This window comes from Siphateles boraxobius, unplaced genomic scaffold, assembly GCF_051911475.1.
Source record: "Siphateles boraxobius isolate OS27281-9 unplaced genomic scaffold, OSU_SipBor_1 19, whole genome shotgun sequence".
Classification (NCBI taxonomy): Eukaryota; Metazoa; Chordata; class Actinopteri; order Cypriniformes; family Leuciscidae; genus Siphateles; species Siphateles boraxobius.
In genome coordinates this window covers 5,507,695-5,651,488 of record NW_027508799.1, presented here as the reverse complement: position 1 = coordinate 5,651,488, position 143,794 = coordinate 5,507,695, and the positions used below count along the sequence as shown (strand labels likewise).

Genomic DNA, 143,794 nt, shown 5'->3' with positions numbered 1-143,794 from the left:
AGCTCATCTCAATTGTGTTTTAAATGACAAACATTTGTTACACAAGCTAAGTAATCTCAGTATACTCACTTTCGAGTTAGGATCAGCCTAAATTCCAGTCTGTGGGCTAAGTCCAGCTGGTCCAAGATGGCCTTGCTGGTGGAAATTAAGGTCGTTTTGCACCCACTGCACCAGAGAGTCTCCGTGATCATAAGGTAGTCCTGGTCCACATACAGAACCTGACGGGCTCTCTTGTGTGCCCCATAGCCTGTGAGCTGTCTCCCACACACAGGACAGGACAGCCTGACCTTCCAGAGGTGGTATGGCATCCACAGTAGAAGCCGGTGTGTAAAGAAGCGCTCTGGAGCGGGGCCTTGGTGATAGATCAGAGCTGGCTCTGGTGGATCATACCACAGCTTCAGGTCAGTACGAAGCCGATGTTGCTTCCACAAAGCTGCTGAAATCCATTTCTGACCCTGTGGTGGTATGGTTTTCATCAACTTTGCGGGAAGCCATCCAGACTCTGAACCTGGAGCGATCAGCCTATCCTCGGCAGGTTAAACAGAGGATCCAGCCACAGATGGAGCAGCAGAGGGAACACAGGTGGAGCTGATCACAGGGGTGAGAGGAGCAGAGGATGTCCCAGAGGAGGCAGCGGCTGACACTTCCTAATGTATTAAAAAAAGCAAACACATACAGTAGATATGATTACAAGCCACTTATGAGGAATGTTTGTTCAAAATGTAGCATATTTATGTGATCCAACAATATTAGTGTGAAGAAAACGATTAAATGAAAGAGTTTCTCACAACTCTAGAAGCAGCTCCTGGAGCACAGGAAGCAGAGGTGGCTTCAGACACAGAAGAAGGAGGAAGAGACAGGGGGGAGACGGTCTGAATATACAGCCTGGGACTGCGTGCAGGAGATGGTGTCCTAGATGCAGGGCTGGACAATGCAGAAGTGCTAATAGGCTGCAAGATTAAGACAACACAGTTTACAATATTGCAGAGATGCTCACAAGTCTCTGAGCTAGAGTCCAAGTCAAGTCTCAAGTCTTTGAGCTAGAGTCCAAGTCAAGTCTCAAGTCTTTGAGCTAAAGTCCAAGTCAAGTCTCAAGTCTTTGAGCTAAAGTCCAAGTCAAGTCTCAAGTCTCTTGTGGTTATAATAAGTGTTGCATCACGTACAGCGACCCATCCAGGCTGCTTAGAACACTGCATAGCTATTAAGGAATTCAAAGCATGTAATATGTTATTATGACTCCTTTATCTAATAGCATACAATATCAGCTTTGATTTAGGTATATAATCAGTGTAAACAGGCTATTTCAACATGACAAAAACACCAAGAATACTTTACTTTTAAGTTAATATCTGTATCTGTAAAAATTGAGGTTCTGAAGAAAAAGGACTCTCATGGCTGTTGCTGAATCATAATGAAAGGCCTTGGCTCCTATTGTGCTGGCTCTGTGGAGCCATTAGACCAAATATAGAAAATGTTATAGCCTACCTCACAGCACTAAAATTGACATAGTGCAAAACATCACAGTAGCTAAATGCAAAACACTATTGCAACCAAATGATGTGAAATACATGGTTCATATATTTGTGGCGGCCCGCCACACATTGATTTTCGATTTATTTTTTTATTTTTACTAAGCCTATTTAAAATCGTATTTGATTGCAGAGCGCCGTAGCGCATTCGCGCAGCACTACCTCTCGCACGTCTCTCTCTCTCTCTCTCTCGTACACCCACCTCTCGCGCTCTGGAACACCATGAGGTGCACGCGCGCAGATACCCCATATTTTGCAATGAGCGCTTCTTTTGTTTGGCCCGTCTTGTTTGAAGTGTTTAAACCCAAAGCTGACGATGAATGGCACAGCAACGGCCGGTGCAGTCGACATGTTTGTTTGTTGTCCTCTCATGTGTGGCCGCGCGCGCGCACGTAGTACGTGTTATGTAGGCAGGTTTTAGGTAACGGGTCAGAGGGAGGGGAATAACAGCGTGCTCATCAGACGTTTCCTAAAAATAAACATTGTTCACGAGTCCCGCAGCTCGAGTCCGAGTCGAGTCTGGAGTCTTTCGAGGACGAGTCTCAAGTCGAGTCTGAAGTCACTGTGTGTGCGACTTAAGTCGCACTCGAGTCCGAGTCTCAAACTCGAGTCCCCATCTCTGTATTGAATGAAATAATATATCATTATCAGGTATTGCAGTAACAATGATTAGATAAACTCAGCATATCTTTATGGAATGAAATTTCATTTTTTTGACTATATACATTGGTTGCATGCGTCCTTGCCACACCTAGGTTTGGCTTTAAAGCTGCACCATGGGCCCCACCATACCGTGGCTTTGTAAACTGACAAAAAGAAATTAGTAACACTATGTGAAGCATTTTAAAATGCTATAACATATGATAACATAAATATCTGCAAAGACATGCATTTACCGATGCCAAAGTTAAAGTAGGCTTTAAAGGTGCTTTTCCAGATGTTGTTCCTGACTGCCCTGGTGTTACAGGTGGTGACGTGGATGGTGTGGATGACACAGGGGCCACAGGGGCCAAACTGGAAGGCTACAGTTTCACAGAAAAGGAAATTTAATTCAAAAATACACAATACACCACCAACACATTACAGTTTTATGAAACACTTATACCTTTTTTGTATGGAAACCACAGTCACATGTCTGTGTCCCCCCAAACTGAGACATTTGCCCCCTGTGTTGCAGTGGACACTTCTCAATCTGTAACATATGACAGTGAATCATAACTATCTGCTCCCTCTATATATGACATAGCTTCCCTGTGTTTATATACATGCCCAAGTTTACCTTCTGATACAGGTCATGCCATTTCTTCTGGCGTGGTGCCGGTCTGTTTCCTTCCTCAGAAGGCCAGACCCCCTGTGTGGCAAATCTGCGCAGGCGGGTCATCCATTCACCCTCACTCATAGCCCTGTGCTTCTTGTGCTTGGAAGCCATCTTCCAATAAAAGATAGCGTGTGGCAAAATACAAAGTTTATGACTATTCAGTAGAGTAGTTAATCCATTTCATACATTTATTTCACATAGCACATATTTCATCTCAGTGTTTTTGGACAAGGTTATAGTTTGATATTTTGGGAGGAAGGGATATTGTGGTGTGTGGGTATATGCCATAACATAACTCTGTAACACTTTACTTGAAGGGGTGTACATAAGACTGACATGACACCTTCATAACCATGACATAACATATGTCAGGAATATGAAGTAGGGTTTATGCATGTTTATGACAACTGTCATTAAGTGTCTTTCGCTCAATAATGACATTTTGAATGCACATATGACATTGTTTAAGATGTCTTTGTTATGACACCTTGACATAAACCATAACATCATAACCTGTCAGTGTCTTTGTCATGACAACTTGACATTAAATTAAGTTAAACTGGCATGTGGTTGGTTTTGACATTGGCTGTCATGAGGCCATTATAACTGTGTCATGAATATTTTTCGTGACCTCAACTACAGTGGTACAAATTGAAATTGTCATTAAACAGTTATAATGGCCTCATGACAGCCAATGTCAAAACCAACCACCTGACAGTTTAATGTAATGTTAACCAATAAAGCTAAGTGGTTTCTTAAGTTTGATAATTAATCTGCTATGTCATGTTTATGGCAGGTTGTGTTGTCTTAGTAATGTCAAGTTGTCATGACAAAGACACTGACAGGTTATGATGTTATGGTTTATGTCAAGCTGTCATAACAAAGACATCTCAAAAAATGTCATATTTGCATTAAAAATGTCATAATTGAGCGAATGACACTTAATGACAGTTGTCATAAACATGCATGAAACCTCCTTCATATTCATAACATGTGTCATGTCATGATTATGAAGGTGTCATGTTAGTCTTATGCACACCCCTTCAAGTAAAGTGTTACCCATAACTCCATAAAAATCAGATTATTACATACCATTTCGATTACATAGACTTACAATTAGCCCACATTATGATTATTATCGATTATAGCCCACTTAAACAACACAAGGCCCATATTACGTCATACAACGTAATGTTAATGTTAATAAAGGCGCAGTTTTATGGTTAGCCTATGTATTGAATTACAGCTGAAATGTACAGACACAAATTATTTTACCTCTGGTAAAAACTGGCGCCCAAAACTGTAGTCTAATTAATGTTAACGTTATGCATAATTCAGCCATATAGCGGTACGAGGTAATCTATATGATAGGCTAGCTATTTTTAGCCAACTTAATGTAAGCATAACAACGTAATAACATACATTATGCATGATAGTAATTATATTGATATAAACATGTAAAACTGTAAACATTCATTAAAAATAATGAAACGGGCCGCTACCCTTGACCTCTGCTACATAAATAAGACGTTCTTGTAACGTTAGTACACGTAATACGCTAGCTAACTAGTGCAAGTCACTTAACTAAATATAACAACATTGTCGGTTTCTTACCTCGATGTAGTGACGTGAAATCCAAAGTAAACCCAGTACTTTGACACCTGTAAAGTTTCAACTTTTTTTTCAAAACCGCTGGAAACCACTTAACCTCTGGCGATGCCCCGTCAGGTAGATGGAGGGTTTTTGGGAATGAAGGATAGCGATTGGTTGTCAACAAAAGCAAGGAGACGGAGATTTCGGAATTGGACTTTATTGATTGGCTGTAAACTGTGAGGTAAAGATACACATACTGATACGTGATTGATGCATACGTATAAAAAAAAAAGTTTGAAATGGATCATAGTAATTGGAAGCTGGGAAACGGAGATGATGGGATCAGGCTTTATTGATTGGCTGTGAACAAAGATGGAAAGATGCCAATAGTGATACGTGATTGGATGGCAATTGACAGTCTCTCGTTCTCCCGGCACCGCTAGCCAGGCAACTGCGGTGAACTGCTTCGGGCTGGTCGCGGTCTTTATCCCTGTTTGCACCCGTGAAAGGGAGCCTCACATTTCGCACAGACTTGGCATAGCCTCTTGCGGGTAAAGTCAGGGTTAAGCCTAGAGGTAGGCTTAGAGTGTACTTTGTTTGTTTGAGCCATATCTGTTGTTGGGGAATACAAATTGACCCAGTAGAGCAGGCCAATAATATGCACAACCCGGAGCTAAAGTTCCGTTTCGGTCTGTCGAGTGGGAGAGCGGTTACCGAAGACAAACTTCTCAAAATATCCAAAGGCAAAAGTGAGTCATACAACAAAGAGTTGGAGGGACACAACCTCCAAACGGAAGCAAAAACGCTAGTACATATAGGCCTATGCCGAATCGATTGACCGCATGCCTGAGAGCCTGATAGGTTACAAGTTACCAGTGCCCTCCTTATGAGAACAAAATCCACGTTCGATCGATGTCGTAAGTTATTACGGATGCTCGATGGTGTTTTAAAAAGAGTTTTGAGCAGGACCTCTCTGGAACACAGGCCTCCACCACCCGGAACAAAACATGAGCATTCCATCCACGCGCCACAGCAAACATTGACCTTGGCATTATTAGCACCACGCTCTAACCAACTGAGCTAACCGGCCTCTCTCTGTCACATTTTATCCCCAATTTCTCAGAAATATCCTGGTTGCCCTAATCAGGCTGAAGAGATTAAAAGCAAAGCCTAATAATGGGCTCATCCGGGATTTGAACCCGGGACCTCTCGCACCCTAAGCGAGAATCATACCCCTAGACCAACGAACCGAAACATAAATCCACCCTGCTGCTGTCGGGCGGCAAACATTTCCGCTTGCATGGCTTAAAGCGCAATATTTAATTAAATCTGCAATTAAAAAGTAGCCAGTGCTAAGTTGCCAGCACAGAGGAAATGCGGTCTCTTTTTTTGTGGTCATTAGAAATCACACTGCAGCACCTGCAGACGTGCTAGAGATGGTGCCTCGTCTTTGTCTTTGAGAGCGATGGACACCTTCACTCCATCATCGAGGGGAATTAGCTCAAATGGTAGAGTGCTCGCTGCGCAAAAGAAGGGGTCCAATCTTTGCGCCCCGCACGCAAGCGAAAAGGACGCAGAAAACGTGAAAAAAAGCACAAATTTGGCCTGCAACAATATTCGGGCTACATTCCTGTACGTTATGGAAGAGTTTTAGTTACATGTGAAACAAGTCACACTACGCGGGCTGGGCTCGAACCCATGTTTTGCGCGACTAGTGTGTGATCAACTGCGCATTCGCCTTCACTTGGTTATCAATGTGACATATCATTATATTGATTGATATTAATTGTGTATATTATTTAAAAAAAAGCATATTACATGTTTATGGTTTAATAAAACTAATACAAATGTTTATTCAAATATGTGTTTTTTGTGTATGGGATTGATTGATGTGATTTATCTGATTTATTTTAGGACACTTCAAATGTTTTATACACACAAATGCACACAAATATCGAAATGTATTTTTTTTTATTAAAATGAATACACACAAATATTGAAATAAGTACACACACACACATAAATATATGGACATACACACAATATATGTGTTATATACAATGTATACTCTATGAAAGAGTGGGTGGGCCCATGTACAGTTTGCACATTCCAGTCCCAAGGCAATTAAAAGCAGCACAATGAATAAGAGTGTGAACAGTATTTATTTACTAAAACTAAAAGACATTAATGAACAACAATAAAAAACTAACAACGTAGAATTAGAATAGAACATTCTGTAATATAAATTAAATAAACAAGACATTGCAGAAAGATTGAGAGAAAAAAAAGAACATAACTGTATTTACACATAGATATTTATTTACAGGTATTTACAAACAATCTTTTTTCTGTGTTGGAAGATTTTTATCATGAAGGTGGCTGTCCAGGTTTTTTTCTGCTGGCGCTGTTCTACCAGCCACTCCTCTAAAGATTTGCCACCAGAGACACCCGGGCAAAACGTGGCACTGCCGAAGCGGCTGTGGCCGAACTCCTTGGTTTTGGGCTTGCCACACTTAGAGCATTTGTTATATGCCACTTCACAAACATATTTCCTTTTGTGGGCTCCACTGGCCTCCTCTTCTGCCCTGCGTCGTCTGTTCCTCTGAGTGAAGCGGGACACAGACACCGGGGCAGTGGGAGCAGGAGCCTCTCGCACGTCAGGAAACACTGGAGTTGGAGCCAGGAGAGGAGCAGCTGAAGCGCCACCTGCACCAGCTGCCAGCAGCGTGGGCGCAGTGTTCAATAAAATGAACTGGGGCAGTGGCACAGGAACTGGGGGAGGAGTAGGAGCTGCTGGGGTAATTGGCCTCACAATTGCAGCACTGGCAGGTCGTCTGCCCGGCCGTAGCTTAGGAGCCTGTCCCGCTCTGTTAGGAGGAAGGACAAACCCGTGCCGGGCCCCTGTTGTGGAGGGAGCCTCATCCAGCTCTTCCCGCGGAGCAGGAAGCTGTGAGCTGGCCACAGCGATGCGGTCTTCTGCAGCAAGGCCCTGGGTAAGGACAGTCACTTCCTGGGTGTTCACCCTTCGATTAAACCTGCAATCAAAAAATTTATTCATAATAAATAACTGCTATCCCTTTCTTTCAAATGTCAATGTAAAACTATGCTTACCACTGAGTGAGAGTCCTCTGATTCAGCATAAACAGCTGAAGTGACGTGGCCTCCATCATAGTTTGGCAGTTCAGCACCAGGTCTCGGATGTGGTGGTAATCTGTGAGCACCTTAGTCCAACGAGGAAGACAGACTCCATCCTTCTTAGTTGGGGACTTGTGAAGTGCACACAGTTTGATACACATGGCCTCAACTAAGCGACTGGTGCTGGGCCCCTGAGCTGGCCCCCCAGGATGACCAATCAGGCACCTCTTCACACTGTCCACACCCGGTGTCACTCCTGTGTTTTTCGGAGCCTTGAAGCGTCCGTGGGTCAGTTTGGGCTGGTGTCTGGGCTGATAGTGGATCTTCCTCTTGTCCCCATCAGGAAGAGCAGTCCACAGACGGATGACCTCTGTGACCTGTGACGTTAGTACACGTAATACGCTAGCTAACTAGTGCAAGTCACTTAACTAAATATAACAACATTGTCGCTTTCTTACCTCGATGTAGTAACGTGAAATTCAAAGTAAACCCAGTACTTTGACACCTGTAAAGTTTCAACTTTTTTTTCAAAACCGCTGGAAACCACTTAACCTCTGGCGATGCCCCGTCAGGTAGATGGAGGGTTTTTGGGAATGAAGGATAGCGATTGGTTGTCAACAAAAGCAAGGAGACGGAGATTTCGGAAATGGATTTTATTGATTGGCTGTAAACTGTGAGGTAAAGATACACATACTGATACGTGATTGATGCATACGTATAAAAAAAAAGTTTGAAATGGATCATAGTAATTGGAAGCTGGGAAACGGAGATGATGGGATCAGGCTTTATTGATTGGCTGTGAACAAAGATGGAAAGATGCCAATAGTGATACGTGATTGGATGGCAATTGACAGTCTCTCGTTCTCCCGGCACTGCTAGCCGGGCAACTGGGGTGAACTGCTTCAGGCTGGTCGCGGTCTTTATCCGTGCCTAAATTGCACCCGTGAAAGGGAGCCTCACATTTCGCACAGGCTTGGCATAGCCTCTTGTGGGTAAAGTCAGGGTTAAGCCTAGAGGTAGGCTTAGATTGTACTTTGTTTGTTTGAGCCATATCTGTTGTTGGGGGATACAAATTGACCCAGTAGAGCAGGCCAATAATATGCACAACCCGGAGCTAAAGTTCCGTTTCGGTCTGTCGAGTGGGAGAGCGGTTACCGAAGACAAACTTCTCAAAATATCCAAAGGCAAAAGTGAGTCATACAACAAAGAGTTGGAGGGACACAACCTCCAAACGGAAGCAAAATCGAATGATCTCATGCCTGAGAGCCTGATAGGTTACAAGTTACCGGTGCCCTCCTTATGAAAACAAAATCCAAGTTCGATCGCTGTCGTAAGTTATTACGGATGCTCGATGGTGTTTTAAAAAGAGTTTTGAGCAGGACCTCTCTGGAACACAGGCCTCCAACCACCCGGAACAAAACATGAGCATTCCATCCACGCGCCACAGCAAACATAATCTGATGTTAACTTTCACAACACCCGCTGTCTTCTTTGAACACAAAGCAACTGACCAAGCTGTTAACGCTAAAAGGGGCCAAGAAACGTCGTGTCATGTGTCCTAAATGACACGGATGTGTTAGTGGACACACGTATGCTAAATTCTGCAGCTGTGTTGGTGGTTGCATGGCAGGACGTCAACGAAAAACACCTTTCGTCCATGGGTGGGCTCGAACCAAAAACCTTTCGGTTAACAGCCGAACGCGCTGACCTATTGCACCACAGAGACCTACAGCTAGCCTTTCCATGGGTTAGCTTATAAAAAAAGGCAGACCTGGACTTTTCCGGCAATGGCGGACTCGCTTTCCACGGTTGAAACCGAAAGCCCGTTGGGAAGAGAGAGGGCTAATAGATGCACCCAACGTGGGGCTCAAACCCACGACCCTGAGATTAAGAGTCTCATGCTCTACCGACTGAGCTAGCCGGGCAACTGCGGTGATCTGCTTCGGGCTGGTCGCGGTCTTTATCCTTGCCTAAATTGCGCCCGTGAAAGGGAGCCTCACATTTCGCACAGGCTTGGCATAGCCTCTTGCGGGTAAAGTCAGGGTGAAGCCTAGAGGTAGGCTTAGAGTGTACTTTGTTTGTTTGAGCCATATCTTTTGTTGGGGGATACAATTTGACCCAGTAGAGCAGGCCAATAATATGCACAACCCGGAGCTAAAGTTCCGTTTCGGTCTGTCGAGTGAGAGAGCGGTTACCGAAGACAAAGTTCTCAAAATATCCAAAGGCAAAAGTTAGCCATACAACAAAGAGTTGGAGGGACACAACCTCCAAACGGAAGCAAAAACGCTAGTACATATAGGCCTATGCCGAATCGATTGACCTCATGCCTGAGAGACTGATAGGTTACAAGTTATCGGTGCCCTCCTTATGAGAACAAAATCCACGTTCGATCGATGTCGTAAGTTATTACGGATGCTCGATGGTGTTTTAAAAAGAGTTTTGATCAGGACCTCTCTGGAACACAGGCCTCCACCACCCGGAACAAAACATGAGCATTCCATCCACGTGCCACAGCAAACATTGACCTTGGCATTATTAGCACCACGCTCTAACCAACTGAGCTAACCGGCCTCTCTCTGTCACATTGTATCCCCAATTTCTCAGAAATATCCTGGTTGCCCTAATCAGGCTGAAGAGATTAAAAGCAAAGCCTAATAATGGGCTCGTCCGGGATTTGAACCCGGGACCTCTCGCACCCTAAGCGAGAATCATACCCCTAGACCAACGAACCGAAAAATACAGCCTCCCTGCTGCTGTCGGGCGGCAAACATTTCTGCTTGCATGGCTTAAAGTGCAATATTTTAATTAAATCTACAATTAAAAAGTAGCCAGTGCTAAGTTGCCAGCACAGAGGAAATGCGGCCTCTTTTTTTGTGGTCATTGGAAATCACACTGTAGCACCTGCAGACGTGCTAGAGATGGCGCCTCGTCTTTGTCTTTGAGATCGATGGACACCTTCACTCCATCATCGAGGGGAATTAGCTCAAATGGTAGAGCGCTCACTGCGCAAAAGAAGGGGTCCAATCTTTGCGCGCCGCACGCAAGCGAAAAGGACGCAGAAAACGTGAAAAAACGCACAAATTTGCCCTGCAACAATATTCGGGCTACATTCCTGTACGTTATGGAAGAGTTTTAGTTACATGTGAAACAAGTCACACTCCACAGGCTGGGCTCGAACCCCTGTTCTGCTCGACTAGTGTGTGATCAACTGCGCATTCGCCTTCACTTGGTTATCAATGTGACATATCATTATATTGATTGATATTAATTGTGTATATTATTTTTTAAAAAGCATATTACATGTTTATGGTTTAATAAAACTAATACAAATGTTTATTCAAATATGTGTTTTTTGTGTGTGGGATTGATTGATGTGATTTATCTGATTTATTTTAGGACACTTCAAATGTTTTATACACACAAATGCACACAAATATCGAAATGTAATTTTTTTTTATTAAAATGAATACACACAAATATTGAAATAAGTACACACACACATAAATATATGGATATACACACAATATATGTGTTGTATACAATGTATACTCTATGAAAGAGTGGGTGGGCCCATGTACAGTTTGCACATTCCAGTCCCAAGGCAATTAAAAGCAGCACAATGAATAAGAGTGTGAACAGTATTTATTTACTAAAACTACAAGACATTAATGAACAACAATAAACAACTAACAATGTAGAAATAGGATAGAACATTCTGTAATATAAATTAAACAAACAAGACATTACAGAAAGATTGAGAGAAAAAAAAGAACATAACTGTATTTACACATAGATATTTATTTACAGGTATTTACAAACAATCTTTTTTCTGTGTTGGAAGATTTTTATCATGGAGGTGGCTGTCCAGGTTTTTTTCTGCTGGCGCTGTTCTACCAGCCACTCCTCTAAAGATTTGCCACCAGAGACACCCGGGCAAAACGTGGCACTGCCGAAGCGGCTGTGGCCGAACTCCTTGGTTTTGGGCTTGCCACACTTAGAGCATTTGTTATATGCCACTTCACGGACATATTTCCTTTTGTGGGCTCCACTGGCCTCCTCTTCTGCCCTGCGTCGTCTGTTCCTCTGAGTGAAGCGGGACACAGACACCGGGGCAGTGGGAGCAGGAGCCTCTCGCACGTCAGGAAACACTGGAGTTGGAGCCAGGAGAGGAGCAGCTGAAGCGCCACCTGCACCAGCTGCCAGCAGCGTGGGCGCAGTGTTCAATAAAATGAACCGGGGCAGTGGCACAGGAACTGGGGGAGGAGTAGGAGCTGCTGGGGTAATTGGCCTCACAATTGCAGCACTGGCAGGTCGTCTGCCCGGCCGTAGCTTAGGAGCCTGTCCCGCTCTGTTAGGAGGAAGGACAAACCCGTGCCGGGCCCCTGTTGTGGAGGGAGCCTCATCCAGCTCTTCCCGCGGAGCAGGAAGCTGTGAGCTGGCCACAACGATGCGGTCTTCTGCAGCAAGGCCCTGGGTAAGGACAGTACCTTCCTGGGTGTTCTCCCTTCGATTAAACCTGCAATCAAAAAATGTATTCATAATAGATAACTGCTATCCCTTTCTTTCAAATGTCAATGTAAAACCATGCTTACCACTGAGTGAGGGTCCTCTGATTCAGCATAAACAGCTGAAGTGACGTGGCCTCCATCAGAGTTTGGCAGCTCAGCACCAGGTCTCGGATGTGGTGGTAATCCGTGAGCACCTTAGTCCAACGAGGAAGACGGACTCCATCCTTCTTAGTTGGGGACTTGTGAAGTGCACACAGTTTGATACACATGGCCTCAACTAAGCGACTGGTGCTGGGCCACTGAGCTGGCCCCCCAGGATGACCAATCAGGCACCTCTTCACACTGTCCACACCCGGTGTCACTCCTGTGTTTTTCGGAGCCTTGAAGCGTCCGTGGGTCAGTTTGGGCTGGTGTCTGGGCTGATAGTGGATCTTCCTCTTGTCCCCATTAGGAAGAGCAGTCCACAGACGGATGACCTCTGTGACCTGCTGCTCGTCCAGGTAGAGTGCCTGACGGAGGGACACCAGGTACTCAGCCAGATCCTGCACCTTATCCCAGCCTGCAACGCAATCGGGTCCAAGAACAGGAGCCTGCAGGAAAGTATTACAATAACAATACACAGCATGTTAAATGTCTGAGTGTAAAAGCAAATAGAAACTAATAATGAGAAGCTTACATACAGGAGCCTGGTCTGCAACACTGGACCCAGTTGATGTTGCAGGAGCAGAGGCAGCACTTGGCTGGACAGAAGGCTGTGGAGGAGACTGCAGAGGAGGCTGAGCAGGGCGCAGAGGAGGAGACTGCAGAGGAGGCTGGGCAGGGCGCAGAGGAGGAGACTGCAGAGGAGGCTGGGCAGGGCGCTGCAGTCCTGTGGGTGGCTGTAGTGAGGATGGTCCTGGTGCAGAGGGACAGGGGTTGAAGGCCTGGGGGCCGCTGCTGCTGTGGACTGGGACAGGCTCAATGGGGTCATAGAGGACTGGCACTGTGAGGTCCTCAGGTTCCTCCTCAACAAAGTCTTCGTCCTGCACCACCTCATCAGTCATATGCTCCACCAGCCGATCCTCCTCTTCTGGGTTATCCATAACAGTCAGGGATTTCTCAGACTGACTGTACAGATACTCCATACCCAGCAGCTCCCCTGCAAAAGAACACACATACAAATCACATTCACATTATTATAGCTGTAGTGGCTATTTGTCCATAACAAACTGAAACAAAAAAAAAACAATCAAACTTTTCAAAGTTTGATCGTTTGTAGGCTTGACGCAGTTTAACAGATCAAAAAATTAAAATACTAAACAAGAAGATAATAAGCATAAATGCAAAATAAAGCAAATTCACTTTAGCAAAAGAAAGCAAAGAAATAAGGCTATAAAGGGTCAAATTAAGCCTAAATTAAACAAAGTACAAATAACTCCAACAATAGTTGAATTATATGAAATACAATATAAAAAATGTACACTCAAACACCTGTATAATTATAATCTTTTGTTTGAGATAACATGAATAATTCTCACCTGTGTAAGCCCCTGGAGGCTGGTAGCGATCATCCAGGGACATCTTCAGCACTTTGCGGCTGAGCCGGTACATTGCCTCCCTCTCAACGCTACTGTAGGTCCTCAGGTCAGTCTTTCCCCTCACTGCTTCATCCATCCGGTCCTGGTTCCAGCGCATCAGGCCTTCCAGGAGATAGGCCTGGAAAAGTGCATCACTGGCACTGGTCCCTACAGGTCAAATAAAGTCAAATATTAGTTATCTATGTATTCAGTATGGCAGAATAGGTTATAAAAGTTTAAAGTTTTTGCAGGTTATAAAAGTTATAACCTAACTGGGATGAAGCGATTTAAATGGAGGTGGAAAGACTCCAAGGATGTGGAGCCACGAGCACAGCGATAGCAGCTGAGCTCCACACCACCCTTCTTCAGTGTGTCTGTCTTCTGGTACAGAGGTGAACGGGGTGGATTGGAATCCACTGCTGCTTCAATGTATATGTAATGATTGATTATAATTAAGGTATTAATCAATATTTTTCCTTCTAAATATCAAATGAGTTGAATGACTTCTCTGGAGATTTTACTTTATTTATATAAGTTACCATTGTGATTACTGAAATGTTCTTTTCATGTATTCTTTAATGTCTGTATTTGATATCTGAATGCAGTGCTTGCTTATTTAACCCAGCTTCCAGAAATGAAATAGGGACTTGTTTTGTGTTTGAGAAAGGTCTTCAATGTGTTTAAACATATAGGGGTCATTGAAGCCAATAGTTTAAGGGACCATTTCTTTGTTAAAGCCTTTCTTTCCAGTTAGACTAAAGTTTAGCTATCTTTGAGAGAAAGAACGCATTATCTTGATGTTTTGAGAGGACTCTCCTGTTTATAGTGAGAGCCTGGCCAAGTCCAACCTTGGAAAAGCTGTGTGTCGGTGTGTGTGTTAGTCTTCTTGGTTACAGGTTAAGGAACCACTGGCATTATTGGTTACAATTATTACAATGACGTAGCTTAGACCTTGGAAATCGTATAACTGCTGTGATCTTTGTAACTGTAAGCGGGGCGGCCTACGAACTCCTGTGCGAGTATTGAAGCTGACTTCTGCTGATGAAACTGCAAACTATCTTCAGTAAATATTTTCTTTAATTTTTTATAATTCTGACTCTGGGTCTTCATTCTTCATATCTGGTTCTGGGTCTTTAACTGTACACCCCTTACAGAGGGAAGCCCTTTGGGTCCTGAATACAGGCGATGTGCCTCTGCTGGTCTATCCAGACCTGTTGGATTCGCTCGTGGTCCAGCAGTGGTACACCCAGAGTGTCCCTCCCCTTCTCACTGTCCATCTCATCAATGAGCGCCTTGATCCTCCAGGTGGTCTCCTCCACTCCTCTGGTCCGCTTGCGACAGTGCAGTGCCAACTCCTTCCTGGTGATCAGCTTATCCAGAGCCTTCTCTGAGACTGGACCAACTCCTCTGGCCTGTAACTCCCCCTGTTTGTCCAACCGTAGAGCAGCGACATCATCTGGATCCAGCTCAAAGATGCACCTGGAAAGCCGAGCCATGAAGGTGCCGTAGAGCTGATGAGCCTCCGTGATGACACCTGCTGCAAAGCGCCGCATGAAGTGCCAAATGTCTAGGCGCACTTGGAGCTCATTCCACTCTATGAACATGGCTCTGACCTGCGACTGTCTGTGCGCGTGTGGGCTGCAGCAGTCTCTGTCCACATACATGACGGCGGGTGGTGCCACTCCCGCCTCCCTGTACCTCTTCATGAGACCCATGCCATGGGCCACAATCCATGCCCCTCTGCCGCTGTGAGGACTGACACCAACACCTGGCCGTGCTCATTGCCTACATTAGTGCACCAACCAGCAGTGTTGGCAGCAGCGCAGGCCAGTTTTTTGGTGACCTATGTAAAAAAAAAAATACAGTAGAAAAAAACAAATGTCAGAAAAATTTAAGATAATAACAATTATTATTACTCAAACTTGACTTTTTATACCTTTTTGGTGGAGTCCATCTTGAGGACAGAGCCAAAGACTGAGGTTATTTTGGCCTTGACCTCAGGTAGCCGCGAGAGGACGTCCCTGGCATACACAGACAACAGCCACTTGGGTTTGGGGATGGGTGGGAGGGGTGGGAGGGGCGGGGGCGCAGAAAAGAGTGGAGGCTCAACGATGGAGGAGTCTGTGAAGGGCTCACAGACAGTGAGGTACTCCAGAGTCCGCTGTGACCACGCTGAGGTGCGTTGCTCCTGCAGCTTTTTGTGAAGCTGTGTGACACTGTTGCCCCGGGTCCTCTCCCGCATCATTATGACTACACGGTAGTCACACGAGTACCTACAGACAGTCAAATAATTCTGTTCAGTGCCACATCTTATTATTTCAATGTTAATATCAGTAAATCAACGTATTTGATTTTATACAGTACAACAAATTACAGTGCATTGCTCTAAATATGAATGTGTTCTACCTGTATGTCAGAATGGCGGGGAATTTTCTGCGGTGTCCCATGTCGAGCTGTCCCAGGATGTCTTCAGACCAGGCTGGATACTTCTTCTTGCACCCTTTGCACTCCAGATACTCTGTGGCCATGTCATACCACCCGTCTATGTTCAGGACCTTGCGCAGAGTGCGATAAAGGCCAGCAGCTGTCAGCTTGTGGTTATTGCAGGCTGGCTGGACACAGACAAGTGGAATGGACCACATCTTCAGCGGCATCCAGAGGAACAGAGGGCGGCAGAAGAAGATATCAGGAGAAGTAGGGGGCTGGGTGAAGACGGTCGGGGGCTGGGGAGGATACCACCAGAAGTTGGGATGTGGCGTCAGCTCAGGCTTCCCTGTTTTTATGTTGGCCCTGAACAGAGTCTTCCTGATCCAGTCCTGCTGGAAAGATGGGAGTTGCTCTTTCCAGTGGACAGGAAGCTCTGCAGGCGACTGGGACACCTGGCCAGGGGTCCACAATGCTGGAGGAGCAGGATAAGGGGCAGGAGCAGGGGCAGTAGCACGAGCCGGGGCAGGAGCAGGGCCTCTCGAGCCTGCAGTGGCTGGAGCGTAAAAAAACACAACAAAATTATCTTATTGTTTTAGACTTTCACTGCATGACTTTCTCGGCTCTGCTGGACAGCTACTGCGATTACAAGGTTTACTGCAAAGCATGTAGGATTAGTAGAGAGACGACATGATGATGAAAAGATGGAAGGAAGCAGTGAAAATCATCCTGTTTTTCTTCCAAGCACCATTAGAAGAAATACAAGAAGAAAAAAAGTTGGGATCAGCCAAGTGTGAAGCGAAGCAGACCAAACACTACAACAGCCACTTATTCCAAGGGGAGTGGGGGAAGTGTGAGATGACAAGAATGATCTTTAGTCAGTGATTACGATAAAAAATGAAATAAAACCTTTTACATACACCTTTAAATTATCTTTTTTCCTTTGAGGATGTTCACTCAAAGAGTGGATGTAGATTGACACCTGAGAAGTGCCATTCCTCTGTGTTGTGAAATAAAATAATATGTCATTTAAAAAATACTGTTTTGTTTATTTGTAATTGTTTGTAAAATATTGTTTAAGATTTACATACCTTGAGGAAGTTGTTCCTCAGCTTGCGAGGCTACAGTTGACATCTCCAGGTCATCTTCCTCCTCAAAAAAATCCATAGCAGCAGAGTCTGTAAAATAACATAAAACACTAAGCACATGTCACCAACACACTTGTATGCGTTAAGTGATACTCACCACATGTAAAGAGCTGTCTCCGGGCTGCGGACTCAGACGCAGGAGGTACACGTGGTCCTGCAGCTGTTGAACACGTATTTTCGTTAGACATATATACTGCATAATATATACTGTAATGATTTTAAAGCTTGCAATCACTTACAGGGTTTGGCTGGAGACAAAATCTTTTGTGCCAGCTGTGAAGCAGATAAATGCTTCCCCCGCGCCAACAGGGCCTTCACATTGGTCGCCAGCAGTGGTAGTAGGTGGAGGAGGAACAGACACAGTGGCAGTGGGCACAGCAGCAGTGAGGACAGATGCAGTGGGCACAGTGGTGTTGGGCACGTGGGCTGGAGTCTGCCTCTTCAGCACGTATGCTTTGAAAAGGGCCATATTGGTGTTAGGCCTGGCCTTTGCCTTCTTCAGGTAGGTGATGAGAGCCTGGGCCTCCTTGCTTGGGTCCTCATACACCTCCTTCATTGACCTACCCTTAAAATCCCCAAACTCCACCATCAGACATCCAGAGTCTCCTGTCCTCTGGGCCTCCTGCAGCATGGCCTGTTTTTTCTGATACATCTCCACAGCCTCTCCTACCTCCCTGATCTGCGAGGTGTATCTGAGGAACAGGTGTTTGTTGGCCGACAGCGGGTTGTCCCTCTCCTCCTCCCCCAAAATGCTGCTGACCAGATAGCAGGCATACCCCAGTGAGTTCCCTGCAGCCACAGGAACCTCTGACCCTGGTGTTTCCCAAACTGGATCTTGCAGTGAGCCAGAACCAGGAACTGGTCTCCAGGATTCCCTCCATTCTGCCTCACAAAGGCAGTGGCCTCAGCCAGGACCTCCTCCTTACACCTGGCCCTCCCTGCCAACACGATCTCCCTCCTATTGGCCTCCTCAGTTGGCCCCATAAGGAGTCGACCCTCAGAGGTTCTTCATAAAACCGGGTATGCATACATAATCTGAAAGGACACAGGCATAAACAGAACGTTACATAGCTGTCATATTCCAACTGAAAGTATTTTACTACAGCATTTGTTTTTTATGTAATTAATTATTATAATATTATAATAATTAATGATTATTATTATTATGAGCATAAGCATTATTGTTTTTTATACAACTGTGAATCACTTTGAATTGCCTTGTGTACAAATTGTAAATAGTGTGATGAACTTATTAATAAGAAAATAAATAACACTTCTTGGTACAATCTTGCTGGTATCATGCCATGCTTAAATAATTTTGTTTTGTTTAGCTTTTGTGGCAGAGATTACTAAGAAACACCAAATATAACATAAAGGCGTTTATGACAATTCATAATAATATGATCATCAAACAGATCTAAAACTTAAAATGGTATATCAAATCGTTTTGGTATATCTTTTATAACATAGTTGAGAATCATTTGTTGAAGCAAAAAACACTTGTTTTTGCCTATTCATGTCTTTTTAAATATGTATAACATAGTATTTAAAAAGATAACATAAATATGTATACCGGTGTATAACATAGTATAGTATAACATATATGAATTAAACTTTTTTTTTTAAAGGTTTTAGTAAAAATCTTCTTGTGCTCAAAATTATGTAATGAATGACACAAAAAAAAATCTAAATTAACAACAGCAAAAAATGGTTTAAGGAGGATATAGCTTAATTAGCGGTCGGCTAATTATCTTGACAGTAGTGACATGTTTTTTACTGTATATCATGGTAAAGTTGCAGGTTCACATGTACAGAAGAAAACGTGTGCTATTACACGCTAGCTAGCTTTATTGGCATGTTTAATTGTCTAAAAACAAACACTGTTTATGAATAAATAATGATCGATTATACAGTCGTGAAGAATAGACTTACCTGTTGGAAAGATTACAAAGATGACGATAATAATAGCGGTCGCCGATTGGTCAAAAGTAAGCCACAGGAGCAGAGCCAGGAGAGAAACGCGATTGGTCAAAAGTAAGCCACAGGAGAGAAAGGCGATTGGTCAAAAGTAAGCCACAGGAGAGAAACACGATTGGTCAAAAGTAAGCCACAGGAGAGAACGCGATTGGTCAAAAGTAAGCCACAGCAGAGAAACACAATTGGCTCACGTGGGCTTATTTTGGCTCAATCGGTAGGAAGCAGTAGGCGCAAACGAGAGGAAGCGGGATCGATGCCTAAATTCTCCAGTGCTGTCCATCCTTTTTACGCCCCTCTTCAAGGGGCACTCCCTAAATGAGCTCTTGCGGCTCAGTGCTGGCGAAAAAGTTTTTTTGAACGAGGTACTGCACACATTCCTGGCAAAAGCAGGTCCCACCGAGATTTGAACTAGGATCGCTGGATTCAGAGCCCAGAGTGCAAACCATTATACCATGGAACCTTGGCGTGTGTCAACTTTTCCCATGAGCATCAGAGATTTAAGTCATTGAGTCCAGAAGCACGATAGCAAGGAGCAAATGAAGGCTTTGCTTTTTAAGCCCTCTCCCAACTGAGCTATTTCGGCCAGATACTTGTGCGGTTTAGCCAGCAGGGATGTCTGGGAGACCGCCCGTCATTTTCGAGAAGAGTAGAGCGAAGGTCCCAGAGAGAAAGTGAGTGGCCCGTACAGGGACCGAACCCGCGACTTTGGCGTTATTAGCACCACGCTCTAACCAACTGAGGTAACCGGCCTCTCTCTGGCACATTTTATCCCCAATTTTTCAGAAATATCCTGGTTGCACTAATCAGGCTGAAGAGATTAAAAGCAAAGCCTAATATTCTTTTTTTTTCAAATGTTCATCACTCTTATTCCCAGATTGATTACTTTATGCTGGATAACGATTTAATTTCTAGAGTTCAGTCTTGTGCATATCAAAGTAGTATTATATCGGACCATGTTCCTCTTACTCTTGATTTGACCTTTCTGAATTTGCCTTCCCCTAGGAGGAACTGGCGTTTCAATACTTCACTCTTGGCAGATGATAATTTTGTTTCCTTTGTTGCTGACCAAATTCCTTTTTTTCTAAGCGTTAATAAATCAGTAGACATTTCAGATTCAACAGTGTGGGAGGCCCTTAAGGCATATATTAGAGGCCAAATTATTTCATATGTTGCTAATAAAAGGAAGCTCTCTAAAGAAAAACAAATCTTACTCGCTAATGATATTTCAAAGTTAGATGAACAATATGCTAGGTCTCCCACGCCAGATCTGTATAATAAACGTCTTAAACTTAAATCAGAGCTTGACTTGCTTTCAACCAATGAGATAGAGGGCCTTTTGAGAAGAACTAGGAGTGTTTTTTATGAAAGTGGGGAGAAATCCGGGAAAGTTTTAGCTAATAAGCTGCGAGGGCTACGTGCAAAACAAATTATAAATGGTCTTCGTCTAGATAACGGGGAGGTCACAACTGATCCAAATACTATTAATGACAAGTTTAGAGATTTTTATTCTACTTTGTATACATCTGACTCCTCTTCGCAGGGGGATATCGAAGATTTTCTCGACCGACTAAATGTCCCCACGTTATCCTTGGATGTTCGTAACCTTTTAGAAGTACCGATTACTCAGGAGGAAATGGCGGCTGCTATCTAATCTCTACAATCTGGCAAAACCCCGGGACCTGACGGCTTTCCGTCAGAATTCTATAAAAAATTCTCAGTTCAACATGTTCCTTTTTTGACATCTGTTTTTTCTGAGTCTCTTAAGACTGGGACTCTTCCCCCAATGTTAAATCAAGCCTGTATCTCTTTATTACTCAAAAAGGATAAAGACCCCTTAGACTGTGCGTCTTATAGGCCAATTTCTTTGCTCAACTGCGACGTTAAAATTTTAGCGAAGGTGCTTGCCTCTAGACTTGAAGATGTCCTCCCCACTATCGTCTTTCCTGATCAAACAGGGTTCATAAAGGATCGTCAATAATTTTTTAATATCCGCCGCTTACTCAATGTGGTATACTCTCTGAACCAGGCCATCCCAGAATGTGTTGTTTCTTTAGATGCAGAGAAGGCGTTTGACAGGGTTGAGTGGGAGTACCTTTTTTTAGTTTTGGAAAAATTTGGATTTGGCCCGATCCTTCTCTCTTGGATTAAATTACTCTATAGTACCCCTTCTGCAGTAGTCCTAAGCAATGGTCTGCACTCTAGGCCATTTAACTTGCACCGCGGCACTCGACAGGGCTGTCCGCTAAGCCCACTACTATTTGCCCTAGCTATTGAGCCTTTAGCAATCGCCCTACGCCAGAGTCAGCAGATCACTGGAATTACCCGTGGTGAGACCGTCCATAAGGTAACTCTATATGCAGACGATCTACTGCTTTTTATGTCAAATCCACAAACTTCTTTACCCGCAGCTCTATCCTTGATTGAGAATTTTGGTCGGTTTTCTGGTTATAGGCTTAATCTGCACAAGAGTGAATTTTTCCCAATTAACGAGGTAGTTACACAACTACAGTATTCAAACATACCACTGAAACTAGCAAAAAATAAGTTCACTTATCTTGGGGTCTGTATCACTCGCCATCATAAGCATCTTCTTAAACATAATTTTGGCATGCTTCTTGAACGGATTAAGAAAGATCTCTCTAAATGGTCCCCTATAAAGATTTCTCTCATTGGGTGCATTAATTCTATTAAAATGGTGGTGCTTCCTAAATTTCTTTATCTCTTTCAGTGTTTACCTTTATTTATTCCCCTGTCTTTTTTTAAGTCTTTGGACTCTGTTATCTCTTCTTTTATTTGGAATGGTAAGCACACTCGCTTACGCAAAGCATACCTTCAGAGGCCTAGATGCAATGGTGGTATGTCCTTACCCAATTTTAAGTTTTACTACTGGGCAGCTAACATACGAAATACACTTTATTGGTGGCATTATCACCTTTTGCCCAATAGACCGTCCTGGGTGGACATGGAAATAAATGCTTGCATCTAAACTACAGTCTACCTCTTATATTCCGGTCGATTGCCCAGTGGTGAAACACTCGTTGAGGATTTGGATCCAATTCAGGAAGTCATTTGGTTTTAGGGACCCCTCTCTTCTTAGCCCTGTGTTCCGTAATCATTTTTTTCGCCCTCAATGCAGGATGGTTCATTCAATAGTTTTTCTCAAAAGGGGATAAAATGTTTCAAAGACTTATTTTTGGATAATGTATTTGCTTCCTTTGAACAATTGGTATCACGTTTTGGTCTTACCAAGTCAGATTTCTTTAGAGTCTTGCAAGTAAGACATTACGTTAAGTCACTTATACCAGACTTCCCAGCGATGCCCTCCGAAAATCCTTTGGATAGGTTCCTTTAATGTAATACATTGGCCGAGGGCTCAATTGCTACTATTTACAATTTAATTATCAATCTGGCATCTTCATCCCTGGATAACATTAAGAGAGCTTGGGAGGAAGACCTTGACAGACCACTCTCCGAAGACACCTGGAACTGTGTCCTTAAACAGGTCCACTCATCGTCAATGTGTGCTCGGCATTCACTTATACAGTTTAAAGTTGTACACAGAGCTCATATATCCAAAGTTCAACTAGCTCGAATGTTTCCTGGTACTAGCCCTATGTGCAATAGATGTCAATGTACCGAGGGAACGTTAACTCACATGTTCTGGACATGCCCCAAATTAGAGCTTTACTGGCGTTCGATATTTCACACCCTTTCTGTGGTTCTTCAGCATAGATTAGAGCCAGAACCTCTGGTGGCATTATTTGGAGTTGCCCCAGAGGACGTATGGTTGTCAGCATCAATGTGTAAAGTCCTTGCTTTCTCTTCCCTACTTGCACGTAGAGCAATATTATTAAAGTGGAAAGATCCCTTGCCACCCACTCATACTCAATGGATTAGAGATATGATGTCATGTCTCTGCCTCGAAAAAATTAGGTATTCACTGAGAGGATCAGAAAAACAATCTTTTAAGATGTGGCGATCTTTTCTTGACTATGTCGATACGTCTATTTGAATAATGCCACTACTATTGTTTGTATTTTTTTTCGTTTTTTATTTTTTTTTATTTTTTTTAATTTGTTTATGTATTTGGTTGGAGGTTTATGTTTGTTAGCATGTTTGTAAATATTGTATGTATGCTCGGTTCTTACAATTCCATTTTGAAGTAATGGATAGTATGGGCATCATTCTTAAATTGGATGGTGAGGGGAGGGGGGTTGTGAATGTGATTTATATTGTAAAAATCAATAAAAACAAAATTTGAACTAAAAGCAAAATCTAATAATGGGCTCGTCCGGGATTTGAACCCAGGACCTCTCGCACCCTAAGCGAGAATCATACCCCTAGACCAACGAGCCGAAACATACTACCTCCCTGCTGCTGCCGGGCTGCAAACATTTCAGCTGGCATGGCTTAAAGCGCAATTTTTTAATTAAATCTACAATTAAAAGGTAGCCAGTGCAAAGTTGCCAGCACAGAGGAAATGTGGCCTCTTTTTTGTGGTCATTGCTAGGGATCGCGCCTCGTCTTTGTCTTTGAGAGCGATGGACACCTTCTCTCCATCATCTAGGGGAATTATCTCAAATGGTAGAGCGCTCGCTTAGCATGCGAGAGGTAGCGGGATCGATGCCTGCATTCTCCAGTGCTGTCCGTCCTTTTTACCCCCCCCCTTCAAGGGGCACTCCCTAGATGAGCTCTTGCGGCTCAGTGCAGCCCTTGCGATAGCAAGGAAATATGAAGCCTTTGCTTTTTAAGCCAATGTTTCCCCAATTCCGACTCGGATTGAGAGTGCCAATTTCACTGCCACGTCAGCAGTTGCGCATCACCTCTGTTTTTTCCCTCCCTTCCGCAAAGAAACTAAAAAGTTTCCACCGAGATTTGAAATCGGATTGCTGGTTTCAAAGTCCAGAGTGCTAACCATTACACCATGGAACCAACACACCCTGCTAGCTGGCTGTCTGAGAGCCATATAGCGATGAGGCTAGGTGGAATCATGTAGAGTAAAAGAGGCTGACTTGGTTCCTCTGCCGAAACCCGGGATTGAACCAGGGACCTTTAGATCTTCAGTCTAACGCTCTCCCAACTGAGCTATTTCGGCCAGGTACTTGTGCGATTTAGCCAGCCGCCATGTCTGGGAGACCGCCCGTCATTTTCGAGAAGAGCAGAGCGAAGGTCCCAGAGAGAAAATGAGTGGCCCGTACGGGATCGAACCCGCAAGCTTGCCGTTATTAGCACCACGCTCTAACCAACTGAGCTAACCCACCTCTCTCCGGCACATTTTATCCCCAATTTCTCAGAAATATCCTGGTTGCCCTAATCAGGCTGAAGAGATTAAAAGCAAAGCCTAATAATTGTCTCGTCCGAGATTTGAATCCGGGACCTCTCGCACCCTAAGCGAGAAACATAGCCCTAGACCAACGAGCCGAAACATACATCCTCCTTGGTGCCGGGCCGCAAACATTTCAGCTTGCATGGCTTAAAGCGCAATTTTTTGATTAAATCTACAATTTAAAGGTAGCCAGTGCAAAGTTGCCAGAACAGAGGAAATCCGGCCTCTTTTTTTGTGGTCATTGGAAATCCCGCTGCAGCACCTGCACACGTGCTAGGGATAGCGCCTCGTCTTTATCTTTGAGAGCGATGGACACCTTCTCTCCATCATCGAGGGGAATTAGCTCAAATGGTAGAGCGCTCGCTTAGCATGCGAGAGGTAGCGGGATCGATGCCTGCATTCTCCAGTGCTGTCCATCCTTTTTACTACCTAGATGAGCTCTTGCGGCTCAGTGCTGCCGAAAAAGTTTTTTTGAACGAGGTACTGCACACATTCCTGGCAAAAGCAGGTCCCACCGAGATTTGAACTAGGATCGCTGGATTCAGAACCCAGAGTGCTAACCATTACACCATGGAACCTTGGCGTGTGTCAACTTTTCCCATGAGCAGCAGAGATTTAAGTCATTGAGTCCAGAAGCACGATAGCAAGGAGCAAATGAAGCCTTTGCTTTTTAAGCCCATGTTTCCCCAATTCCGACTCGGTTTGAGAGTGCCAATTTCACTGCCACGTCAGCAGTTGCGCATCACCTCTGTTTTTTCCCTCCCTTCCGCAAAAAAACCTAAAAAGGTTCCACCGAGATTTGAACTCGGATCACTGGATTCAAAGCCCAGAGTGCTAACCATTACACCATGGAACCAACACACCCTGCTAGCTGGTTGTCTGAGAGGCAGATAGCGATGAGGCTAGGTGGAATCAGGTAGACTAAAAGAGGCGCACGTGGTTCCTCTGGCGAAACCCGGGATTGAACCAGGGACCTTTAGATCTTCAGTCTAACGTTCTCCCAACTCCGTTAAAGGTGGGGAACAATACATACACATACGCATGCACACATGCACGCACGCACGCACACACACTCACAGACACGCGCACACACACACACACACACACACACACACACACACACACACACACACACACACACACACACACACACACACACACACACACACAGTATATAACAGGTTGTGGACTATTTACAAACAAAAAAGCTTTACGTAAGCTTACATAGTCTCATATGGGGTAAATGAACTTATTTAAAAAGCAAATGAACAAATTAGCTTCATGGAGGGTGAACAAATGACCCTAACGGATGCGCACACACACACATGTAGCATTTTGAAATAAACACTTTTTTTTTTTTTATATCTGCCCTCTTCTTCTTCATCTCCTGCATCCACTGGTCAAGTGGCATAACAGCAGTCTGGGGACAGTAAATGTGGCCATAATACTGGCTGTGGCCAGTATCTTTGTTGCGGGGCTGGTGGCACAGACTGCACTTGTTTTTGTCCACAGTGCGGACGTAGGGCCTCCGAGCAGGTGGTGGGGAGGGAATGGGGCCAGCAGGAGCAATCTGCCGGACGGCAGGAACTGGAGCTGGACACAAAAACACAAACGGGCCAAAGGCAGGACTGGGGTTGGGAATGACAGGTGAAGGAGCAGAAACAGGTGTTTGGACAATGGGGGCAAATGCAGGACTGGGGTTGGGGACAACAGGTAAAGGGGCAGAATCAGCAGGGAACAACTGCCTTGGCCGGAAAACTTTTGGAGGATTGGGGTGCGGAGCTGGAACTGCAGTCTTTCGCTTGTCCACTGCCTTTCCCACTGTGCTTTCAGGCAAGTGGTAGCGGTGTTGGGGACCAGGCTGTAGGGGTGCTGCAGTGGGGCGAATCTGTCCAGGGGGGAGAGGCCTAGCAGCAATAGGAATGGGGGCTGGCAAGTTCACACCCTGAAGCAGGATGGCACATTCTTGCCTCTTCAGCCGCTTGTTGTGCCACTGAATTAAGGTTGTTTGATTCACCTCAAACAATTGCAGGGTGGTTTTCTCCATCACAGTACCATTGCACAGGACCAGCTGCCGAATCTTGCTGTAGTCCCTCAGAATTAGAGTCCATCTTGTTACGGCATGATTTCCCAATTTTTTTGGGCTCCTGTGAATATCACACAGTTTAACAAAGATAGACTCTACCAGGCGGCAACAGTCTGGCCACTGAGCAGGGGATCCTGTTGACCCAAGGACGCAACGGGTCATGCTGTCCACACCAGGTGTGAATTCAGGCTTGGTTTTTGAGCACCTGAAGCGTCCTGTTGTAAGACGCACCTGGTGCCGGGCAGCGTACGCCACTCTCTGCTGGTCATACGGAAGCAGGCTTTGCCATAGGGCAATGATGGTACTGGCCTGCTGGTGGCTCAGAGTTTGCCCAGTTTCCACCCTAAGCCCCACCAAGTAGCCTGCCAGGTTGTCCACTCTCTCTATCCCTGGTACACTGCGCTCATCCACAGCCTGGTAAAATATAAGAGTAAATCAATGTTATAAAGATACAATATCACAAGCAGAAGAACAACACAACCATCACAATGTACTTGTCACAAAATGTCTTACCAGCGGTTGCTCAGGCACTGGTTGCACTGCTGGAGGAGCAGTGGCTGCAGCAACAGAGACAGTGAGAGTGGTCGGGAGAGGAAGGATGGAGGGGTAGGTGGTCATGGCAGATGGACCAGAGGCAGTGTGGGTGGTCATGGCAGATGGACCAGAGGCAGCGTGGGTGGTCATGTTGGATGGACCAGAGGCGGTGTGGGTGGTTGTGGCGGATGGACCAGAGGCGCTGTGGGTGGTCATGGTGGATGGACCAGAGGCGGCATGGGTGGTCATGGTGGATGGACCAGAGGCGGCGTGGGTGGTCATGGTGGATGGACCAGAGGCGGCGTGGGTGGTCGTGGAGGATGGACCAGTCATGGCAGATGGACCAGAGGCGGCGTAGGTGGTCATGGAGGATGGACCAGAGGCGCTGTGAGTGGTCATGGTGGATGGAGCAGAGGCGCTGTGGGTGGTCATGGTGGATGGACCAGAGGCGCTGTGAGTGGTCATGGTGGATGGACCAGAGGCGCTGTGGGTGGTCATGGTGGATGGACCAGAGGCGGCGTGGGTGGTCATGGTGGATGGACCAGAGGCGGCGTGGGTGGTCGTGGAGGATGGACCAGTCATGGCAGATGGACCAGAGGCGGTGTAGGTGGTTGTGGCAGAGGATGGACCAGAGGGCACCCTGGTCATCCAGTTGTAAGACTGAAAAAAGGGGGAAAAAACATGTTTATGGAATTTAATTTATCTTTTTTACTTTGCTTTTTTATTAATCTATTTACTCTTTAGATTGTATTAATGGTATTTAGTTTGTTTCTATTTTTCTTTTCATTGTGCTATACAAATAAAGTTAATAGTGCTATACAAATAATACTACTTGTACTTTTATTATTAAGAATAGTTACCAGTTGTTGATTAGGTGCTGCTGTGGTGGTTTTAGCAGACCCAGTCTGGACAGAGGCAGGAGTGCTAGTTACGCTGATTGCGGTGGGTGATGTGCCAGGGGACAGGTCCAGCACCTCAATAGTGGGATCCAGGTTAAGGTCCAAACTGACATATCCGAATCCCTCATCCTCCAACTCCTCCTCCGTGCCCACATCCTACAACATCTGTTCTGTCACCTCAGAGTCAGGATCCACGTCCTGCATGGCCTGCCCTGTTTGACGGTACAGGTAATCTATACCTATGAGGTCACCTGGGACAGACAGGAGAACACAGTAGAGGGAAATCAGTTTTCAGAAAAATAATATAAAAATATTCTATTTTTATGCAATATAAAAAGCAATTTAAAGCTGAAACTCACCAGTATAGACAGATGGTGGCTGAAAAGACGGTACAAGCTGTCTTCCAAGTACCTTAACACTGTGGGTGTTGACACAGTGCACCAGGTCCCCGGAGTAGCTTAACAGGGACGGAGGTGTGCCTGCCAGAGATGCCATTTTACGGTCCTGATTCCACCTGTTCAAGCCTTCCAGGAGGTACAAGACATTCATTGTGTCACCCTTAATATTTCTGATGAATAATGATTTATACTGACCTGGAATGAACCTGTTGAGGTGTAGATGAAAGGACTCCAGCGATGTGGAGCCCCTTGCGCATCTGTATTTTGGCAGCACAATACCATCTTTGGTGGTGGTGCCAGTCTGTGTGTAGAGCAGCACACCTGGTTCATCCTGAATGCACTTTATGTGCCTCATCCGGACTTGCCAGATGTGCTGCATCCTCTCCTGGTCCAAGAGAGGGACACCAAGAAGGTCTCAACCCTTTACCCCCATCAGCTCGCTGAGGAGGTGCTCGATCATCAGAATGGTCTGCTGCTCTCCTCTTGTCCGCCTTCGGCAGTGCAGGGCCAATTCATCCTTGGTGATCCGTTGGTCCACCATAGTGTCGGTGATACCAGGGACACCTTCATGTTTCAGCTGCTCCCTCTTGGCCTGCCTCAGCAGAGACACATCCCCACTGTCCCATTCAAAAATGCAGCAAGACATGCGTGCCATGAAAATGGGGTAAAGAGGATGTGCATCTTTAGTGCACCCAGCTGCCAGTCACCGCATGAAATGGTAGATGTCCAGCTTCACCACCAAGTCTGGCCACCCACCAAATCGCTGCTTGAGCTTGGTCTGCCCAGTGCCCTCCCGACAGCAGTCGCAGTCCACATAGAGGAGCTGAGGCGGAGCCACACCCGCATCAGTGTACCTCCGGATGAGGTCAACTGCCATTCGGTCCAGGGCTGGACCCTCCTGAGCTGTCAGAACACTAATGAGGATCTGGCCCACCTCATTGCTGACAGATGTTAGCCACATAGCTGTCCCCTTTGCAAACCCCGATAGCTTCTTTGTGATCTGTAATCACACAGAAAAGACAGTGAGTGATGCTAAATTATTTATATATGGAACATTACTTACATACTACTGTACTACTACTAATGGTGTATTTTCAATTCTTTTGATTGAAATGTAAAAACAGTTACCTTTTTGGTTGAGTCCATCTTCAGAATGCAGCCATATGTGGACGTTATGCTGGCTTAATGTGGTCAATCCTGCACAAGATATCTCGCCCATAAACAGCCAGCATCCACCTGTGGGAGGGGATAGTTTCGGGCTCAGGTGGCTCCTGAAACCTCACAGGGAGCAGGCTTGGCTGGGAGATGAAGTCTGAGCAGGCACCAAGGTATCGGCAAAGACGCTTCAGCCACTCCTCGCTGTGGTTCTCCCGCAGCTGCCTCACTAAGCGAGAGGGGCTGTTGCCCAGGGCCCTCTCCCTCAGGAACCTTATGACCCGCATGTCACAGGCATACCTGAATAAAACAAAGGGAAAGAGAGACAGAAAGACACAAACATTAAAACCTCATCTCATCTCAGCTCATCTCAATTGTGTTTTAAATGACAAACATTTGTTACACAAGCTAAGTAATCTCAGTATACTCACTTTCGAGTTAGGATCAGCCTAAATTCCAGTCTGTGGGCTAAGTCCAGCTGGTCCAAGATGGCCTTGCTGGTGGAAATTAAGGCCGTTTTGCACCCACTGCACCAGAGAGTCTCCGTGATCATAAGGTAGTACTGGTCCACATCCAGAACCTGACGGGCTCTCTTATGTGCCCCATAGCCTGTGAGCTGTCTCCCACACACAGGACAGGACAGCCTGACCTTCCAGAGGTGGTATGGCATCCACAGTAGAAGCCGGTGTGTAAAGAAGCGCTCTGGAGCGGGGCCTTGGTGATAGATCAGAGCTGGCTCTGGTGGATCATACCACAGCTTCAGGTCAGTACGAAGCCGATGTTGCTTCCACAAAGCTGCTGAAATCCATTTCTGACCCTATGGTGGTATGGTTTTCATCAACTTTGCGGGAAGCCATCCAGACTCTGAACCTGGAGCGATCACCCTATCCTCGGCAGGTTGAACAGAGGATCCAGCCACAAATGGAGCAGCAGAGGGAACACAGGTGGAGCTGATCACAGGGGTGAGAGGAGCCGAGGACGTCCCAGAGGAGGCAGCGGCTGACACTTCCTAATGTATTAAAAAAGGCAAACACATACAGTAGATATGATTACAAGCCACTTATGAGGAATGTTTGTTCAAAATGTAGCATAATTATGTGATCCAACAATATTAGTGTGAAGAAAACGATTAAATGAAAGAGTTTCTCACAACTCTAGAAGCAGCTCCTGGAGTACAGGAAGCAGAGGTGGCTTCAGACACAGAAGAAGGAGGAAGAGACAGGGGGGAGACGGTCTGAATATACAGCCTGGGACTGCGTGCAGGAGATGGTGTCCTAGATGCAGGGCTGGACAATGCAGAAGTGCTAATAGGCTGCAAGATTAAGAGAACACAGTTTACAATATTGAATGAAATAATATATCATTATCAGGTATTGCAGTAACAATGATTAGATAAACTCAGCATATCTTTATGGAATGAAATATTCATTTTTTTGACTATATACCTTGGTTGCATGCGTCCTTGCCACACCTAGGTTTGGCTTTAAAGCTGCACCATGGGCCCCACCATACCGTGGCTTTGTAAACTGACAAAAAGAAATTAGTAACATTATGTGAAGCATTTTAAAATGCTATAACATATGATAACATAAATATCTGCAAAGACATGCATTTACCGATGCCAAAGTTAAAGTAGGCTTTAAAGGTGCTTTTCCAGATGTTGTTCCTGACTGCCCTGGTGTTACAGGTGGTGACGTGGATCAAATGCAGGTGTGGATGACACAGGGGCCACAGGGGCCAAACTGGAAGGCTACAGTTTCACAGAAAAGGAAATTTAATTCAAAAATACACAATACACCATCAACACATTACAGTTTTGTGAAACACTTATACCTTTTTTGTATGGAAACCACAGTCACATGTCTGTGTCCCCCCAAACAGAGACATTTGCCCCCTGTGTTGCAGTGGACACTTCTCAATCTGTAACATATGACAGTGAATAATAACTATCTGCTCCCTCTATATATGACATAGCTTCCCTGTGTTTATATACATGCCCAAGTTTACCTTCTGATACAGGTCATGCCATTTCTTCTGGCGTGGTGCCGGTCTGTTTCCTTCCTCAGAAGGCCAGACCCCCTGTGTGGCAAATCTGCGCAGGCGGGTCATCCATTCACCCTCACTCATAGCCCTGTGCTTCTTGTGCTTGGAAGCCATCTTCCAATAAAAGAAAGCGTGTGGCAAAATACAAAGTTTATGACTATTCAGTAGGGTAGTTAATCCATTTCATACATTTATTTCACATAGCACATATTTCATCTCAGTGTTTTTGGACAAGGTTATAGTTTGATATTTTGGGAGGAAGGGATATTGTGGTGTGTGGGTATATGCCATAACATAACTCGGTAACACTTTACTTGAAGGGGTGTACATAAGACTGACATGACACCTTCATAACCATGACATAACATATGTCATGAATATGAAGTAGGGTTTATGCATGTTTATGACAACTGTCATTAAGTGTCTTTCGCTCAATAATGACATTTTGAATGCACATATGACATTGTTTAAGATGTCTTTGTTATGACACCTTGACATAAACCATAACATCATAACCTGTCAGTGTCTTTGTCATGACAACTTGACATTAAATTAAGTTAAACTGGCATGTGGTTGGTTTTGACATTGGCTGTCATGAGGCCATTATAACTGTGTCATGAATATTTTTCGTGACCTCAACTACAGTGGTACAAATTGAATTTGTCATTAAACAGTTATAATGGCCTCATGACAGCCAATATCAAAACCAACCACCTGACAGTTTAATGTAATGTTAACCAATAAAGCTATGTGGTTTCTTAAGTTTGATAATTAATCTGCTATGTCATGTTTATGGCAGGTTGTGTTGTCTTAGTAATGTCAAGTTGTCATGACAAAGACACTGACAGGTTATGATGTATTGGTTTATTCAAGCTGTCATAACAAAGACATCTCAAACAATGTCATATTTGCATTAAAAATGTCATAATTGAGCGAATGACCCTTAATGACAGTTGTCATAAACATGCATGAAACCTCCTTCATATTCATAACATGTGTCATGTCATGATTATGAAGGTGTCATGTTAGTCTTATGCACACCCCTTCAAGTAAAGTGTTACCCATAACTCCATAAAAATCAGATTATTACATACCATTTCGATTACATAGACTTACAATTAGCCCACATTATGATTATTATCGATTATAGCCCACTTAAACAACACAAGGCCCATATTACGTCATACAACGTAATGTTAATGTTAATAAAGGCGCAGTTTTATGGTTAGCCTATGTATTGAATTACAGCTGAAATGAACAGACACAAATTATTTTACCTCTGGTAAAAACTGGCGCCCAAAACTGTAGGCTAATTAATGTTAACGTTATGCATAATTCACCAATATAGCGGTACGAGGTAATCTATATGATAGGCTAGCTATTTTTAGCCAACTTAATGTAAGCATAACAACGTAATAACATACATTATGCACGATAGTAATTATATTGATATAAACATGTAAAACTGTAAACATTCATTAAAAATAATGAAACGGGCCGCTACCCTTGACCTCTGCTACATAAATAAGACGTTCTTGTAACGTTAGTACACGTAATACGCTAGCTAACTAGTGCAAGTCACTTAACTAAATATAACAACATTGTCGGTTTCTTACCTCGATGTAGTAACGTGAAATCCAAAGTAAACCCAGTACTTTGACACCTGTAAAGTTTCAACTTTTTTTTCAAAACCGCTGGAAACCACTTAACCTCTGGCGATGCCCCGTCAGGTAGATGGAGGGTTTTTGGGAATGAAGGATAGCAATTGGTTGTCAACAAAAGCAAGGAGACGGAGATTTCGGAAATGGACTTTATTGATTGGCTGTAAACTGTGAGGTAAAGATACACATACTGATACGTGATTGATGCATACGTATAAAAAAAAAAGTTTGAAATGGATCACAGTAATTGGAAGCTGGGAAATGGAGATGATGGGATCAGGCTTTATTGATTGGCTGTGAACAAAGATGGAAAGATGCCAATAGTGATACGTGATAGGATGGCAATTGACAGTCTCTCGTTCTCCCGGCACCGCTAGCCGGGCAACTGCGGTGAAGTGCTTCGGGCTGGTCGCGGTCTTTATCCGTGCCTAAATTGCTCCCGTGAAAGGGAGCCTCACATTTCGCACAGGCTTGGCATAGCCTCTTGCGGGTAAAGTCAGGGTTAAGCTTAGAGTTAGGCTTAGATTGTACTTTGTTTGTTTGAGCCATATCTGTTGTTGGGGGATACAAATTGACCCAGTAGAGCAGGCCAATAATATGCACAACCCGGAGCTAAAGTTCCGATTCGGTCTGTCGAGTGAGAGAGCGGTTACCGAAGACAAACTTCTCAAAATATCCAAAGGCAAAAGTGAGTCATACAACAAAGAGTTGGAGGGACACAACCTCCAAACGGAAGCAAAAACGCTAGTACATATAGGCCTATGCCGAATCGATTGACCGCATGCCTGAGAGCCTGATAGGTTACAAGTTACCGGTGCCCTCCTTATGAGAACAAAATCCACGTTCGATCGATGTCGTAAGTTATTACTGATGCTCGATGGTGTTTTAAAAAGAGTTTTGAGCAGGACCTCTCTGGAACACAGGCCTCCACCACCCGGAACAAAACATGAGCATTCCATCCACGCGCCACAGCAAACATTGACCTTGGCATTATTAGCACCACGCTCTAACCAACTGAGCTAACCGGCCTCTCTCTGTCACATTTTATCCCCAATTTCTCAGAAATATCCTGCTTGCCCTAATCAGGCTGAAGAGATTAAAAGCAAAGCCTAATAATGGGCTTGTCCGGGATTTGAACCCGGGACCTCTCGCACCCTAAGCGAGAATCATACCCCTAGACCAACGAACCAAAACATACATCATCCCTGCTGCTCTCGGGCGGCAAACATTTCCCCTTGCATGGCTTAAAGCGCAATATTTAATTAAATCTACAATTAAAAAGTAGCCAGTGCTAAGTTGCCAGCACAGAGGAAATGCAGCCTCTTTTTTTGTGGTCATTGGAAATCACACTGCAGCACCTGCAGACGTGCTAGAGATGGCGCCTCGTCTTTGTCTATGAGAGCGATGGACACCTTCACTCCATCATCGAGAGGAATTAGCTCAAATGGTAGAGCGCTCGCTGCGCAAAAGAAGGGGTCCAATCTTTGCGCCCCGCATGCAAGCGAAAAGGTGAAATAACGCACAAATTTGCCCTGCAACAATATTCGGGCTACATTCCTGTACGTTATGGAAGAGTTTTAGTTACATGTGAAACAAGTCACACTCCGCGGGCTGGGCTCGAACCCCTGTTCTGCGCGACTAGTGTGTGATCAACTGCGCATTCGCCTTCACTTGGTTATCAATGTGACATATCATTATATTGATTGATATTAATTGTGTATATTATTTTTAAAAAAGCATATTACATGTTTATGGTTTAATAAAACTAATACAAATGTTTATTCAAATATGTGTTTTTTGTGTGTGGGATTGATTGATGTAATTGATCTGATTTATTTTAGGACACTTCAAATGTTTTATACACACAAATGCACACAAATATCGAAATGTAATTTTTTTTATTAAAATGAATACACACAAATATTGAAATAAGTACACACACACATAAATATATGGACATACACACAATAAATGTGTTATATACAATGTATACTCTATGAAAGAGTGGGTGGGCCCATGTACAGTTTGCACATTCCAGTCCCAAGGCAATTAAAAGCAGCACAATGAATAAGAGTGTGAACAGTATTTATTTTACTAAAACTACAAGACATTAATGAACAACAATAAACAACTAACAATGTAGAAATAGAATAGAACATTCTGTAATATAAATTAAACAAACAAGATATTACAGAAAGATTGAGAGAAAAAAAAGAACATAACTGTATTTACACATAGATATTTATTTACAGGTATTTACAATCTTTTTACTATGTTGGAAGATTTTTATCATGGAGGTGGCTGTCCAGGTTTTTTTCTGCTGGCGCTGTTCTACCAGCCACTCCTCTAATGATTTGCCACCAGAGACACCCGGGCAAAACGTGGCACTGCCGAAGCGGCTGTGGCCGAACTCCTTGGTTTTGGGCTTGCCACACTTAGAGCATTTGTTATATGCCACTTCACGGACATATTTCCTTTTGTGGGCTCCACTGGCCTCCTCTTCTGCCCTGCGTCATCTGTTCCTCTGAGTGAAGCGGGACACAGACACCGGGGCAGTGGGAGCAGGAGCCTCTCGCACGTCAGGAAACACTGGAGTTGGAGCCAGGAGAGGAGCAGCTGAAGTGCCACCTGCACCAGCTGCCAGCAGCGTGGGCGCAGTGTTCAATAAAATGAACTGGGGCAGTGGCACAGGAACTGGGGGAGGAGTAGGAGCTGCTGGGGTAATTGGCCTCACAATTGCAGCACTGGCAGGTCGTCTGCCCGGCCGTAGCTTAGGAGCCTGTCCCGCTCTGTTAGGAGGAAGGACAAACCCGTGCCGGGCCCCTGTTGTGGAGGGAGCCTCATCCAGCTCTTCCCGCGGAGCAGGAAGCTGTGAGCTGGCCACAGCGATGCGGTCTTCTGCAGCAAGGCCCTGGGTAAGGACAGTCACTTCCTGGGTGTTCTCCCTTCGATTAAACCTGCAATCAAAAAATGTATTCATAATAAATAACTGCTATCCCTTTCTTTCAAATGTCAATGTAAAACCATGCTTACCACTGAGTGAGAGTCCTCTGATTCAGCATAAACAGCTGAAGTGACGTGGCCTCCATCAGAGTTTGGCAGTTCAGCACCAGGTCTCGGATGTGGTGGTAATCCGTGAGCACCTTAGTCCAACGAGGAAGACGGACTCCATCCTTCTTAGTTGGGGACTTGTGAAGTGCACACAGTTTGATACACATGGCCTCAACTAAGCGACTGGTGCTGGGACACTGAGATGGCCCCCCAGGATGACCAATCAGGCACCTCTTCACACTGTCCACACCCGGTGTCACTCCTGTGTTTTTCGGAGCCTTGAAGCGTCCGTGGGTCAGTTTGGGCTGGTGTCTGGGCTGATAGTGGATCTTCCTCTTGTCCCCATCAGGAAGAGCAGTCCACAGACGGATGACCTCTGTGACCTGCTGCTCGTCCAGGTAGAGTGCCTGACGGAGGGACACCAGGAACTTAGCCAGATCCTGCACCTTATCCCAGCCTGCAACGCAATCGGGTCCAAGAACAGGAGCCTGCAGGAAAGTATTACAATAACAATACACAGCATGTTAAATGTCTGAGTGTAAAAGCAAATAGAAACTAATAATGAGAAGCTTACTTACAGGAGCCTGGTCTAAAACACTGGACCCAGTTGATGTTGCAGGAGCAGAGGCAGCACTTGGCTGGACAGAAGGCTGTGGAGGAGACTGCAGAGGAGGTTTACCAGATCAAAAAATTAAAATACTAAACAAGAAGATAAGAAGCATAAATGCAAAATAAAGCAAATTCACTTTAGCAAAAGAAAGCAAAGAAATAAGGCTATAAAGGGTCAAATTAAGCCTAAATTAAACAAAGTACAAATAACTCCAACAATAGTTGAATTATATGAAATACAATATAAAAAATGTACACTCAAACACTCATACACCTGTATAATTTATAATCTTTTGTTTGAGATAACATGAATAATTCTCACCTGTGTAAGCCCCTGGAGGCTGGTAGCGATCATCCAGGGACATCTTCAGCACTTTGCGGCTGAGTCGGTCCATTGCCTCCCTCTCAACGCTACTGTAGGTCCTCAGATCAGTCTTTCCCCTCACTGCTTCATCCATCCGGTCCTGGTTCCAGCGCATCAGGCCTTCCAGGATATAGGCCTGGAAATGCGCATCACTGGCACTGGTCCCTACAGGTCAAATAAAGTCAAATATTAGTTATCTTTGTATTCAGTATGGCAGAATAGGTAATTAAAGTTATAACCTACCTGGGATGAAGCGATTTAAATGGAGGTGGAGCCACGAGCACAGCGATAGCAGCTGAGCTCCACACCACCCTTCTTCAGTGTGTCTGTCTTCTGGTACAGAGGGAAGCCCACTGGGTCCTGAATACAGGCGATGTGCCTCTGCTGGCGTGTGGGCTGCTGGCCTCTGCGCGTGTGGGCTGCAGCAGTCTCTATCCACATACATGATGGCGGGTGGTGCCACTCCCGCCTCCCTGTACCTCTTCATGAGACCCACCGCCATGGGCCACAATCCATGCCCCTCTGCCGCTGTGAGGACTGACACCAACACCTGGCCGTGCTCATTGCCTACATTAGTGCACCAACCAGCAGTGTTGGCAGCAGCGCCGGCCAGTTTTTTGGTGACCTATGTAAAAAAAAAAAATACACTAGAATAAACAAATGTCAGAAAAATTTAAGATAATAACAATTATTATTACTCAAACTTGACTTTTTATACCTTTTTGGTGGAGTCCATCTTGAGGACAGAGCCAAAGACTGAGGTTATTTTGGCCTTGACCTCAGGTAGCCGCGAGAGGACGTCCCTGGCATACACAGACAACAGCCACTTGGGTTTGGGGATGGGTGGGAGGGGCGGGGGCGCAGAAAAGAGTGGAGGCTCAACGATGGAGGAGTCTGTGAAGGGCTCACAGACAGTGAGGTACTCCAGAGTCCGCTGTGACCACGCTGAGGTGTGTTGCTCCTGCAGCTTTTTGTGAAGCTGTGTGACACTGTCGCCCCGGGTCCTCTCTCGCATCATTATGACTACACGGTAGTCACACGAGTACCTACAGACAGTCATATAATTCTGTTCAGTGCCACATCTTATTATTTCAATGTTAATATCAGTAAATCAACGTATTTGATTTTATACAGTACAACAAATTACAGTGCATTGCTCTAAATATGAATGTGTTCTACCTGTATGTCAGAATGGCGGGGAATTTTCTGTGGTGTCCCATGTCGAGCTGTCCCAGGATGTCTTCAGACCAGGCTGGATACTTCTTCTTGCACCCTTTCCACTCCAGATACTCTGTGGCCATGTCATACCACCCGTCTATGTCCAGGACCTTGCGCACAGTGCGATAAAGGCCAGCAGCTGTCAGCTTGTGGTTATTGCAGGCTGGCTGGACACAGACAAGTGGAATGGACCACATCTTCAGCGGCATCAAGAGGAACAGAGGGCGGCAGAAGAAGATATCAGGAAAAGTAGGGGGCTGGGTGAAGACGGTCGGGGGCTGGGAAGGATACCACCAGAAGTTGAGATGTGGCGTCAGCTCAGGCTTCCCTGTTTTTATGTTGGCCCTGAACAGAGTCTTCCTGATCCAGTCCTGCTGGAAAGATGGGAGTTGCCCAGTAATTCCCATCTCACATTGTCAGATCGTTGTGGCTTCCCCGGTGTCGTGTCCTGTTTCCCGTGTGGCTCTCTGCTTCTCCTCGTGTGTTCCAGTCTTCGTGGATCTTCGTCGCTGTTTCCCTGTCTGGATTGTTTATTGTTCCTGTTTTGAGCACTCCGTCAACATCTCCACGAGACTCCGGCTGCCCATCGACGTCCCTGTGTCACAGTTCACCTGAGTGTTTGTCCCCGACCTGTGTTTCTGTGACTTGTCTGACCTTCTGGAATAAATAACGTTTTACTTGCAATTGTATCCGATTCGTTCATCACAGACAGCTACTGCGATTACAAGGTTTACTGCAAAGCATGTATGATTAGTAGAGAGACGACATGATGATGAAAAGATGGAAGGAAGCAGTGAAAATCATCCTGTTTTTCATCCAAGCACCATTAGAAGAAATACAAGAAGAAAAAAAGATGGGATCAGCCAAGTGTGAAGCGAAGCAGACCAAACACTACAACAGCCACTTATTCCAAGGGGAGTGGGGGAAGTGTGAGATGACAATAATGAGCTTTAGTCAGTGATTACGATAAAAAATGAAATAAAACCTTTTACATCCACCTTTAAATTCTCTTTTTTCCTTTGAGGATGTTCACTCAAAGAGTGGATGTAGATTGACACCTGAGAAGTGCCATTCCTCTGTGTTGTGAAATAAAATAATATGTCATTTAAAAAATACTGTTTTGTTTTATTTGTAATTGTTTGTAAAATATTGTTTAAGATTTACATACCTTGAGGAAGTTGTTCCTCAGCTTGCGAGGCTACAGTTGCCATCTCCAGGTCATCTTCCTCCTCAAAAAAATCCATAGCAGCAGAGTCTGTAAAATAACATAAAACACTAAGCACATGTCACCAACACACTTGTATGCGTTAAGTGATACTCACCACATGTAAAGAGCTGTCTCCGGGCTGCGGACTAAGACGCAGGAGGTACACGTGGTCCTGCAGCTGTTGAACACCTATTTTTGTTAGACATATATACTGCATAATATATACTGTAATGATTTTAAAGCTTGCAATCACTTACAGGGTTTGGCTGGAGACAAAATCTTTTGTGCCAGCTGTGAAGCAGATAAATGCTTCCCCCGCGCCAACAGGGCCTTCACATTGGTCGCCAGCAGTGGCCTGTTCTTAGTGGCAGTAGGTGGAGGAGGAACAGACACAGTGGCAGTGGGCACAGCAGCAGTGAGGACAGATGCAGTGGGCACAGTGGTGGTGGTGGGCACGTGGGCTGGAGCCTGCCTCTTCAGCACGTCTGCTTTGAAAAGAGCCATATTGGTGTTAGGCCTGGCCTTTGCCTTCTTCAGGTAGGTGATGAGAGACTCGGCCTCCTTGCTTGGGTCCTCATACACCTCCTTCATTGACCTACCCTTAAAATCCCCAAACTCCACCATCAGACATCCAGAGTCTCCTGTCCTCTGGGCCTCCTGCAGCATGGCCTGTTTTTTCTGATACACCTCCACAGCCTCGCCTACCTCCCTGATCTGCGAGGTGTATCTGAGGAACAGGTGTTTGTTGGCCGACAGCGGGTTGTCCCTCTCCTCCTCCCCCAAAATGCTGCTGACCAGATAGCAGGCATACCCCCAGTGAGTTCTCCTGCAGCCACAGGAACCTCTGACCCTGGTGTTTCCCAAACTGGATCTTGCAGTGAGCCAGAACCAGGAACTGGTCTCCAGGATTCCCTCCATTCTGCCTCACAAAGGCAGTGGCCTCAGCCAGGACCTCCTCCTTACACCTGGCCCTCCCTGCCAACACGATCTCCCTCCTATTGGCCTCCTCAGTTGGCCCCATAAGGAGTCGACCCTCAGAGGTTCTTCGTAAAACCGGGTATGCATACATAATCTGAAAGGACACAGGCATAAACAGAACATTACCCAGCTGTCATATTCCAACTGAAAGTATTTTACTACAGCATTTGTTTTTTATGTAATTAATTATTATAATATTATTGTTACGTGTGGGTTTTGCCGTGTCTTGTATATCACGTGATTCCTTGTTTGTCATGTGACCCTGCCATATGTCTTGTCTTTTGTTGTTGTTGCTCAGTGTCCACAGGTGTTCCTCGTCCATGTTTATTAGTCTCCCTAGGTGTTTCTTATTAACCACGCCCCCTTGTTATCTTGTTTAGCTTGTTTGTCTGTGTATTTAAACCCCTGTGTTTCAGTTGTTGGCTGTCGGTTGTTGTTTTATGTTACTCCTGTCCTGTTCTGAGTTCCCTGGATTTCCTGTTTTTGTATTTGTTTAATTAAATGTGCTTGCAATTGGATTCACTCTCCGTTTCATTCCTGACTGGATGTAACAGAACAACCGGCCCAAGATGAATCCAGCAGCCAGTCTCTTTCGCCTCAGCCAAGGTGACCGCCCTATTGGGAAATATGTGGAGGAGTTTTGTGGACTTTGTGATGGGGTGGACGTTGATGATAATGTCTTGAAAGATATGTTCCGTTATGGCCTTACGGACCTCCTAGAGTACCTTATGCCGGACAACACCCCTCAATGGACTTTAGAGCAGTACATTGATATTGCCCTTCGGATAAGCTCTGCGCTTCACGCCAGCCACGTCCACCCAAAGACCGTCCAGCCAGAGACCGTCCAGCCAGAGACCGTCCAGCCAGAGACCGTCCAGCCAGAGCTTCACGTCAGCCACATCCAGCCAGAGCTTCACGTCAGCCGCGTCCAGCCAGAGCTTCACGTCAGCCACGTCAGCCAGAGCTTCACGTCAACCACGTCAAGCCAGAGCCGAGGCCCTCTTCGCCGCTGGTCCTGCCCAGCACAAGGCCCTCTTCGCCGCTGGTCCTGCCCAGCGCTCAGTCCTCTTCGCCGCTGGTGCTGCCCAGCTCAAGGCCCTCTTCGCCGCTGGTCCTGCCCAGCTCAAGCCCCTCTTCGCCGCTGGTCCTGCCCAGCGCTCAGTCCTCTTCGCCGCTGGTCCTGCCCAGCTCAAGGCCCTCTTCGCCGCTGGTCCTGCCCAGCTCAAGACCCTCTTCGCCGCTGGCCCTGCCCAGCGCTCAGTCTTCTTCGCCGCTGGTCCTGCCCAGCGCTCAGTCCTCTTCGCCGCTGGTCCTGCCCAGCTCAAGGCCCTCTTCGCCGCTGGTCCTGCCCAGCTCAAGACCCTCTTCGCCACTGGCCCTGCCCAGCGCTCAGTCTTCTTCGCCGTTGGTCCTGCCCAGCGCTCAGTCCTCCTCGCCGCTGGTCCCGCCCAGCTCAAAGCCCTCGCCGCTGGTCCCGTCCAGCCCTGAGCTTTCTTCTACCGATCCAGAGACTGTTCAAGTCACGTCTGCCGATCCAGAGACTGTTCAAGTCACGTCTGCCGATCCAGAGACTGTTCAAGTCACGTCTGCCGATCCAGAGACTGTTCAAGTCACGTCTGCCGATCCAGAGACTGTTCAAGTCACGTCTGCCGATCCAGAGACTGTTCAAGTCACGTCTGCCGATCCAGAGGCTGTTCAAGTCACGTCTGCCGATCCAGAGGCTGTTCAAGTCACGTCTGCCGATCCAGAGGCTGTTCAAGTCACGTCTGCCGATCCAGAGGCTGTTCAAGTCACGTCTGCCGATCCAGAGACTGTTCAAGTCACGTCTGCCGATCCAGAGACTGTTCAAGTCACGTCTGCCGATCCAGAGACTGTTCAAGTCACGTCTGCCGATCCAGAGACTGTTCAAGTCACGTCTGCCGATCCAGAGACTGTTCAAGTCACGTCTGCCGATCCAGAGACTGTTCAAGTCACGTCTGCCGATCCAGAGACTGTTCAAGTCACCTCTGCCGATCCAGAGACTGTTCAAGTCACGCCTGAACCTGATCGCTCTATGTTTGTTTCTGTGTTTACGTCTCTCCTTGTGGCTGTTTCTGTTCTGGTGTCTGTTCCAGAACCGGAGCCAGTGTCTGTTCCCGAGCCATTCTGTGTGTTGTCTGTTCCCGAGCCCGTGTGTGTGTTGTCTGTTCCCGAGCCAGAGCCAGTGTGTGTGTTGTCTGTTCCCGAGCCAGAGCCAGTGTGTGTGTTGTCTGTTCCCGAGCCAGAGCCAGTGTGTGTTGTCTGTTCCCGAGCCAGAGCCAGTGTGTGTGTTGTCAGTTCCCGAGCCATTCTGTGTGTTGTCCGTTCCCGAGCCAGTGTGTGTGTTGTCCGTTCCCGAGCCAGTGTGTGTGTTGTCTATTCCTGAGCACGAGCCAGTGTGTGTGTTGTCCGTTCCGGAGCCAGTGTGTGTGTTGTCTATTCCTGAGCACGAGCCAGTGTGTGTGTTGTCTGTTCCCGAGCCCGAGTGTGTGTTGTCTGTTCCCGAGCCCGTGTGTGTGTTGTCTGTTCCCGAGCCAGAGCCAGTGTGTGTGTTGTCTGTTCCCGAGCCAGAGCCAGTGTGTGTGTTGTCTGTTCCCGAGCCAGAGCCAGTGTGTGTGTTGTCTGTTCCCGAGCCATTCTGTGTGTTGTCCGTTCCCGAGCCAGTGTGTGTGTTGTCCGTTCCCGAGCCAGTGTGTGTGTTGTCTATTCCTGAGCACGAGCCAGTGTGTGTGTTGTCCGTTCCGGAGCCAGTGTGTGTGTTGTCTATTCCTGAGCACGAGCCACTGTGTGTGTTGTCTGTTCCCGAGCAAGTGTGTGTTTTGTCTGTTCCCAAGCCAGTGTGTGTGTTGTCCGTTCCCGAGCCAGTGTGTGTGTTGTCCGTTTCCAAGCCAGTGTGTGTGTGTTGTCCGTTCCCGAGCCAGTGTGTGTGTTGTCCGTTCCCGAGCCAGTGGGTGTGTTGTCTATTCCCGAACCAGTGAGTGTGTTGTCTGTTCCCGAGCCAGAGTCTGTGTTGTCTGTTCCTGAGCCAGAGTCAGTGTGTGTGTTGTCTGCTGTTCCTGAGCCGGTGTCTGCGCCGCCCTGGCCGCCCAAAGGGTCTTCGCCGCCCTGGCCGCCCGATGGACTGTCTTCTCCGCCCTGGCCGCCCGATGGACTGTCTTCTCCGCCCTGGCCGCCCGATGGACTGTCTTCTCCGCCGTGGCCGTCCGAGGGCTCATCTCTGCCCTGGTCCCCTGCGCAACCTTCTCTGCCCTGGTCCCGTTCCCCTGTTAGGACTTGGCCCTCCTACCCTCCCCCAAGACCACCTCCGCTTCACCACCCTCCTGAACTTTAGTGTTTTTGTTTCAAGGGGCGTCGGGAGCCGCCCATAGGGGGGGGGCTATGTTACGTGTGGGTTTTGCTGTGTCTTGTATATCACGTGATTCCTTGTTTGTCATGTGACCCTGCCATATGTCTTGTCTTTTGTTGTTGTTGCTCAGTGTCCACAGGTGTTCCTCGTCCATGTTTATTAGTCTCCCTAGGTGTTTCTTATTAACCACGCCCCCTTGTTATCTTGTTTAGCTTGTTTGTCTGTGTATTTAAACCCCTGTGTTTCAGTTGTTGGCTGTCGGTTGTTGTTTTATGTTACTCCTGTCCTGTTCTGAGTTCCCTGGATTTCCTGTTTTTGTATTTGTTTAATTAAATGTGCTTGCAATTGGATTCACTCTCCGTTTCATTCCTGACTGGATGTAACAATTATAATAATTAATGATTATTATTATTATGAGCATAAGCATTATTGTTTTTTATACAACTGTGAATCACTTTGAATTGCCTTGTGTACAAATTGTAAATAGTGTGATGAACTTATTAATAAGAAAATAAATAACACTTCTTGGTACAATCTTGCTGGTATCATGCCATGCTTAAATAATTTAGTTTTGTTTAGCTTTTGTGGCAGAGATTACTAAGAAACACCAAATATAACATAAAGGCGTTTATGACAATTCATAATAATATGATCATCAAACAGATCTAAAACTTAAAATGGTATATCAAATCGGTTTGGTATATCTTTTATAACATAGTTGAGAATCATTTGTTGAAGCAAAAAACACTTGTTTTTGCCTATTCATGTCTTTTTAAATATGTATAACATAGTATTTAAAAAGATAACATAAATATGTATACCGGTGTATAACATAGTATAGTATAACATATATGAATTAAACTTTTTTTTTTTAAAGGTTTTAGTAAAAATCTTCTTGTGCTCCAATATAATGTAATGAATGACACAAAGAAATACTAAATTAACAACAGCAAAAAATGGTTTAAGGAGGATATAGCTTAATTAGCGGTCGGCTAATTATCTTGACAGTAGTGACATGTTTTTTACTGTATATCATGGTAAAGTTGCAGGTTCACATGTACAGAAGAAAACGTGTGCTATTACACGCTAGCTAGCTTTATTGGCATGTTTAATTGTCTAAAAACAAACACTGTTTATGAATAAATAATGATCGATTATACAGTAGTGAAGAATAGACTTACCTGTTGCAAAGATTGCAAAGATGACGATAATAATAGCGGTCGCCGATTGGTCAAAAGTAAGCCACAGGAGCAGAGCCAGGAGAGAAACGCGATTGGTCAAAAGTAAGCCACAGGAGAGAAAGGCGATTGGTCAAAAGTAAGCCACAGGAGAGAAACACGATTGGTCAAAAGTAAGCCACAGGAGAGAACGCGATTGGTCAAAAGTAAGCCACAGCAGAGAAACACATTGGCTCACGTGGGCTTACTTTGGGCTTACTTTGGCTCAATCGGTAGGAAGCAGTAGGCGCAAGCGAGAGGTAGCGGGATCGATGCCTAAATTCTCCAGTGCTGTCCATCCTTTTTACGCCCCCCTTCAAGGGGCACTCCCTAGATGAGCTCTTGCGGCTAACTGCTGGCGAAAAAGTTTTTTCGAACAAGGTACTGCACACATTCCTGGCAAAAGCAGGTCCCACCGAGATTTGAACTTGGATCGCTGGATTCAGAGCCCAGAGTGCTAACCATTATACCATGGAACCTTGGCGTGTGTCAACTTTTCCCATGAGCATCAGAGATTTAAGTCATTGAGTCCAGAAGCACGATAGCAAGGAGCAAATGAAGCCTTTGCTTTTTAAGCCCTCTCCCAACTGAGCTATTTCGGCCAGATACTTGTGCGGTTTAGCCAGCAGGGATTTCTGGGAGACCGCCCGTCATTTCCGAGAAGAGCAGAGCAAAGGTCCCCGAGAGAAAGTGAGTGGCCCGTACAGGGACCGAACCCGCGACTTTGGCGTTATTAGCACCACGCTCTAACCAACTGAGGTAACCGGCCTCTCTCTGGCACATTTTATCCCCAATTTTTCAGAAATATCCTGGTTGCACTAATCAGGCTGAAGAGATTAAAAGCAAAGCCTAATATTCTTTTTTTTCAAATGTTCATCACTCTTATTCCCGGATTGATTACTTTATGCTGGATAACGATTTAATTTCTAGAGTTCAGTCTTGTGCATATCAAAGTAGTATTATATCGGACCATGTTCCTCTTACTCTTGATTTGACCTTTCTGAATTTGCCTTCCCCTAGGAGGAACTGGCGTTTCAATACTTCACTCTTGGCAGATGATAATTTTGTTTCCTTTGTTGCTGACCAAATTCCTTTTTTTCTAAGCGTTAATAAATCAGTAGACATTTCAGATTCAACAGTGTGGGAGGCCCTTAAGGCATATATTAGAGGCCAAATTATTTCATATGTTGCTAATAAAAGGAAGCTCTCTAAAGAAAAACAAATCTTACTCGCTAATGATATTTCAAAGTTAGATGAACAATATGCTAGGTCTCCCACGCCAGATCTGTATAATAAACGTCTTAAACTTAAATCAGAGCTTGACTTGCTTTCAACCAATGAGATAGAGGGCCTTTTGAGAAGAACTAGGAGTGTTTTTTATGAAAGTGGGGAGAAATCCGGGAAAGTTTTAGCTAATAAGCTGCGAGGGCTACGTGCAAAACAAATTATAAATGGTCTTCGTCTAGATAATGGGGAGGTCACAACTGATCCAAATACTATTAATGACAAGTTTAGATATTTTTATTCTACTTTGTATACATCTGACTCCTCTTCGCAGGGGGATATCGAAGATTTTCTCGACCGACTAAATGTCCCCACGTTATCCTTGGATGTTCGTAACCTTTTAAAAGTACCGATTACTCAGGAGGAAATGGCGGCTGCTATCTCATCTCTACAATCTGGCAAAACCCCGGGACCTGACGGCTTTCCGTCAGAATTCTATAAAAAATTCTCAGTTCAACTTGTTCCTTTTTTGACATCTGTTTTTTCTGAGTCTCTTAAGACTGGGACTCTTCCCCCAACGTTAAATCAAGCCTGTATCTCTTTATTACTCAAAAAGGATAAAGACCCCTTAGACTGTGCGTCTTATAGGCCAATTTCTTTGCTCAACTGCGACGTTAAAATTTAAGCGAAGGTGCTTGCCTCTAGACTTGAAGATGTCCTCCCCACTATCGTCTTTCCTGATCAAACAGGGTTCATAAAGAATCGTCAATCATTTTTTAATATCCGCCGCTTACTCAATGTGGTATACTCTCTGAACCAGGCCATCCCAGAATGTGTTGTTTCTTTAGATGCAGAGAAGGCGTTTGACAGGGTTGAGTGGGAGTACCTTTTTTTAGTTTTGGAAAAATTTGGATTTGGCCCGATCCTTCTCTCTTGGATTAAATTACTCTATAGTACCCCTGCTGCAGTAGTCCTAAGCAATGGTCTGCACTCTAGGCCATTTAACTTGCACCGCGGCACTCGACAGGGCTGTCCGCTAAGCCCACTACTATTTGCCCTAGCTATTGAGCCTTTAGCAATCGCCCTACACCAGAGTCAGCAGATCACTGGAATTACCCGTGGTGAGACCGTCCATAAGGTAACTCTATATGCAGACGATCTACTGCTTTTTATGTCAAATCCACAAACTTCTTTACCCGCAGCTCTATCCTTGATTGAGAATTTTGGTCGGTTTTCTGGTTATAGGCTTAATCTGCACAAGAGTGAATTTTTCCCAATTAACGAGGTAGTTACACAACTACAGTATTCAAACATACCACTGAAACTAGCAAAAAATAAGTTCACTTATCTCGGGGTCTGTATCACTCGCCATCATAAGCATCTTCTTAAACATAATTTTGGCATGCTTCTTGAACGGATTAAGAAAGATCTCTCTAAATGGTCCCCTATAAAGATTTCTCTCATTGGGCGCATTAATTCTATTAAAATGGTGGTGCTTCCTAAATTTCTTTATCTCTTTCAGTGTTTACCTTTATTTATTCCCCTGTCTTTTTTTAAGTCTTTGGACTCTGTTATCTCTTCTTTTATTTGGAATGGTAAGCACACTCGCTTACGCAAAGCAAACCTTCAGAGGCCTAGATGCAATGGTGGTATGTCCTTACCCAATTTTAAGTTTTACTACTGGGCAGCTAACATACGAAATACACTTTATTGGTGGCATTATCACCTTTTGCCCAATAGACCGTCCTGGGTGGACATGGAAATAAATGCTTGCATCTAAACTACAGTCTACCTCTTATATTCCGGTCGATTGCCCAGTGGTGAAACACTCGTTGAGGATTTGGATCCAATTCAGGAAGTCATTTGGTTTTAGGGACCCCTCTCTTCTTAGCCCTGTGTTCCGTAATCATTTTTTTTCGCCCTCAATGCAGGATGGTTCATTCAATAGTTTTTCTCAAAAGGGGATAAAATGTTTCAAAGACTTATTTTTGGATAATGTATTTGCTTCCTTTGAACAATTGGTATCACGTTTTGGTCTTACCAAGTCAGATTTCTTTAGAGTCTTGCAAGTAAGACATTACGTTAAGTCACTTATACCAGACTTCCTAGCGATGCCCTCCGAAAATCCTTTGGATAGGTTCCTTTAATGTAATACATTGGCCGAGGGCTCAATTGCTACTATTTACAATTTAATTATCAATCTGGCATCTTCATCCCTGGATAACATTAAGAGAGCTTGGGAGGAAGACCTTGACAGACCACTCTCCGAAGACACCTGGAACTGTGTCCTTAAACAGGTCCACTCATCGTCAATGTGTGCTCGGCATTCACTTATACAGTTTAAAGTTGTACACAGAGCTCATATATCCAAAGTTCAACTAGCTCGAATGTTTCCTGGTACTAGCCCTATGTGCAATAGATGTCAATGTACCGAGGGAACGTTAACTCACATGTTCTGGACATGCCCCAAATTGGAGCGTTACTGGCGTTCGATATTTCACACCCTTTCTGTGGTTCTTCAGCATAGATTAGAGCCAGAACCTCTGGTGGCATTATTTGGAGTTGCCCCAGAGGACGTATGGTTGTCAGCATCAATGTGTAAAGTCCTTGCTTTCTCTTCCCTACTTGCACGTAGAGCAATATTATTAAAGTGGAAAGATCCCTTGCCACCCACTCATACTCAATGGATTAGAGATATGATGTCCTGTCTCTGCCTCGAAAAAATTAGATATTCCCTGAGAGGATCAGAAAAACAATTTTTTAAGATGTGGCGATCTTTTCTTGACTATGTCGATACGTCTATTTGAATAATGCCACTACTATTGTTTTTATTTTTTTTCGTTTTTTATTTTTTTTTATTTTTTTTATTTTTTTATGTATTTGGTTGGAGGTTTATATTTGTTAGCATGTTTGTAAATATTGTATGTATGCTCGGTTCTTACAATTCCATTTTGAAGTAATGGATAGTATGGGCATCATTCTTAAATTGGATGGTGAGGGGTGGGGGATTGTGAATGTGATTTATATTGTAAAAATCAATAAAAACAAACTTTGAACTAAAAGCAAAATCTAATAATGGGCTCGTCCAGGATTTGAACCCAGGACCTCTCGCACCCTAAGCGAGAATAATTCCCCTAGACCAACGAGCCGAAACATACGTCCTCCATGCTTTTGCCGGGCCGCAAACATTTCAGTTTGCATGGCTTAAAGCGCAATTTTTTAATTAAATCTACAATTAAAAGGTAGCCAGTGCAAAGTTGCCAGCACAGAGGAAATGCGGCCTCTTTTTTGTGGTCATTGCTAAGGATCGCGCCTCATCTTTGTCTTTGAGAACGATGGACACCTTCTCTCCAAATGGTAGGGCGCTAGCTTAGCATGCGAGAGGTAGCGGGATCGATGCCTGCATTCTCCAGTGCTGTCCATCCTTTTTACGCCCCCCTTCAAGGGGCACTCCCTAGATGAGCTCTTGCGTCTCAGTGCGGCTCCTTGCAATAGCAAGGAGCAAATGAAGCCTTTGCTTTTTAAGCCCATGTTTTCCCAATTCCGACTCGGTTTGAGAGTGCCAATTTCACTGCCACGTCAGCAGTTGCGCATCACCTCTGTTTTTTCCCTCCCATCCGCAAAGAACCTAAAAAGGTTCCACCGAGATTTGAACTCGGATCGCTGGATTCAAAGCCCAGAGTGCTAACCATTACACCATGGAACCAACAGACCCTGCTAGCTGGCTGTCTGAGAGGGTGAGCGATGAGGCTAGGTGGAATCAGGTAGACTAAAAGAGGCGGACGTGTTTCCTCTGCCGAAACGTGGGATTGAACCAGGGACCTTTAGATCTTCAGTCTAACGCTCTCCCAACTGAGCTATTTCGCCAAGTTCTTTGTTCGGTTTAGCCAGCAGCCATGTCTGGGAGACCGCCCGTCATTTTCGAGAAGAGCAGAGCGAAGCTCCCAGAGAGAAAATGAGTGGCCCGTACGGGGATCGAACCCGTGACCTTGGCGTTATTAGCACCACGCTCTAACCAACTGAGCTAACCGGCCTCTCTCTGGCACATTTTATCCCCAATTTCTCAGAAATATCCTGGTTTTTATGAAAGTGGGGAGAAATCCGGGAAAGTTTTAGCTAATAAGCTGCGAGGGCTACGTGCAAAACAAATTATAAATGGTCTTCGTCTAGATAATGGGGAGGTCACAACTGATCCAAATACTATTAATGACAAGTTTAGATATTTTTATTCTACTTTGTATACATCTGACTCCTCTTCGCAGGGGGATATCGAAGATTTTCTCGACCGACTAAATGTCCCCACGTTATCCTTGGATGTTCGTAACCTTTTAAAAGTACCGATTACTCAGGAGGAAATGGCGGCTGCTATCTCATCTCTACAATCTGGCAAAACCCCGGGACCTGACGGCTTTCCGTCAGAATTCTATAAAAAATTCTCAGTTCAACTTGTTCCTTTTTTGACATCTGTTTTTTCTGAGTCTCTTAAGACTGGGACTCTTCCCCCAACGTTAAATCAAGCCTGTATCTCTTTATTACTCAAAAAGGATAAAGACCCCTTAGACTGTGCGTCTTATAGGCCAATTTCTTTGCTCAACTGCGACGTTAAAATTTAAGCGAAGGTGCTTGCCTCTAGACTTGAAGATGTCCTCCCCACTATCGTCTTTCCTGATCAAACAGGGTTCATAAAGAATCGTCAATCATTTTTTAATATCCGCCGCTTACTCAATGTGGTATACTCTCTGAACCAGGCCATCCCAGAATGTGTTGTTTCTTTAGATGCAGAGAAGGCGTTTGACAGGGTTGAGTGGGAGTACCTTTTTTTAGTTTTGGAAAAATTTGGATTTGGCCCGATCCTTCTCTCTTGGATTAAATTACTCTATAGTACCCCTGCTGCAGTAGTCCTAAGCAATGGTCTGCACTCTAGGCCATTTAACTTGCACCGCGGCACTCGACAGGGCTGTCCGCTAAGCCCACTACTATTTGCCCTAGCTATTGAGCCTTTAGCAATCGCCCTACGCCAGAGTCAGCAGATCACTGGAATTACCCGTGGTGAGACCGTCCATAAGGTAACTCTATATGCAGACGATCTACTGCTTTTTATGTCAAATCCACAAACTTCTTTACCCGCAGCTCTATCCTTGATTGAGAATTTTGGTCGGTTTTCTGGTTATAGGCTTAATCTGCACAAGAGTGAATTTTTCCCAATTAACGAGGTAGTTACACAACTACAGTATTCAAACATACCACTGAAACTAGCAAAAAATAAGTTCACTTATCTCGGGGTCTGTATCACTCGCCATCATAAGCATCTTCTTAAACATAATTTTGGCATGCTTCTTGAACGGATTAAGAAAGATCTCTCTAAATGGTCCCCTATAAAGATTTCTCTCATTGGGCGCATTAATTCTATTAAAATGGTGGTGCTTCCTAAATTTCTTTATCTCTTTCAGTGTTTACCTTTATTTATTCCCCTGTCTTTTTTTAAGTCTTTGGACTCTGTTATCTCTTCTTTTATTTGGAATGGTAAGCACACTCGCTTACGCAAAGCAAACCTTCAGAGGCCTAGATGCAATGGTGGTATGTCCTTACCCAATTTTAAGTTTTACTACTGGGCAGCTAACATACGAAATACACTTTATTGGTGGCATTATCACCTTTTGCCCAATAGACCGTCCTGGGTGGACATGGAAATAAATGCTTGCATCTAAACTACAGTCTACCTCTTATATTCCGGTCGATTGCCCAGTGGTGAAACACTCGTTGAGGATTTGGATCCAATTCAGGAAGTCATTTGGTTTTAGGGACCCCTCTCTTCTTAGCCCTGTGTTCCGTAATCATTTTTTTTCGCCCTCAATGCAGGATGGTTCATTCAATAGTTTTTCTCAAAAGGGGATAAAATGTTTCAAAGACTTATTTTTGGATAATGTATTTGCTTCCTTTGAACAATTGGTATCACGTTTTGGTCTTACCAAGTCAGATTTCTTTAGAGTCTTGCAAGTAAGACATTACGTTAAGTCACTTATACCAGACTTCCTAGCGATGCCCTCCGAAAATCCTTTGGATAGGTTCCTTTAATGTAATACATTGGCCGAGGGCTCAATTGCTACTATTTACAATTTAATTATCAATCTGGCATCTTCATCCCTGGATAACATTAAGAGAGCTTGGGAGGAAGACCTTGACAGACCACTCTCCGAAGACACCTGGAACTGTGTCCTTAAACAGGTCCACTCATCGTCAATGTGTGCTCGGCATTCACTTATACAGTTTAAAGTTGTACACAGAGCTCATATATCCAAAGTTCAACTAGCTCGAATGTTTCCTGGTACTAGCCCTATGTGCAATAGATGTCAATGTACCGAGGGAACGTTAACTCACATGTTCTGGACATGCCCCAAATTGGAGCGTTACTGGCGTTCGATATTTCACACCCTTTCTGTGGTTCTTCAGCATAGATTAGAGCCAGAACCTCTGGTGGCATTATTTGGAGTTGCCCCAGAGGACGTATGGTTGTCAGCATCAATGTGTAAAGTCCTTGCTTTCTCTTCCCTACTTGCACGTAGAGCAATATTATTAAAGTGGAAAGATCCCTTGCCACCCACTCATACTCAATGGATTAGAGATATGATGTCCTGTCTCTGCCTCGAAAAAATTAGATATTCCCTGAGAGGATCAGAAAAACAATTTTTTAAGATGTGGCGATCTTTTCTTGACTATGTCGATACGTCTATTTGAATAATGCCACTACTATTGTTTTTATTTTTTTTCGTTTTTTATTTTTTTTTATTTTTTTTATTTTTTTATGTATTTGGTTGGAGGTTTATATTTGTTAGCATGTTTGTAAATATTGTATGTATGCTCGGTTCTTACAATTCCATTTTGAAGTAATGGATAGTATGGGCATCATTCTTAAATTGGATGGTGAGGGGTGGGGGATTGTGAATGTGATTTATATTGTAAAAATCAATAAAAACAAACTTTGAACTAAAAGCAAAATCTAATAATGGGCTCGTCCAGGATTTGAACCCAGGACCTCTCGCACCCTAAGCGAGAATCATACCCCTAGACCAACGAGCCGAAACATACGTCCTCCATGCTTTTGCCGGGCCGCAAACATTTCAGTTTGCATGGCTTAAAGCGCAATTTTTTAATTAAATCTACAATTAAAAAGTAGCCAGTGCAAAGTTGCCAGCACAGAGGAAATGCGGCCTCTTTTTTGTGGTCATTGCTAAGGATCGCGCCTCATCTTTGTCTTTGAGAACGATGGACACCTTCTCTCCAAATGGTAGGGCGCTAGCTTAGCATGCGAGAGGTAGCGGGATTGATGCCTGCATTCTCCAGTGCTGTCCATCCTTTTTACGCCCCCCTTCAAGGGGCACTCCCTAGATGAGCTCTTGCGTCTCAGTGCGGCTCCTTGCAATAGCAAGGAGCAAATGAAGCCTTTGCTTTTTAAGCCCATGTTTTCCCAATTCCGACTCGGTTTGAGAGTGCCAATTTCACTGCCACGTCAGCAGTTGCGCATCACCTCTGTTTTTTCCCTCCCATCCGCAAAGAACCTAAAAAGGTTCCACCGAGATTTGAACTCGGATCGCTGGATTCAAAGCCCAGAGTGCTAACCATTACACCATGGAACCAACAGACCCTGCTAGCTGGCTGTCTGAGAGGGTGAGCGATGAGGCTAGGTGGAATCAGGTAGACTAAAAGAGGCGGACGTGTTTCCTCTGCCGAAACGTGGGATTGAACCAGGGACCTTTAGATCTTCAGTCTAACGCTCTCCCAACTGAGCTATTTCGCCAAGTTCTTTGTTCGGTTTAGCCAGCAGCCATGTCTGGGAGACCGCCCGTCATTTTCGAGAAGAGCAGAGCGAAGCTCCCAGAGAGAAAATGAGTGGCCCGTACGGGGATCAAACCCGTGACCTTGGCGTTATTAGCACCACGCTCTAACCAACTGAGCTAACCGGCCTCTCTCTGGCACATTTTATCCCCAATTTCTCAGAAATATCCTGGTTGCCCTAATCAGGCTGAAGAGATTAAAAGCAAAGCCTAATAATGGGCTCGTCCGGGATTTGAACCCGGGACCTCTCGCACCCTAAGCGAGAATCATACCCCTAGACCAACGAGCCGAAACGTACTTCCTGCCTGCTGCTGCCGGGCCCCAAACATTTCAGCTTGCATGGCTTAAAGCGCAATTTTTTGATTAAATCTACAATTAAAAGGTAGCCAGTGCAAAGTTGCCAGCACAGAGGAAATGCGGCCTCTTTTTTTGTGGTCATTGGAAATCACGCTGTAGCACCTGCACACGTGCTAGGGATCGCGCCTCGACTTTGTCTTTGAGAGCGATGGACACCTACTTGCCTTCATCGAGGGGAATTAGCTCAAATGGTAGAGCGCTCGCTTAGCATGCGAGAGGTAGCGTAATCGATGCCTGCATTCTCCAGTGCTGTCCATCCTTTTTACGCCCTCTTCAAGGGGCACTACCTAGATGAGCTCTTGTGGCTCAGTTCTGCCGAAAAAGTTTTTTCGAACGAGGTACTGCACACATTCCTGGCAAAAGCAGGTCCCACCGAGATTTGAACTCGGATCGCTGGATTCAGAGCCCAGAGTGCTCACCATTACACCATGGAACCTTGGCGTGTGTCAACTTTTCCCATGAGCACCAGAGATTTAAGTCATTGAGTCCAGAAGCACGATAGCAAGGAGCAAATGAAGCCTTTGCTTTTAAGCCCATGTTTCCCGAATTCCGACTCGGTTTGAGAGTGCCAATTTCACTGCCACGTCAGCAGTTGCGCATCACCTCTGTTTTTTCCCTTCCTTCCGCAAAGAACCTAAAAAGGTTCCACCGAGATTTGAACTCGGATCACTGTATTCAAAGCCCAGAGTGATAACCATTACACCATGGAACCAACACACCCTGCTTGCTGGCTGTCTGAGAGGCATATAGCGATGAGGCTAGGTGGAATCATGTAGAGTAAAAGAGGCACACGTGGTTCCTCTGCCGAAACCCGGAATTGAACCAGGGACCTTTAGATCTTCAGTCTAACGCTCTCCCAACTGAGCTATTTCGGCCGGGTACTTGTGCGATTTAGCCAGCTGAGATGTCTGGGAGACCGCCCGTCATTTTCGAGAAGAGCAGAGTGAAGGTCCCAGAGAGAAAATGAGTGGCCCGTACGGGATCAAACCGCAACCTTGGCGCTATTAGCACCACGCTCTAACCAACTGAGCTAACCGGCCTCTCTCTGGCACATTTTATCCCCAATTTCTCAGAAATATCCTGGTTGCCCTAATCAGGCTGAAGAGATTAAAAGCAAAGCCTAATAATTGTCTCATCCGAGATTTGAATCCGGGACCTCTTGCACCCTAAACGAGAATCATAACCCTAGACCAACGAGCCGAAACATACGTCCTCCTTGCTGCCGGGCCGCAAACATTTCAGCTTGCATGGCTTAAAGCGCAATTTTTTGATTAAATCTACAATTAAAAGGTAGCCAGTGCAAAGTTGCCAGAAGAGAGGAAATGCGGCCTCTTTTTTTGTGGTCATTGGAAATCAAGCTGCAGCACCTGCACACGTGCTAGGGATCGCGCCTCGTCTTTGTCTTTGAGAGCGATGGACACCTTCTCTCCATCATTGAGGGGAATTAGCTCAAATGGTAGAGCGTTCGCTTAGCATGCGAGAGGTAGCGGGATCGATGCCTGCATTCTCCAGTGCTGTCCATCCATTTTACTACCTAGATGAGCTCTTGCGGCTCAGTGCTGCCGAAAAAGTTTTTTTGAACGAGGTACTGCACACATTCCTGGCAAAAGCAGGTCCCACCGAGATTTGAACTAGGATCGCTGGATTCAGAACCCAGAGTGCTAAGCATTACACCATGGAACCTTGGCGTGTGTCAACTTTTCCCATGAGCAGCAGAGATTTAAGTCATTGAGTCCAGAAGCATGATAGCAAGGAGCAAATGAAGCCTTTGCTTTTTAAGCCCATGTTTCCCCAATTCCGACTCGGTTTGAGAGTGCCAATTTCACTGCCACGTCAGCAGTTGCGCATCACCTCTGTTTTTTCCCTCCCTTCCGCAAAAAAACCTAAAAATGTTCCACCGAGATTTGAACTCGGATCAGAGAAGGAGGAATGAAGGGGAAGGAGAAGAGAAAAAAAGAGGGGAAAAAGGTGAAAATCGGCGGTTCGAATCCCGATTGGAAAATGCATCAACTATTGCAAACTCTTACAAAGTGCTATGAATCTATCAAAATTAGCTTAAAAACTGATACAAATAGAATTGGTAATTGTTGCAATAACAATAATAAAAATAAGAATATGATACTACTACTACTGCTTATAATAATAATAATAATAATAATAATAATAATAATAATAATAAACATTTGTATCATTCTGACAATCACTTCTCACATCCTGTGGACCTGTCCATACAATTCTGTCCCTTTCTTGTAAGTTTAATGCTTTGTTTCAATACAAATACTTAAAATAAGAATATGACACCACTACTGCTAATAATAAATAATAATAAACCTTTATATCAAAGAAGTGTTTCTGACATTCACTTCAGTTCTCACACACTGTGGATTTGTCTTCAATACCATTCTGTTCCTTTCTTGTCATTTTAATGCTTTGTTGTAATAAGAATAATAAAAATAAGAATGTGATACTACTACTACTGCTGCTTATAATAATAATAAACCTTTATATCAAAGAAATGTTTCTGACAGTCACTTCTCAGATCCTGTGGACCTGTCTGTTATACAATTCTGTCCCTTTCTTGTAATTGTAATGCTTTGTTGCAATTCAAATAATTAAAATAAGAATATGATACTACTACTGCTTATAATAAATAATAATAAACCTTTATATCAAAGAAATGTTTCTGACATTCACTTCTCACACCCTGTTTGATCTGTCTGGAATACCATTTTGTCCCTTTCTTGTAATTTTAATATCTGTGTGAGTTTGTAAAAAGTTTTCCAGATAAGTTTGATAGAAAAAAGGCAAAGGATACTGTTGTAGAAAAAAAGTTATTTTTAATTTTTATTTACAAACACCTTCTCCTTCTCTCTCACATAAACACACCCTCGCGAGCATACACACACGCATGCACACATGTACGCACGCACGCACGCACACACACTCACAGACACGCGCACACACACACACTCACAGACACGCGCACGCACACACACACACACACACACACACACACACACACACACACACACACACACACACACACACACACACACACACACAGTATATAACAGGTTGTGGACTATTTACAAACAAAAAAGCTTTACGTAAGCTTACATAGTCTCATTTGGGGTAAATGAACTAATTTAAAAAGCAAATGAACAAATTAGCTTCATGGAGGGTGAACAAATGACCCTAACGGATGCGCACACGCACACACACACGTAGCATTTTTAAATAAACAAATTATTTTCTTCTTCTTCATCTCCTCCATCCACTGGTCAAGTGGCATAACAGCAGTCTGGGGACAGTAAATGTGGCCATAATACTGGCTGTGGCCAGTATCTTTGTTGTGGTGCTGGTGGCACAGACTGCACTTGTTTTTGTCCACAGTGCGGACGTAGGGCCTCCGAGCAGGTGGTGGGGAGGGAATGGGGCCAGCAGAGGCAATCTGACGGACGGCAGGAACTGGAGCTGGACACAAAAACACAAACGGGCCAAAGGCAGGACTGGGGATGACAGGTGAAGGAGCAGAAACAGGTGTTTGGACAATGGGGGCAAATGCAGGACTGGGGTTGGGGACAACAGGTAAAGGGGCAGAATCAGCAGGAAACAACTGCCTTGGCCGTAAAACTTTTGGAGGAGTGGGGTGCGGAGCTGGAACTGCAGACTTTCGCTTGTCCACTGCCTTTCCCACTGTGCTTTCAGGCAAGTGGTAGCGGTGTTGGGGACCAGGCTGTAGGGGTGCTGCAGTGGGGCGAATCTGTCCAGGGGGGAGAGGCCTAGCAGCAATAGGAATGGGGGCTGGCAAGTTCACACCCTGAAGCAGGATGGCACATTCTTGCCTCTTCAGCCGCTTGTTGTGCCACTGAATTAAGGTTGTTTGATTCACCTCAAAAAATTGCAGGGTGGTATTCTCCATCACAGTACCATTTCGAATCTTGATCATCTGCCGAATCTTGCTGTAGTCCCTCAGAATTAGAGTCCATCTTGTTACGGCATGATTTCCCAATTTTTTTGGGCTCCTGTGAATATCACACAGTTTAACAAAGATAGACTCTACCAGGCGGCAACAGTCTGGCCACTGAGCAGGGGATCCTGTTGACCCAAGGACGCAACGGGTCATGCTGTCCACACCAGGCGTGAATTCAGGCTTGGTTTTTGAGCACCTGAAGCGTCCTGTTGTAAGACGCACCTGGTGCCGGGCAGCGTACGCCACTCTCTGCTGGTCATACGGAAGCAGGCTTTGCCATAGGGCAATGATGGTACTGGCCTGCTGGTGGCTCAGAGTTTGCCCAGTTTCCACCCTAAGCCCCACCAAGTAGCCTGCCAGGTTGTCCACTCTCTCTATCCCTGGTACACTGCGCTCATCCACAGCCTGGTAAAATATAAGAGTAAATCAATGTTATAAAGATACAATATCACAAGCAGAAGAACAACACAACCATCACAATGTACTTGTCACAAAATGTCTTACCAGCGGTTGCTCAGGCACTGGTTGCACTGCTGGAGGAGCAGTGGCTGCAGCAACAGAGACAGTGAGAGTGGTCGGGAGAGGAAGGATGGAGGGGTAGGGGGTCATGGCAGATGGACCAGAGGTGGCGTAGGTGGTTGTGGCAGAGGATGGACCAGAGGGCACCCTGGTCATCCAGTTGTAAGACTGAAAAAGGGGGGAAAAAACATGTTTATGGAATTTAATTTATCTTTTTTACTTTGCTTTTTTATTAATCTATTTACTCTTTAGATTGTATTAATGGTATTTAGTTTGTTTCTATTTTTCTTTTCATTGTGCTATACAAATAAAGTTAATAGTGCTATACAAATAATACTACTTGTACTTTTATTATTAAGAATAGTTACCAGTTGTTGATTAGGTGCTGCTGTGGTGGTGTTAGCAGACCCAGTCTGGACAGAGGCAGGAGTGCTGGCTACGCTGATTGCGGTGGGTGATGTGCCAGGGGACAGGTCCAGCACCTCAATAGTGGGATCCAGGTTAAGGTCCAAACTGACATATCCGAATCCCTCATCCTCCAACTCCTCCTCCGTGCCCACATCCTCCAACATCTGTTCTGTCACCTCAGAGTCAGGATCCACGTCCTGCATGGCCTGCCCTGTTTGACGGTACAGGTAATCTATACCTATGAGTTCACCTGGGACAGACAGGAGAACACAGTAGAGGGAAGTCAGTTTTCAGAAAAATAATATAAAAATATTCTATTTTTATGCAATATAAAAAGCAATTTAAAGCTGAAACTCACCAGTATAGACAGATTGTGGCTGAAAAGACGGTACAAGCTGTCTTCCAAGTACCTTAACACTGTGGGTGTTGACACAGTGCACCAGGTCCCCGGAGTAGCTTAACAGGGACGGAGGTGTGCCTGCCAGAGATGCCATTTTACGGTCCCGATTCCACCTGTTCAAGCCTTCCAGGAGGTACAGCTGGAAATTTAAGCTGTTGGCGCTTGTTCCTTTAGATAAGATCAATAACGTTACATTACTTTTTTTGTGCTATGCTATTTGAAAGACATTCATTGTGTCACCCTTAATATTTCTGATGAATAAGGATTTATACTGACCTGGAATGAACCTGTTCAGGTGTAGATGAAAGGACTCCAGCGATGTGGAGCCCCTTGCGCATCTGTATTTTGGCAGCACAATACCATCTTTGGTGGTGGTGCCAGTCTGTGTGTAGAGCAGCACACCTGGTTCATCCTGAATGCACTTGACGTGCCTCATCTGGACTTGCCAGATGTGCTGCATCCTCTCCTGGTCCAAGAGAGGGACACCAAGAAGTTTTCGATCCTTTACCCCCATCAGCTCGCTGAGGAGGTGCTCGATCATCAGAATGGTCTGCTGCTCTCCTCTTGTCCGCCTTCGGCAGTGCAGGGCCAATTCATCCTTGGTGATCCGTTGGTCCACCATAGTGTCGGTGATACCAGGGACACCTTCATGTTTAAGCTGCTCCCTCTTGGCCTGCCTCAGCAGAGACACATCCCCACTGTCCCATTCAAAAATGCAGCAAGACATGCGTGCCATTAAAATGGGGTAAAGAGGATGTGCATCTTTAGTGCACCCAGCTGCCAGTCACCGCATGAAATGGTAGATGTCCAGCTTCACCACCAAGTCTGGCCACCCACCAAATCGCTGCTTGAGCTTGGTCTGCCCAGTGCCCTCCCGACAGCAGTCGCAGTCCACATAGAGGAGCTGAGGCGGAGCCACACCCGCATCAGTGTACCTCCGGATGAGGTCAGCTGCCATTCGGTCCAGGGCTGGACCCTCCTGAGCTGTCAGAACACTAATGAGGATCTGGCCCACCTCATTGCTGACAGATGTTAGCCACTTAGCTGTCCCCTTTGCAAACCCCGATAGCTTCTTTGTGATCTGTAATCACACAGAAAAACAGTGAGTGATGCTAAATTATTTATATATGGAACATTACATACATACTACTGTACTACTACTAATGGTGTACTTTCAATTCTTTTGATTGAAATGTAAAAATAGTTACCTTTTTGGTTGAGTCCATCTTCAGAATGCAGCCATATGTGGACGTTATGCTGGCTTTAATGTGGTCAATCCTGCACAAGATATCTCGCCCATAAACAGCCAGCATCCACCTGTGGGAGGGGATAGTTTCGGGCTCAGGTGGCTCCTGAAACCTCACAGGGAGCAGGCTTGGCTGGGAGATGAAGTCTGAGCAGGCACCAAGGTATCGGCAAAGACGCTTCAGCCACTCCTCGCTGTGGTTCTCCCGCAGCTGCCTCACTAAGCGAGAGGGGCTGTTGCCCAGGGCCCTCTCCCTCAGGAACCTTATGACAGCATGTCACAGGCATACCTGAATAAAACAAAGGGAAAGAGAGACAGAAAGACACAAACATTAAAACCAGCTCATCTCAATTGTGTTTTAAATGACAAACATTTGTTACACAAGCTAAGTAATCTCAGTATACTCACTTTCGAGTTAGGATCAGCCTAAATTCCAGTCTGTGGGCTAAGTCCAGCTGGTCCAAGATGGCCTTGCTGGTGGAAATTAAGGCCGTTTTGCACCCACTGCACCAGAGAGTCTCCGTGATCATAAGGTAGTCCTGGTCCACATACAGAACCTGACGGGCTCTCTTGTGTGCCCCATAGCCTGTGAGCTGTCTCCCACACACAGGACAGGACAGCCTGACCTTCCAGAGGTGGTATGGCATCCACAGTAGAAGCCGGTGTGTAAAGAAGCGCTCTGGAGCGGGGCCTTGGTGATAGATCAGAGCTGGCTCTGGTGGATCATACCACAGCTTCAGGTCAGTACGAAGCCGATGTTGCTTCCACAAAGCTGCTGAAATCCATTTCTGACCCTGTGGTGGTATGGTTTTCATCAACTTTGCGGGAAGCCATCCAGACTCTGAACCTGGAGCGATCAGCCTATCCTCGGCAAGTTGAACAGAGGATCCAGCCACAGATGGAGCAGCAGAGGGAACACAGGTGGAGCTGATCACAGGGGTGAGAGGAGCAGAGGACGTCCCAGAGGAGGCAGCGGCTGACACTTCCTAATGTATTAAAAAAGGCAAACACATACAGTAGATATGATTACAAGCCACTTATTAGGAATGTTTGTTCAAAATGTAGCATATTTATGTGATCCAACAACATTAGTGTGAAGAAAACGATTAAATGAAAGAGTTTCTCACAACTCTAGAAGCAGCTCCTGGAGCACAGGAAGCAGAGGTGGCTTCAGACACAGAAGAAGGCGGAAGAGACAGGGGGGAGACGGTCTGAATATACAGCCTGGGACTGCGTGCAGGAGATGGTGTCCTAGATGCAGGGCTGGACAATGCAGAAGTGCTAATAGGCTGCAAGATTAAGAGAACACAGTTTACAATATTGAATGAAATAATATATCATTATCAGGTATTGCAGTAACAATGATTAGATAAACTCAGCATATCTTTATGGAATGAAATTTCATTTTTTTGACTATATACATTGGTTGCATGCGTCCTTGCCACACCTAGGTTTGGCTTTAAAGCTGCACCATGGGCCCCACCATACCGTGGCTTTGTAAACTGACAAAAAGAAATTAGTAACATTATGTGAAGCATTTTAAAATGCTATAACATATGATAACATAAATATCTGCAAAGACATGCATTTACCGGTGCCAAAGTTAAAGTAGGCTTTAAAGGTGCTTTTCCAGATGTTGTTCCTGACTGCCCTGGTGTTACAGGTGGTGACGTGGATGGTGTGGATGACACAGGGGCCACAGGGGCCAAACTGGAAGGCTACAGTTTCACAGAAAAGGAAATTTAATTCAAAAATACACAATACACCATCAACACATTACAGTTTTATGAAACACTTATACCTTTTTTGTATGGAAACCACAGTCACATGTCTGTGTCCCCCCAAACAGAGACATTTGCCCCCTGTGTTGCAGTGGACACTTCTCAATCTGTAACATATGACAGTGAATCATAACTATCTGCTCCCTCTATATATGACATAGCTTCCCTGTGTTTATATACATGCCCAAGTTTACCTTCTGATACAGGTCATGCCATTTCTTCTGGCGTGGTGCCGGTCTGTTTCCTTCCTCAGAAGGCCAGACCCCCTGTGTGGCAAATCTGCGCAGGCGGGTCATCCATTCACCCTCACTCATAGCCCTGTGCTTCTTGTGCTTGGAAGCCATCTTCCAATAAAAGATAGCGTGTGGCAAAATACAAAGTTTATGACTATTCAGTAGAGTAGTTAATCCATTTCATACATTTATTTCACATAGCACATATTTCATCTCAGTGTTTTTGGACAAGGTTATAGTTTGATATTTTGGGAGGAAGGGATATTGTGGTGTGTGGGTATATGCCATAACATAACTCGGTAACACTTTACTTGAAGGGGTGTACATAAGACTGACATGACACCTTCATAACCATGACATAACATATGTCATGAATATGAAGTAGGGTTTATGCATGTTTATGACAACTGTCATTAAGTGTCTTTCGCTCAATAATGACATTTTGAATGCACATATGACATTGTTTAAGATGTCTTTGTTATGACACCTTGACATAAACCATAACATCATAACCTGTCAGTGTCTTTGTCATGACAACTTGACATTAAATTAAGTTAAACTGGCATGTGGTTGGTTTTGACATTGGCTGTCATGAGGCCATTATAACTGTGTCATGAATATTTTTCGTGACCTCAACTACAGTGGTACAAATTGAATTTGTCATTAAGCAGTTATAATGGCCTCATGACAGCCAATGTCAAAACCAACCACCTGAGAGTTTAATGTAATGTTAACCAATAAAGCTAAGTGGTTTCTTAAGTTTGATAATTAATCTGCTATGTCATGTTTATGGCAGGTTGTGTTGTCTTAGTAATGTCAAGTTGTCATGACAAAGACACTGACAGGTTATGATGTATTGGTTTATGTCAAGCTGTCATAACAAAGACAAAGACATAACTCAAACAATGTCATATTTGCATTAAAAATGTCATAATTGAGCGAATGACACTTAATGACAGTTGTCATAAACATGCATGAAACCTCCTTCATATTCATAACATGTGTCATGTCATGATTATGAAGGTGTCATGTTAGTCTTATGCACACCCCTTCAAGTAAAGTGTTACCCATAACTCCATAAAAATCAGATTATTACATACCATTTCGATTACATAGACTAACAATTAGCCCACATTATGATTATTATCGATTATAGCCCACTTAAACAACACAAGGCCCATATTACGTCATACAACGTAATGTTAATGTTAATAAAGGCGCAGTTTTATGGTTAGCCTATGTATTGAATTACAGCTGAAATGTACAGACACAAATTATTTTACCTCTGGTAAAAACTGGCGCCCAAAACTGTAGGCTAATTAATGTTAACGTTATGCATAATTCAGCCATGTAGCGGTACGAGGTAATCTATATGATAGGCTAGCCATTTTTAGCCAACTTAATGTAAGCATAACAACGTAATAACATACATTATGCATGATAGTAATTATATTGATATAAACATGTAAAACTGTAAACATTCATTAAAAATAATGAAACGGGCCGCTACCCTTGACCTCTGCTACATAAATAAGACGTTCTTGTAACGTTAGTACACGTAATACGCTAGCTAACTAGTGCAAGTCACTTAACTAAATATAACAACATTGTCGGTTTCTTACCTCGATGTAGTGACGTGAAATCCAAAGTAAACCCAGTACTTTGACACCTGTAAAGTTTCAACATTTTTTCAAAACCGCTGGAAACCACTTAACCTCTGGCGATGCCCCGTCAGGTAGATGGAGGGTTTTTGGGAATGAAGGATAGCGATTGGTTGTCAACAAAAGCAAGGAGACGGAGATTTCGGAAATGGACCTTATTGATTGGCTGTAAACTGTGAGGTAAAGATACACATACTGATACGTGATTGATGCATACGTATAAAAAAAAAGTTTGAAATGGATCATAGTAATTGGAAGCTGGGAAACGGAGATGATGGGATCAGGCTTTATTGATTGGCTGTGAACAAAGATGGAAAGATGCCAATAGTGATACGTGATTGGATGGCAATTGACAGTCTCTCGTTCTCCCGGCAACGCTAGCCGGGCAACTGCGGTGAACTGCTTCGGGCTGGTCGCGGTCTTTATCCGTGCCTAAATTGCACCCGTGAAAGGGAGCCTCACATTTCGCACAGGCTTGGCATAGCCTCTTGCGGGTAAAGTCAGGGTTAAGCCTAGAGGTAGGCTTAGATTGTACTTTGTTTGTTTGAGCCATATCTGTTGTTGGGATATACAAATTGACCCAGTAGAGCAGGCCAATAATATGCACAACCCGGAGTTAAAGTTCCGTTTCGGTCTGTCGAGTGGGAGAGCGGTTACCGAAGACAAACTTCTCAAAATATCCAAATGCAAAAGTGAGTCATACAACAAAGAGTTGGAGGGACACAACCTCCAAACGGAAGCAAAAACGCTAGTACATATAGGCCTATGCCATATCGATTGACCGCATGCCTGAGAGCCTGATAGGTTACAAGTTACCGGTGCCCTCCTTATGAGAACAAAATCCACGTTCGATCGATGTCGTAAGTTATTACTGATGCTCGATGGTGTTTTAAAAAGAGTTTTGAGCAGGACCTCTCTGGAACACAGGCCTCCACCACCCGGAACAAAACATGAGCATTCCATCCACGCGCCACAGCAAACATTGACCTTGGCATTATTAGCACCACGCTCTAACCAACTGAGCTAACCGGCCTCTCTCTGTCACATTTTATCCCCAATTTCTCAGAAATATCCTGGTTGCCCTAATCAGGCTGAAGAGATTAAAAGCAAAGCCTAATAATGGGCTCGTCCGGGATTTGAACCCGGGACCTCTCGCACCCTAAGCGAGAATCATACCCCTAGACCAACGAACCGAAACATACGTCCACCCTGCTGCTGTCGGGCGGCAAACATTTCCGCTTGCATGGCTTAAAGCGCAATATTTAATTAAATCTACAATTAAAAAGTAGCCAGTGCTAAGTTGCCAGCACAGAGGAAATGCGGTCTCTTTTTTTGTGGTCATTAGAAATCACACTGCAGCAACTGCAGACGTGCTAGAGATGGCGCCTCGTCTTTGTCTTTGAGAGCGATGGACACCTTCAGTCCATCATCGAGCTCAAATGGTAGAGTGCTCGCTGCGCAAAAGAAGGGGTCCAATCTTTGCGCCCCGCACGCAAGCGAAAAGGACGCAGAAAACCTGAAAAAACGCACAAATTTGGCCTGCAACAATATTCGGGCTACATTCCTGTACGTTATGGAAGAGTTTTAGTTACATGTGAAACAAGTCACACTCCGCGGGCTGGGCTCGAACCCCTGTTCTGCGCGACTAGTGTGTGATCAACTGCGCATTCGCCTTCACTTGGTTATCAAGGTGACATATCATTATATTGATTGATATTAATTGTGTATATTATTTTTAAAAAAGCATATTACATGTTTATGGTTTAATAAAACTAATACAAATGTTTATTCAAATATGTGTTTTTTGTGTATGGGATTATTTGATGTGATTTATCTGATTTATTTTAGGACACTTCAAATGTTTTATACTCACAAATGCACACAAATATCGAAATGTAATTTTTTTATTAAAATGAATACACACAAATATTGAAATAAGTACACACACACATAAATATATGGACATACACACAATATATGTGTTATATACAATGTATACTCTATGAAAGAGTGGGTGGGCCCATATACAGTTTGCACATTCCAGTCCCAAGGCAATTAAAAGTAGCACAATGAATAAGAGTGTGAACAGTATTTATTTACTAAAACTACAAGACATTAATGAACAACAATAAACAACTAACAATGTAGAAATAGAATAGAACATTCTGTAATATAAATTAAATAAACAAGACATTGCAGAATGATTAAGAGAGAAAAAAGAACATAACTGTATTTACACATAGATATTTATTTACAGGTATTTACAAACAATCTTTTTTCTGTGTTGGAAGATTTTTATCATGGAGGTGGCTGTCCAGGTTTTTTTCTGCTGGCGATGTTCTACCAGCCACTCCTCTAAAGATTTGCCACCAGAGACACCCGGGCAAAACGTGGACCTGCCGAAGCGGCTGTGGCCGAACTCCTTGGTTTTGGGCTTGCCACACTTAGAGCATTTGTTATATGCCACTTCACGGACATATTTCCTTTTGTGGGCTCCACTGGCCTCCTCTTCTGCCCTGCGTCGTCTGTTCCTCTGAGTGAAGCGGGACACAGACACCGGGGCAGTGGGAGCAGGAGCCTCTCGCACGTCAGGAAACACTGGAGTTGGAGCCAGGAGAGGAGCAGCTGATGCGCCACCTGCACCAGCTGCCAGCAGCGTGGGCGCAGTGTTCAATAAAATGAACTGGGGCAGTGGCACAGGAACTGGGGGAGGAGTAGGAGCTGCTGGGGTAATTGGCCTCACAATTGCAGCACTGGCAGGTAGTCTGCCCGGCCGTAGCTTAGGAGCCTGTCCCGCTCTTTTAGGAGGAAGGACAAACCCGTGCCGGGCCCCTGTTGTGGACGGAGCCTCATCCAGCTCTTCCCGCGGAGCAGGAAGCTGTGAGCTGGCCACAGCGATGCGGTCTTCTGCAGCAAGGCCCTGGGTAAGGACAGTCACTTCCTGGGTGTTCTCCCTTCGATTAAACCTGCAATCAAAAAATGTATGCATAATAAATAACTGCTATCCCTTTCTTTCAAATGTCAATGTAAAACTATGCTTACCACTGAGTGAGAGTCCTCTGATTCAGCATAAACAGCTGAAGTGACGTGGCCTCCATCATAGTTTGACAGTTCAGCACCAGGTCTCGGATGTGGTGGTAATCCGTGAGCACCTTAGTCCAACGAGGAATACGGACTCCATCCTTCTTAGTTGGGGACTTGTGAAGTGCACACAGTTTGATACACATGGCCTCAACTAAGCGACTGGTGCTGGGCCACTGAGCTGGCCCCCCAGGATGACCAATCAGGCACCTCTTCACACTGTCCACACCCGGTGTCACTCCTGTGTTTTTCGGAGCCTTGAAGCGTCCGTGGGTCAGTTTGGGCTGGTGTCTGGGCTGATAGTGGATCTTCCACTTGTCCCCATCAGGAAGAGCAGTCCACAGACGGATGACCTCTGTGACCTGTGACGTTAGTACACGTAATACGCTAGCTAACTAGTGCAAGTCACTTAACTAAATATAACAACATTGTCGGTTTCTTACCTCGATGTAGTAACGTGAAATCCAAAGTAAACCCAGTACTTTGACACCTGTAAAGTTTCAACTTTTTTTTCAAAACCGCTGGAAACCACTTAACCTCTGGCGATGCCCCGTCAGGTAGATGGAGGGTTTTTGGGAATGAAGAATAGCGATTGGTTGTCAACAAAAGCAAGGAGACGGAGATTTCGGAAATGGACTTTATTGATTGGCTGTAAACTGTGAGGTAAAGATACACATACTGATACGTGATTGATGCATAAGTATAAAAAAAAAGTTTGAAATGGATCATAGTAATTGGAAGTTGGGAAACGGATATGATGGGATCAGGCTTTATTGATTGGCTGTGAACAAAGATGGAAAGATGCCAATAGTGATACGTGATTGGATGGCAATTGACAGTCTCTCGTTCTCCCGGCACCGCTAGCCGGGCAACTGCGGTGAACTGCTTCGGGCTGGTCGCGGTCTTTATCCGTGCCTAAATTGCACCCGTGAAAGGGAGCCTCACATTTCGCACAGGCTTGGCATAGCCTCTTGCGGGTAAAGTCAGGGTTAAGCCTAGAGGTAGGCTTAGATTGTACTTTGTTTGTTTGAGCCATATCTGTTGTTGGGATATACAAATTGACCCAGTAGAGCAGGCCAATAATATGCACAACCCGGAGCTAAAGTTCCGCTTCGGTCTGTCGAGTGGGAGAGCGGTTACCGAAGACAAACTTCTCAAAATATCCAAAGGCAAAAGTGAGTCATACAACAAAGAGTTGGAGGGACACAACCTCCAAACGGAAGCAAAAACGCTAGTACATATAGGCCTATGCCGAATCGAATGATCTCATGCCTGAGAGCCTAATAGGTTACAAGTTACCGGTGCCCTCCTTATGAAAACAAAATCCACGTTCGATCGCTGTCGTAAGTTATTACGGATGCTCGATGGTGTTTTAAAAAGAGTTTTGAGCAGGACCCCTCTGGAACACAGGCCTCCACCACCCGGAACAAAACATAAGCATTCCATCCACACGCCACAGCAAACATAAGCTGATGTAAACTTTCACAACACCCGCTGTCTTCTTTGAACACAAAGCAACTGACCAAGCTGTTAACGCTAAAAGGGGCCAAGAAACGTCGTGTCATGTGTCCGAAATGACACGGATGTGTTAGTGGACACACGTGTGCTAAATTCTGCAGCTGTGTTGGTGGTTGCATGGCAGGACGTCAACGAAAAACACCTTTCGTCCCTGGGTGGGCTCGAACCAAAAACCTTTCGGTTAACAGCCGAACGCGCTTACCTATTGCGCCACAGAGACCTACAGCTAGCCTGTCCATGGGTTAGGTTATAAAAAAAGGCAGACCTGGACTTTTCCGGCAATGCCGGACTCGCTTTCCACGCTGGAAACCGAGAGCCTGATGGGAAGAAAGAGGGCTAATAGATGCGCCCAACGTGGGGCTCGAACCCACGACCCAGAGATTAAGAGTCTCATGCTCTACCGACTGAGCTAGCCGGGCAACTGCGATGATTTGCTTCGGGCTGGTTCCGGTCTTTATCCTTGCCTAAATTGCGCCCGTGAAAGGGAGCCTCATATTTCGCACAGGCTTGGCATTGCCTCTTGCGGGTAAAGTCAGGGTGAAGCCTAGAGGTAGGCTTAGAGTGTACTTTGTTTGTTTGAGCCATATCTTTTGTTGGGGGATACAATTTGACCCAGTAGAGCAGGCCAATAATATGCACAACCCGGAGCTAAAGTTCCGTTTCGGTCTGTCGAGTGAGAGAGCGGTTACCGAAGACAAACTTCTCAAAATATCCAAAGGCAAAAGTGAGTCATACAACAAAGAGTTGGAGGGACACCACCTCCAAACGGAAGCAAAAACGCTAGTACATATAGGCCTATGCCGAATCGATTGACCGCATGCCTGAGAGCCTGATAGGTTACAAGTTACCGGTGCCCTCCTTATGAGAACAAAATCCACGTTCGATCGATGTCGTAAGTTATTACTGATGCTCGATGGTGTTTTAAAAAGAGTTTTGAGCAGGACCTCTCTGGAACACAGAGCTCCACCACCCGGAACAAAACATAAACATTCCATCCACGCGCCACAGCAAACTTTGACCTTGGCATTATTAGCACCACGCTCTAACCAACTGAGCTAACCGGCCTCTCTCTGTCACATTTTATCCCCACTTTCTCAGAAATATCCTGGTTGCCCTAATCAGGCTGAAGAGATTAAAAGCAAAGCCTAATAATGGGCTCATCCGGGATTTGAACCCGGGACCTCTCGCACCCTAAGCGAGAATCATACCCCTAGACCAACGAACCGAAACATACATCCTCACTGCTGCTGTCGGGCGGCAAACATTTCCGCTTGCATGGCTTAAAGCGCAATATTTAATTAAATCTACAATTAAAAAGTAGCCAGTGCTAAGTTGCCAGCACAGAGGAAATGCGGCCTCTTTTTTTGTGGTCATTGGAAATCACACTGCAGCACCTGCAGACGTGCTAGAGATGGCGCCTCGTCTTTGTCTTTGAGAGCGATGGACACCTTCACTCCATCATCGAGGGGAATTGGCTCAAATGGTAGAGTGCTCGCTGCGCAAAAGAAGGGGTCCAATCTTTGCGCCCTGCACGCAAGCGAAAAGGACGCAGAAAACGTGAAAAAAAGCACAAATTTGGCCTGCAACAATATTCGGGCTACATTCCTGTACGTTATGGAAGAGTTTTAGTTACATGTGAAACAAGTCACACTCCGCGGGCTGGGCTCGAACCCCTGTTCTGCGCGACTAGTGTGTGATCAACTGCGCATTCGCCTTCACTTGGTTATCAATGTGACATGTCATTATATTGATTGATATTAATTGTGTATATTATTTTTAAAAAAGCATATTACATGTTTATGGTTTAATAAAACTAATACAAATGTTTATTCAAATATGTGTTTTTTGTGTATGGGATTGATTGATGTGATTTATCTGATTTATTTTAGGACACTTCAAATGTTTTATACACACAAATGCACACAAATATCGAAATGTAATTTTTTTTATTAAAATGAATACACACAAATATTGAAATAAGTACACACGCACATAAATATATGGACATACACACAATATATGTGTTATATACAATGTATACTCTATGAAAGAGTGGGTGGGCCCATGTACAGTTTGCACATTCCAGTCCCAAGGCAATTAAAAGCAGCACAATGAATAGGAGTGTGAACAGTATTTACTTACTAAAACTAAAAGACATTAATGAACAACAATAAACAACTAACAATGTAGAAATAGAATAGAACATTCTGTAATATAAATTAAATAAACAAGACATTGCAGAAAGATTGAGAGAAAAAAAAGAACATAACTGTATTTACACATAGATATTTATTTACAGGTATTTACAAACAATCTTTTTTCTGTGTTGGAAGATTTTTATCATGGAGGTGGCTGTCCAGGTTTTTTTCTGCTGGCGCTGTTCTACCAGCCACTCCTCTAAAGATTTGCCACCAGAGACACCCGGGCAAAACGTGGCACTGCCGAAGCGGCTGTGGCCGAACTCCTTGGTTTTGGGCTTGCCACACTTAGAGCATTTGTTATATGCCACTTCACGGACATATTCCCTTTTGTGGGCTCCACTGGCCTCCTCTTCTGCCCTGCGTTGTGTGTTCCTCTGAGTGAAGCGGGACACAGACACCGGGGCAGTGGGAGCAGGAGCCTCTCGCACGTCAGGAAACACTGGAGTTGGAGCCAGGAGAGGAGCAGCTGAAGCGCCACCTGCACCAGCTGCCAGCAGCGTGGGCGCTGTGTTCAATAAAATGAACTGGGGCAGTGGCACAGGAACTGGGGGAGGAGTAGGAGCTGCTGGGGTAATTGGCCTCACAATTGCAGCACTGGCAGGTCGTCTGCCCGGCCGTAGCTTAGGAGCCTGTCCCGCTCTGTTAGGAGGAAGGACAAACCCGTGCCGGGCCCCTGTTGTGGAGGGAGCCTCATCCAGCTCTTCCCGCGGAGCAGGAAGCTGTGAGCTGGCCACAGCGATGCGGTCTTCTGCAGCAAGGCCCTGGGTAAGGACAGTCACTTCCTGGGTGTTCTCCCTTCGATTAAACCTGCAATCAAAAAATTTATTCATAATAAATAACTGCTATCCCTTTCTTTCAAATGTCAATGTAAAACTATGCTTACCACTGAGTGAGAGTCCTCAGATTCAGCATAAACAGCTGAAGTGACGTGGCCTCCATCATAGTTTGGCAGTTCAGCACCAGGTCTCAGATGTGGTGGTAATCTGTGAGCCCCTTAGTCCAACGAGGAAGACGGACTCCATCCTTCTTAGTTCGGGACTTGTGAAGTGCACACAGTTTGATACACATGGCCTCAACTAAGCGACTGGTGCTGGGCCCCTGAGCTGGCCCCCCAGGATGACCAATCAGGCACCTCTTCACACTGTCCACACCCGGTGTCACTCCTGTGTTTTTCGGAGCCTTGAAGCGTCCGTGGGTCAGTTTGGGCTGGTGTCTGGGCTGATAGTGGATCTTCCTCTTGTCCCCATCAGGAAGAGCAGTCCACAGACGGATGACCTCTGTGACCTGTGACGTTAGTACACGTAATACGCTAGCTAACTAGTGCAAGTCACTTAACTAAATATAACAACATTGTCGGTTTCTAACCTCGATGTAGTAACGTGAAATCCAAAGTAAACCCAGTACTTTGACACCTGTAAAGTTTCAACTTTTTTTTCAAAACCGCTGGAAACCACTTAACCTCTGGCGATGCCCCTTCAGGTTGATGGAGGGTTTTTGGGAATGAAGGATAGCGATTGGTTGTCAGCAAAAGCAAGGAGACAGAGATTTCGGAAATGGATTTTATTGATTGGCTGTAAACTGTGAGGGAAAGATACACATACTGATACGTGATTGATGCATACGTATAAAAAAAAAAGTTTGAAATGGATCATAGTAATTGGAAGCTGGGAAACGGAGATGATGGGATCAGGCTTTATTGATTGGCTGTGAACAAAGATGGAAAGATGCCAATAGTGATACGTGATTGGATGGCAATTGACAGTCTCTCGTTCTCCCGGCACTGCTAGCCGGGCAACTGCGGTGAACTGCTTCGGGCTAGTCGCGGTCTTTATCCGTGCCTAAATTGCACCCGTGAAAGGGAGCCTCACATTTCGCACAGGCTTGGCATAGCCTCTTGCGGGTAAAGTCAGGGTTAAGCCTAGAGGTAGGCTTAGATTGTACTTTGTTTGTTTGAGCCATATCTGTTGTTGGGGGATACAAATTGACCCAGTAGAGCAGGCCAATAATATGCACAACCCGGAGCTAAAGTTCCGTTTCGGTCTGTCGAGTGGGAGAGCGGTTACCGAAGACAAACTTCTCAAAATATCCAAAGGCAAAAGTGAGTCATACAACAAAGAGTTGGAGGGACACAACCTCCAAACGGAAGCAAAAACGCTAGTACATATAGGCCTATGCCGAATCGAATGACCTCATGCCTGAGAGCCTGATAGGTTACAAGTTACCGGTGCCCTCCTTATGAAAACAAAATCCAAGTTCGATCGCTGTCGTAAGTTATTACGGATGCTCGATGGTGTTTTAAAAAGAGTTTTGAGCAGGACCTCTCTGGAACACAGGCCTCCAACCACCCGGAACAAAACATGAGCATTCCATCCACGCGCCACAGCAAACATAATCTGATGTAAACTTTCACAACACCCGCTGTCTTCTTTGAACACAAAGCAACTGACCAAGCTGTTAACGCTAAAAGGGGCCAAGAAACGTCGTGTCATGTGTCCTAAATGCCACGGATGTGTTAGTGGACACACGTGTGCTAAATTCTGCAGCTGTGTTGGTGGTTGCATGGCAGGACGTCAACGAAAAACACCTTTCGTCCCTGGGTGGGCTCGAACCAAAAACCTTTCGGTTAACAACCACGCGCTGACCTATTGCGCCACAGAGACCTACAGCTAGACTTTCCATGGGTTAGCTTATAAAAAAAGGCAGACCTGGACTTTTCCGGCAATGGCGGACTCGCTTTCCACGGTTGAAACCGAAAGCCCGTTGGGAAGAGAGAGGGCTAATAGATGCACCCAACGTGGGGCTCAAACCCACGACCCTGAGATTAAGAGTCTCATGCTCTACCGATTGAGCTAGCCGGGCAACTGCGGTGATCTGCTTCGGGCTGGTCGCGGTCTTTATCCTTGCCTAAATTGCGCCCGTGAAAGGGAGCCTCACATTTCGCACAGGCTTGGCATAGCCTCTTGCGGGTAAAGTCAGGGTGAAGCCTAGAGGTAGGCTTAGAGTGTACTTTGTTTGTTTGAGCCATATCTTTTGTTGGGGGATACAATTTGACCCAGTAGAGCAGGCCAATAATATGCACAACCGGGAGCTAAAGTTCCGTTTCGGTCTGTCGAGTGAGAGAGCGGTTACCGAAGACAAACTTCTCAAAATATCCAAAGGCAAAAGTGAGTCATACAACAAAGAGTTGGAGGGACACAACCTCCAAACGGAAGCAAAAACGCTAGTACATATAGGCCTATGCCGAATCGATTGACCGCATGCCCGAGAGCCTGATAGGTTACAAGTTACCGGTGCCCTCCTTATGAGAACAAAATCCACGTTCGATCGATGTCGTAAGTTATTACTGATGCTCGATGGTTTTTTAAAAAGAGTTTTGAGCAGGACCTCTCTGGAACACAGGCCTCCACCACCCGGAACAAAACATGAGCATTCCATCCACGCCCCACAGCAAACATAAGCTGATGTAAACTTTCACAACACCCGCTGTCTTCTTTGAACACAAAGCAACTGACCAAGCTGTAAACGCTAAAAGGGGCCAAGAAACGTCGTGTCATGCGTCCGAAATGACACGGATGTGTTAGTGGACACACGTGTGCTAAATTCTGCAGCTGTCTTGGTGGTTGCATGGCAGGACGTCAACGAAAAACACCATTCGTCCCTGGGTCGGCTCGAACCACCAACCTTTCGGTTAACAGCCGATCGCACTGACCGATTGCACCACAGAGACCTATGGCTAACCTGTCCATGGGTTAGCTTATAAAAAAAAGCAGACCTGGACTTTTCCGTCAATGGCGAACTGCTTTCCACACTGGAAACCCAGACCCCGTTGGGAAGAGAGAGTGCTAATAGATGCGCCCAACGTGGGGTTCGAACCCACGACCCTGAGATTAAGAGTCTCATGCTCTACCGACTGAGCTAGCCGGGCAACTGCGGTGGACTGCTTCGGGCTGGTCGCGGTCTTTTTCCTTGCCTAAATTGCGCCCGTGAAAGGGAGCCTCACATTTCGCACAGGCTTGGCATAGCCTCTTGTGGGTAAAGTCAGGGTGAAGCCTAGAGGTAGGCTTAGAGTGTACTTTGTTTGTTTGAGCCATATCTTTTGTTGGGGGATACAATTTGACCCAGTAGAGCAGGCCAATAATATGCACAACCCGGAGCTAAAGTTCCGTTTCGGTCTGTCGAGTGAGAGAGCGGTTACCGAAGACAAAGTTCTCAAAATATCCAAAGAGAAAAGTTAGCCATACAACAAAGAGTTGGAGGGACACAACCTCCAAACGGAAGCAAAAACGCTAGTACATCTAGGCCTATGCTGAATCGATTGACCTCATGCCTGAGAGCCTGATAGGTTACAAGTTACCGGTGCCCTCCTTATGAGAACAAAATCCACGTTCGATCGATGTCGTAAGTTATTACGGATGCTCGATGGTGTTTTAAAAAGAGTTTTGAGCAGGACCTCTCTGGAACACAGGCCTCCACCACCCGGAACAAAACATGAGCATTCCATCCACGCGCCACAGCAAACATAAGCTGATGTAAACTTTCACAACACCCGCTGTCTTCTTTGAACACAAAGCAACTGACCAAGCTGTAAACGCTAAAAGGGGCCAAGAAACGTCGTTTCATGCGTCCGAAATGACACGGATGTGTTAGTGGACACAGGTGTGCTAAATTCTGCAGCTGTGTTGGTGGTTGCATGGCAGGACGTCAACGAAAAACACCATTCGTCCCTGGGTGGGCTCGAACCACCAACCTTTCGGTTAACAGCCGAACGCGCTGACCGATTGCGCCACAGAGACCTACGGCTAGCCTGTCCATGGGTTAGCTTATAAAAAATAGCAGACCTGGACTTTTCCGGCAATGGCGGACTCGCTTTCCACGCTGGAAACCGAGACCCCGTTGGGAAGAAAGAGGGCTAATAGATGCGCCCAACGTGGGGCTCAAACTCACGACCCTGAGTTTAAGAGTCTCATGCTCTACCGACTGAGCTAGCCGGGCAATTAGGGTGGACTGCTTCGGGCTGGCGGCGGTCTTTATCCGTGCCTAAATTGCACCCGTGAAAGGGAGCCTCACATTTCGCACAGGCTTGGCATAGCCTCTTGCGGGTAAAGTCAGGGTTAAGCCTAGAGGTAGGCTTAGATTGTACTTCGTTTGTTTGAGCCATATCTGTTGTTGGGGGATACAAATTGACCCAGTAGAGCAGGCCAATAATATGCACAACCCGGAGTTAAAGTTCCGTTTCGGTCTGTCGAGTGAGAGAGCGGTTACCGAAGACAAAGTTCTCAAAATATCCAAAGGCAAAAGTTAGCCATACAACAAAGAGTTGGAGGGACACAACCTCCAAACGGAAGCAAAAACGCTAGTACATATAGGCCTATGCCGAATCGATTGACCTCATGCCTGAGAGACTGATAGGTTACAAGTTATCGGTGCCCTCCTTATGAGAACAAAATCCACGTTCGATCGATGTCGTAAGTTATTACGGATGCTCGATGGTGTTTTAAAAAGAGTTTTGAGCAGGACCTCTCTGGAACACAGGCCTCCACCACCCGGAACAAAACATGAGCATTCCATCCACGCGCCACAGCAAACATTGACCTTGGCATTATTAGCACCACGCTCTAACCAACTGAGCTAACCGGCCTCTCTCTGTCACATTGTATCCCCAATTTCTCAGAAATATCCTGGTTGCCCTAATCAGGCTGAAGAGATTAAAAGCAAAGCCTAATAATGGGCTCGTCCGGGATTTGAACCCGGGACCTCTCGCACCCTAAGCGAGAATCATACCCCTAGACCAACGAACCGAAACATACAGCCTCCCTGCTGCTGTCGGGCGCCAAACATTTCCGCTTGCATGGCTTCAAGTGCAATATTTTAATTAAATCTACAATTAAAAAGTAGCCAGTGCTAAGTTGCCAGCACAGAGGAAATGCGGCCTCTTTTTTTGTGTTCATTGGAAATCAAACTGTAGCACCTGCAGACGTGCTAGAGATGGCGCCTCGTCTTTGTCTTTGAGATCGATGGACACCTTCACTCCATCATCGAGGGGAATTAGCTCAAATGGTAGAGCGCTCACTGCGCAAAAGAAGGGGTCCAATCTTTGCGCCCCGCACGCAAGTGAAAAGAACGCAAAAAACTCACAAATTTGGCCTGCAACAATATTCGGGCTACATTCCTGTACGTTATGGAAGAGTTTTAGTTACATGTGAAACAAGTCACACTTCGCGGGCTGGGCTCGAACCCCTGTTCTGCGCGACTAGTGTGTGATCAACTGCGCATTCGCCTTCACTTGGTTATCAATGTGACATATCATTATATTAATTGTGTATATTATTTAAAAAAAAAGCATATTACATGTTTATGGTTTAATAAAACTAATACAAATGTTTATTCAAATATGTGTTTTTTGTGTGTGGGATTGATTGATGTGATTTATCTGATTTATTTTAGGACACTTCAAATGTTTTATACACACAAATGCACACAAATATCGAAATGTAATTTTTTTTATTAAAATGAATACACACAAATATTGAAATAAGTACACACACACATAAATATATGGACATACACACAATATATGTGTTGTATACAATGTATACTCTATGAAAGAGTGGGTGGGCCCATGTACAGTTTGCACATTCCAGTCCCAAGGCAATTAAAAGCAGCACAATGAATAAGAGTGTGAACAGTATTTATTTACTAAAACTACAAGACATTAATGAACAACAATAAACAACTAACAATGTAGAAATAGGATAGAACATTCTGTAATATAAATTAAACAAACAAGACATTACAGAAAGATTGAGAGAAAAAAAAGAACATAACTGTATTTACATATAGATATTTATTTACAGGTAATCTTTTTTCTGTGTTGGAAGATTTTTATCATGGAGGTGGCTGTCCAGGTTTTTTTCTGCTGGCGCTGTTCTACCAGCCACTCCTCTAAAGATTTGCCACCAGAGACACCCGGGCAAAACGTGGCACTGCCGAAGCGGCTGTGGCCGAACTCCTTGGTTTTGGGCTTGCCACACTTAGAGCATTTGTTATATGCCACTTCACGGACATATTTCCTTTTGTGGGCTCCACTGGCCTCCTCTTCTGCCCTGCGTCGTCTGTTCCTCTTAGTGAAGCGGGACACAGACACCGGGGCAGTGGGAGCAGGTTCCTCCCAAAATCCAACAAAGTGGGCACCAGCTGCCAGCAGCGTGGGCGCAGTGTTCAATAAAATGAACTGGGGCAGTGGCATAGGAACTGGGGGAGGAGTAGGAGCTGCTGGGGTAATTGGCCTCACAATTGCAGCACTGGCAGGTCGTCTGCCCGGCCGTAGCTTAGGAGCCTGTCCCGCTCTGTTAGGAGGAAGGACAAACCCGTGCCGGGCCCCTGTTGTGGAGGGAGCCTCATCCAGCTCTCTCCCGCGGAGCAGGAAGCTGTGAGCTGGCCACAGCGATGCGGTCTTCTGCAGCAAGGCCCTGGGTAAGGACAGTACCATCCTGGGTCAGTTTGGGCTGGTGTCTGGGCTGATTGTGGATCTTCCTCTTGTCCCCATTAGGAAGAGCAGTCCACAGACGGATGACCTCTGTGACCTGCTGCTCGTCCAGGTAGAGTGCATGACGGAGGGACACCAGGTACTCTGCCAGATCCTGCACTTTATCCCAGCCTGCAACGCAATCGGGTCCAAGAACAGGAGCCTGCAGGAAAGTATTACAATAACAATACACAGCATGTTAAATGTCTGAGTGTAAAAGCAAATAGAAACTAATAATGAGAAGCTTACTTACAGGAGCCTGGTCTGCAACACTGGACCCAGTTGATGTTGCAGGAGCAGAGGCAGCACTTGGCTGGACAGAAGGCTGTGGAGGAGACTGCAGGGGAGGCTGAGCAGGGCGCAGAGGAGGAGACTGCAGAGGAGGCTGGGCAGGGCGCAGAGGAGGAGACTGCAGAGGAGGCTGGGCAGGGCGCAGAGGAGGAGACTGCAGAGGAGGCTGGGCAGGGCGCAGAGTAGGAGACTGCAGAGGAGGCTGGGCAGGGCGCTGCAGTCCTGTGGGTGGCTGTAGTGAGGATGGTCCTGGTGCAGAGGGACAGGGGTTGAAGGCCTGGGGGCCGCTGCTGCTGTGGACTGGGACAGGCTCAATGGGGTCATAGAGGACTGGCACTGTGAGGTCCTCTGGTTCCTCCTCAACAAAGTCTTCGTCCTGCACCACCTCATCAGTCATCTGCTCCACCAGCCGATCCTCCTCTTCTGGGTTATCCATAACAGTCAGGGATTTCTCAGCCTGACTGTACAGATACTCCATACCCAGCAGCTCCCCTGCAAAAGAACACACATACAAATCACATTCACATTATTATAGCTGTAGTGGCTATTTGTCCATAACAAACTGAAACAAAAAAAAAAACAATCAAACTTTTCAAAGTTTGATCGTTTGTAGGCTTGACGCAGTTTAACAGATCAAAAATTTAAAATACTAAACAAGAAGATAATAAGCATAAATGCAAAATAAAGCAAATTCACTTTAGCAAAAGAAAGCAAAGAAATAAGGCTATAAAGGGTCAAATTAAGCCTAAATTAAACAAAGTACAAATAACTCCAACAATAGTTGAATTATATGAAATACAATATAAAAAATGTACACTCAAACACCTGTATAATTATAATCTTTTGTTTGAGATAACATGAATAATTCTCACCTGTGTAAGCCCCTGGAGGCTGGTAGCGATCATCCAGGGACATCTTCAGCACTTTGCGGCTGAGCCGGTACATTGCCTCCCTCTCAACGCTACTGTAGGTCCTCAGGTCAGTCTTTCCCCTCACTGCTTCATCCATCCGGTCCTGGTTCCAGCGCATCAGGCCTTCCAGGAGATAGGCCTGGAAAAGCGCATCACTGGCACTGGTCCCTACAGGTCAAATAAAGTCAAATATTAGTTATCTACGTATTCAGTATGGCAGAATAGGTTATAAAAGTTTAAAGTTTTTGCAGGTTATAAAAGTTATAACCTAACTGGGATGAAGCGATTTAAATGGAGGTGGAAAGACTCCAAGAATGTGGAGCCACGAGCACAGCGATAGCAGCTGAGCTCCACACCACCCTTCTTCAGTGTGTCTGTCTTCTGGTACAGAGGTGAAGGGGGTGGATTGGAATCCACTGCTGCTTCAATGTATATGTAATGATTGATTATAAGATTATATTGATTATATATATATTAAGGTATTAATCAATATTTTTCCTTCTAAATATCAAATGAGTTGAATGACTTCTCTGGAGATTTTACTTTATTTATATAAGTTACCATTGTGATTACTGAAATGTTCTTTTCATGTATTCTTTAATGTCTGTATTTGATATCTGAATGCAGTGCTTGCTTATTTAACCCAGCTTCCAGAAATGAAATAGGGACTTGTTTTGTGTTTGAGAAAGGTCTTCAATGTGTTTAAACATATAGGGGTCATTGAAGCCAATAGTTTAAGGGACCATTTCTTTGTTAAAGCCTTTCTTTCCAGTTAGACTAAAGTTTAGCTATCTTTGAGAGAAAAAACGCATTATCTTGATGTTTTGAGAGGACTCTCCTGTTTATAGTGAGAGCCTGGCCAAATCCAACCTTGGAAAAGCTGTGTGTCGGTGTGTGTGTTAGTCTTCTTGGTTACAGGTTAAGGAACCACTGGCATTATTGGAGATTGACTGAGTTGTTGTTCTGGACATGCTGGCGCCCAGCAAGCCAAATCTGCGACCTGGAAGGTCATGACGTGCCTAACTTCAGCTGCATAATCGATGGAGATATGCTTCAGTCTATCTGTATATGTGTGGAAAATTACTGTGTTTATCTATTTCATAGCCAATGAGAATCATTCATCCTGTAAGCAATGACGTAGCTTAGACCTTGGAAATCGTATAACTGCTGTGATCTTTGTAACTGTAAGCGGGGCGGCCTACGAACTCCTGTGCGAGTATTGAAGCTGACTTCTGCTGATGAAACTGCAAACTATCTTCAGTAAATATTTTCTTTAATTTTTTATAATTCTGACTCTGGGTCTTCATTCTTCATATCTGGTTCTGGGTCTTTAACTGTACACCCCTTACAGTTTGGTGGAGGATGCGGCGGGCAATCATTCCGTGGTGACATCTCTGGCAAATCAACACACAAGGTAGTAAGCTTTTATTAATTGTTAGGGCTGTCTGACTGGAAGAGATTTTGAAGGAGAGCGGGAGAGCCTTCACTCCGATGAGGCGAGTGAAGGAGTAAGTAGCCTTCACTCCGATGAGGCGAGTGAAGGAGTAAGTTGTAGGCCTACTGCTGAGAGGATAAGAAGTCGCTGAGAGCGTCGTTAAGGGTAACGGCAGCAGACAGCGCAAGCGAAGCGTGCTCTGTGGGGACCCCGCTGGGCATTAATGGTGTAGCACCACCCCAGCAGAGTATGTCCCTGGACGGGAGGTCCAGTGGCACCGTAAACCTGCTCAATCTCTTCCATCTCAGATAGGGGATCCCCGAATTTAGTGAACATACGTCCTCCCTGCTGCTGCCGGGCCGCAAACATTTCAGCTTGCATGGCTTAAAGCGCAATTTTTTAATTAAATCTACAATTAAAAGGTAGCCAGTGCAAAGTTGCCAGCACAGAGGAAATGCGGCCTCTTTTTTGTGGTCATTGCTAAGGATCGCGCCTCGTCTTTGTCTTTGAGAACGATGGACACCTTCTCTCCAAATAGTAGGGCGCTAGCTTAGCATGCGAGAGGTAGCGGGATCGATGCCTGCATTCTCCAGTGCTGTCCATCCTTTTTACGCCCCCCTTCAAGGGGCACTCCCTAGATGAGCTCTTGCGGCTCAGTGCGGCACTTGCAATAGCAAGGAGCAAATGAAGCCTTTGCTTTTTAAGCCCATGTTTCCCCAATTCCGACTCGGTTTGAGAGTGCCAATTTCACTGCCACGTCAGCAGTTGCGCATCACCTCTGTTTTTTCCCTCCCATCCGCAAAGTACCTAAAAAGGTTCCACCGAGATTTGAACTCGGATCGCTGGATTCAAAGCCCAGAGTGCTAACCATTACACCATGGAACCAACAGACCCTGCTAGCTGGCTGTCTGAGAGGGTGAGCGATGAGGCTAGGTGGAATCAGGTAGACTAAAAGAGGCGGACGTGCTTCCCGAAACGCGGGATTGAACCAGGGACCTTTAGATCTTCAGTCTATCGCTCTCCCAACTGAGCTATTTCGGCCAGTTATTTGTGCGGTTTAGCCAGCAGGCATGTCTGGGAGACCGCCCGTCATTTTCGAGAAGAGCAGAGCGAAGCTCCCAGAGAGAAAATGAGTGGCCCGTACGGGGATCGAACCCTTGACCTTGGCCGCAAACATTTCAGCTTGCATGGCGTAAAGCGCAATTTTTTGATTAAATCTACAATTAAAAGGTAGTCAGTGCAAAGTTGCCAAAACAGAGGAAATGCGGCCTCTTTTTTTGTGGTCATTGGAAATCAAGCTGCAGCACCTGCACACGTGCTAGGGATCGCGCCTCGTCTTTGTCTTTGAGAGCGATGGACACCTTCTCTCCATCATCGAGGGGAATTAGCTCAAATGGTAGAGCGCTCGCTGCGCAAAAGAAGGGGTCCTGTTACGGTGTTTATTCATTTTGTCATGTTTCTGGTTTGTGGTTTCTCTGTCTTTGGTCTTTTATTCAGTTTGTGCCTTGTTAATTGTAGTCTGTTATCCTAGTCATGTCATTATTAGGTCCCTTGTTTCAGGTGTGTTGTCTTGTTAGGTTGTATGGTCCCGCTCGGTGTTCTGATTTGCCCAGCTGTGTCTTGTTCCCTCATCCCGTCTGTGTATTTAAATCCTGTCTGCTCTTTTGTTCGTGGTCAGTTATTGAATGTATGTTTTAATGTGCGTACCACGAGTATCTTGTCTGTTCTGAGTCTGTAATTAAAGTCTACTGCTGCATTTAGATCCGCCTACTGCCTTTGCTTCCACGCAAATTCGTAACAGAATAACTGACCCCCTAGGATCTAGCAGCCATGCCTACCTGGAGTCCTGATGTCCAGATCCTCCGTCTTCGCCAGGAGAATCGCGCCATCGAGGATTATGTCGCAGAATTCCTCGAGCTGGCATATCTCGCGCAAATGAACACCCACGGCTTGAAGATCTTCTTCCGCGGAGGGTTATCGGAACCACTCCGGTCTCTGATGCCCGAACCTGGTCCTCACGGATCTTTAGAATGGTACGTTGACCTGGCCCTGTTGTGGAGCGGTTCCCCATTTACTGTGGGCGTGGAGGAGAAGCTGCGAGAGCCTGCGCTTAACGTCAGCCCGGTCGCGCCTGCGCTTCACTTCAGCTGCTCAGCCGAGACCACGCTCCACGAGCCTGCGCTTCACGTGAACCGAGTCGAGCCCGCTTTCCACGACATGCCTGAGCTTCTTCCTGCCGAGACCGACATGCCTGAGCTTCTTCCTGCCGAGATCGACATGCCTGAGGCTGAGCTTCTGTCTTCCGAACCCGCACGTCGCTTCAGCCTCGACGAACCCGAGTCAAGTGAGTCAAGTGCCGCCGAGTCAAGTGAGACCGCGCTTCCCGAGTCAAGCGAGTCAATTGCCGCCGAGTCAAGTGCCGCCGAGTCAAGTGAGTCAAGCGCCGCCGAGTCAAGTGAGTCAAGCGCCGCCGAGTCAAGTGAGTCAAGCGCCGCCGGGTCAAGTGAATCAAGTTCCGAGTCAAGTTCCGAGTCAAGTGAGTCAAGTTCCGAGTCAAGTGAGTCAAGTTCCGAGTCAAGTGAGTCAAGTTCCGAGTCAAGTGAGTCAAGTTCCGAGTCAAGTGAATCAAGTGCCGAGTCGGGTGAGTCTACCGAGTCTACTGAGTCAAGCGAGTCTACCGAGTCAAGTGAGTCTACCGAGTCAAGTGAGTCTACCGAGTCAAGTGAGTCTACCGAGTCAAGTGAGTCTACCGAGTCTACCGAGTCTACCGAGTCAAGTACGTCCAGTAGTGAATCAAGCCCAGTGAAGCGTCGTCGCAGAAGGAGGAGGAGGACTAGTTTGCTTCGCCAGGCTACGGAGGGCGTTCCTAGACTCCTCGCCCTGCCGGCCCCGCCTCTGCGCCTCGCCCTGCCGGCCCCGCCTCTGCGCCTCGCCCTGCCGGCCCCGCCTCTGCGCCTCGGGGGGGGGGCAGAAGGTACTCCGTGAGGGCCATGGAGACGACGTCGACATGGTCATCATCCTCGTCTGAGTCTGCTCCGACCTGGCCACCATCTCATCGTGCTCCGCCCTGGCCTTTGCCACGCCATGCTCCACCCTGGCCTTTGCCACGCCATGCTCCGCCCTGGCCTTCGCCTCGTCCTGCTCCGCCCTGGCCTTCGCCTCATCCTGCTCCGCCCTGGCCGCCGTCACGTCCTGCTCCGCCCTGCACCCACCCTCCCGCCCCTATTTGATGTTAATTTGGCGCGGGGTCGCGCCTTATGGAAGGGGGGGATAATGTTACGGTGTTTATTCATTTTGTCATGTTTCTGGTTTGTGGTTTCTCTGTCTTTGGTCTTTTATTCAGTTTGTGCCTTGTTAATTGTAGTCTGTTATCCTAGTCATGTCATTATTAGGTCCCTTGTTTCAGGTGTGTTGTCTTGTTAGGTTGTATGGTCCCGCTCGGTGTTCTGATTTGCCCAGCTGTGTCTTGTTCCCTCATCCCGTCTGTGTATTTAAATCCTGTCTGCTCTTTTGTTCGTGGTCAGTTATTGAATGTATGTTTTAATGTGCGTACCACGAGCATCTTGTCTGTTCTGAGTCTGTAATTAAAGTCTACTGCTGCATTTAGATCCGCCTACTGCCTTTGCTTCCACGCAAATTCGTAACAGGTCCAATCTTTGCGCCCCGCACGCAAGCGAAAAGGACGCAGAAAACGTGAAAAAACGCACAAATTTGCCCTGCAACAATATTCGGGCTACATTCCTGTACGTTATGGAAGAGTTTTAGTTACATGTGAAACAAGTCACACTCCGCGGGCTGGGCTCGAACCCCTGTTCTGCGCGACTAGTGTGTGATCAACTGCGCATGCGCCTTCACTTGGTTATCAATGTGACATATCATTATATTGATTGATATTAATTGTGTATATTATTTTTAAAAAAGCATATTACATGTTTATGGTTTAATAAAACTAATACAAATGTTTATTCAAATATGTGTTTTTTGTGTGTGGGATTGATTGATGTGATTTATCAGATTTATTATAGGACACTTCAAATGTTTTATACACACAAATGCACACAAATATCGAAATGTAATTTTTTTTTATTAAAATGAATACACACAAATATTGAAATAAGTACACACACACATAAATATGTGGACATACACACAATATATGTGTTATATACAATGTATACTCTATGAAAGAGTGGGTGGGCCCATGTACAGTTTGCACATTCCAGTCCCAAGGCAATTAAAAGCAGCACAATGAATAAGAGTGTGAACAGTATTTATTTACTAAAACTACAAGACATTAATGAACAACAATAAACAACTAACAATGTAGAAATAGAATAGAACATTCTGTAATATAAATTAAACAAACAAGACATTACAGAAAGTCTTCTGCAGCAAGGCCCTGGGTAAGGACAGTCACTTCCTGGGTGTTCTCCCTTCGATTAAACCTGCAATCAAAAAATGTATTCATAATAAATAACTGCTATCCCTTTCTTTCAGATGTCAATGTAAAACCATGCTTACCACTGAGTGAGAGTCCTCTGATTCAGCATAAACAGCTGAAGTGACGTGGCCTCCATCAGAGTTTGGCAGTTCAGCACCAGGTCTCGGATGTGGTGGTAATCCGTGAGCACCTTAGTCCAACGAGGAAGACGGACTCCATCCTTCTTAGTTGGGGACTTGTGAAGTGCACACAGTTTGATACACATGGCCTCAACTAAGCGACTGGTGCTGGGCCACTGAGCTGGCCCCCCAGGATGACCAATCAGGCACCTCTTCACACTGTCCACACCCGGTGTCACTCCTGTGTTTTTCGGAGCCTTGAAGCGTCCGTGGGTCAGTTTGGGCTGGTGTCTGGGCTGATAGTGGATCTTCCTCTTGTCCCCATCAGGAAGAGCAGTCCACAGACGGATGACCTCTGTGACCTAATGCTCGTCCAGGTAGAGTGCCTGACGGAGGGACACCAGGTACTCAGCCAGATCCTGCACCTTATCCCAGCCTGCAACGCAATCGGGTCCAAGAACAGGAGCCTGCAGGAAAGTATTACAATAACAATACACAGCATGTTAAATGTCTGAGTGTAAAAGCAAATAGAAACTAATAATGAGAAGCTTACTTACAGGAGCCTGGTCTGCAACACTGGACCCAGTTGATGTTGCAGGAGCAGAGGCAGCACTTGGCTGGACAGAAGGCTGTGGAGGAGACTGCAGAGGAGGCTGAGCAGGGCGCAGAGGAGGAGACTGCAGAGGAGGCTGGGCAGGGCGCAGAGGAGGAGACTGCAGAGGAGGCTGGGCAGGGCGCAGAGGAGGAGACTGCAGAGGAGGCTGGGCAGGGCGCAGAGGAGGAGACTGCAGAGGAGGCTGGGCAGGGCGCAGAGTAGGAGACTGCAGAGGAGGCTGGGCAGGGCGCTGCAGTCCTGTGGGTGGCTGTAGTGTGGATGGTCCTGGTGCAGAGGGACAGGGGTTGAAGGCCTGGGGGCCGCTGCTGTGGACTGGGACAGGCTCAATGGGGTCATAGAGGACTGGCACTGTGAGGTCCTCAGGTTCCTCCTCAACAAAGCCTTCGTCCTGCACCACCTCATCAGTCATCTGCTCCACCAGCCGATCCTCCTCTTCTGGGTTATCCATAACAGTCAGGGATTTCCCAGACTGACTGTACAGATACTCCATACCCAGCAGCTCCCCTGCAAAAGAACACACATACAAAGCACATTCACATTATTATAGCTGTAGTGGCTATTTGTCCATAACAAACTGAAACCAAAAAAAAAACAATCAAACTTTCAAAGTTTGATCGTTTGTAGGCTTGACGCAGTTTCACAGATCAAAAAATTTAAATACTAAACAAGAAGATAATAAGCATAAATGCAAAATAAAGCAAATTCACTTTAGCAAAAGAAAGCAAAGAAATAAGGCTATAAATGGTCAAATTAAGCCTAACTTAAACAAAGTACAAATAACTCCAACAATAGTTGAATTATATGAAATACAATATAAAAAATGTACACTCAAACACTCATACACCTGTATAATTTATAATCTTTTGTTTGAGATAACATGAATAATTCTCACCTGTGTAAGCCCCTGGAGGCTGGTAGCGATCATCCAGGGACATCTTCAGCACTTTGCGGCTGAGCCGGTACATTGCCTCCCTCTCAACGCTACTGTAGGTCCTCGGGTCAGTCTTTCCCCTCACTGCTTCATCCATCCGGTCCTGGTTCCAGCGCATCAGGCCTTCCAGGAGATAGGCCTGGAAATGCGCATCACTGGCACTGGTCCCTACAGGTCAAATAAAGTCAAATATTAGTTATCTATGTATTCAGTATGGCAGAATAGGTTATAAAAGTTTAAAGTTTTTGCAGGTTATAAAAGTTATAACCTAACTGGGATGAAGCGAATTAAATGGAGGTGGAAAGACTCCAAGGAGGTGGAGCCACGAGCACAGCGAAAGCAGCTGAGCTCCACACCACCCTTCTTCAGTGTGTCTGTCTTCTGGTACAGAGGGAAGCCCTTTGGATCCTGAATACAGGCGATGTGCTTCTGCTGGTCTATCTAGACCTGTTGGATTCGCTCGTGGTCCAGCAGTGGTACACCCAGAGTGTCCCTCCCCTTCTCACTGTCCATCTCATCAATGAGCGCCTTGATCCTCCAGGTGGTCTCCTCCACTCCTGTGGTCCGCTTGCGACAGTGCAGTGCCAACTCCTTCCTGGTGATCAGCTTATCCAGAGCCTTCTCTGAGACTGGACCAACTCCTCTGGCCTGTAACTCCCCCTGTTTGGCCAACCGTAGAGCAGCGACATCATCTGGATCCAGCTCAAAGATGCACCTGGAAAGCCGAGCCATGAAGGTGCCGTAGAGCTGATGAGCTTCCGTATTGACACCTGCTGCAAAGCGCCGCATGAAGTGCCAAATGTCTAGGCGCACTTGGAGCTCATCCCACTCTATGAACATGGCTCTGACCTGCGACTGTCTGTGCGCGTGTGGGCTGCAGCAGTCTCTGTCCACATACATGACGGCGGGTGGTGCCACTCCCGCCTCCCTGTACCTCTACATGAGACCCACCGCCATGGGCCACAATCCATGCCCCTCTGCCGCTGTGAGGACTGACACCAACACCTGGCCGTGCTCATTGCCTACATTAGTGCACCAACCAGCAGTGTTGGCAGCAGCGCCGGCCAGTTTTTTGGTGACCTATGTAAAAAAAAAATACAGTAGAATAAACAAATGTCAGAAAAATTTAAGATAATAACAATTATTATTACTCAAACTTGACTTTTTATATCTTTTTGGTGGAGTCCATCTTGAGGACAGAGCCAAAGACTGAGGTTATTTTGGCCTTGACCTCAGGTAGCCGCGAGAGGACGTCCCTGGCATACACAGACAACAGCCACTTGGGTTTGGGGATGGGTGGGAGGGGCGGGGGCGCAGAAAAGAGTGGAGGCTCAACGATGGAGGAGTCTGTGAAGGCCTCACAGACAGTGAGGTACTCCAGTGTCCGCTGTGACCACGCTGAGGTGTGTTGCTCCTGCAGCTTTTTGTGAAGCTGTGTGACACTGTTGCGCCGGGTCCTCTCCCGAATCATTATGACTACACGGTAGTCACACGAGTACCTACAGACAGTCAAATAATTCTGTTCAGTGCCACATCTTATTATTTCAATGTTAATATCAGTAAATCAACGTATTTGATTTTATACAGTACAACAAATTACAGTGCATTGCTCTAAATATGAATGTGTTCTACCTGCATGTCAGAATGGCTGGGAATTTTCTGCATACTCTGTGGCCATGTCATACCACCCGTCTATGTCCAGGACCTTGCGCAGAGTGTGATAAAGGCCAGCAGCTGGTTTATCCTTGTCACAGTCTTCGTCTGCACCGGTCTGTCTTAGTCATCTTCACTACACTTCCCAGAATCCTCCTTGTCTCCACACCTGAACTCACTCCCTCACTTACCAGCCTGTTCCTCGTTATCATCATCTGTGTCACCTGTCTTCACATCATTATGGCTCATTTGTCTCTGTATTTAGTTTCTTCTGTTCAGTCTGTCTTGGTCGGTTCTCGTCTATGTAAAGTTATAGTGTTTTGTGAGTGTACCCTCTGCCTGCCTGTACCTGTTTGTTGTTGCTTTTGAGTAAATCTTTGAATTGGAGCCTTTTTGCCTCAGCCTGTCTTCATCTACACCACAACCGTGACAGAACGACCAACCCTAAAGAAAGGAAAAAAGGAAGATGGAGATCTGGAGAAAAGCCTTTGTGGGAACCCGCCAAGCTGTGTTCCGTGGGAACCGTGGGGGTCACAGGGGAGGATATGGGTCTAGACTTTTTCAGTATCAACATCTCTGCGTCCAGCCCAATCCTCATCTCATCCGCCCTGTCGAGCAAGAGCCAGAGCCAGTCTTCGAGCAAGAGCCAGAGCCAGTCTTCGAGCAAGAGCCAGAGCCAGTCTTCGAGCAAGAGCCAGAGCCAGTTTTCGAGCAAGAGCCAGAGCCAGTCTTCGAGCAAGAGCCAGAGCCAGTCTTCGAGCAAGAGCCAGAGCCAGTCTTCGAGCAAGAGCCAGAGCCAGTCTTCGAGCAAGAGCCTTCACCGCTGGTCCCGTCCAGCACAGAGCCTTCACCGCTGGTCCCGTCCAGCACAGAGCCTTCACCGCTGGTCCCGTCCAGCACAGAGCCTTCACCGCTGGTCCCGTCCAGCACAGAGCCTTCACCGCTGGTCCCGTCCAGCACAGAGCCTTCACCGCTGGTCCCGTCCAGCACAGAGCCTTCACCGCTGGTCCCGTCCAGCACAGAGCCTTCACCGCTGGTCCCGTCCAGCCCTTCTGAGCCTTCACCACTGGTTCCGTCCAGCATAGTCGGGCCTTCACCGCTGGTTCCGTCCAGCCCAGAGACTTGTAATGACTCTGTCACTCTCCCCATTAATTTTTTTGGGGGGGGCCATAGGCCCTCGCCGTGGGCGCCCAAGGACCCACGGCCACCCGAAGGGGCTTCTCCGCCATGCCGCCCGAAGGGTCCTCACCGCCATGGCCGCCCGAAGGGTCCTCACCGCCATGGCCGCCCGAAGGGTCCTCACCGCCATGGCCGCCCGAAGGGTCCGCACCGCCATGGCCGCCCGAAGGGTCCGCACCGCCATGGCCGCCCGAAGGGTCTTCACCGCCCGGGATGCCCGAGGGTCCGACCGTTCCACCCTGGACGCCCGAGGGTTCGTCTGCTCAGCCCTGGCCACGTCCTGCTCCGCCCTGGCCACGCCCACGTCCTGCTCCGCCATGGCCACGCCCACGTCCTGCTCCGCCATGGCCACGCCCACGTCCTGCTCCGCCATGGCCACGTCCTGCTCCGCCATGGCCACGCCCACGTCCTGCTCCGCCATGGCCGCCTGCACTTCCTGATCCGCCCTGGAGGCTTCCCGTCCCAGTTTGGCCACGCCCTGGCCAGCCTTCAGGGCGCCCGCCCCCCCCACCCCATTGATGTTCTACGGCACGAGGTCGTGCCTTGTTGAAGGGGGGCATTCTGTCACAGTCTTCGTCTGCACCGGTCTGTCTTAGTCATCTTCACTACACTTCCCAGAATCCTCCTTGTCTCCACACCTGAACTCACTCCCTCACTTACCAGCCTGTTCCTCGTTATCATCATCTGTGTCACCTGTCTTCACATCATTATGGTTCATTTGTCTCTGTATTTAGTTTCTTCTGTTCAGTCTGTCTTGGTCGGTTCTCGTCTATGTAAAGTTATAGTGTTTTGTGAGTGTACCCTCTGCCTGCCTGTACCTGTTTGTTGTTGCTTTTGAGTAAATCTTTGAATTGGAGCCTTTTTGCCTCAGCCTGTCTTCATCTACACCACAACCGTGACAATCCTATTTTTGGATTTATTAGAGATATTTATGCATATATGAATTACACTGAAATAAACAATGTCTTTGCAGCTGTGATTCTGATTCAATTGAAGATGACATCATCATGAATCATCCAGAGGTAAGATCACATATGCACATTTATGAGGGCTGTACTAACTGCAAAATTCATGTATTCATTGACTCACTTACTGCGTTGACATTTATTATTTTCTCCCCTCAGATGTCTCTTGATGACCATGCTGGCAAAGACAATTCCTCTTGTTTGGACTCTGACTTTGAGGTGCATTCGAATTTGAAATGTTTTTTTCATAAGCATCTAGCATTTTGCATCTTGCATCTTGCAAACAGTTAAGTGGTCTTATGTGATGTTTAGGATGATCTCTCAGAGGCACGAGTTGTGCTTATGAAGCTTAATATAAAGTTGTCTTTATAAAACGTTTTTTGTTTTTTTCAGCAACCCAGTAAGCACGCTGTAGATGACCGTGATGAGGAAGAGTGGAGACTGAATGATGAACCTGAAGTAGGTTAACTCACACTTTTTTTCATATCTAGCTCTTATAATAATTGAGATTTGTCACGATCCACACACAAATGAAACAGGTAGATCCAATAGCGGTATATTTATTGGGCAACTCCGTAATCATACATCCAGTCCAGGCAATAGGTCGTAATCCATAAGGCAATCCAAATACAAGAACACACAGACAACATCGGGTATCAGAAGTGGCGTGATAAACAACAAGGACTCTGTGACACATACTGAAACAGACAGGGTTATATACACAGGGAATCGACAATGATAATGGGGAATTGGCTGGGTGCAATGATCAGTGATAAGGAACAGCTGAGTGCAATGATGAGACAAAGGATCGTGGGAAATGTAGTTAATAAGTGAAGGACACCTGTGGGAAAGGAGGACATCTAGTGGAGATCAGGGGAACACAAACCCAACACTGTGACATAACCAACCCTCTATGGAGCGGCTACCAGACGCTCCACGAAAACAACAAAAAACACAGAAAACACAACACAATACAAGAGGTTCAGGAGGGAGGTGGAACGGTGGAGGATCAGGGGGAGGGAAGGTGGGCCAGGTCCATGAAGGGAGACAGGAACAAGGGGTGAGGGTTTAACCGGGGACCAGGGCAAAACAAAATATCTATCGGGCATCCAGGGGGAGCCACAAAGTCCATCGGGAGGCCAGGGCGAGACGCACAGTTCATCGGGAGACCAGGGCGAGACGCAAAGTCCATCGGGCGGCCAGGGCGGAGCAGACAGTCCATCGGGCGGCCAGGGCGGAGAAGACAGTCCATCGGGCGGCCAGGGCGGAGAAGACAGTCCATCGGGCGGCCAGGGCGGAGAAGACAGTCCATCGGGCGGCCAGGGTGGAGAAGACAGTCTATCGGGTGGCCAGGGCGGAGAAGACAGTCCATCGGGCGGCCAGGGCGGTGAAGACCCCTCGGGAGGACAGGGCGGTGAAGACCCCTCGGGAGGCCAGGGCGGTGAAGACCCCTCGGGAGGCCAGGGCGGTGGAGACCCCTCGGGAGGCCAGGGCGGTGAAGACCCCTCGGGCGGCCAGGGCGGTGAAGACCCCTCGGGCGGCCAGGGCGGTGAAGACCCCTCGGGCGGCCAGGGCAGAGGCTCAGGAACAGCAGACACCGGCTCAGACACCGGCTCAGGAACGGCAGACACCGGCTCAGGAACGGCAGACACCGGCTCAGGAACGGCAGACACCGGCTCAGGAACGGCAGACACCGGCTCAGGAACGGCAGACACCGGCTCAGGAACAGCAGACACCGGCTCAGGAACAGCAGACACTGGCTCAGGAACAGCCACAAGAACTGTAACAGTCACAAAAACAGACACAAACACAGAAACAAACACTGGAACAGGCACTGGCTCTGGAACAGGCATTGGCTCTGCCTCCGGCTCTGGAACAGGCATTGGCTCTGCCTCCGGCTCTGGAACAGGCATTGGCTCTGCCTCCGGCTCTGGAACAGGCATTGGCTCTGCCTCCTGCTCTGGAACAGGCATTGGCTCTGCCTCCGGCTCTGGAACAGGCATTGGCTCTGCCTCCGGCTCTGGAACAGGCATTGGCTCTGCCTCCTGCTCTGGAACAGGCATTGGCTCTGCCTCCGGCTCTGGAACAGGCATTGGCTCTGCCTCCGGCTCTGGAACAGGCATTGGCTCTGCCTCCGGCTCTGGAACGGGCAATGGCTCTGCCTCCGGCTCTGGAACAGCAGACATGGGCATGTCCAGGATCCGAACCAGACGCTCCAGATAGTCCAGATCCAAGAAGGCAGACGGCACTAGCTCTGCCTCCGGCTCTGGAACAAGCATTGGTTCTGCCTCCGGCTCTGGAACCGGCAATGGCTCTGCCTCCGGCTCTGGAACCGGCAATGATTCTGGCTCTGGAACGGCCATTGGCTCTGCCTCCGGCTCCGGCTCTGGAACAGCAGACACTGGTTCCGGCTCTGGAACAGCAGACACGGGCATGTCCAGGATCCGAGCCAGACGCTCCAGATAATCCAGGTTCAGGAAGGCGGACGGAACGTGAACAGTCTCTCGCTGGGCAGTCGTGACGTGAACAGTCTCTCGCTGGGCAGACGTGACGTGAACAGTCTCTCGCTGGGCAGACGTGACGTGAGCAGTCTCTCGCTGGGCAGACGCGACGTGAACAGTCTCTCGCTGGGCAGACGCGACGTGAACAGTCTCTCGCTGGGCAGACGGGACGTGTACAGTCTCTGACTGGGCAGACAGGACGTGAACAGTCTCTGACTGGGCAGACGGGACGTGAACAGTCTCTGACTGGGCAGACGGCACGTGAACAGTCTCTGACTGGGCAGACGGGACGTGAACAGTCTCTGACTGGGCAGACGGGACGTGAACAGTCTCTGACTGGGCAGACGGGACGTGAACAGTCTCTGACTGGGCAGACGGAACGTGAACAGTCTCTGACTGGGCAGACGGAACATGAACAGTCTCTGACTGTACCAAGACAACATAAATTGTCATAAACATGACACAGCAGATTAATTATCAAACTTAAGAAACCACTTAGCTTTAAGGGTTAACATTTCATTAAAGTGTAAATTGCTGGGTAACCACCACAACCAATGAATGTGTAAAGTAAAGTGCTCAATATTAGTGATGGGATTTATGGCTCGGTGAGGGGATCCGGATCTTGGCGATCCGTTCCTTTCAAAGAGCCGTTCAAAAGAACGGCTCTTTTGGCTCTTTTTAAATATTTAGTCAGTTTTAAGAAGCCAGCTTGGGGGCATCTCAGTTTATCCTTGAAATAATCACTGGGAGGAATGATGAGGTGAGATTTGTAGTCAAATAATTCAAACTCAGATATCACACACCAATATCTGAGTTTGAATTATTCTGAAATATTATTACCTCATTTGTCATGTGTGGACTATATTCCACAGGGTTGCACAACATCCCTCTGTTTAGAAAGTGATATCACTATTTTGGATTCACCTTTAGTACAAAGTGTGTGTATGTGTAAAGCTATGTTGACTTATGTTATTCATACAATACCTACTCACAAATAAACATCAAAAACAAAGCCGGCTGCAATGAATTTCTGTGCAAAACAGCTTTTACTACAAACACTAACACTTCCAAACAAGAACATTGTTATCACACAAGAACATTTTGATAAGAAAAAAAGCGGCTCTTTTGGCTCTTTTTAAATATTTAGTCAGTTTTAAGAAGCCAACTTGACGGCAGTGCGCACAAGTCATTGGCTCCGCTCCTTCCCAATGACAAAGGCACGTAGGTTTTTTTTTCCATTGGAGTACTCACGTAAAGGATGCGCGCGTGTGCACAACTACTATCATCATGCTGTTAGGCAGTAGTACCCCTGCGCTGGGTGTGCCCCTTCCCCTATAACTGAGGAGCTAATTTGTGTGCATCTGTGTGAAACAAGCATTGTAAAAAAAGAAGGACAGAAAGAACGGCTCCCCTCCAGCAGGCGGGTGCACGCGAAGGGGAGTGCGATTTGTCCGGGAGTTGGAATTCGGTACAACACCGGGATCGATGCCGGGTTGGGGACCTAGTAACATTGCCGGGATCAGTCCCAGCTTTTGCTGGCATCTACTGACAGAACTTGATATTGCCTGTGCTAAAACGCAACTAATTAGCGATGCTCATTGTCAGAAAAAAAAAGAGCCACCCAATGGAATCAGCAGGGGAGAGTATGTGCTAACGTGAGGTGAACATGTTTTGGAGTTTAGTGGAGCAGCTCGACCCGCGGCCGGCAAATTTGACGTGCCTCACGCAGCATATCCTGTTTTTTGACGCATGCTGCCTGAACCCGTTTTTTTTGCGAATAGCTTACTCTCATTTCCAGCAGGATCACGGTTCTCGTGAAGCCAGCACACACGAGTATGTTTACAATTGAGTTATTTCATTCATCACCTCTGAATCAAAAAAAAAAAAAACACAATATAACTGCTAGGCCAACTTTTCGTTGACTAACGTTAACTCTAGGCTTGGAGTCCCTCTTATGACGTCACGCCCAGCCTAGTGGAAAGGAGGGGGAGTGCTTAAAACCACTGTAAATGTACATTTTGGTATAAAAACATACAAAACAATGGTGGGCGGTTCTTATCTTTATGTTTAATAAGCACATTGCATTATCTTCGTGAAAAATATAACCTGCAATTTACACTTTAAACTGTCAGGTGGTTGGTTTTGACATTGGCTGTCATGAGGCCATTATAACTGTCATGAATGTTTTTCTTGACCTCAACTACATTGGTACAAATTTAATTTGTCATTAAAATGTTATAATGGCTTCATGATAGACAATGTCAAAACCAACCACATGACAGTTGAAATGAAACATGTAACATGAAATGTTATGTTATGTTAACCCATAAAGCTAATTTAATTGTTGTTTTTATTTATATTGTCCATTTTTTGAACTTCCATGCCTCTTATATAGTAATTATATATTACTATGTAGTATGTACCAATTTACTAATGCTCAGACACACTCAGTCTCTCTCGCGCACTGTTGTTCGCGCACAGACACTTGGTCTCTCTCACGCGATCTCGGACATGTGCTTTTCGAGTGGAGTTTGCTTCGCTTTTGTCCAGTCCGGCGTCTCGTAGATCTGCTCCGCTCTGCACTCAACTCAACTTTTTTTAATTTATACTCAAACATCTCTGCAAATTATTGACTGGCGTAATAATCGCACGAGACAACTAATCGATAATGAAATTCGTTGCCAACTCTTTTAATAATCGAATTTTATCGATTCGTTGTTGTAGCCCTACTTTTAGTAAAGAGGAAGAGATCATAAGTTGATCTCCATGCTGCCTCTAGAACTGAGGCAATACAGCAATCAGTCACGCCACATTAAAGAGTGACAAAACGGAATTGTTTGAATTTCATGAAACAAATGACCAAATTTGAATCCTAAAACTTTCATACCAAAGGTAATAAAGCAAAACGCTTATTGAGATTATTGTACAAATACACTACACTACAAATGTTTTCATGCATCAAATGAAGACAGCAAAGACTGAAATGGGTTCAGAAGAATATTTCATATAGCCCTAGAAAGAGGGTGCTTGCTGTCAAAATGCCAAATGGTTCGAACACATGTCCTACATTTAAACCACAAATACTTTAACTTATTGGGATCCTGTTTTTTGTTCTAGGTTAATGATGAAATGATGAGGTCCCCACTGTACAAAGGTTGTTTGGTTACTCTTGGACAAACCATTCTACTTCTGATGGCCTTTGTTGGAACTGTGGGATTGACGCAAGATGGTTTGCAAACACTTCTCCAAATGTTGATTCTCATTCTACCAAAGAATTGCCACTTGCCAGCCACCAAATACCTGTTAAAAAAAAACACATTTCAAAACAGGGAATTATGATTTTCATGTCTATTGCCCCAACTGCTGTTGTGCTTTGGAAAATAGTGAATGCAAGATGTGCAATCAGTTCTTTGAAAAAAAACAAACTAATGAAAAATGGTAACTTCTATTTTACATTGCCGCTTATCGGCCAACTGAAACATGTCCTAGAGACTTTGAATCTTGGAGAGTCATTGAACTACAAAAAGACCAGGCAAAGGAACTCAGACACAATTTCAGATGTTATGGATGGGAAATTGTATGAACAATCGTTGAAAAACTCGAATTTAAACAAAGATTACTCTTTTAGCTTTACTTTTAATTCTGATGGTGTGTCTATCTTTAAATCCTCCTCTTTTTCTATCTGGCCCTTGTTGTGTTACATAAATGAGCTCCCACCTAATATAAGGAAAAATAACATGTTTTTAACAGGACTATGGTTTGGTGTGAAAAAACCAACCATCTCCACATTTTTTAGACCATTTATTAGTGAAATGAAAACTCTTGGTTCAGCAGGTTTTGAGTGGTGTTTAAAGGGAAAGATTATAAAATCTTATGTATATGCTATAATTTGTTCATGTGATAGTGTAGCTCGGGCTATGATACAAAATATCAAGCAATTTAATGGGAAATTTGGATGCAACTGGTGTCTACATCCAGGGGAAAGAGTTGAGAAAGGTAAAGGACATGTTCAAGTATATCCTTATATGGAGGAAGTGACCGAACGCTCTCACAAAGATACAGTTGAATGTGGAAGAAATGTAGTGATTGGTGAAACCTTTGGTGTGAAAGGACCCACGCCTTTGATGTCGCTGCCTTTTTTTGACATTGTCTCTGGATTTATTGTTGACTATTGTTGGTGTGCTTTTCTCTTGTTTTATGCTCCCATTGTTTTGAAATCTGTTCTTCCAGGTAGATTTTTTGAGCACTTCCTCCTTTTGTGCCAAGCAGTTTTTGTCTTGCAAACAACATCCATTACACAGCTGGAGCTCTTTTATGCATCTCAACACCTAAATGAGTTTGTGCGGAATTTTGCGACCTTGTATGGCAGATCACATATGACATACAATGTTCACATTCTTCTTCATCTTAGTGACAGTGTCAGAAACTGGGGACCCTTATATTGTTATAGTGCTGTAGTGAAACTCAGCGTGGGTGTAGGAAGAAGAAGACGGTCAGCGGAATTGGGACTCACACTTTATTTAGAAACAAAATAAAAGAAACAAAAAGGGGCGCTCGTGCGCCTTCACCGTAATGAAACACTACAGCACAATATATGAAACACTCTGCCCGCTGTACCAGCTCACGCTGTATGTCTCCAGCTCTCACAGTTCAGTCAGATGACCACTCTTTCCACTTTAGCAAAACTCAGTCCGTTTGATCTGCAACTCTTTCCAGTCCGATGTCAGCATGTGCTGCGGGTCGCGTGCGAGTCCCAAGCCTCTCTCTCCCCGCTCACTCATTCCTGGCAGCTTATATGCGGTCTCCACGTCAATCACTGCAATCAGACACAGGTGTTCATCATCTGCACTTGACCTACTTACTCACCGCACAGCTCGCTGACTCGTCTCTCGCTACAGACTTCGCGAGACCATGCCCCCCTCGCCACAAGTGCATACAGTTTTGAAGGGTGCAATGGATTTCTGCTGAAACTCTACAATGGTACTCAACCTGTGCCCTTACAGATAGTTAAATCGTTTCTTTTACTAAAACAAGTAGAATGCATTGGCAAGATTGTGATGATAAATGCTCATCCTAGAGTGAAGCAGCTGTTTGACACAGTGCTCAATGGCTATAATACAACTAAAAATGCAAGAAGAGTGAACGGCACTGTGCTTTTTGGACATGGCTGCTTTAGGGCTCTTAATCTATATGAAAGGGATGCTATTGAGCAACACCTTGGATACCCTGTCAGAGATCAAGCTATGTTTTACCACAAATCTGTAGGGAACTCTCAAATATTTCTGAGCATTAATTACAGAAGAAAACTTAAAAGGGATAACACTCTGGTCAGGATATCTGATGGCAGTGTTTGCCAGATAGTCTCTTTTGCCAATGTTGTGAGTCACACTGGCTGTGAACATGCATTATGTATAGTGAGAAAGTGTGTCAAAACCAAAATTGTTTCTTCAAGGTTACTATGGTGAATCTAGGTGCCAGATTAAGCATGTAATGTCAATACCATCGGAATTTGGTGATTTGATTACTCTGGACATATGCCAACTTTGAGAAAAATGCATAGTGTATAGAAAAGAAAGTGGTTGTGTTTTTTTTTTTTAATTGATGCCAAACACTTTTGAGCGAGATTAACATCTGAGAATGCCCAAACTTTTGTACAGCAGTGTGTGTGTGTATATATATATATAATGTATGTATATTTATAGATTTTTTCAGTCGCTAACAAGCGTTTGTCCAACCAGTTGTCACAGTAATGCAGTGAGAGGAGCAGTGAGAAATGCAGTGAAAGATGCAGTGAGAGGAGCAGTGAGAGGTGCAGTGAGAGATGCAGTGAGAGGAGCAGGGAGAAATGCAGTGAGAGGAGCAGTGAGAAATGCAGTGAGAGGAGCAGTGAGAAATGCAGTGAGAGGAGCAGTGAGAAATGCAGTGAGAGGTGCAGTGAAAAATGCAGTGAGAGGAGCAGTGAGAAATGCAGTGAGAGGAGCAGTGAGAAATGCAGTGAGAGATGAAGTGAGAGGAGCAGTGAGAGATGCAGTGAGAGGAGCAGTGAGAAATGCAGTGAGAGGAGCAGTGAGAAATGCAGTGAGAGATGCAGTGAGAGATGCAGTGAGAGGAGCAGTGAGAAATGCAGTGAGAGGAGCAGTGAGAGGTGCAATGAGAGGAGCAGTGAGAGATGCAGTGAGAGATGCAGTGAGAGGAGCAGTGAGAGATGCAGTGAGAGATGCAGTGAGAGGAGCAGTGAGAGATGCAGTGAGAGGAGCAGTGAGAGGTGCAGTGAGATGTCAACAATAGCCAGTATTTTGAAACCTGGTGTACTTTGATTGACTGCATGTACCTTGTGAAGTGAAAACAAGTGTTATTCTTTGACAGAATAATTAAATTTTTAGTCAGATTTCCAGTGTTTTTGTAAAGTTAGTGTGTGCAGAGAAAGATGTGTTCTATTTTGAAATGAAGAGTTAGTGTATATTTAACAAAATGTGTTTTTGAGAAGAAAATGATCCATTTGGCCAATTGTGTTTTGTAGGTGTGAGTCTGTGTTGAGTTTAGAAAAAGTATCTGAAGTATGGGTAAGCACTTGTTAGCGATTGAAAAAACTGTATTTATTCATTTAATTTATTTATTTATTCAAGGGTCTAATTTTTATATATATATATATATATTTATATATATTTTTTATATGAACTTAACATTTATTTATATATATATATTTCTGTTTTTCTTTTTTATATGAATCCTTTTATATTGCAATCCTGTAATTGTGAATAGTTATTCAAAACATAGAATCAAAACATATAACTAAGAATCTGCAGCTGGTCAGTATTTTTACTTTGGTATAGCTTATTCTGTCAAAATAAAGATTTTAAAAAGCCTACTACATTTGTGTTGCATGTATTGCCTTTTAATTTATCTACATTGCCCTTTTATTGACATTAATCAAATTTTGCGAACATTTTGTGCTTGTCAGTACTTACCACTTAGTATTGTATCACTTTTGTATCCGGCACTGCAGACTGCATAGCATAAGTTGATGAGTTTGGGGATTTGCCCATTAACATAGATCTTTTGAATCTCGTTCAAAATTAAAATGTTATGAGTCAGTAAAATGATCTGAACATCCCATTACAATGAAGCTAAAAATTTACAGTATTTGTGATGTGGTAAGTAACATAATTCACATGTTAAAACCTATTACAATGTGCAAATACAGGTCCTTCTCAAAAAATTAGCATATTGTGCTAAAGTTCATTATTTTCCATAATGTAATGACAAAAATTAAACTTTTATATATTTTAGATTCATTGCACATCAACTGAAATATTTCAGGTCTTTTATTGTTTTAATACTGATGATTTTGGCATACAGCTCATGAAAACCCAAAATTCCTATCTCAAAAAATTGGCATATCATGAAAAGGGTCTCTAAACGAGCTATTAACCTAATCATCTGAATCAACTTATTAACTCTAAACACCTGCAAAAGATTCCTGAGGCTTTTAAAAACTCCCAGCCTGTTTCATTACTCAAAACCACAATCATGGGTAAGACTGCCGACCTGACTGCTGTCCAGAAGGACATCATTGACACCCTCAAGCAAGAGGGTAAGACACAGAAAGAAATTTCTGAACAAATAGGCTGTTCCCAGAGTGCTGTATCGAGGCACCTCAGTGGGAAGTCTGTGGGAAGGAAAAAGTGTGGCAAAAAACGATGCACAACGAGAAGAGGTGACCGGACCCTGAGGAAGATTGTGGAGAAGGACCTATTCCAGACCTTCCAGAGCCACTGTGCACAGGCGTGTGCAGGAAATGGGCTACAGGTGCCGCATTCCCCAGGTCAAGCCACTTTTGAACCAGAAACAGCGGCAGAAGCACCTGACCTGGGCTACAGAGAAGCAGCACTGGACTGTTGCTCAGTGGTCCAAAGTACTTTTACAAATTTTGCATGTCATTCGGAAATCAAGGTGCCAGAGTCTGGAGGAAGACTGGGGAGAAGGAAATGCCAAAATGCCTGAAGTCCAGTGTCAAGAACCCACAGTCAGTGATGGTCTGGGGTGCCATGTCAGCTGCTGGTGTTGGTCCACTGTGTTTTATCCAGGGCAGGGTCAATGCAGCTAGCTATCAGGAGATTTTGGAGCACTTCATGCTTCCATCTGCTGAAAAGCTTTATGGAGATGAAGATTTCATTTTTTCAGCAGGATCTGGCACCTGCTCACAGTGCCAAAACCACTGGTAAATGGTTTACTGACCATGGTATTACTGTGCTCAATTGGCCTGCCAACTCTCCTGACCTGAACCCCATAGAGAATCTGTGGGATATTGTGAAGAGAAAGTTGAGAGACGCAAGACCCAACACTCTGGTTGAGCTTAAGGCCGGTATCGAAGCATCCTGGGCCTCCATAACACCTCAGCAGTGCCACAGGCTGATTGCCTCCATGCCACGCCGCATTGAAGCAGTCATTTCTGCAAAAGGATTCCCAACCAAGTATTGAGTGCATAACTGAACATAATTATTTGAAGGTTGACTTTTTTTGTATTAAAAACACTTCTTTTATTGGTCAGATGAAATATGCTAATTTTTTTAGATAGGAATTTGGGGTTTTCATGAGCTGTATGCCAAAATCATCAGTATTAGAACAATAAAAGACCTAACATATTTCAGTTGGTGTGCAATGAATCTAAAATATATATGAAAGTTTAATTTTTATCATTACATTATGGAAAATAATGAACTTTATCACAATATGCTAGTTTTTGAGAAGGACCTGTATATTTCACATAAACTCCACATGTGGAAAACATGTGATAACGTGAAATTCATGTGTTTTTTCTGTAAGGGACAATAATGTATACTTAACTATCTAATATATTATGTAAATGACATAAAAAACCTAAATGCAGAATAAATATTATAAAATTTATAATGAAAGTAGTGGTCCCCTGGAGTTGTGTCACTGGTGTTACCGTTAAACAAAAATCTCTTATTTTGAAATAAAAATCACACTGATGACATCACTTGACTTCCTTCGTCCAAAATTCTGGAATATCTATGAAGAAAAGCCCCTAGTAAATCCTCTATCTCTTTTCAGTTATCAGAAATTTTCTCATTTATCTCATGATTTCATATGAAGCTTTTAGTTGAAGTCACTGGTATGACCTATTTATTGTTAGGTAATTGTAAAAAAAAAAAAAACGAGAATACAAATGGATTAAACTACTTAATTTAGTTAGTATACCATGATTGACAACATGTGGTTTGATACCCTGCAGCAGCCATTTTTTAAAATTAATTTTTCATGAAGATTGTCACTGGTGTTACCTTTCTTATGGGTAACACCAGTAACACCAGTGACTCCCATTTATAGATAAACTTTATTCAAAGCTATTCATTTAGATTAGATACCAAATGTAACAAATGTCTCATCTACTTAATTATAGTTGAAGAATAATGATATTTGGTCTTATGCATGTCATTGGTGATTCATTGTGTCACTGGTGTTACTGTCTTTTTTTTTCTGTCACATTAAATACAATGCCATATGTGACATGGTAATAATTTTACATCGATTTAATTTTGCTACACTCAAAAGTTAAGATTTAAAGGATTGCATCATACTTGATTTTAACTGGTTTTCAAATATTTTCATTGTTATAGCAAATACAAGGTTGCGCAAATGAACTAACCTCATTCAAGTACACTTTTAACAAACCTGATTCAAATAAACAAAACATAATCTCCTTATTTGTTGCATTATTATTATTTTTTGGTAACTCTGACTACATGTGCTGAAAAACAATTTGAAATAATATTTCATAAAAACATTTAATATTGCCAAAGAAGTAAGGTAACACCAGTGAAAAAAAATGGTACACGCGGTCTTTAAATAAATGCACAAAAAATATAAAAAAATCATTAAGCTGTCATTTATGCATATTCATTAAGTCAAAGGGTAATCTAATAATGTGGTGTAAGTTAAATGTTAGAAATGTTTGCCATACCAAAAGTGGACGTTTCTGTAGAATGACCCATCAGTGTTTCGAAACATCTGTGCTTCGGGATCTCGCAAAGCTTCGGACCGACTGTTTCGCGTCAGCCATCCCTAACACACACACACACACACACACACACACACACACAGACAGAGAGACACAGACACAGAGAGTAAAATAATAAGAAATAAAAAAGGTAATCATATTTGAATCCTTGGAGAAATTCATTTTTAAATTCACGCTGTCTAATGAAAAGTGAAAGTGTTTGTACATCTGAGATGTATCATTCCCTCCCGTGTCCTCATGTTTTGCTCTAACAGTCCCTTCTGCTGAACTGTCAAATAGTTAAAGGGATACTTCAGCTCTGGGAAGATGAATGTGTAATTAATAGTGATTATTTATATAGTAGAAATGTGAAATTATTTTTGAAATTGAAGCATTCTAGACTGAGAAAAGGCAGAAAATGTATTTGTTACTCATGTGGCTGAAAGACAACAACTCCCAGAATGCACTTGCTTTTGCTGCCCTTACGAGGCCAGGCCACTCCCAAACCACGCCTACCGGTTACAGGCATTTCCTCTCTCGATCTTCACAGTCGTCGCTCCTCCTTTATGCTTCCGCTCCTCTGTGAGAGATGCAAGACCGGTGCGTCTCATAGGTTTCATTCATTAACATGTTGAGCTGAATCTAAAAAATGACCAAAAGAACTACACTTCCCAGAGTGCACCAGCAGCACCAAACCGGCTGCTTGTCATCTGATTGTCATTGTCACTGATTTAGAGCACCTGAAAAAGCATGGAGGTTCTCAGTCAGTCAGAAGGAGAGTATTGTGTTATTCAGATGTCAGGGCGGCGGGGAGGTTACCCGGATGAAGAACACATGTGCGTTAACTGCAGCACATCTAACGTTAAAGCGGCTTCTCATCTGAGAGATCATTTAGTGGACGTGTCGCGTTGACGGCGGGTTCCGCGCTGGAGGAGGAGAATGGCGGCATCTGGAGGAAAGGAGCATAGACAATTGTCTGTTGATCGAGGACATCAGGCGGTTGGCAACAACTGGGCTGGGAATGGACAGGGGTCAGGAAGTGACGGATAAGGAAGTGAGGATGGGGAGATGGATGTTGGAAGCGGGAAATTGGAAGAATGGAAAGTAGTAAAGAAAAAACGTAAAAGTAAAGATAGAGACGAATCAGATTGTAGTGACATCGACAAGGGGAGAACAATGGTGAAAAGGAGTGAAGATGAATTCAAGGTATTTATCAAGCTGTTGCAAGAGGGGACTACTTTTGATGAGTGGAGTCCAACCCTACTAACCAAAACTTTACACAAAGAAATTGGGGAAATTAGGAACGCTAAAAAATTGAGAAATGGTTCTTTACTGGTAATATGTAAAAGTGTGGAGCAACAACAGAAAGCAATAAAGATAAATAAATTGAATGGAAAGCGAGTGAAGTGTTCAATGGTGTATGACAAGAAGCTTGTTAGAGGTGTAATCACAGGGATTCCTCTGAGTGAGTCAGTTGATTCAGTGAAAAAAGGAATAAACAATGTGAAGGTCAGGGAAGCAAAACGACTAAAAATTAGAAGGAATGGAAATATCAGTGACAGTCTTTCAATCTTGATAACTTTTGAGGAAGAAAATCTTCCAGGAAAAGTCTTTATTGGATACATGAGCTACGATGTCAGGGTTTACATTCCACCACCACTGCGGTGTTTTAAGTGCCAAAGGTATGGGCATGTAGCTGCGATATGTAAGGGAAAACAAAGGTGTAGTAAATGCAGTGGTGAACATGAATACGGAAAGTGTGAAGAGGGGGCAAAGTTAAAATGTTGTAATTGTGGAGGGGAGCATAGTGCAGCATATGGTGGATGTGAAGCTAACAAAAGAATGAAGGAGGTACAGCGAATTAAAGTAGTTCAAGGGGTCTCATATGCAGAAGCAACTAAGAAAGTTCAAAAAGTGGTGCCTGTTGAAATAATAAAGGAGAGGACTAAAGAGGTAGGGGAATGTGTAAAGTGTGATAAACTAAAAGAAGAAACACTGATTGTGAACAAAGGAGATTTTGTGATCTTCATGGCTGAGATAATCAATTGTTCTGCGCAGACCAGTAGTAGGACTGAAAGAATCAAAATAATTGTTAAATCAGCCGAAAAATACTTGGATGTAAAGGGAATGAATTGGGAAAGAGTTAGAGATATTCTTAAGGATGAAGAACAACATTCACAGACATGGATTGGGGCTGCATAATGGTTTTAATTATACTCCAGTGGAATGCTAGGAGTCTAATTGCAAATGGTCAAGAATTTAAGGTATATGTTGAAAATTTAAAAGATAAACCTAATATTATTTGTGTACAAGAGACCTGGCTAGTGCCCAGGTTGGATTTTGTAATTAAGGGATACAATTCGTTAAGAAGAGATAGGGATATGGGTAAAGGAGGAGGAGTTGCAATTTTTATACAAAGAGGACTTCAGTATAGAGAGATTAAGAAGGGGAATGACTTGGAATACATTGCTACAGAAGTAAGGTCAAGTGAGGATAAGGTGACAATAATAAATTTTTATAATCCATGTAGACCAGTGGAGAAAAAACAACTTGAGAACATTTGGAAGGATTTAACAGGGAAAATTATCTGGTGTGGGGATTTTAATGCACATAGTACATTATGGGGAGAGAAGGATGATGGGAATGGAAATGTAGTTGAAGAATTTATGGAAGAAAAAGAGTTAGTGTGTCTGAATGATGGTTCTGGTACAAGAATAGATGTGGCAAGAGGCACAGAGTCAGCAATAGATCTTACTATTGTCACAAAAACAATTGCAGATAAATGTGAATGTGAGGTAGTGAAGGAAAGTACGGTAGGGAGTGATCACTATCCTATTAGAATTCAGATAGGAATGGAAGTAGGGAATGAACATGAAGTAAGAGAAGAGAGGTGGATTCTAGAAAAAGCAGATTGGAATAAGTATAGAGAAGCTAGCGATGAGTTATTATCTATTGATAAAAATCTAGATATTGAGGAATTATGTTATAAAATTAGTAATAGTATAATTATTGCAGCAGGAGTATCAATTCCAAAAACTAAGCCTAGGACATTAAATAAAATAGTTCCGTGGTGGTCAAAAGACTGTAAGGAAGCAATTACAAATAGAAATAGAGCATTTAAAGAGTTAAAGAGAACACACAATTTTCAGAATTTAGTTCAATATAAAAGAACCCAGGCAAAAGTCAGGAAAATAATAAGGCAAGCTAAAAAAGAGTACTGGAAGAGGTTCTGTGATTCTATTGGGAGAACTACTCCAGTGGGGAGAATTTGGAATATGATTAAAAAAATGAAAGGGAATGGAAGGGAATATGGATATCCTATGCTGATTGAGGGGCAAAGAACTATCACTAGTAATAAGGAAAAAGCAGAAGTTATAGCAAAAATATTCGTCAAGGTGCATAGTTCAGGAAATTTAAATAATGAGGAAAAGAGAGGAAGGAAAGAAACAGTTGGAAAATATCAGTATGTGTTTGGCAATGAGGATAGTGAGGGAGGGGAATTGGATGTATTGTTTACAAAGTCAGAACTCAACATGGCATTGAGGAAAGCAGGTAAGACATCGCCAGGGAGAGATAAAATCTGTTATTCTATGTTGGACAACTTAAGGGATAAGGGGAAGGATGTTTTGTTAAATCTTTATAATAAAGTATGGATAGAGGGATGTATTCCTAGAGCATGGAAGGAGTCTATAATTGTTCCTATTAGGAAACCTGGGAAGGATCCCCAAATAGCAAATAATTATAGACCTATTGCGTTAACGTCCCAGATGGGAAAAACTATGGAGAGAATGATAAATGACAGGCTTAAGTATTGGATAGAAACAAAAGGATTGATGCAAAATTATCAAAGTGGATTCAGGAAAGGTAGAAGTACCATGGATCCTATTGTATGCCTTGAAGATATAATAAGGAAGGCTCAGGTGAATAAAGAATCTGTAGTGGTAGTGTTTTTTGATATCGAAAAAGCATACGATATGTTGTGGAAAGAAGGCATGCTGATTAAACTAAAACTATTGGGAATTAAGGGAAAGATGTTTAGGTGGATGGAAGGGTTTTTATCTGATAGAGTAATTCAAATTAAAATAAATGGGAAAGTAAGTGAAAGTTACAGTGTGGAAAATGGTGTTCCACAAGGGAGCATTATCAGTCCACTTTTATTTTCAATCATGATTGATGATGTTTTTAAGGATGTACAAAATTCAGTCGGGGTAGCATTGTTTGCAGACGATGGAGCAATGTGGAAAAAGGGAAGGAATATAGATTTTGTGGTGGATAAGATGCAACAAGCAGTAAATAGAGTCCAAGAGTGGGCTATTCAATGGGGGTTTAGAATCTCAATAGACAAAACAAAGACGTTATTTTTCTCTAGGAAGAAAATAGATTTGAATGTAAAAATCAAATTATCTGGAGTAGAATTAGAACGAGTGGAATTCTTTAAATATTTGGGAATTTGGTTCGACAAAAGACTAACTTGGACAATGCATATCCAGAAAATGATTGATAAATGTAAGAAAGTGTTGAATGTGATGAGATGCTTGCGTGGAGTAGAATGGGGAGCAAGCAGACCTGCGTTGAAAGCTATTTATTCAGGGATGATCAGGTCGGTATTTGATTATGGGTGTATAGTGTATGGATCTGCTGCCAAAACTTTATTAAAGAAACTAGATGTAATCCAGAACCAAGGTTTGAGGTTATGCTGTGGGGCATTTAAGACCTCGTCAGTGGCAGCAATCCAGGTAGAGATGGGGGAGATGCCGCTACATCTAAGAAGAGACCAGCTATCTCTTGTGTATTGGGCAAATCTGAGAGGTCATACTGAAAAACATATGAGTCAGACAGTTTTATGGGAATGTCAAGAGAGAGAGAATAATCTAATCAAAAGTTTTGGATGGACAATAAGGCAGAAGATAATAACAATTGGAATTAGTACATTAAAGATAAGCCCTACAGTGGTATTTCCAGTTGTACCTCCTTGGCTGATGTCGGAAGTTCCAGTTGATTTAGGATTATTGGAGGAAAAGGAGGTTAATGGAGTGGATCGTTGCAGGACTCAGAATTACATAAATAGTAAATATAAAGAAGGAATTATTTTATATACTGATGCATCAAAGCAGAAAGATAAGAAAATGGGAATTGCTTATGTTATCCCTAAATTAAATATTGAATATGCTAAAAGAATTAATGATGATTTAGCAGTATATACAGCAGAAATGGTGGCAATATGGATGGCAATGATGTGGATAGAGAGCAATAAACCTAAGCAAGTTGTGATTGCGTCAGACTCCAGTTCAGCATTAATAAGTCTCAAGCATTGTCACTCTGAGTCTAGACAGGATATAGTGTTTGAAATAATCCATTTAGCTAACAATCTTCTAAAGTCTGGTATTAGTACTACATTTATATGGGTGCCAGCTCATATAGGTGTAGGAGGTAATGAGTTGGCAGACAAATGTGCGAAGAAAGCAGCAGAGAATTCTTTTATAGAGATGGATATTAAATACAGTAAAGCTGAAGTTAAAAGTATAATTAAAACTAAAATTAATGAAAAATGGCAGTTTCTTTGGGACAATGAACAAAATGGGAGATACTTGTATAGTATTCAAGGAAAAGTGGGAAAGAGCAGGAATACATACAGGAAAAGGCGCGAAGAAGATGTGGTGTCTAGAATAAGATTAGGACATACAGGTTTAAATAGAACGTTATTTATAATGAATAAGCATGTTGATGGAAAATGTGAATATTGCAATAGTCAAGAGACAGTAGAACATGTAATTATGAATTGTCCTAAATACCATCAAGATAGACAAAGATTGTTATCACAACTAGGTGAGAATCAGATTTCCCTAAATGTACATGATATAATGCAAAGAGAGTCTGGAGAAATGTGTTTTAATTTTTTGTTTTCTTTTTTAAAGACAACTGGGTTAATTAAAAGAATGTAAAAAGGTTAGTCTGATTCGTTTACAGTGTAGGAGTCTGACTCATTGATCCACACTCCAGTCCAGATGGTGGCGGTAATGCACCAAAAAGCTGGTTGCCAACCGCCATAGAAAGAGAAGAAGAAGAAGAAGAAGAAGAAGTCAGTCAGAAAGAACCTTGAGCCATCCTCCATCATGCTTTTTAACCATACAAGATAAATGGCACCGTGCAGTTAAGCAATCACGTTGCTGATATAACAGAATCGGTCGATTTAACCTTCTTCTTTGGAGGAGAGGAGATCAGTTGGTGTTCTCTGCTGTAAGGTCCTTGTTTTTTTCCCATTTTCTTTTATTAGTAGTGTAAGTAATAATAATATTAGATTAGTGTTGGATAAGGAAGTGGTATTGGAGGCCCATGGAGTGGAGGGGATGACGATGGTGGTGGGTGGCATACGGTGGTTAAGGAAAAGGGGGGCTCTAAGAGGGAGGCATCGAGTGAAAGACCCGAAATGTCAGGAGATGAAGGAAATAAAGTTAGGAGAACTGGAAGTTCTGAAGAGTTAGTTGTGCTGTTTAAAGTCAAGGGAGCTAATCAAGGAGATGCAGGATTTAGAGCAATTAACCCATTAAAGGTTACTAATGCTTTGGAGAGTCAGATAGGCAAGGATTTTCAGGCCAAGATATTATATAATGGAATGTTAAGAGTTTGTTGCAAAAATAGGAAACAGTATGATGATGCTAGAGGTGTTGGGAAGTTAGTGGTTAAGGTGGAGACTTTGGTCCCTAGAGGAAGCAATCAGGGGGTCAAGGGAGTAGTATATGGAATGGTTGCTGGCTTGTCTGAGAAGTAAATCTTAGAAAATGTTAAGGGGGCCCAAGTAACTGATGTGATAAGATTTAAGCGTAGAGATGGAGCCGGGGATCCACCCATCCTGTTAACGTTTAAAGATGGTGTACTACCACAGAGAGTGTTCCTAGGGAGTATAGAATATCATGTGAGGGAGGACATTAAACCACCCTTGCGCTGCTATAATTGTCAGAAGTTTGGACATGTTGCTGGATCATGTCGGGGCAAAAGAAAGTGTGCAAAGTGTGGTGGAGATCATATCATACAAAATTGTAAGGCAGTGACTCCTAAGTGCCCTAACTGTGATGGGGATCATGCAGCAGGGTTTCATGGTTGTGGGCACTTTGTCCAAGCTAGGCGGGTGCAGGTTGTGAAGGATCAGAACAAAGTAACATATGCAGAGGCTGTTCAAAGAGTGACTAGAGAAAGTGGAAATGGAAGCTCTGGGGAAAGGCCGGTGCTAGGATGCCAGGTCTCTGTGCCAAATCTACCATCTGCATCTTCATCTGATATGTTAATTTTTAGTAAGGAGTCATTTTTGTCTTTTGTTTCTGATGTGTTGGTGGGAGCTAAGAAAGTAACTAACCGGTCAGATGTCATTAGGTTAGTGGTGGGTGCAGCTGAAAGGTACCTGAGTATAAAGCAGTTGCCAGGAAAGTTACATCAATACATGATGGAGAGTCAGTGTATAGACCGGTCACAGTTGTTGAAGACTAGCAGTATGGAGGACGTTAGTGAGGTGGATGATGAGGATCCTCATTAACATTTTAATGTGGTATATTCTTCAATGGAATGCCCGGAGTCTGATTGGAAATGGTCAGGAGTTAAAAAGATTTGTAGATGATTTTAAAGAAGCACCAGCTTTGATATGTATCCAAGAGACATGGCTAAAGCCCTGTCTAGAATTTGTAATTCCAGGTTATGAATGTTTGAGATTAGATAGGCCTGATAGATCAGGTGGGGGTTGTGCAACCTTTGTTAAAACTGGGGTGCAATATAGAAAAGTTGACATTAACTCTGATATTGAGTGTTTGGCTGTGGAGGTTTGGAGCAGTCTCAGTTCAATTACTGTGATAAATTATTATAACCCCTGTCAACCTTTGGTATTATTCGATTTTGATGAGATAATGGAGAAGGTAAGGTGTCCTGTTATATGGATTGGGGATTTTAATGCGCACAATCCAATATGGGGGAGTGACCACAGGGATAAAAATGGTGTTATAATAGAAGAATTTTTAGACAAGTATGAGTTGGTAGTGTTAAATGATGGAAGGCCAACTAGGTATAATATTGGAAGAAATACGTGCAGCCATATAGACTTATCAATTGCATCATCAAATTTAGCTAGAATTGGTGAATGGGATGTTATAGATTCCTATACACTGGGTAGTGACCATTGTCCAATTTTATGCAGGTTTGGTAGAGATTTGAGAAGAGAAGTGGAAAAGAATGTCCCTAGATATAACTTTTCTCAGGCCAATTGGGATAAATACCAGGAGAAAGCTCAAAGCTTAGTAGGAGATGTTGATAGTGAGGGTTCTGTAGATAACTGGAATACTTCAATTAGTCTCATGATGCATGAGGCTGCTTGCTATACCATTCCTGTGAAGCAGGAACCTAGGTCACGTATGCTGGTTCCTTGGTGGAATAAAGAATGTGATGAAGCTGTAAGGAGTAGGAATAAAGCATATAGAAGACTAAGAAAGTATCCAATGCTGGTTAATGCAATGGAGTACAAGCGTCTAAGGGCAGTAGCAAGACGAGTTATAAAGGATGCAAAAAGAAATAGTTGGAGGAAGTTTTGTGGTACGTTAGGTTCTGAGACTCCAGTAAGGCATTTGTGGTCAGCAGTACGTAGAATGTCAGGGGTATATAAAAGAAGATTGATACCAGTGTTACAGAAGGGAGAGGTGGTAGCAGTTTCTAATAAAGAAAAAGCAGACATGTTTGTTGAGAGTTTTCAAGCTGTACATAGATCAGAGAGAATGGGGGTTGAGAGGTGTAGGAAGAGGGATGAATTGATGGAAGTTAATCAGTGGAAGCTAGAGAGGAGTTTAGAAAATGAAAATCCTATTAATCTGTTTTTTTCTTTAAAAGAGTTGAAGGATGCAATTATGTCTGGGGCAAATACTACCCCTGGGAGAGATAGGCTATCTTATGAGTTATATAAATATCTAGATGCTTTTGTACTTGAAGAAATCTTAGCTCTGTTTAATACTGTGTGGGCAGAGGGTTATTTGCCCAAGGAGTGGAAGCATGCAGTTGTGGTCCCTGTCTTGAAACCAGGGAAAGAGGCATCTGACCCTGGCTCATACCGTCCTATAGCACTCACAGCAGTGATCTGTAAGATTATGGAGAGGATGGTAACTAACAGATTGGTATATTTTTAGTAACAAGAGGAAAGTTTGTTGATGTACAGAATGGATTTAGGAATGGAAGGTCTACAATGGAGTCAGTTGCAGTTTTAGATCAAGATATTAAAAGGGCATTTAGCAATAAGGAAATAGTAGTGAGTGTATTTCTGGATATTGAGAAGGCTTATGATTCTTTGTGGAAGGAGGGATTGATGATTAAAATTTTTGACTTGGGAGTTAGGGGACGAATGTTTAATTGGATAAAGGATTTTTTAATGAAAAGAACAATTCAAGTAAAGGTTGGTAGTGTTAGTTCAAAGACTGTGGGCATAGAGAATGGAATCCCACAGGGAAGTGTAATTAGTCCAGTGTTATTTAATATAATGATTAATGATATCTTTGGTAAAATAGAGAGAGGATTTGGGTTATATATATTTGCAGACGACGGGGCCATTTGGAAAAGAGGGCGTAATGTAGAGTTTGCTTTAAAACAGATTCAAAGAGTGTTAGTATCTGTAGAGGAATGGGGGAATACATGGGGCTTCAAAATCTCTGCTTCTAAGACTAAGTATATGGTATTTGGTTTTAAAAGAAAGTTACCTAATCTAGGGCTATATATGTATGGGTCTCCATTGGAGAAGGTAAAGGTTTTTAAATTTTTAGGTGTTTGGTTTGAAGAGCGTATGACTTGGGCTGTGCATGTAGGTAAAATTGTGTTGAAGTGTGACAAAGTTTTGAATGTAATGAGAAGTCTGGCTGGGTGTGAGTGGGGGGCTAATATGGAGACAATGCTGCTAATTTTTCAGGCCATGATCAGATCTGCTCTAGATTATGGGTGCTTTGTGTATGGATCTGCTTCCAAAACTGTTCTGGCTAGGTTGGATGTGGTGCAGGCAAGGGCTTTGAGGCTTTGTTGTGGTGCCTTTAGAACTTCCCCAGTCCCTGCCCTACTCATTGAAATGGGAGAAATGCCCTTATGGTTAAGACGCATTAAGTTGGGGTTACAGTACTGGGTAAAACTTAGTGGGTGTAATCATACCTTCCCAGCAAGGTGTCTGTTGCAAGAGGTTGCTGGAGCTAATAGATACAATAAATTTTTTGGCGTAGTAAATCAGTGGGCAGGGAAGATGAGTATGGATCAGGGATGTATTGTAGAGCACACAAGTTGGTTACCTATACCATATTGGGTGCTACCTGAAATGAATATTGAGTTAGATTTTCTTCAGGGAAAAGATAAGTGGGAAGTAGCACCAAAAATAGAGGAATATCTTAATTCAATTATTGGGAGCACAATGATTATTTTTACAGATGGATCTAGAGATCCAGTTAGTGGGAGAGCTGGATTTGGGGTCTATGTGGAGCAGCTAGGGTTGAAAATTGGTCGGCGTATTTCTAATGGAAGCTCTGTCCTCACTGCTGAATTAATGGCAATTGTATGGGCTCTATGGTGGATTGAGGAAGTCAAACCTGGAGAAGTTATTATCTGCTCTGATTCTGCAGGTGCTCTAGAAAATTTAAAAGTAGGAAAATCTAAAGCTCGTCCTGACATTGTCAATGACATCTTGAATGTGGTTTTTAGAACTAGGTTTACTTGCAACATCAGTTTTTGCTGGGTTCCCGGACATGCTGGGGTGAGGGGGAATGAACGGGGGGATAACATTGCAAAGGAGAGCTTAGGAAGAGAAGTAGATGTCCATGTATTATTAGGGAGAGTGGAATTGAAAGAAAGAATTAAAGAGGGCTTAATAAAAGAATGGCAGAGAGGGTGGGAAAAGGAAATTAGGGGTATACACTACTTTTCTATACAACCTGAAGTTAGGAAAATATGTTCATGTAACATTTTGTCCCACAGGGACTCAGTTAAAATGTGCAGATTGAGGTTGGGGCACTGTGGGTTAAATCATTCTTTGTGCATTGTAGGGAAGCATGTTTCTGGCTTGTGTGAATGTGGGAGTCTTGAGACAGTAGGGCACGTTTTCCTGGAACGCAGAAAGTATAAGGCAGAAAGAAATGTACTCTTTATTAAACTATCAGGACTTGGAGTTAAGGCTTTTTCTGTTTTATCTTTGTTTGGACACAGTGACAGGCATAAACTGATCTCCAAGGCAATTCTTCAATTCTTGCATGACACAGGACTGTATGTAAGAATTTAGTTCAAACTTTGACCTGTGGAGGGCAGTAATACGCTCAGCAGCGTCTACACTACCGGAATCTTACAAGAAGAAGAAGAAGAAGAAGAAGAAGAAGAAGAAGAAGTCAGTCAGAAAAACAAACTTCAGAGAGAAGAGGCTCCAAGGTATAGGTATGGTTTAGTTGTAATATGCGTGCGGGATAGCGTGGCACGCGGAATATTAGCCAAAGCTGTCAGGAGGGCGATAATACCTGTAATATTATTGGCGGTTGAGCACGACTGCTCCGTGAATGGGTCAGAGGTAGGTGGCTGGAATAATATGGATTATAATGAAGGGGAAGATGAAGAAAGGGAAGAAAGTAGGAGACGGATGAGTGATAAATGAACCAAAGGGAATAAAAGAGTCAGAAATGAGAAAGATAATGACACAGAAAGTGAAGAAGAGGGGCAAGTCATGGTTCAAAAAGGAAGAGAGGAAAAGTATGTAGTCATAATAAGATTTAATGAAAAGAACCACGGGAGTATGAAGAAAGTTACTCTGGCAAATAAGATATTTGGATGAACCTTTGATATTGAGTATGCAAAGGTTCTAAATTATGGCAATTTATTGGTAAGGTGTGCTGATGTAGTGCAAATGGCAAAAGCGCCAAAAGTCAAAGAGATAGGAAAATGCAAGGTGGATAATACGGGAAGGGTAGGAGCTCGGATGAGAGGAGTGATAACGGGGGTGCCAATAAGTGTTAGCATGGAAGAATTAAAAAAGAATATAAAAGGAGGGAAATTAATTAATGTACAAAGATTGAAATCAGTAAAAGAAGGAGTGATGAGAGATAGTGAAACGGTGTCAGTAGAATTTGAGGGGAGAACATGTTCCAAAGAAAGTATTCTTGGGTTTTATGAGTTATCCAGTTAGGATGTTTGTACCAAAGCCAATGAGGTGCTTTAATTGCCAGAGATTTGGGCAAACAGCAAAGAACTGTAATAGGCAGAGAAGGTGTGCTAGATGTGGAGGAGACCATGAATATGGGAAGTGTGGTACAGGGATTTCACCAAAATGTTGCAGCTGTGGAGGTGCCCACAATGTGGCATATGGAGGGTGTGAAATTATGAGACGAGAGGTTAATATACAAAAGATAATAGTGGAGGAAAGGATATCCTATGCTGAAGCTGTAAGAGTGTCAAAAGAGAGGGTAGATGAAATGAGAGAGCCAGTAGTTATGGAAGAACAAGTACAACATCAAAGAACCAATGATAGAATGTATGTGGGAAAAAGAGATCTAGTTACATTCATAGCAGGGGTGATTAATAGTATTGCAGAAGAGAATTCAAAAAATGAAAAAATCCAGTTGATAGTTAAAGCTGCAGTTAATCATTTAGGACTGGTAGGACTGACATGGGAAGAAGTGAGAGAGAACCTCACTATTCAGTCAAGCCAAGAAGCATCATGGGTTGATTAATATTATTAATGGTAATTATATTACAAAGGAATGCAAGAAGCTTAATGGCAAATGGCCAAGATTGTAAGCATTTCATTAATGAACTAGAAGAGAAACCAGATGTGATGTGTATACAGGAAACATGGCTGAAACCAAATCTTGATTTTGTAATACATGGGTACATTGTGTTAAGGAAAGATAGGATTTATGGAGCAGGACGTGGGTGTGACACATTTATAAAGCTTTAATTGACATATAGGTTAATAGGAATGGGAGTTGATCAGGAATACATAGTGGTGGAGGTGTGGGAAAGAGGGGAGCGGATAAGTGTTATTAACTACTATAACCCCTGTAAAAGGTTGATGATTGATAAATTATTAAGTATTCAAGGTCAGGATAGACAAAAAGTAATCTGGTGTGCAGATTTAAATGCTCGTAGCCCTGTGTGGGGGGAGTACAAACAGATGCAAATGGTAAGATAATTGAAGAATTGATGGACGAAAGAGAATTGGTCAGTCTGAATGATGGAAGTGGAACTAGGATAAATTTAGTAACAGGAATGGAATCTGCATTAGACCTAACTTTAGTGTCTAATAATCTGGCTGGAAATACTAGATGGGAGGTCTGGCTAACAACTACACTAGGTAGTGATCACTACCCATTTTTATGCAGAGTAGGTGGGAGACAAGAAATAAGGGTAGAAGAAAGGATCCCAAAGTGGATATTTGATAAAGCAGACTGGGATCAATTCAAGAAGTTGAGTGAAGAAATAATGACTAGGATTGATACAGCTGGAAGTATAGAGGAGATAAGTCACCAAATTACTTCAGCAATCATAATGGCAGTGGAAGAAGCTATTCCTAAAGGGAAAAACAGAGGTAATCGAAAATTGGTGCCTTGGTGGAATGAAGAGTGTCAAAAGGTAGGGAGGAAAATAAAGCGTTCAAACAAGTAAAGAGGGATCACAACATGCATTCACTAATTCAGTATAAAAAAGCGCAGGCAGAAGTGAGAAGAACTATTCGACAGGCAAAGAGGGGGAGTTGGAGTAAATTTTGTGATGAAATTGGAAGGTCAACACCAGTGGGTAAGGTATGGTCAATGATAAAGAGGATGGGTGGAGATAGAAGACAGTGGGAGTACCCAGTGTTGATATTAGAGGAGGAGATAGGTGTCACATCTGGAAAAGGTAGAAATAATGGCAAAGTCGTTTACAAAGATACACAGCTTAGAAAATTTATCAGAAAAAGAGAGAAGGAGAAGGTCAGTTACTTTAAATCAAAATATGCATGCGTTAAATAGGAATTAAGAAACTGATAGTAGCATTGATGAGCCTTTTTCTCTGGCGGAATTGGTTAGAGCGATCAAAAGAGCAAAGCCTACTTCTCCAGGGAAGGATCAGGTGTGCAATGTAATGTTAAAACACCTTGGAGAAAGATCACTATTAAAGGTACTGGAGGTATTTAATAAGATATGGAATGAGGCGAAACTACCAGTTGCATGGAAAGAAGCAGTAGTGGTTCCAATTAGGAAACCTGGGAAAGATCAAAGTAAACCCATAAGTTATAGACCAATTGCTTTAACATCTAACTTGTGTAAGATAATGGAGAGGATGATAATGGAGAGATTGTCGTATGAATTGGAGAAAAGAGAAGTACTGGTAAGTTGTCAGAGTGGTTTTAGAAAGGGTTGGAACACAATGGATTCAGTAGTAAGATTAGAGACTGAAATAAGAAGGGCACAAGCAAATAAAGAGACTGTAGTTGCAGTGTTCTTTGATATCGAAAAGGCTTATGATATGATGTGGAAGGAGGGGTTATTAATCAAGTTGGATAAAATAGGGGTAGGTGGGAATGTATTTAACTGGATAAAAGACTTTCTGTTTGGTAGGAAAATTCAAGTGAGAATAGGGGCAGAATTGTCAAGCAAATATGAGGTTGGGAAGGGGACACCTCAAGGAATTGTGATAAGTCCTTTGTTATTTATTATAATGATAAATTATGTCTTTGTAAATGTTTCAGAAGACATGGGAACATCATTATTTTCAGATGATGGGGCAATGTGGAAAAGAGGAAGGAATATAGAGTACACAATAAGGAAGGTACAGAAAGCAATAGATAAAGTGGTAGAATGGGCTTATGACTGGGTATTTAGGTTCTCAATAGAAAAGACTCAAACAGTCTTTTTTTACCAGGAAAATAATTCAGGAAGAAATTACACTAATGATGTATGGGAGAGAGTCAGAGAGGGTAAGTTCCATTAAGTTTTTGGGAGTGATTCTAGATGCAAGGTTGACATTTGCAGAACATGTGCAAAAAAAGTAATTAATGTGATTAGATGTTTGACAGGAAGAGAGTGGGGAGCCAGTCGTTCATCGCTTAAAAGTATATATGTGGCTCTGATAAGATGAGTGTTGGAATATGGTAGTATAGTGGTTGGGTCTGGGGCTAAGTCTCTTTTAATGAGGTTGGAGGTTATTCAGAATCAAGCTTTAAGTATTCGCTGTGGTGCTTCGCATCGGCCATACAATCGGAAATGGGAGAACTGCCACTGGAATTAAGAAGGATTCAACTGATGGTTAATTACGGGGCTGGATTGCAGAGCCATAATGACTCGCATCCCACAAAAGCAGTATTGCAGGATTGCTGGGAAAATGGAAGAAAATTATAGGAAAAATTTGATCGAATTGGAAATAATGTAGCTAAAGAGTTAGAAGTACTGTATATAATCTTAGAATAAGCCCTACAGTAGTTTTTCCAGAGATTGCCCCTTGGAAGATTACTTGGCCTGAGGTAGACTGGTATGTGTTTGAGGAAAAAAGGAAAAGAAAGGAAGAAGTAAATCTGAAAAGTATATTTAACAATAGAGTAGGTGGAAACTATAGTGAATTTATGCAGATTTATACAGATGGATCTAAAAAACCAGAGACCGAAGAAACGGGGTTTGGGGTGGCAATTCCAAGGAAAGGAGTAGAAATTAGTAAAAATAATCTAATAATTCAGGGGTATATACAGTAGAGATGATGGCAATTTGAATTGCTTTACAATGGGTGGAAAAGGTAAGACAGGAAAAGGTTTTAATATGCTCTGATTCATTATCAGTTGGCAAGATTAAGGTCATTCCATTCAAAAGCTCGGCAAGATATCCTATGAAGTACTTCAATTAAATACAAGATTAAATCATATGGGATGTCAGGTTAAATTTATGTGGGTTCTAGCTAGAGGTGGGCATAGATTTTTTTTTTTAATCTAGATTAATCTCACTGGACTCTTGGAATTAATCTAGATTAATCTAGATTAAAATGGCTCATTTGAATTCTGCCGAAGGCATTCAGAATATGTGTGCTACCCAAATAATGGCCAAAAGTAAGTCTTTGAGAATAGTTCGCCTCGCGTAGGGATGTGAATTTCTGCCAAAAATGCCATTCGACAATAGAGGAGCAAAAGTCGAATATCGGTCAAAATAATTTATAAAATAAATAAATAAAACGCACAATTACAATGACAGAAAGGGAGGCCAAATTCATCTTTAGCGATTTGTCATCAAACAAACTGTTTATTAATTGAACAAGTAACATGTTTTCGTCGTTTTTTTTTAACATAGTAGGCTAATTGGAAGAAGAAAAAAACAATAAGCACGACGTAGCTACAGTCCGTTTTTGCATCGCCAAACCAGATGCTCGTTAGATCAAAAAATAATGTCATATGTCATAATGATTTTATGTGAACCTGCCTTTACCGGCAATAGCCTCCTCCTTTTTAAACAAATTAGTTTCAATCAATGTAAACTATTCGTGTGACTATGCCCCTGCGCAATACACACACATTACCGCGGGATGGCGGGTGTTCATTTCATAAACTGTACACAATGGTAGCTTATTTATTTTGTAGCATATAAATTAATGTATATGTCCAACGGATAATGTCATACTTTTTAGTAGTGCTATCGTGGTGTAATAATCTTATTGGTTGTAAAATGTATTACCTGAATGAAATTAAATCGAATGTATCGTCCTGTGGAATCATTCATTCACAGACAGCTTACGAAGATGTTCAACTAATAAAGATCTTCATCGCTGGCAAAAATATGATGCATTTGCAGATTTGCTTTCACTAGACTAAACTGTAGCTCTTGATGTTCTTAAATCTTCCTGTTACGACTCCGTGTCGAGTGTGATTGAACGCGTTTCAGAGTTCAGACGATTCAGTGCGTGAGGAACTGAACAGAACTGATTCGCGAACCGATTTAGACAGATCTGCCAACTTGTTTGATGAAGTCTTTGAACAGAATCGACCCAAAAGAGTGATTCATTTGTAAATTGATCATCGCTCATGCCCATAAAAAAGATACAGCGCGCTTGGAATAAACTCATTTAACAACATGTAAAGTAACGAGAGGAACGATCGCCCAACGTAACATGTAAAAGTATTCACCTTGTGTCCCTGACAGGAAAATACCCTGCTGCGCGATTTGCGCGAAAATATAACGATATTCGAAAAAGCTATTTTATGATCCCAACCCAACTTTGAGAATAGATTAACGGCGATATTTTTTTTATCGCCCGATAAGAGTCTCACGTTAACGCAGCACGTTAACGCCAATAACGGCCCACCACTAGTTCTAGCACATGTTGGCATTACAGGTAATGAGATGGCAGATAGGCTGGCTAAAAGGGCGCTAACAAAAGAGAATGTAGAAGTGCAGGTTAATGTTAGTAAAGCAGAGGTTAAAAGCATAATTTGGGAGAAAATAATTAAAAGGTGGCAAGAGAGGTGGGATAGAGAGGAGAAAGGGAGGCACGTATACCAAATTCAGAGGAGTGTTAAAGAGGATAGGGTGGGAAGTGGGAATAGGAGAGAAGAGGCTGTGATGACGAGGTTAATGTTGGGACATTGTTCGCTGAACAAAACACTAAAGATGATAGGGAAGCACCAGACAGGGTTGTGTGAGGGATGTCGAGAAGAGGAGTCAGGGGAGCACATAATTATGAGATGTAAGAGATATGAAATGCAGAGGCAGGTAATGAAGAATAAGTTGAGGCAGATTGTGGTGCAGGAGATTACATTAAAATGGTTATTAAGCGCAGTAAATGGGACACAGAATAGAATATTGATGTCTTTTTTAAGGGAAGCGGGAGTTTTCAATAGGATTTAATCGATAAATAAAGGTTTTTTTTTGTGTGTGAGTGTTTATTTGAGTGAGTGAGTATTATGTAAATGTAGGAAAGAGAATAGACAAAGATTTATTGTAATCTATTATCTGATCCACACTCCAGAGCAGAGGGGGGCTGTAATGCACCAAAAAGCTGGATGCCAACTGCCGTAAAATTGAAAAGAAGAAGAGGCTCCAAGTTCACTCAAAGGTTCAGTCCAAATACGCCAATGGTCTACTTTCATGGTGTTTAAAATGCTGCTTAATATGTTTGAGCTACACTCACCTAAAGGATTATTAGGAACACCATACTAATACTGTGTTTGACCCCCTTTCGCCTTCAGAACTGCCTCAATTCTACGTGGCATTGATTCAACAAGGTGCTGAAAGCATTCTTTAGAAATGTTGGCCCATATTGATAGGATAGTGTTGTGGCAAAAATTCTGTTAAACATCATCACTGCGTAAGAGACACTCAGAGTCAAATTAATAAAAAGAAAAGTATTTATTCTTGCAAGAATAGGTTCAGTCTAGTACACAGAAGTTACGCAGTGCAAGAGAGTGACACCCAACAGGAAGATATGAGACAGCCTTTATACTGTTTTCAAGGTTCCTCCTCACCCGCTGTACCTTTCACCCACCCAGATTAGGTCCTTACTGCTGTTCAGTTTCTACTTAAAGACACAAACTGGTACTGAAATAAACTGGCCAAAACTGACCGTCCCTAAGGTCAGAGGTCCTGTTCCATATGTTCCTGAAAAGTCACGCACAAGCACGTACACACATATACTTTTATACATTGAATAGGTTCTTTCTCTTATGATACCTGTTTGGGATCAATGACTATTAAAATTTCTACAACAATTCCCCCCTTTTTATCATTCAGATTACCCAATCATAATAATAAAAATAATAGAACAAATTTTAAGTCATTTCATCACACTTATACTCTTGATCTCTGGTTTCCACATAACTGACCACTCTCTTAAACATTTGTGAAATAACATTTGGAAAAGTAAAAAGCTTAGGCTGTTTTTGTGGGGATAGTCCCTTACGTATTAGCAAGCAAGTAAAGACTTTATCTGCGGCCGGGCTGAAGGAATAAGCACTGTTATTGCACTCCCGACCTAGGTCAGACCCTCAGTCACCTCAGTATAAACAAGAAATAGTGTATAGTTTAAGTAGGAAACACATCAATTTAACACCCTAGTTATCATTACACATCTTGAAACCCACATGGCATTTCAACAGGCTAAGAAATACGAAGAAATAAAAGTACAATAAAATCCCTCATTTCGACCCCTCTACGTCATCACATAGCGGATAACCACAGCTTTTAACCTTCTGTTCATATCAAAAACATTCATAGAAAGAAAGAAAAAGAAAAGGAAACATACACTTTAACACATGTCACAGTAGCTCCCACTACTTGTATCATCATATTTTGTTCATCCAATTGAACAGACTTCCCAGCTTTAACCAGTCTCTGTACTGAGCTGGAAACACACATTATAATTCATGGTAAACATAACAATATTGATAATCCTATCACTGAAATTGGTAGTACAGTACCCCCAACCCCCCAAAGATTAACCAATCTTATCCATTTACCATCAGTCCACGCCCATTTCCATACATCGCCTAGATTTTCCTAACCATATTTTCTTAACTTTTAACACCATCTTTAATAAAATCTATCCTGAAAAGGTTTTATATTTTTTATCCATTCTTTTAATCAATGTAGTTGTTCAAAATTAACTCTAATATTTCAAATACGGACCATCTTTTATCGTATTACCATACATATTCTCCCATGATCGGCCTTTCTTACCCTTAATGGACAGCCTAATCAAGTTTCTTCAATAATAATCCCTATAATTTACCTGAAATATTTTCTAATGAATCCTTAACCAATCAAATCATTTGATCTAAGCCCTATTTTGATTCAATCAAATAAAATCATCAAAATCATCACAAAAACAGATTCTTTTGCTAAACTCAAACCATTAGTTGGTGCATCTTCCTCCAGGTGTGTTGGTCACCTCGTTTGCCCCATGGACATTCCGTCTTCACCAGGGTGACTCTTTGCGAGTCGTTGCCGTAGTCTTTCCCTCGCCGGTGAGGGAGGCTGTTACTAGCACGAGCCTTTGACCCCTCACGTTGTCCTCATATTTGATTGTTGAGGCCTGTCGGTGTAGTCTTAGGTGAGAGGCTTCGACCCAGGTGTCCCACTCTCCAACCATTTTCTGATCATTACCAGATTTGCCCCTTAGATCACGATGTACCCCTACTGGAGTGAACCATCTCCTGCTTTGACCTGTGAATGAAGACCTTAAGGTTTTGTTAGTGACCACTTGTCTGGCCGGTCATGCCTATTGGTGTGACCTGTGGAATTTTCACTATTTGTTCACCTTGCTGATGATATGCATAAAGAATTTCAAGTTTATTCTCAACACTTGTCCAATTCAACTCTGTTTCTTCTCATTTTACAAATCATCTTATCACTAAATAATTTCTTCCTAACTTAATAGCACTCAGAGTTCTTTTCCTCTGAAAAACCTTCAACCCACTTTGCTCATGTAAACAAGACAACATTTATACATTTAGAACAGAATCAGTTCTGTTTGATTCAATCCATCCTGACATTCTGCAAAAGGAAAATCTTAAGTTATGCGCTGCGCAGGTGTGGCCTTGTTTCTTTCTGCCACAATAACAATCTAGGCCAGGATAGTTAGTCAAATTCATCCATAACCATTATTTTATTGGGCACATTCTGCCCTGCATCAAAAGTCTGCATGCTCTGTAAAGAAAAACAAATGTCGAGGTTATTTTCAGATAGTAAAGTACACGTAGTTTCTTTTGTCTGCTGTGCTGCCACGGCCTTCGCTGCTGCATCTGCCCTGGCGTCTCCTGTTGAAACAGTCCTGCAATTTTGTTATCAGCGTGTGCGGCACACTTACAGACAGCAATTTTGTTAGGGAGAAGAATGGCTTCTTGCCAGGCTTTTACCCTATTAAGCCCCTTGTCCTCCCAACATATACCGTCCCTTAATAAACCAAATTTTGTCAATTGTTATCAAAATTGTTACCATCCCTCCTTTTGATGCATGAATCATCTCGTGCATCAATCTAACATAATGGTGTTTGGATAAAGTTTGCCATCAACACTAACCCAAACGTTGTCCCAAAGCCAAAATTCCTCCAGACATCTTTCTCTGCCTCTGAAACAAAAATATTACTTAAAGCCACAAACACATCTTCTTATCAGAGTATTTGGAGGGCAACGGCCCTCAGTCTTACAGTGTATCCTGCTTTTCAGGCCTGTTGTTTGGTCTCTTAATCCCGTCATCTACAAACATTGTTTCTGAAAATTCTGTTTAAATTGTTTCTGTCAGGTCAGGTCGTGCTGTACAGACTTGGTCAATGTCAGTCAAACAACATTTTCCCCCTTTTGTTCACAATATTCATAAATGTGAAGGACTCTCTGGATAATTTGATATTGACTTAGCCAATATGTCACTTTGTTATTGCCTGCAAATCTATAACATTTTAGTTTATCTCAACCCATGATGGACAGCGCTCTACAACTTCACAAGTCCAATTTACATAAATGCTTTTAATCCATAGATTGATTCATAATTACCAGTAGCAGACAGAGCTGGATAACTAATCCATTTAAAGCTCGTCCCATTTTCTGCATCATCTTGTCATCAGATTGACTCAAAACTATTAGCTTCCTTAAAACTTGTCATTTGCCTTAACCCATCTGTAATGATAAAACCCTCATTCCAGAGGTTAATGACACAATATACACACTATTCAGACGCAGTATTCGTACCCCAAACTAACACATACAAGACATAGAGTGCAGTCACCATCACACACACACATATTAGACACATATTTTAACTGTTCATCTTCAATGTTCGCTTTTCATTATATCATCTCTAAAAAGATTTAAATTTTAAGTATGATTTTAAACTTCACATTTTACTGTAGTTTTTACCTAATTTTACATGGTCTCTTAACCAGTTACAAAGCATGTCTGTTCATTATTCATTTCATCTTAGCAAAGTCAGCTGGGTTGTTTTGGTTCATTATCACTATTTTGCTTCAGCTTGCTCTAGCAGGCCGATAACAAAAAGACAGACACAGTTACCATCCCTGCCTCCACTCAGACAGTCTCTCTCTCTCTAAACAAATAATCTTTTCAACAGCCTCCTAAGATTGTAATTTAGACAAAATGTAATATTAAATTTATTACATTAACCTTTTACCATTCACCTTTGTTATCCAGACTCTTCTCAAATCTACAAAAGCCTGTCTTCATCTTTAGCCACCACCATGCCTAACGACCTTCAGGAGTTAAAACTATGTTATAGACATATTAGCTCAACATTAACTTTTCTATACATTTTACTTGCCCATTTGGCAACCAACATCATGTCCCTCATATAATTAAGTTTTGTTACTGTCCCCGCAGCAAATAATGGCAATCACCTCATGGAATCAGCTGGCTCCTGAAAGCCCACTCCCGTTAGCTATTTATCTTTAATTTTCTTCTCTTCAGGGTGTCGTCCCCTGGCATAGTTGCAGACACTTGTCACAATGAAAAACAAGCCATACAATCAATGGGGTTTCCGGTGAGTGGTATAGAGGAACTCACATTTCTGGGTCAGACTGCCGTAACATTAATTTTCACCTCACAGCGCTCTCACCTCTCAATGCTCTGCTGACCCCGGTGGCCTCCAGTAATCAGCGCTCAACTCTCATACCTTTCTCACAAATAACACCTCCATCCGGAGGTGCCCAATGTTTCGTGACCCCCTGCGTTAGGCTGTCCCCTGGCCAGGAAGATCATCCCGTCATTGAGTAGCCACTCGTACACATGTACACACTGGTGACCGCTCTTTCCCAATACAATCAGTTTTCTTCAACAGAACTCAGCTGTTTTCTGGAGCTTAGGAAAGGCACGTTCAAGAGTCACCAGAGCCATTCCGATTGCCTAATAGTGTTCACAGGGAGACAGGTTAATAACAACAGTATTTAATCACTTAAATACATTAACCATCTTAAAAGCAGCAACCTAGCTACTCAGTGGATTTAGATCACAACCGTCTATTCGGTGTACATCTACATCTGTAGCCGGAGCCATCGGTCCTGAATGGTGGAGACTAAATGAGACAAAGTTGTTACTGGTCCTAAAATACGCTAATCAAAATGTCACCTCTATCGTTTAAGGTCTGTATTATTATTTTAAAGACTTCTTTAAAGTCATTCAGTTTTACATTTAAAACATTTACAAATACAAATTGCCCTCTGAATGGCAATTTTTTCTTTAAACATCTCTGTGTCTATGATTCTCAACTGAAACACTGTGCTTTACTTATTATCACAGATAACAGCTTTTAGCTGACTCATTTAATGAGAGAGACTCTGAGACATTCGGTCTGGTACACTGCTCTCTCATATACTTCTAACATCAAACTTTTATCTACCATCTTTTAACTCTATCCCAGCTTAAGGCATCTTTGCCAGAAATTACATGTGTTTTCAAATAAACATAGTTTTACAGTTGTCTTTTGCCCACGTCAGGGAATCTAGACATTACAAATTTCCATTCAGATTGAGTCTCTGTCGCACTGGCTGTTTCAGCCACGGCACACATCAGATTTAGATAAGCGAACTGTTTCATTACAGCCAATAGCAGACTAATCTTTTGAAAGCAAAACATCAGCTTCTAGCTCTTTCATGGTCAACTTTTCAAGCTGTTTATTTAATCAGATGCCTTTCAACACATTTTACATTTAGCAACCGTTAATTCAGTAGCCTACTACTTCTGCTTATTTGTTCTTACATAAAAATAATTATTCTAGTTCTCAATTTCTCAATTATCATAGTTTAATATTTGACTTAAGTTTTCTCTTGGAGTTTATCAATCTCCAATTAGGATTTAATTTTGACGAGGCAAGCACTCTCTGCTTGTGATACTTTTGCAGTTATTGTAAATCATCTGTGAGATTAGTCTGTCTATATCATCTAAAACCTTTTTAAAATGTTTAAATACAACACAATCATCCTTTTAGTTACTTTGATATATTTTGCAACTCACATTTGTTGGAGTCATTAATTTTACATCAACCTGTATTCATCAATTCACTTTTAAAAATTACTATTATAGATCTTTTCTTCAAAAGGATTCACTTTAAGAGTTCAATCCTTTGACCTTGTTTTTATCTCTTGTTCCTTCTCAGATGAAAATGTTAATATCATCATATTAAACACAGATCTACTTTCAAACCCACATTATTACCAGAAATGTGCCACTATCACATTTTCAAACACCTTCTCAGTGGGCATTTAAAGTTACATGTTAGATGGTCCTGCTGACCACAATTAAAACACTCTCTGTCGGCTCCAACTTACTGCACACTCTTGAAGCAGTGTGTCCCATTCAGGAATGCAAACAGAGCTGATAAGCAGTTCTCTGTATTCTTTTACAGTCCACCAGTGGCGGATTCAATCCCAATATCCGAATCATAATCTTTATCATTATTTTTGGCAGAACATTAATTTTCATAAGCTGCATCGAAATGCTCAAAATATTCTAAGTTGTTTTCACAAAGTTTTCGTTTAACTTTAGTCATACTTGTCCAGGGAAATTATCCTGACCCATAATTTCATTTATAAAACAGACAATATCTTTTGCTTCAATTACTTAATATCAACAAATATCCAACATTATACATTATTGATTTCCAGAATTCTTGGTCAAAGTTGTCTTTACATTTTACTAATTTGGTATTATCATCAACAACCCTAATTACAGAACAAGTACATATCTAACATCCGGGAACCGGGCTGAATAAGCAAACCCTGTCGCTGTACCCCCAGCATAGCTGGACCCTAGGTTCAAAACACAATGGTTGTCAAACTTAAAATTAAACCTAATTTCAATCATTATTTTACCATTAAAATATAGAATTTAATACAGAAAATATAGTTTTTTCCCATTTTGCTTAATGAAACATTCCTTATCTTTATATCACATTAATCCCCGTTAATCACACTCAATGCCTTATTTTTATTCTGAAACTCATTTTTCATATTTAAACAGTTAATTTGACTTCCATAAATTCTGTCAGACATTTTATTTTCATCACATATAGTTTTCTACTATATTCCTTCCATCTTTCCCTACATGCCAGTTCCTTCTGCATCCTCTGTTCTACATGCTAATTCTTTCTTTTCTCTACATGCCAGTTCCTTCATTATCTAACCAGTACATGATTGTTTGCTAACAATCCCCACACACATATCTCACACACCAACCTTTTTGTTTTTCACTTCCCTCTTCCATCAAGTCTCTCACTTACAGTTCCCTCTATTTCACACAGACAGCCTTATAGCTGATTGCTACTTCAATCCTTATCATGTAAATTTAAGTTCTCAGACATCTAATGTCATGCATCCATTTACTGGATGAAGAAGTAAAAACTTTATTTCTCCTGGCAGTTCAACTTTTTTATCTGCCTAATCACACATGTTGAATGCAGCCATAACAACCTTTTTGTTTCTCACTAGTTGTGCTCAGTGTTCCCTCCCTGGGGAAATCATGGTATTTTCTCAGTTTTTCAATATCTAAAACATACATTTTCCCCCATAATTTTCTCATTTGATAGAAAAGCCGGTGTATCAAATTTGCATGCTTACCTTGAGACTTCCCCATATTGGCTGCTTCTCTGTTCTCTGTGGATTTCTCTTCAACGCGCGTTTTCCTGATCTGTTAGGCGTCCCCAACAGACCCGATTTTTCCTTTTAACCCAAATCGGTCGGGTTGCACTATTAGTGCCCTCCTAATTAAGGTTTACCAAAAACTGTTCTGGTTCCCCCTAATTAGCCTCAGTACCTAAAAACTATTTGCTCCGTCGTGGAACAACTAATTTTCAGGTTACCTATCTGTTTGAAATCTCTTGATCTGTTACAGACCTCAATTAATCTCAGATAATTTTCTCTCGTATCTGTTTGAAACCTCTTGATCTATATATAGATCTCAATTAATCTCAGATTACATACCACAGAAACAGCCCTCAGCCAATATGGTTCACTCACATTTCATACCCGAAACAAAATACTTTTCCCCAAAAGAAAATATTTTAGACGTCTCTTACCAGAGATATGTTGGCTGCCACGGGTTCGCTTTCTTCTGATTCCAGTGGAGCCCCTCCCGGACCCGATAGCGGTCGGCCCCTCTCTCTCAAACTTACGAGGTAGAGCTGGAACTGCTCAGTCCAGGTGGCCAAACACCGTCCGCTCTCAGGTCCAGAAGGCACTTCCAAGGAACCCCACTCTGACACCAAATTGTTGTGGCAAAAATTCTGTTAAACATCATCACTGCGTAAGAGACACTCAGAGTCAAATTAATAAAAAGAAAAGTATTTATTCTTGCAAGAATAGGTTCAGTCTAGTACACAGAAGTTACGCAGTGCAAGAGAGTGACACCCAACAGGAAGATATGAGACAGCCTTTATACTGTTTTCAAGGTTCCTCCTCACCCGCTGTACCTTTCACCCACCCAGATTAGGTCCTTACTGCTGTTCAGTTTCTACTTAAAGACACAAACTGGTACTGAAATAAACTGGCCAAAACTGACCGTCCCTAAGGTCAGAGGTCCTGTCCCATATGTTCCTGAAAAGTCACGCACAAGCACGTACACACATATACTTTTATACATTGAATAGGTTCTTTCTCTTATGATACCTGTTTGGGATCAATGACTATTAAAATTTCTACAACAATAGCATCTTGCAGTTGATGTAGATTTGTGGGATGCACATCCAGGGCACGAAGCCCCCCGTTCCACCACATCCCAAAGATCAGGGCTCGAGACTAACGGCGTCCTATCGTCCTGGGGACGATAGAAAATGTGTTTAGGACGAACAGAAATATTCTCCAGGACGCCAACAGGACGAAAGACATTTTTTGAATATATGTTCATTTATTGCTAGCCTATTAGGCTAACTTACTTAGAAAATGCCAAAATAAACCGACCAAGCGCTGACTACAACGGAGCGCGTCTTCTCATGCTGTTACTATAGTTACTATCACTGGCCGGCTACTCACCCGGAGACGTGTTCCGCGGTACATCTATCAAATGGATATCACATCGCAAAAATGTTGCGTTGGTTAAACAACGGTAAGGTAAAACAGATTGAGCACCAAGACGGCCTTTTTCTTAGTCAGTCTAATTTCGGGTGACCAGACTTTCACATTTTCTGGGGACAGTCCCTGTTATTGGGTGCAGTGTTTATTTCGTTGTGACATTTGTGACATCAAACTACATTTTTTCAAAGACGAAAACGAGACGATAACTAAATAAAAAATAGTTTTGAATGACAAAAACTATGACGAAAATCTATTGACATTTTCGTCAACGAATAAAAACTAGACAAAAATGTTAGATAATGATGATTTGGGAAGCGATCCAGTCAGAACTGATGTGCTGTGGTAGATGCGCACATTTGTACTGTAACGTGCTGATCTACCATGCGTGCGCTGCATGTCTCATGAAACGTTAAAAAATGTAAACGTCTGGGAGAATGAGTAGAGCAGACAGATCTGAATAAGAGTGACGACGTAAATAAAGATCTCTATTCGGTTCGGTTTTCTGTGCGCGCACACCCGACCCGAAGCGTGCAGCCATGCACATAGACAGTGCGCGAGTACTGAATTGAGCTCTCCTTCGTGTCTGAATGGACAAATACACACAACATTATGTCGAAATGTCCGTTTTGGAGAGTATTCACGTAAACTATGTTGGTTATGTCTTAAACAGTTGTGAGAGTATCGGATATGCATCAGTGCAATTGGATCCGCATGTCATGGACATGATCCGACGTCTCAAAGTGACAGTGGGTAATACACCTAATGCGGTCTGTGTCCTTAATATTGATCAAGCAACAATGAAAGAGAAAAGTATTCACTGCTCGTTAATAGCTTTAATAAGGATTCATTATATTTAATTCATACAAATAAATATGTCTGCTGCTTGAAAGAATAAAGAACAATGTATGCAATAGTTATAAAGAATGCATATATCATTCATTGAAAAGAAGACTGTTCTACTTTAGGAAAAGTAATTTTATTTAATTTTAAGATATTTTTTAAGTCACGGTAGGTAAATCTGTGTCTGTATTGCATGTTCAAACTTTAAAATCATCCATATTAACCGGTTAATAGATGTTTTCTCCAGAAGTATGTGGGTTTGGAAATTTGAGAAATTCTAAATTAATGCATTACAATTGAACTAAACCCATTATATTTTAGTCATCTGAATTGTTTTAGTTTTAGTCGACGGAATACAATAAGATTTTAGCCGACTAAATCTACAGTAGATCAACATTTTTATTTTGGGACAGTTGACATTCACTTTAGGACGGTTCAAATTGTCTTTCAGGACGGTTCCAGGGCGGAGGTGAAAAAAGTTAGTCTGGAGCCCTGCCAAAGATGCTCTATCGGGTTAAGATCTGGTGACTGTGGGGGCCATTTTAGTACAGTGAACTCATTGTCATGTTCAAGAAACCAATTTGAAATGATTCAAGCTTTGTGACATGTTGCTTTATCCTGCTGGATGTAGCCATCAGAGGATGGGTACATGGTGGCCATAAAGGGATGGACATGGTCAGAAACAATGCTCCGGCAGGACGTTGCATTTAAACGATGCCCAATTGGCACTAAGGGGATTAAATTGTGCCAAGAAAACATCCCCCACACCATTACACCAGCACCACCAGCCTGCACAGTGGTAACAAGGCATGATGGATCCATGTTCTCATTCTGTTTACGCCAAATTCTGACTCTACCATCTGAATGTCTCAACAGAAATTGAGACTCATCAGACCAGGCAACATTTTTCCAGTCTTCAACTGTCCAATTTTGGTGAGCTCTTGCAAATGTTAGCATCTTTTTCCTATTTGTAGTGGAGATGAGTGGTATCCGGTAGGGTCTTCTGCTGTTGCAACCACCCAGTAGAGCATTACAATAATCTAGCCTTGATGTCATTAATGCATGAACCAATTGTTCTGCATTTTTCAGTGAGAGCATATTACGTAGTTTAGATATATTTTTAATATGAAAAAATGAAGTTCTCTTACGAGAGTATCTCTCGTACTGCGTAATATCTTACGCTATGGGGAAAACCTCTTTTCCATGAGATATTGAAGCTAAAAATTATCCTTCATTTTGAATCAATGTAAAAAGCGTTGCGGCAGCATGCAGACATAGGCAAGAAGGCTACCGTGCCTATTGGCTGACCTGCGGCAACAGCAGCAGCCTATCGAGAGAGGCCCTGCGTGACACCCTATCCACTGGGGCCGCTTCACGCCCATTACGTCACGTCCCGCCAGAATAGGCGTGGCCTTGGCCCATAAATATAGCTCGATAGGCTGATACAAACTGGTTTTCATCGCCGAAGCGAACCAGAGCGTGTTGTAAGCACGGCAAGATACGCAGTACTCGTTCCCTCTTTAGAGACGAACTGAGGTTACGTTAGTAACCGAGTACGTTCTCTTACGAGAGTATCTCTCGTACTGCGTAATATCTTACGCTATGGGGAACACAGTGTAACACGATGTGCGTACTGGGATCCAACACCAAAGTCCCAAGGGCAGAAGCCCGGGGCTCATATAGTGCATAATCACCATAGACTCACAGAGAGTCAGGGAAGAGAGGCGAGAAACGTCATTCCCTATAAATAGCATCCCACGGGAGCTAACTATATTAATATTGCACAACGCAGCCAAGGTGAAAGCTTTCGGCCTGTACTGGGTGGCAGTACGGGTTTATAATACCCATGGAGCTGTCCTATCGATCAGTGAGCGATGCACAAGCAAAACTCAGCATTCTGAACCGGCGCAGCGGGGCAGATAGTGCTGAATTCTAGACCGACAGAAGCTTGGTCTGTAAGTCGGGAACCTCTAGGTTATAAAACCTTATAAATGTAGACGGCGAGGCCCAGCCTGCCGCCGTACAGATATCTTGCAAGGTAATCCCGCTAGACCGCGCCCACGACGAGGCCACGTCTCTCGTGGAGTGCACTCTGACACCCAAAGGACACTGCAGGCCCTTAAAAGTGTAAGCCAGCGCTATGTCATCGACTATGAATCACTATTCATCTCTGTTTTGATGCGGCCCCGGGACACATAAGCTCTTAGTGCCCTGACGGGGCATAGGAGACTCGCATCCTTCTGGGACACCTTTCATGGCTTCCAAAACCATAGAAAGGTCCCACACAGGAACTGAAGGGGGTCTGGGAGGGTTCAGCCTCCGAGCTCCCCTGAGGAATCGCACGACCAGGTCATTTTTCCCCAGTGACTGGCCAGACGTTGGTTTTGTAAATGCCGCTATGGCCGCCACATATACTTTGAGCGTGGATGGGGTTGGATGGTCTTGAAGGAAGGAGAGTACTTCCGTAACCCCGCAGTCTACGGGTGAAAAGCCCTGAGCTTGACACCAGGCAGAGAACACAGACCATTTCGAGGAATAGAGCCGTCTAGTAAACGGGGCCCTAGCTTGCGTGATCGTGTTTAACACTCCCTCCGGAAGGTTAGCGGGTACCCGTTGATGGCCCATGCATGTAGGGACCATAGATCCAGGCGAGGATGCCAAATCGAGCCCTTTGCCTGAGAGAGGAGGTCTTTCCTCAACGGTATAGGCCACGGGGCAGTACTGGTCAGCTGCATCAGGACTGAGAACCAAGCCTGGTTCGTCCAGAGCGGAGCCACGAGCAGCACTGGGCATCCGTTTTCCCTGATTCGCTCCAACACCTGAGGCAGGAGCGAGACTGGGGGGAAAAGCATAGAGGGGTCAGCGGGGCCAGACATGGGCCAGCGCATCCCTGCTCTTGGAGAAAAAGTTTGGACAGTGAGCGTTTTCTTGGGACGCGAACAGGTCCACCTGCGCTCTGCCGAACGTCTCCCTCAGCAGTCGGATCGTCTGAGGGTGCAGCGACCATTCTCCTGCTGGAACATTGTTTCTGGACAGTCTGTCTGGTCCCAGATTCAGGTGACCAGGCACATGCGCTGCTTTCAGTGAAAGCAGGTTGTGCTGAGCCCAGACCAGAAGGCGTTCCGTCAGCCTGTAAAGGTTTCGGGACCTGATGCCGCCCCGGTGATTTATGTATGCCACCACTGACATGTTGTTCGAACGGAACAAGATGTGGTGACCTTTTATCTGGGGACACAAGCGCCGTAGCGCGTTGTCGACTGCCATCATTTCCAGACAGTTTATGTGTAGAAGCTTTCCCGTTCTGACCACTGGCCAAGGAACGGTCTGCCCTTGAGCAGCACTCACCATCCCGAGGTGGAGGCGTCGGTGGACACCACCTTCACACTCGAGGAAGTCCCCAGACTCACACCTGACTGATACCAGTCGGTTGCTTTCCAAGGTTCCAGAGCTGAGACGCATTTTAGATCGACCTTGAGGCGAATCAAACCAGAGGTCCATGCCCGGGTTGGAACTCGTGCTTTCAGCCATAACTGCAGTGGGCACGTGAAGCAGACCCAGCTGGAGTACCGAAGACGCTGAGGCCATGAGGCCCAGTATTTTCTGAAACCTTTTGAGCGGGACTATAGAGCCGCTGTATGTCTAGTCCACGCTCTGGCGACAGACGTGCTGTCATGGACAGCGAGTTCAGCACTGTTCCCAGAAAAAACATTTTCTAACTGGGAGATTACTCGTTCCCTCTCTAGAGAGAACCAAGGTTACGTTAGTAACAGAGTACGTTTTACAGATACTAGACACATGACTTTCAAATGAAAGATTGGTATAAGACATCTCTTCATTTACTGCTACAAACTGATAACGGTCAGATAAGTATAATTTAAACCATACTAATGTTTTTATCTTAAAATGATAAAATTTTACATATGTGACTCATGCGTTAGAGGTCTGCACGGGCTTTAAGTGATTTAAACCATGCTAATGCAGTGCCACTAATGCCAACATAATTTTCAGTTCTATTTAAAAGAATGTTGCAGTCAATAGTATCAACTGCAGCACTAAGATCGAGTAACACTAATAGAGAGATACAACCACGATCGGATGATAAGAGCAAATGATTTGTGACTCTAATGACAGCAGTCTCTACTATGGTACTGTCTAAATCCTGATTGAAAATTCTCGCAGATACCATTTCTTTCTAAAAAGGAATATAGTTGTAAGGATACTGCCTTTTCTAGTATCTTTGACAGAAAAGGTAGATTCCAGATCGGCCTGTAATTTACTAATTCTGTAGGATCAAGTTGCGTTTTTTTTTAACAAGCGGTTTAATCATAGGCAGTTTTAAAGTTTTTGGTATGTATCCTACTGACAAAGATAAATTAATGATATTAAGAAGAGGATCTATGACCTCTGGAAGCATCTCTTTCAATAGTTTAGTCGGTATAGGGTCTAACATACATGTTGTTGATTTAGATGATGTAACGAGTTTAGAAAATTCTTCCTCTCCTATAGCAATGAATGAATAAAAATGTTCCTCAAGGAGACTACAATGCACTGCCTGATGCGATACTGTAGTAGACGGTTGCATAGCTATAATTTTCTCCCTGATATTATCTTGTAAGTAAAAAAGTTCATATAGTCATTAATGCTGTGCTGCTTGGAAACTTTATTTTTCGTCGGTTTAGCCACTGTTTCAAATAAATGCCTAGGATTATGTTTATTATCTTCTAATAGGGTAGAAAAATAAGCAGATCTAGCAGCTTTTAAGCCCTCTCTGTATGCAGCCCCTCTTCTTTAAGCGCAGAGGAGCAACTGTCTAAACTGCTGGAAAAGAGAGAGTTAAAAGTTTCTGTCGCAATATCAAATTCTTCTAAGCTATCTGGGATGCTGAGATGATGAAACTGATCAGGAAGATTATTAATAAAGCAATCTTTAGTGGCAGAAGTGATGGATCTAACATATTTGTAACACGGAGTCTGCTTTGCAGCCTTGGCTAGATTAAGTTTACACGAGACGAGATAATGATCTGAGATGTCATCGCTCTGCTGCAGAATTTCAACGGCATCAACATTGATTCCATTTGATAATTTGTTGTGATGGCAGAACTTAAATGAACATTTAAATTGCAAAATGTTACCCATTGATTGTTGCATATTTATTTTTGTTTGTTTGTTTTTTGTCTGTGACCCTAATAAAGGTTTAATTGAAAATAGTAAAAAAAAAAAAAAAAAAAAAAGTTCTCAAAAAATTTCCTTTGAACAAAAAATAGTTTGTTACTGAATAAAATTCCCATTCACATGTATAAATGGTTTCTGAACACAAACACAAGTGTTAAGCCATTTAGACAGAATCTCACATGAGGTTCAAAGGCTTTCATTGGTAGTTATTCTCAGCACATTATCAACCAACATTCATTTAAATATATGTTATATATTCACCAAGAATTCAACTCTAAATGCCTCTGATATATGTATTATTATGTGTATGTGAATTTCTATACACATATCTGAGTTTAGTATGTGAACAGGACTTTTATTTTGGAGGCATGGTGTGACGTCACAAAGCTGCGCCGGCCTCCTGCGTCTGCGATTCGGCTGGAGAAAGGTTTGTAAAATGTGTTTAAATAAATGCAGCCGTTGGTTTTATAGTTTAACGTTGTTAAACGAATGTTTTATTATTGAATGTAACATTGGTTTTATGCCATTGAGAAGCATTATTTAACATTTATGAACGTTATGTTTCGTGATTATAGCGCATCCACACGTGAGAAACAGAAAATGTGCGTCTCATTTCGCCTCTTATGTAGTGAATGAATACATCATGAACACGAAATCGGTGACTGACAAGTATATGGATAAACGGATCTTTTTGAAACTCAGGAGTCAACTGAATCAATTAGGCTACTACGCAAAATGATTCAGTGATTCGAATTGCCGCACGCAGACGAGACATGCTGGTCAAAACAGAAATGCAACAAGAACACAAACACAATTAGCAAATGTTTTTATTAAGGTCAGGTGTAATCTATGAAACATGATCTAAAAACCATTAAGTGGCTATTATAAATTATAACACCATAAGTTTCTATAATTTGTGTTCTTTTATTAATTTGAATGGCTTTGCGTGTGTTTTTCCCTTAACAGTGCACTGACTACTGAACTAGAGCTGATTGAGACGCACCCAGGGACTTCGTTTATATTTTGCTTTCTGTTATTTATTCTCATCTTAATCATGACAGATTGTCCAAACACACAAACAAACAAAAAAAAAACTCCTGGTGAAGCGACTGAGATCCATATGCCATTATAAAGATGTTGTTTATTAAAGAAGAGAGTGAAGAGATGAAGATTGAAGAAACATTCAGTGTGAAACAAGAAGATACAGAAGAACAAACAGGTTGGTCTCATTCTCAAAGCGGAACTCAAATAATTTGATCCTCATTAAAACATCCAGCTCTGCAGGAATTAATAATATTTTTTTAATATTTATGTTGAGGCATGTTGAGATCACATGACCAGCTAAACACCTTGCTTCAAGTGCACCTGAGAAGCTCCTGAATCCAAGTTGGGAACATACATAAACAAATTTCAAGTTGGAAAAATATGGAAGCAGCCGATTTAAACACAACAACTTTTGAATTAAATGTAACGAAAACCATTCATTTCTTAATTATGCATCAGTATTCAACAAAATCTTACTTTTTACATTAATGTTGTCACAATACCAAATTTATGACTCTGAAACAATACTTAAATATCTGAATACTACTACTGAACTGTTACCATGACAAAAAAAACTACAGTTAGCATCACACTGGTTCCCTCAACAAAAACCCAATAGGATTTTCCCATAGGCTTTTGGATTATCGCTAAAAACAAGCTCTTTGATCAACAAAAATGTATGATACTTGCACGTTTTGTCCATTATGATAATCTAATGCCTTGTTTGCACTAAAACTCTTATTTATGTTTGAAGGATTTGTTATTTTCACTCAAATTACAGATATAAGGTATGCACAATGCAATATAGGACTTACACATCATATAAATATTAAATAAATTACATTGAGCACGAAAAACCTTTTAAAAACATTTTAGTGGAAACAGGAATGGCAACAGGAATAGCCACAGGGATGGCTTCGGGGGGGGCGTAGATTAAATTTAGAGGTGTAAATCACACGATACAATCCAACATTGATTCTAATAGCCAGCAATTCTGTATTTATCGATACCTCAAAACATGACATGAAACGGTTTGATTGGATTCAGAGGTATATGTGTATATAAAGTCGTTCTGAGATTCCCGATAACACCTCTTCTGGTAGCTTAGTTGGTATAGGATTTAGCATATATGTTGTTGGTTTGGTTGCTTTATGTTGCTTTAAATGTCTAAATGTTTTGATATCTTTTGCTTTGTGTCATTAAACAGGTTAATTTGTCTTTTTTTCACCCTAGACCTGATGGCCCTGAATGAAGAGAGTCAAGGACTGAATGAAAAGGAAGAGAAAAATCTGTATAAAAATCATAATTTCATAACTGGAGGAAAATCTTTAAGTTGTTCACAGACTGAAAATACTTCCTCACAAAAGTCGAGAGCTAGAAGTCATTTCACCTGTCAAGAATGTGGAAAGAGTTTCAATCAACATGTAAACCTAAAAGTCCACATGAGGATTCACACAGGAGAGAAGCCTTTCTCCTGCCTACAGTGTGGAAAAAGTTTTGCTGAAAAAGGTAACCTTAATAAACATAAGAGAGTTCACGCTGTAGAGGAACCTTTCCCTTGCCAACAGTGTGAAAAAAGTTTCACTCAAAAATACAGACTTAAAGCCCACATGAGAATTCACACTGGAGAGAACCTTTTCACCTGCCAAGAGTGTGGAAAATGTTTCATTAGAAAAGCTAGCCTTAAAATCCACATGAGAATTCACACTGGAGAGAAGCCTTTCACATGCCCTCAATGTGGAAAGTGTTTTTCACATATAGCAACAATTAAATCCCACATGAGAACTCACACTGGAGAGAGGCCTTTCAATTGTGATCAGTGTGGAAAGAGTTTCAGACAAAGAGTTGCCCTGAATTCCCACAGGAGGATTCATTCAAGAGGGAACTGTTTTATTTGTCATCAGTGTGGAATGAGTTTCACAGACAGCAGTCACCTAAAGAATCATGTAAAAACTCACACTGGAGAAAACCCTTTTATGTGTCATCATTGTGGAAAGACTTGCTCAAACAAATCAAACCTTAATGTTCACGTGAAAGTTCACACAGGAGAAAAGCCTTTCACCTGCCCTCAGTGTGGAAAGAGTTTCACAGTTAAACAAAGTCTTAAGACGCACATAAGATCTCACACTGGAGAGAAGCCTTTCACATGTCTTCAGTGTGAGAAGAGTTTCACATATCGGGCAGAACTGAAATGTCATTTGCAAACTCATTCTGAAAAGACATTGCAGAAAAAGGAGCAATTTCAGACAATTTAATTGTGATGGCAAAAGATTTTTTATTACACCGACGACACTCTAGAAAAGTCTGATGTGAAAAGTCTGTGAACTTAGTCCTAGGAACTAGCCACCACAATGGTTCCCCGTGAACTAATTCAGTTCAATTCAATTCAATTCAAATTTATTTGTATAGCGCTTTTCACAATACACATTGTCTCAAAGCAGCTTTACAGAAATTGCATTTCGGAAATGTACATAGAAAAATACAGTTAGTTAATCAAGTATTAATTTATGGCATAACATATCGCCGGCTTTGAGTCGTCTCTTCACAGGCGTCGAGTCGTCTCTTCACAGGCGTTGGGGCATCTGAAGTCTCCGTGAGAGGCTGGATACAAACTGGAGCTGACGAACGCTATTTACCTCGGGACTAGCGTCCCGAGATAACAGCAGAAAGGCAGATGGGAAATAATTAGCATAGCTGATGTTCATAATGTTAATGCATTCGAACTGATTCAGCAGTATCAAAGGTTAAGCATTAAGTGAATGCTTGGTTAAAGAGATGCGTCTTTAATCTAGTTTTAAACTGGGACAGCGAGTCTGAGTCTCGTACAATATCAGGAAGGCTATTCCAGAGTTTAGGAGCTAAATGCGAGAACGCCCTCCCTCCTTTAGTGGACTTAGATATCCTAGGAATGACCAGAAGCCTCGAATTTAGTGATCTTAAAGAGCGCGATGGATTGTATGGCGATAGAAGGTCTGTTAAATACACAGGAGCTAAACCATTTAGGGCTTTATAGGTCAGTAGGAATACTTTGTAATTGATACGTAACTTAATAGGTAACCAGTGTAGAGATGATAAAATAGGTGTTATATGATCATATTTTCTTGATCTAGTAAGAACTCTAGCAGCTGCATTTTGCACTAACTGTAGCTTGTTGATTGAGGATGTAGGACAGCCAGCTAATAAAGCATTACAGTAATCTAGTCTCGAGGTCATGAATGCATGAACTAACTTTTCTGCATCAGAAACAGATAGCATGTTGCGTAGCTTAGCAATGTTTCTAAGGTGGAAAAAGGCTGTTCTTGTAATATATGAAATATGATTTTCGAAAGTCAAGTTGCGGTCTAGTATAACACCCAGGTCTTTTACTGTAGTGGATAAAGTAACAGGACATCCTTCTAAATTAAAGTTGTATTGTAAGGGATTTTGTGGGTAGTTTTTTGGACCAATAAGTAATACCTCCGTTTTATCTGAATTTAATAGCAGGAAATTACACGTCATCCAGCATTTTATATCATTTAGACACTCTGTCAATTTAGATAAGTTAGTGTTTTCATCTGGTCGTGATGAGATATATAATTGAGTGTCATCAGCATAACAGTGGAAATTAATTCCATGTTTTCTTATAATATTACCAAGTGGCAGCATATATATTGAGAATAGCAGAGGGCCTAACACCGATCCTTGCGGTACTCCATAGTCTACTGACGTTATCTTTGATTTTTCCCCATTTAGACAGACAAAATGGTAACGGTCTGATAAGTAAGATCTAAACCAGCTTAATGCCTGTCCCTGAACACCAGTGTAGTTTTGTAGTCGATCCAGGAGTATTTTATGATCGATAGTGTCGAACGCAGCGCTTAGATCGAGTAGAACTAGTATTGAGATACAGCCTTGGTCAGAAGCTAAAAGTAAATCATTTGTAATTTTAACTAGCGCAGTTTCTGTGCTATGATGCGGTCTGAATCCCGACTGGAATTTTTCATAGATATCATTTTCTTGTAAGAAAGAGCACAATTGAGCGGACACAATTTTTTCTAGTATTTTAGACATAAATGGAAGATTTGAGATGGGTCTGTAATTTGCTAAGTTATTTGGATCTAATTGCGGTTTCTTAATGAGAGGTTTTATTACTGCCAGCTTGAATATTTTTGGAACATGACCTAAAAATAAAGACGAGTTAATAATATTAAGAAGAGGCTCTTCGACTACAGGTAACACTTCTTTCAGTAGTTTAGTGGGTATTGGATCTAATAAACATGTTGTTGGTTTCGATGCAATGATAAGTTTATTTAGCTCTTCCTGTCCTATAGTTGTAAAGCGGTGTAGTTGTTCTAGAGGGGCCATAATTGAGGCTGAATCATAAGACATCATAGAGGATTGTATATTTACAATTGTGTTTCGGATGCTTTCTATTTTCTCATTGAAGTAATTCATAAAATCATTACTACTATATTGTAATGGAATATTTTGCTCTGGTGATGTTTGTTTATTTGTTAGTCTAGCCACGGTGTTGAATAAAAACCTTGGATTATTTTGGTTATTTTCTATTAGTTTGCGGAGATGCTCAGCTCTTGCTGCTTTTAGAGCCTTTTTATAACGTGACATACTGTCTTTCCACGCGATTCTAAAGACCTCTAAATTAGTTTGTTTCCATTTACGCTCTAAGTTACGAGTTTCTCTCTTGATTGCATGCGTAGCACTGTTGTACCATGGTGCTTTAGTTTTCTCTCTTACCTTTTTTAATCTAATTGGTGCAACAATATCTAGTGTACTAGAGAACATGGTGCTCAAACTGCTAGTCATTTCCTCTAGTTCATCTGTTTGTTTGGGTGCACTGCGCAGCTGAGATAGATCAGGTAAGCTATTTGAGAATCTATCTATAGTGGTTGGAAGGATTGTTCTGCCTGGTCGATAACGTTGCGCAACGTGACAAATTTCAGCAGTACGTATTATACAAGTTACCATGTAATGATCAGTGAGATCATCACTTTGCGGTATAATATTTATATCAGTTGGATTGGTTCCATATGATATAATTAAATCTAGTGTATGATTTAGACGATGAGTGGGACCACTGACGTGTTGCGTGACCCCAAAGGAGTTTAATAGATCTGTAAACGCAGTCCCTAACGCATCATTTGTATTATCTACGTGTATGTTAAAGTCTCCAACAATTATTGCTTTATCGACATTGACCAATAGATCTGAGAGAAAGTATGCAAACTCTTTTAGGAAATCAGCATAGGGCCCTGGAGGTCTATATAGGGTAGCCAAGGCTAGAGATAATATGGATTTGTTTCTTGCATCTAAGAGCGTAACATTTAGCACAAGTACTTCAAACGAATTAAACCTGTGACCTGTTTTCTGAGTAACATTAAGAATATCTCTATAGATTGTTGCAACACCGCCGCCACG

General features: G+C 43.5%; 1 protein-coding gene and 26 non-coding genes across 28 annotated transcripts in view; 1 reads left to right on the top strand and 26 right to left on the bottom strand.

Moving 5' to 3' along the window:
* Positions 1–5,618: 5,618 nt before the first annotated feature.
* Positions 5,619–5,690, bottom strand: trnap-agg (transfer RNA proline (anticodon AGG)). Its single transcript has one exon. It is a non-coding gene; the product is annotated as a tRNA-Pro (tRNA).
* Positions 5,691–9,427: 3,737 nt separating this feature from the next.
* On the bottom strand, positions 9,428–9,500 carry trnak-cuu (transfer RNA lysine (anticodon CUU)). Its single transcript has one exon. It is a non-coding gene; the product is annotated as a tRNA-Lys (tRNA).
* Positions 9,501–10,234: 734 nt separating this feature from the next.
* On the bottom strand, positions 10,235–10,306 carry trnap-agg (transfer RNA proline (anticodon AGG)). Its single transcript has one exon. It is a non-coding gene; the product is annotated as a tRNA-Pro (tRNA).
* A 13,165-nt stretch (positions 10,307–23,471) lies between these two features.
* On the bottom strand, positions 23,472–23,543 carry trnap-agg (transfer RNA proline (anticodon AGG)). Its single transcript has one exon. It is a non-coding gene; the product is annotated as a tRNA-Pro (tRNA).
* A 667-nt stretch (positions 23,544–24,210) lies between these two features.
* Positions 24,211–24,283, bottom strand: trnaf-gaa (transfer RNA phenylalanine (anticodon GAA)). The gene has a single exon. It is a non-coding gene; the product is annotated as a tRNA-Phe (tRNA).
* A 1,015-nt stretch (positions 24,284–25,298) lies between these two features.
* Positions 25,299–25,370, bottom strand: trnaq-uug (transfer RNA glutamine (anticodon UUG)). The gene has a single exon. It is a non-coding gene; the product is annotated as a tRNA-Gln (tRNA).
* Positions 25,371–34,407: 9,037 nt separating this feature from the next.
* trnap-agg (transfer RNA proline (anticodon AGG)) lies at positions 34,408–34,479 on the bottom strand. Its single transcript has one exon. It is a non-coding gene; the product is annotated as a tRNA-Pro (tRNA).
* A 15,677-nt stretch (positions 34,480–50,156) lies between these two features.
* Positions 50,157–50,228, bottom strand: trnaq-uug (transfer RNA glutamine (anticodon UUG)). Its single transcript has one exon. It is a non-coding gene; the product is annotated as a tRNA-Gln (tRNA).
* Positions 50,229–50,482: 254 nt separating this feature from the next.
* On the bottom strand, positions 50,483–50,556 carry trnai-aau (transfer RNA isoleucine (anticodon AAU)). The gene has a single exon. It is a non-coding gene; the product is annotated as a tRNA-Ile (tRNA).
* Positions 50,557–53,527: 2,971 nt separating this feature from the next.
* trnap-agg (transfer RNA proline (anticodon AGG)) lies at positions 53,528–53,599 on the bottom strand. The gene has a single exon. It is a non-coding gene; the product is annotated as a tRNA-Pro (tRNA).
* A 485-nt stretch (positions 53,600–54,084) lies between these two features.
* Positions 54,085–54,156, bottom strand: trnaq-uug (transfer RNA glutamine (anticodon UUG)). Its single transcript has one exon. It is a non-coding gene; the product is annotated as a tRNA-Gln (tRNA).
* Positions 54,157–54,410: 254 nt separating this feature from the next.
* On the bottom strand, positions 54,411–54,484 carry trnai-aau (transfer RNA isoleucine (anticodon AAU)). The gene has a single exon. It is a non-coding gene; the product is annotated as a tRNA-Ile (tRNA).
* An 88-nt stretch (positions 54,485–54,572) lies between these two features.
* Positions 54,573–54,644, bottom strand: trnap-agg (transfer RNA proline (anticodon AGG)). The gene has a single exon. It is a non-coding gene; the product is annotated as a tRNA-Pro (tRNA).
* A 432-nt stretch (positions 54,645–55,076) lies between these two features.
* Positions 55,077–55,148, bottom strand: trnaq-cug (transfer RNA glutamine (anticodon CUG)). Its single transcript has one exon. It is a non-coding gene; the product is annotated as a tRNA-Gln (tRNA).
* A 204-nt stretch (positions 55,149–55,352) lies between these two features.
* On the bottom strand, positions 55,353–55,424 carry trnaq-uug (transfer RNA glutamine (anticodon UUG)). Its single transcript has one exon. It is a non-coding gene; the product is annotated as a tRNA-Gln (tRNA).
* Positions 55,425–55,514: 90 nt separating this feature from the next.
* Positions 55,515–55,587, bottom strand: trnaf-gaa (transfer RNA phenylalanine (anticodon GAA)). The gene has a single exon. It is a non-coding gene; the product is annotated as a tRNA-Phe (tRNA).
* A 10,467-nt stretch (positions 55,588–66,054) lies between these two features.
* On the bottom strand, positions 66,055–66,126 carry trnap-agg (transfer RNA proline (anticodon AGG)). Its single transcript has one exon. It is a non-coding gene; the product is annotated as a tRNA-Pro (tRNA).
* A 3,552-nt stretch (positions 66,127–69,678) lies between these two features.
* On the bottom strand, positions 69,679–69,752 carry trnan-guu (transfer RNA asparagine (anticodon GUU)). Its single transcript has one exon. It is a non-coding gene; the product is annotated as a tRNA-Asn (tRNA).
* Positions 69,753–69,878: 126 nt separating this feature from the next.
* Positions 69,879–69,951, bottom strand: trnak-cuu (transfer RNA lysine (anticodon CUU)). The gene has a single exon. It is a non-coding gene; the product is annotated as a tRNA-Lys (tRNA).
* A 734-nt stretch (positions 69,952–70,685) lies between these two features.
* On the bottom strand, positions 70,686–70,757 carry trnap-agg (transfer RNA proline (anticodon AGG)). The gene has a single exon. It is a non-coding gene; the product is annotated as a tRNA-Pro (tRNA).
* A 3,762-nt stretch (positions 70,758–74,519) lies between these two features.
* trnak-cuu (transfer RNA lysine (anticodon CUU)) lies at positions 74,520–74,592 on the bottom strand. The gene has a single exon. It is a non-coding gene; the product is annotated as a tRNA-Lys (tRNA).
* Positions 74,593–75,585: 993 nt separating this feature from the next.
* Positions 75,586–75,658, bottom strand: trnak-cuu (transfer RNA lysine (anticodon CUU)). The gene has a single exon. It is a non-coding gene; the product is annotated as a tRNA-Lys (tRNA).
* Positions 75,659–76,452: 794 nt separating this feature from the next.
* trnan-guu (transfer RNA asparagine (anticodon GUU)) lies at positions 76,453–76,526 on the bottom strand. The gene has a single exon. It is a non-coding gene; the product is annotated as a tRNA-Asn (tRNA).
* A 126-nt stretch (positions 76,527–76,652) lies between these two features.
* Positions 76,653–76,725, bottom strand: trnak-cuu (transfer RNA lysine (anticodon CUU)). Its single transcript has one exon. It is a non-coding gene; the product is annotated as a tRNA-Lys (tRNA).
* Positions 76,726–77,459: 734 nt separating this feature from the next.
* On the bottom strand, positions 77,460–77,531 carry trnap-agg (transfer RNA proline (anticodon AGG)). The gene has a single exon. It is a non-coding gene; the product is annotated as a tRNA-Pro (tRNA).
* Positions 77,532–82,708: 5,177 nt separating this feature from the next.
* trnaq-uug (transfer RNA glutamine (anticodon UUG)) lies at positions 82,709–82,780 on the bottom strand. The gene has a single exon. It is a non-coding gene; the product is annotated as a tRNA-Gln (tRNA).
* Positions 82,781–137,697: 54,917 nt separating this feature from the next.
* The window catches only part of LOC143742479 (uncharacterized), an 8,472-nt gene continuing 2,375 nt past the window's right edge, over positions 137,698–143,794 (top strand). Inside the window, exons 1-3 of one of the 2 annotated variants that reach the window (XM_077235355.1) lie at positions 137,698–137,762; positions 138,302–138,554; positions 139,613–143,794. The exon at positions 139,613–143,794 is cut by the window's right edge and continues 2,375 nt beyond it. In XM_077235355.1, coding sequence (XP_077091470.1) covers positions 138,470–138,554; positions 139,613–140,634 — 1,107 coding nt within the window. In that variant the 5' untranslated portion in view covers positions 137,698–137,762; positions 138,302–138,469 and the 3' untranslated portion in view covers positions 140,635–143,794. The remainder of the gene's footprint in view (positions 137,763–138,301; positions 138,555–139,612) is intronic. The other variant, XM_077235356.1, reaches the window with a different exon arrangement.